The sequence below is a fragment of the Pseudochaenichthys georgianus genome, unplaced genomic scaffold (assembly GCF_902827115.2).
Source record: "Pseudochaenichthys georgianus unplaced genomic scaffold, fPseGeo1.2 scaffold_605_arrow_ctg1, whole genome shotgun sequence".
NCBI classification, from domain to species: domain Eukaryota; kingdom Metazoa; phylum Chordata; class Actinopteri; order Perciformes; family Channichthyidae; genus Pseudochaenichthys; species Pseudochaenichthys georgianus.
In genome coordinates, this window is record NW_027263163.1 from 12,501 (window position 1) to 132,939 (window position 120,439).

The 120,439-nt window shown below is 42.0% G+C and overlaps 2 protein-coding genes and 1 long non-coding RNA gene across 5 annotated transcripts; 1 reads left to right on the top strand and 2 right to left on the bottom strand.

Moving 5' to 3' along the window:
- Positions 1-4,751: 4,751 nt before the first annotated feature.
- ak7b (adenylate kinase 7b) lies at positions 4,752-36,856 on the bottom strand. 2 transcript variants are annotated; one of them, XM_034079392.2, is made up of 19 exons: positions 36,750-36,856; positions 35,593-35,754; positions 35,390-35,498; positions 34,887-34,981; positions 33,499-33,600; positions 33,333-33,416; positions 32,898-32,986; positions 32,694-32,784; positions 31,670-31,747; positions 27,719-27,868; positions 26,987-27,115; positions 26,795-26,900; positions 16,806-16,934; positions 16,339-16,404; positions 14,019-14,216; positions 11,909-12,129; positions 10,291-10,449; positions 8,949-9,021; positions 4,752-6,227 (listed from the first exon to the last, which is right to left on the bottom strand). In XM_034079392.2, exons 1-18 carry the CDS (start codon positions 36,819-36,821, stop codon positions 8,983-8,985), a joined length of 2,079 nt encoding a protein of 692 aa, XP_033935283.1. In that variant the 5' UTR covers positions 36,822-36,856; the 3' UTR covers positions 4,752-6,227; positions 8,949-8,982. The 2 variants fall into 2 exon arrangements, with proteins under 2 accessions (XP_033935283.1, XP_033935282.1); XM_034079391.2 differs by lacking the exon at positions 4,752-6,227 and having other exon boundaries at positions 8,016-9,021.
- Positions 36,857-40,225: 3,369 nt separating this feature from the next.
- LOC117443413 (galactocerebrosidase) lies at positions 40,226-78,559 on the bottom strand. Of its 2 annotated transcripts, none has more exons than XM_034079393.2 (17): positions 78,210-78,559; positions 77,514-77,582; positions 77,368-77,431; positions 63,520-63,633; positions 59,886-60,025; positions 59,437-59,475; positions 57,906-58,036; positions 50,115-50,270; positions 47,424-47,548; positions 43,779-43,906; positions 43,434-43,523; positions 43,260-43,349; positions 43,015-43,159; positions 42,366-42,546; positions 42,116-42,279; positions 41,289-41,365; positions 40,226-40,625 (listed from the first exon to the last, which is right to left on the bottom strand). In XM_034079393.2, exons 1-17 carry the CDS (start codon positions 78,339-78,341, stop codon positions 40,482-40,484), a joined length of 1,989 nt encoding a protein of 662 aa, XP_033935284.1. In that variant the 5' UTR covers positions 78,342-78,559; the 3' UTR covers positions 40,226-40,481. The 2 variants fall into 2 exon arrangements, with proteins under 2 accessions (XP_033935284.1, XP_033935285.1); XM_034079394.2 differs by lacking the exon at positions 57,906-58,036 and adding an exon at positions 59,141-59,268.
- Positions 78,560-79,634: 1,075 nt separating this feature from the next.
- LOC139433551 (uncharacterized) lies at positions 79,635-81,252 on the top strand. Its single transcript, XR_011642994.1, has 2 exons — positions 79,635-80,490; positions 80,711-81,252. It is a non-coding gene; the product is annotated as an uncharacterized lncRNA (long non-coding RNA).
- The last annotated feature ends 39,187 nt before the right edge of the window (positions 81,253-120,439 follow it).

Sequence of the window (120,439 nt, forward strand, 5' to 3'; positions counted from 1 at the left end):
CCAGTCCTCAGACCAGGCCTGAACACGGTGTGGGGGTGGGATCAGGACTTGACTATACAGGTAACCAATAGCACTGATCCAGTCCTCAGACCAGGCCTGAACACGGTGTGGGGATGGAATCAGGACTTGACTATACAGGTAACCAATAGCACTGATCCAGTCCTCAGACCAGGCCTGAACACGGTGTGGGGGTGGGATCAGGACTTGACTATACAGGTAACCAATAGCACTGATCCAGTCCTCAGACCAGGCCTGAACACGGTGTGGGGATGGGAACAGGACTTGACTATACAGGTAACCAATAGCACTGATCCAGTCCTCAGACCAGGCCTGAACACGGTGTGGGGGTGGTATCAGGACTTGACTATACAGGTAACCAATAGCACTGATCCAGTCCTCAGACCAGGCCTGAACACGGTGTGGGGGTGGGATCAGGACTTGACTATACAGGTAACCAATAGCACTGATCCAGTCCTCAGACCAGGCCTGAACACGGTGTGGGGATGGAATCAGGACTTGACTATACAGGTAACCAATAGCACTGATCCAGTCCTCAGACCAGGCCTGAACACGGTGTGGGGATGGGATCAGGACTTGACTGTACAGGTAACCAATAGCACTGATCCAGTCCTCAGACCAGGCCTGAACACGGTGTGGGGATGGGATCAGGACTTGACTATACAGGTAACCAATAGCACTGATCCAGTCCTCAGACCAGGCCTGAACACGGTGTGGGGGTGGGATCAGGACTTGACTATACAGGTAACCAATAGCACTGATCCAGTCCTCAGACCAGGCCTGAACACGGTGTGGGGATGGAATCAGGACTTGACTATACAGGTAACCAATAGCACTGATCCAGTCCTCAGACCAGGCCTGAACACGGTGTGGGGGTGGGATCAGGACTTGACTATACAGGTAACCAATAGCACTGATCCAGTCCTCAGACCAGGCCTGAACACGGTGTGGGGGTGGGATCAGGACTTGACTATACAGGTAACCAATAGCACTGATCCAGTCCTCAGACCAGGCCTGAACACGGTGTGGGGATGGGAACAGGACTTGACTATACAGGTAACCAATAGCACTGATCCAGTCCTCAGACCAGGCCTGAACACGGTGTGGGGGTGGGATCAGGACTTGACTATACAGGTAACCAATAGCACTGATCCAGTCCTCAGACCAGGCCTGAACACGGTGTGGGGGTGGGATCAGGACTTGACTATACAGGTAACCAATAGCACTGATCCAGTCCTCAGACCAGGCCTGAACACGGTGTGGGGATGGGATCAGGACTTGACTGTACAGGTAACCAATAGCACTGATCCAGTCCTCAGACCAGGCCTGAACACGGTGTGGGGATGGGATCAGGACTTGACTATACAGGTAACCAATAGCACTGATCCAGTCCTCAGACCAGGCCTGAACACGGTGTGGGGATGGGATCAGGACTTGACTATACAGGTAACCAATAGCACTGATCCAGTCCTCAGACCAGGCCTGAACACGGTGTGGGGATGGGATCAGGACTTGACTATACAGGTAACCAATAGCACTGATCCAGTCCTCAGACCAGGCCTGAACACGGTGTGGGGATGGGAACAGGACTTGACTATACAGGTAACCAATAGCACTGATCCAGTCCTCAGACCAGGCCTGAACACGGTGTGGGGGTGGGATTAGGACTTGACTATACAGGTAACCAATAGCACTGATCCAGTCCTCAGACCAGGCCTGAACACGGTGTGGGGGTGGGATCATGACTTGACTATACAGGTAACCAATAGCACTGATCCAGTCCTCAGACCAGGCCTGAACACGGTGTGGGGATGGGATCAGGACTTGACTATACAGGTAACCAATAGCACTGATCCAGTCCTCAGACCAGGCCTGAACACGGTGTGGGGATGGGATTAGGACTTGACTATACAGGTAACCAATAGCACTGATCCAGTCCTCAGACCAGGCCTGAGAAAGGACAGGAGGTGACGCTCTGGGACAAATGGGAATGTGATAGAAACAGCTGCAAGTGATGGTATATTGGAAGTGTGTCAAAAAGATATGCAAACGTTTTCAACTTAAGCTGTAGCAGGATGTGATATTAAATATATAGGCAGGTTACAAGTAAGTGCATTGGTTAGAAAATAGTACATACATATGTTTTACAAGCAAACAACTCTTGGGTTTAACCCAGAGGTTCCCAAAGTGGGGGGCGCAGAGGCATGACAGGGGGGTCACGAGAGACCAGGAGGAAAAATGGCAATTTAAAAAAAAATCAGAATTTGAAAAATTATTGATTCGAAAATAATATGATACAGTACTATTACTTCTGGGTCTCTGTGTTTCATTAAAGCTCGGCTCTGTGTGTGTGCGGAACGAGCCATTTTGTGTGCGTGCACGAGCGAGAGAGCGCACCGGTACGGTACCGGAGATCGTAGTTGTTAGCTTCTGGTGCTAGCGAGCTACGCTAACGGATATAAGGAGCTTTTTCAACAACAAGCTGGAGGAGAGTCCTCTCCTGTCAGACTGAGAGGCTCAGTGAGCTAAAGGACTCTCTCAGTGTTTAGATAGTTAACTTTAGTCTAAGTTATCCCAGTGGGTTTCAAATGTTTTGGTCACCATTAATGTAAACAATTATTTCCGAGACTTTTTTTTTTCTCCAAACAACTTTATTGACAGAAAAAGTGATTATTATAGATATAAAAAAAATCAGAGAATAAAGGAAAAACAGGTATGAAATACTATATGACAGTAAAACAAGAATAAAGTTTAAAAGGGTGATTTGTAAAATATCCATAAAGAAAAAGTAAATCTGTTTACAGTTGTGTTTCACATGGGTGTTGAGAGATGTATCCATAGATCTCTTCATGTTGCTCTCAAAGTGCACCAGATTGATGCTTTCAACCTCAATAATTAAAAATAAATATTCCCGGGGGAGCTTGCCCCTGGACCCCCCTATGTGAGGTCCACACACCACCTATACAAATAGCACTCTACCCCTGCTTACACCTATATGCCTCGAGCCTTCATTGTAACAGTCACACTGTGTATCTGCGTGGGGAGTGTTGCAGTAGAAAGTTCCACTGTGGCGCCCGGTACATTAATGGGAAACCCTAAATGTCTGAGCACCCTCTATGAAACGTCAAGCTACCCCACAGCACCCCAAAATTAATCTCTGGCGCCACCACTGAGCCTGACTATTTGTGTTGGGGGGGGCCCCGACTTTTTTCTTTCTCCAAACAACTTTATTAGGGGGGCCTGCCAGAAAAAGTTTGAGAACCACTGGTTTAATCAAAGATAATAAAGTTGTTAAGGTAACATGAAGAGGGAATATATCTATATGTTATAAGTCATATCAAACTGCCAGGTAGTTTTTCATAGCTCATATTTATGAGTATGTATCCAGTGATGTAAACATGTCATTTGACATTGAACTCAAATGACACTAGATCATCAGGTGTGATGTTGGGACTGGGGAAGGGGAGGGGGTGTATGTGTGCAGTGTGTAATGTTTGTGAGTCTGTTCGATCAAAAATGTAATACAAATATTTCAGTGAAAATAATTCGACTCGATCACAATCTCTGAACGTTAGTGAAACATGCCAGGTTTCATTTCCCTGAAGATATCCAAGGGTTCACGAACTCGACTGGATCTTGATGCTCGTGCATGTGCATGTGTCGCAGTTGGTTGTCAGATTTAGACACGGCAGCATTGAGTTTGTAAAGGTGTGATAGGTCAGGTTTTTAGATTGATACCACTCCTATGTTATCATGTGACCAAGGACTCCAGGTCCACTATATATAAATACATCGGTTCAACATAAGTGGTTCTGCAGAGCTTCAAACTCAACCTCAGCCAGCATGTGCGGAATGAGAGTACATGTGTCGGTGCTTAGCTTTCTGATAGCCCTAGAGTTAAGTCACACATTTAGAATAGAGATGTCATTCATATAGTTCATATAATAAAGATCTATGAATAGTGGAGGTGAGATTTCATGATGTCATGCAGCCAATCAAACGCGTGCTGTTAGAAGTTATACATCACTGCGACCACAACGTCCAGTTGAACCACCGCTATTTGCTGACAGGTCATGTGGTTTGTGACAAACATTAAGATCCTTCTGCTGAAACAAGGGAGATTTGTGTTTTTGAAAACAATCTTGTTGAATGTGTGTTTTTAGTTTTTTTTTTATTATTATTGTGTTTCTTTTTTGTGTTTGGCTTGTACCCCTGCTTTACGGGGACGCTGTCCTCAACCATAGCCAGACTGTGCACAGAGTGTAAAGGGTGTGAGCAGGTCTGCAGCTGTTCTAGCAGTGTGCTTGAGGTGTCGGCTCTCCAACACCTCCGAAGGTCTCTCCCCTCTCAGAGAGAGCAGAGCTGCTCCTCACCTCCGAAGGTCTCTCCCCTCTCAGAGAGAGCAGAGCTGCTCCTCACCTCCGAAGGTCTCTCCCCTCTCAGAGAGAGCAGAGCTGCTCCTCACCTCCGAAGGTCTCTCCCCTCTCAGAGAGAGCAGAGCTGCTCCTCACCTCCGAAGGTCTCTCCCCTCTCAGAGAGAGCAGAGCTGCTCCTCACCTCCGAAGGTCTCTCCCCTCTCAGAGAGAGCAGAGCTGCTCCTCACCTCCGAAGGTCTCTCCCCTCTCAGAGAGAGCAGAGCTGCTCCTCACCTCCGAAGGTCTCTCCCCTCTCAGAGAGAGCAGAGCTGCTCCTCACCTCCGAAGGTCTCTCCCCTCTCAGAGAGAGCAGAGCTGCTCCTCACCTCCGAAGGTCTCTCCCCTCTCAGAGAGAGCAGAGCTGCTCCTCACCTCCGAAGGTCTCTCCCCTCTCAGAGAGAGCAGAGCTGCTCCTCACCTCCACTCCTGTAGCGGTGCAGCCCATGTGATGTGTGTACATTAAAGAGGCGAGGCGTCTGCTGGCAGAATCTGCTTTCCACCGCCTTCAATCAATGAAAGGTTTTTGTGAGAGGAGCCCAAGACAAATATTGGCAGAAAAGAAAAAGACGTGTCCTCCCCAATCGAGGGGACATAATGATATTCAAAAGGAGACCCCCTGCTGAGATGCAAGGCAAACTGTTCCTAAGCAACAAAACACATTTCCCTCTCCGAGTGCTCACATCGAGGCTGGTGTCAGGATTTAGGGAGGTGTGTGTGTGTGTGTGTGTGTGTGTGTGTGTGTGTGTGTGTGTGTGTGTGTGTGTGTGTGTGTGTGTGAGTGTGTGTGTGGCGCTGACAACTTAAACCGGCAGTGGGTCATTCTGTCTCTATACTGTGTGTCTTTGTCTATTGGGTGTGTGTGTGTGTGTGTGCTGAGTGGATTAGGGGTGTTAGGGAACAGTGACAGTGGATTGAGTCCAGATGTGCGCAGCTTGCCTGCGTGTGAGGTGTGCCACTCTCACTCTCTTCATGTATAACAGCAAAGTTCCTGCTCTGACTGTAGAGCTCATACGAGTGTTAAAGCAGTGAAGGCAGCGTGCGTAATGTGTTCAAGATGTTTCATTTGATATCTTTAATCACAAATATATCAAATTCAATTCTGTTTAAATTCCGACAGAAAACAATATTCAAATGTTCTGAGGAAGGAAAGCAAATCATCTGGAATATGTGAATGAGCATCCTTTAAGTTTCCCATCGTGTTTCTGTCTCTATAAGTGAGGTGCTTCGCAGAATGAATTAACAACACCAACTACTTTCAACAAAATACATTATTTAAATGATTTTGATGATTTTCTGATCACTATTTCACTTATTTACTGCTTTTATCCACAGCAACTTACAATAAGTGCATTCAACAAACACCTGAATACATACGGGAGCAATCCAAACTCTGATCTTTAAACAAACAGTAGAAGACGACCTTCACGTGTAACCAGGGGTCATTCAGAACGTGTTGTGGTGTGTGCAGTTCTGCTTCTCACTTCTTCTTTAGCAAAACACCAGACATAGTTGACAGTTTAAGTGATTTCCCAGAAGGCACTATAGATGATGCCGATGGGTTGCCCCATTGTGTCCAGCAGTGTGAACACGGTGAGGAGGGGGGAGGTGGTCCGCCTCCTCCGCCTCTCCCCGGTCACCCCGAACCCTCTCTCTCTCCCCCCATGACGTTACACACCTGTGTCAGAGTCACTCCCTGCTGCGATGTGTTTGGAGTGTTGGCATGGTGACGGCTGGGCTCCTTGTTACTGAAGGATGATTAGTGGGTTGGCATCATGATCACTGAGAACTCGGGATCTGGATGTAAACATGCACAGCTGTTCAGGGTTCAGTGAGGATACATTCTGTCCTAAACTGTAGATGTGACCAAAGTCATAAACACATCTAATAATAGATCCTCCAGAGAGAAAGATCACAGAGTAATCCCATAATGATCATATCTCAGTGAGAGCTTATAAGTGATCCAACACTGCCCCCTAGTGGCGTCCACTGCTAGTTTCAGCTTCAACAATGAAACCACCAGACCGAGGCAGACATGAACCCAGAGAGGGGCTCCCTGCAATCTGCTCATGAGGCAGCAAGACAAGAGCTTCAAAAGTACCATTTCAAATCAAAGCATAAAAGTAACAGTGCAGTGTGAGATATGAGCGGCACAAAGAAAAGTCTTCTTGCTGGATTTAAAAGTAGTAAGAGTTGCAGCGGACCTGCAGGTTTCTGGGAGTTGGTTCCAGATATTTGGAGCATAATAACTGAACGCTGCTTCTCCATGTTTAGTTCTGACTCTGGGGACAGAAAGCTGACCAGTCCCTGAAGACCTGAGAGATCTGGATGGTTCATAGTTTAGCAGGAGGTCAGAAATGTATTTTGGGCCTAAACCATTAAAAGCTTTATAAACCAGCAGCAGTATTTAGAAATCTATTCTTTGACACACAGGAAGCCAGTGTGAAGACTTCAGAACAGGAGTGTTAGAGGACTCGAGCAGCGGCGTTCTGATGCACTAGATCTTTCAGTGAGGCCTGTAGAGACACTGACAGATTGAAGTGCACGGATATGTTTCTCCACGTGTCCGGCTGAGACGTCTGTCCAGCTCTCCTGGTTGGAGTGGAGATATTCTCAAGGTGAGAGACGCTGGATTCGCTGGATTCCTCTCAGGGACGTATCAAGTCTGCCTTTCTTACTCTTAGTATCAAAGTCCAATGACTTGATTATCTGTGTGTAATATAAGTAGAGTACAACATAGAGTAGCATGTTCCTGTTGTCACTGATCCAGGTGCATCAAGTTGACCTTCTTTATAGTCAGCAGGTAAGAATCGTTTCATCGAGAGGAGCCCTTCACCACCAGATGATTCTGAGGAGTCATCAGACGAGAGCAAGTTGTTCAGGACGCACAGTTCTTCTGTTATTAGTGTAGAACAGGGGTGGGGAACCTCGGGCCTCCGGGCCGTATACGGCCCTCGAGGTAATTTATAAACACACGCAAAAAATAAAAAAATGAAAGAAATCTAGCGAGTGCCTGTTTTTCCTGGCCAAGGTCAGGGTCCTTGAACACAACACGAGCCGAACGTGTCATCACGTGGTATATGTCTCGCCTGACAGGGTGCAGTTCTGACGGAGAGCACCAGAACGCCACTCCAGCACTTCAGAAATTGCAGTACCGATAAGTCCATACACATGCCGCAGTTTCTGCGTGTCTGTGTCTTTAGTTGAAAGCCCAGTGGCGATCTGCTCATCTGTCATTCTGATCAGACAGTCAATAACTGTGTTGTTATCATTAGCATCTGGTTAGCTAGCTATGCTAACGAATATAAGAAGCTTTGTCTACAACCAGTGAGGTAAAGGCACATCTTTATATGATCATTATAGTTATAAAAAAATAAGAGAATAAAGTAAACGGGTATAAAATACTATATGACAGTTATTAATAAAGAAGAATACAGTTTGAAAGGGGAGTGATTTGTCAAATATCCATAAATTAAAAGAAAATCTGCTTACAGTTGTGTTTGGGTGTTGAGAGATGTGTTGCTCTCAAAGTGCACCAGATTGATGCTTTTAACTTCAACATTTAAAAAAAATCTTCCCAGGGGAGCATGCCACACCGTGCACGTGCATGCATACGCGAGTCATGGTGAGATATCTGGATTAAGAGGTTGCTTTTTCTTTGCACAGAATGAAATGAATGGGCTGTGATTTTAGTTTGTTTAAGCAGAGGTGAATAACTTGTACGGCCCTCTGAGGATATTGTAAACATTGAAATGGCCCTTGAGAGGAAAAAGGTTCCCCACCCCTGGTGTAGAACTTCACATGCCTTTGCAAGATCCTTAAATGTCACAAAACACGACCGCATGACACTGAGAGAATATTGAATCCACATATGTTCCGTCCCTCTCAGGAAGTCTGCGTGTCGTGTTTGAGGGACTCACAGATGGTGTGGTGAAATTGTCTCGCGTCACAATGTTTCCGGAATAAAGTCCACTAATTTCCCCGCGTGGTGATTAAGTATGTACAATGAAATAATTTGCTGTTCCGTCGCAACCAATTATGTACACTTTGGAGTCGTGAGTGGCGACATGAGAGAGACACAAATTAGCTGCCATTTGTAACATTTATCCTTCCTGGATATCAGAAGCCAAATCAAAGCAATTATGACCCGAGCGTGTCTACTTCGGAGTTTACCGAGTTCATTACGCAAATTAACTTCCTAATTAGCTTCTGGCTTCGTCCTCACTTTCATCCGCTTTTTAGGGTGCTTTTAAGTAATGGCCGGCACATTAGAGCCCACACAGAGCGGTGTGTAAATACAACAGGGGCAGCAGAATGGCTCGCTTACAATCAGACCTAATCAAAATCCCAGCATGCACCAGGGGACATTTGATGGCTCAAATATTGCGAGAAAAACAAGGTCCTCCTCCGCACAAACGCTGCATGGTATTGACTTCACTCTGTCCTTTATTGAAGAGCTCAGGAAGCTCAGAGAACAACACATTTCATTTCAGTTTGTGTGTTTTGTATTTGCATTACGTGTAGATCCGAAGAGAAGAGATGATCCCAGCCTTCAGTAGGTAAAGGGATTGTTCCTGATCAAGAACTCCGCCTAGAAGGAGTCAAACCAGAAGAGACGATCAGGCTCACATGCATGTCCAGGCGGACATCCATATGAGGTGATAACAGTGAACACAGACATGTTGAGTACACCAACGTGTTATGTTAGAAATATATAGTAAGGTCCCCAAGCACATAGAAGACGCCGGATGCTAGCTTGCCTATGTTGGGCAATTTGCACAATTAGCATAAGGTTGATTAATTAGCATGAATTAGCATATGCAGACATTTGCTACACAAATGGCTTGGCCGATTTGGACCATTTTGGTTGTTTTTTTTGGTATATTGAGGATGTTGAATTAATTTCTAAAATGTTTAGGATAAAAAAATGTCAATTTTGAGTCCCCTCAAACAGTAAGATCGACCCATGATTCATGCAAATTAGCATACAGAGACTACAAGTATGGCAATGTTCTGGTTAAAACTGCAATGTTTCTATCCTGAAAATGACTCATAATAACCCCAAACCACTCCAAAATTGTCCAAATCAGCCAAGTGAATTTTGTTGCTATTGTCTGCATATGCTAAATAATGCTAATAAATGCATCTTATGTTAATTGTGCAAATTGCCTAACATATGCAACTTAGCATTCGGCAGTTTCTATGTGCTGAGGATCTTACTATACATGTTTTCACCCTCAACCAAGCCACACCCCCAGGGTATGTCTACCTGCAGAAGCCCCGCTCCATAAATACAACCTCATTTGAGTGTATTGTCTTTTCATTGGCTGGCCCATCACAGCTACAGGTTGTCCTCATATACCCCCCCCCCTCAAAGCCTCCGCCACCTTCATGTCTGAGTTCTCTGAGCTGCTCACCTGTGTCTGCTCCAGGTCTCCATCCACATTACTGCTTGGTGACTTTAACATCTATGTTGACTCCAGTACACGCACCTCTGTTTCTCTCACTACTCGACTGCTTCAACATCACCCAGCACGTCCAAGGTCCCAGCCACACCAAAGGTCACACGCTGGACCTAGCGTGCTCTATTGGCTTTCCTCCCTCCCATTATTAAAGACTCCCCTGTTCACCGTGGCCTTTGACCCCTAACCCATCACAGCCCCCTGCTTCCACTCCTACTGCTATGTATTAAATGTTTTACTTTGTTAATTGCCCCTTTTGTTTGTTCACCATGTAAAGCGGCCTGGGGTCCCTTGAAAGGCGCTATACAAATGTAATCTATTATTATTATTGTTATTATTTCTAACATAAAACTTTGGTGTACTGCAAACAGACTTTAATAAGAAGTGCTGAGTCATACCAGGAAGTCCACGGGGTCCTGAGGATGGGCGGTGCAGCACTCCACCAGGCCCTGGGTCAGGGTGGGCATGACGTGCTCCATCAGGTAGATCGTCATGGGGACGGACTGGACCTCCAGCAGCTCCTCCTCCTGCTGCCTCATCTCCTCCAGACCCCCCGCCTGACAGGACGCATCACACATGTAAAGGCTCTCAGACACTTGCAGGACACACTAGTTTAGCACCTGTTTATTGTTTGGTCCATCCTGTTGGCGAATGATAATGTATGTGATTTCTCACGTGATCAATTCAACATGTGTTCTTATAGCGTATAGTCTCTGTGCGATATGACGTCACTTTTCAAGCCCTATACCAACATTCCCATCAACTATTCTAGCTGTTGTCCTGACTTCAGAGGATCCCAGCACCACATGAATGATGCACAAATATGCAATTTAACAGAGAAACAGAATGCATGTATCTGCCTGTGATTCTCCTCGATGCCTCAACATCTTAGCAGACTTCCACCAAGTCATTCAATGAAGCCAGTCGTTGCATAGTAGAACTGTGTGAACACAGGGAGTAAAGCAAGTGGAAGTGGAGAGTTGTACTTTGTACTGTAAAGGACGTTTAAAATAAACATATTATTCTTCCCCGTCTTTGATTTCTAAAATAAAGAAGGGGAAATCATTCTCAGAGTGAGATGTGCTGCCGCTGGGCGCTTCTCTTGGTTTATGTCATATTTATCCCCCACATCCTGTTTCGTTTAGCCAGGTTCAGTTGTCTAAAAGTTTGTCCATTTTTGTTTTATCCGAGTGGACATTTTAGGCAAAAAACGCAGGTGAAATGTTGGTCGTCAGATTGATGTCCACCTAGTTTTATATCTAATAAAGTTGTATATTTTAAACTGCATTTTAGTCTATTATTTGTTGGCAAACATATTGATGTTGATAGAGACACAGTGCGTGTGTGTGTGCTGCCTGTACATAGAGACACGGTGTGTGTGTGCTGCCTGTACATAGAGACATGGTGTGTGTGTGTGCTGCCTGTACATCCTGCCATCCCCTGGATGACAATAGAGCAGACCCCAGCATGTGCACCTCATGAAGCAGGCTATAAGAGGCGGAGCCTAGTAAAACAAACCTACTCAGTGGACCATTGAGTAAAGATGTGTATTGTATACATAACAAGGCCTAACCTGATCTAATACTTTCCTCATTTGCTGTTTTCTGGTATGCAAGACTTATGAATATGAAATGTAGGAAAAGCTGAGATGATCAGAGATAAGTCGTTCACTCGTCATCTAGTTGTTACCAATCATTTCTATACAGATTGTATTGGACTGTAGGAGTTACATGGGCACATGTTCAGTACTGAATGCATGGTAGTACATCCCTAATAGGTGTGAGCGCTCCTGTCTGCCATCAGGAGCTCTTCATGTTGAGGAGAGATACCGAGCAAGAGCCTGTTTTAAATGTTGCCTTTACATAATAGGAATAATAGAGTGGTTTATTGTGACATTTGTTTCTCCTTCTGTCTGCTGTACTCTCAGCGTTGGTATACACACGCTGATCGTGGGTCAGTCTCGTGATGGCACAGTCTTTGTTTAGTGAAGGTGTGTCCTTCTCCTGCATTACCCACCCACTGGTCCCAGCTGGCAGCCCTGTGTGTGGCCTCCTCCTCCTCCCTGCTCTCCTGCTCCGCCCTCTCCTGCTCCTCTCTCTTCATCCTCTCCTCAGCCTTCCTCCTCTCCTCTTCCTCCACCTCCCTGCAGCTGGGGCCGTAGTTCCTGGGCTGGCCCAGTGTGTCCAGGATCTTCTGCATCAGCAGCAGGCAGTCCGGCTCCTCGCTGCTGCTGATCTCTGAGGAGGAGGAGGAGGAGGAGGACAGGAGACACACTTAGGACAGGATTTCAATATGCGGAGGGATAGAAGGGTGAGATGCATGACTTCTTAACCCTAACCCTACAATAATTTTGCACAATCGTTCTGCTATCTGAATCTGGACGCCAAAAAGTCAATCTGCAATTGATTCAGACTATGGAAGCAGTTACTACTGTAATTCATCTAAATAAAATACCGTAATTGGTATTAAACCTCTATGTATCATTCTTTCAAAAGTCGAAGAAAGCTCATTCATTGATTTTACAAACACTCTTTCCTTCTTTCCAGACTTCTTAAGGCTTAACTTGAATTAATAATACAAAATAATAAATCAATAAAAAAAAGATTAGAAACTTTGAAACTGTTTAAAAATAAGCGGGAACCCTGCGGCTAAAGCAGGTCGACTTGTGGATCCAAATGAACATTGATAAGGAAAGCCCAGCTTGTGGCTCATCTCACTAACTAACACACCATTTTAATTTAATTTCTCACCCAGTGCAATAGACTGGATGAGCTCCTATCTGTCAGACAGAGTTCAGTGTGTAAGGGTAAGTGGCGAGACATCACCACCCCTGAGGAATGAACTGGGTGTACCCCAGGGATCTATCCTGGGCCCAATACTATTCAGCCTTTATATAAATGACTTGCCCTCAGTGTGCACTGGATGTGAGGCGCACGCTGATGACACTGTCATTTATGTCCATGCAAAAACCAAGGCCCAAGCTGCGGCCAAACTAAATGAATCAATGGTTCATGTAAATCAATGGCTTACTGACTGACAGCTATATCTGAACGTTAAGAAGACAGTCTGTATGTTTTTTAGCAAGACCAACACTGTATCACACGGTGAACCCAAGGTCTATGTGTCTGGGGAGGTCATTCAAACAGTTACACATTTCAAATATCTAGGCATTATCCTTGACACTACTTTATCCTTCAATAAACAAGTGAGAAAGGTAACGCAAATAACTAAATACAATCTAGCAAATTTTAGATATATAAGGAACTGCTTGACAACACCTGTAGCAAAACTCTACATGACTGCCATGATCCTTCCCCACCTAACATACTGTATGACCAGCTGGACCCAGGCGAATAGCACAACATTAAGGCCTATCCTGTCACTTCACAAACAAGCTCTCAAAGTGTTGGAGAGAAAACCTAAGCTATACCACCATTGCAAAATCCTGGACAAACATAACCTGCTCAGCTGGGAAAATATATTAAAACACACTGATGCATGTCTCCTTTTTAAAATGCTAAACGGCAAGGCACCCCCCCCGCTCTGCACTTTTATACAACAGAACAATTCAAACAGCAGAACCACAAGGTCTGCCCTAAGAGGGGACTGTGTAGCCCCTCTTAGGTCCAGTTCCTTTGGCAAACACTGTTTCTCTGTGAGGGCACCTACACTCTGGAACACGATACCAATACAGATCAGGAATAACTCCTCCTATCATACATTTACCCACAATCATAAGAACTGGCTTTTAAACAATCACAAATGTGAACACTTTTAACTGAATCAAGGTATGATGATATTTCATCTGTTTGCATGTTTGTTTGTTCCTCTCTATTGTTGTACTACTGTTCCTCTCTATTGTTGTACTGCTGTTCCTATTTATTGTTGTACTGCTATTTATTTATTGGTGTACTGATGTTGTCTGCTGTACTCTATTTAATTATGTTTTTATGTTCTAGTCTTGTTGTGGTCAGTTAACATGTTGCCAAGGACAACAGTTGAAAAGTAGCCTGCTGGCTAACACTGGCTCACTTACAGCAATGTGAATTAATGTGCACTGTCCTTTAAATAAAATAAACAAACAAACAAACAAACAAACAAACAAACACCAGGCGTGAGGGATTACCCAGGTACAGAGGGGTGGTGCCCAGCTCATCAAAGTAGTTCCCCACACTCTCATCCTCCATGTTGTTCTCCCTGTGCCGGTCCAGGCGGAGCAGGAAGTGCTCCTGCTCGTAGTTGTGCTCCTGCACCAGCCGCTCAGGCAGGTTCATCGCCCGCTCCTTAAGGAACTCGTCTGACGCATCCAGACTCAGCACACACTCTGTAGCACACAAGGACACCATCACACACAAGGACACCATCACACACGAGGACACCATCACACACGAGGACACCATCACACACGAGGACACCATCACACACGAGGACACCATCACACACAGGGACACCATCACACACAAGGACACCATCACACACAAGGACACCATCACACACAAGGACACCATCACACACAAGGACACCATCACACACAAGGACACCATCACACACAAGGACACCATCACACACAAGGGACACCATCACACACAAGGACACCATCACACACAAGGACACCATCACACACAGGGGACACCATCACACACAAGGACACCATCACACACAAGGACACCATCACACACAGGGACACCATCACACACAAGGACACCATCACACACAAGGACACCATCACACACAAGGACACCATCACACACAGGGACACCATCACACACAAGGACACCATCACACACAAGGACACCATCACACACAGGGACACCATCACACACAAGGACACCATCACACACAAGGACACCATCACACACAAGGACACCATCACACACAGGGACACCATCACACACAGGGACACCATCACACACAAGGACACCATCACACACAGGGACACCATCACACACAAGGACACCATCACACACAAGGACACCATCACACACAGGGACACCATCACACACAGGGACACCATCACACACAAGGACACCATCACACACAAGGACACCATCACACATGAGGACACCATCACACACAGGGACACCATCACACACAAGGACACCATCACACACGAGGACACCATCACACACACACAGGGACACCATCACACACAGGGACACCATCACACACAAGGACACCATCACACACTCTGTAGCACACACAAGGACACCATCACACACAGGGACACCATCACACACTCTGTAGCACACACAAGGACACCATCACACACACTCTGCAGCACACACAGGGAAGCCATTACACACAAGGACACCATCACACACACTCTGCAGCACACACAGGGAAGCCATTACACACAAGGACACCATCACACACACTCTGCAGCACACACAAGGACACCATCACACACTCTGCAGCACACACAAGGACACCATCACACACTCTGCAGCACACACAAGGACACCATCACACACTCTGCAGCACACACAAGGACACCATCACACACAGGGACACCATCACACACAAGGACACCATCACACACTCTGCAGCACACACAAGGACACCGTCACACACAAGGACACCATCACACACAAGGACACCATCACACACTCTGCAGCACACACAAGGACACCATCACACACTCTGCAGCACACACAAGGACACCATCACACACAGGGACACCATCACACACAAGGACACCATCACACACTCTGCAGCACACACAAGGACACCGTCACACACAAGGACACCATCACACACAAGGACACACAAGGACACCGTCACACACAAGGACACCATCACACACAGGGACACCGTCACACACAAGGACACCGTCACACACAAGGACACCGTCACACACAAGGACACCATCACACACAGGGACACCGTCACACACAAGGACACCGTCACACACAAGGACACCATCACACACAGGGACACTGTCACACACAAGGACACCGTCACACACAAGGACACCGTCACACACAAGGACACCGTCACACACACTCTGCAGCACACACAAGGACACCATCACACACAAGGACACCGTCACACACAAGGACACCATCACACACAGGGACACCGTCACACACACTCTGCAGCACACACAAGGACACCGTCACACACACTCTGCAGCACACACAAGGACACCATCACACACCATCACACACACACACAAGGACACCGTCACACACACTCTGCAGCACACACAAGGACACCATCACACACCATCACACACACACACAAGGACACCGTCACACACAAGGACACCGTCACACACACTCTGCAGCACACACAAGGACACCATCACACACCATCACACACACACACACACACACACACACACACACACACACACACACACACACACACACACACACACACACACCACACACACACACACAGTACTGCTGGGGGGACATAAAGCACATGGACAGCCCTGCAGAGACCTGGCATAATGTTCCTGCTGGATGAAGACATCTGGAATGTTCCGTCTTCTGCCTCCTGTTCTTCAGCTACACAAGAGAGCAAAGGGATGTTTGTGCAGGTCCAGCGTGTATTCTGTTGTACTGAGTATGCAGTAGTGCAGTCAGAGCTATGGCTGCGTTTACTTTGAGTGTGTGCTGCAGATAGCCGTACACATGATAACGTTGCACCTCGACACTTTTGCTGAATGATTCAAGATGTAAACATGAAAGGGTTTATCGTCATATGCACAGTAGCTAAAGCGTAGCTGTTGGCAATGGAAACCTGAAGTCCTAGGCACGGCCAACAATCCAACAAACAATAAACTTAGCACATAAAGAAATAACGGTGTGAAATGCAGGAATAAGTCAACTATGAACATTTCAAATACGATAAGATATGCAGGAGGACTTCCTGTTGTTTCTCTCATTGTGCACAACGAGTGTCTCACAGTAGAAGAGCTCTTTAGCTTGTTCGTATGTCTTTGGAAAGCCATCGAGAACAAAGCCCTGGTTCCTGCACGGGTTGGACATCAGCCTGTCCTTCACCACCTTCACCAGCAGAGGGTCCTCCAGAAGACCTGATGGACAAACCTTAGCTTAACAGAGAACTGAAACTCACAACAAGCACTGAACAAGTATGGATCCAGCTGAACCTCATGTTGTTATTTGAAATGTTTTATCATAAAATACTGCTTATTGTAGATTTAAAATCTAAGAATGAAACATATGTTGATCTTCTGTCGGTATACCTCTGTTATTCATAAGTTCTTCATTATATTTAGCACATTTCTGTTAAACGTACATCTTGTAAAACTTTACACCTCTCTCACTTTAAATTCTGCTATTCTACACATATGTTCTTTTTCAAAGTAATTTCTCATATTGTTACTGTACTTCCTTTTGTTTGTTGTATATTCATATTTCTTGTAAACATTTCCCTTAATTTTTTGAATGTATGTAATTGTAATGAATAAATAATTAACAGAGGTGGGAAGTAGTGGAGTACAAATACGTTGTTACTGTACTTAAGTACATTTTACTCCACTACTTATTTTTCTGACGACTTTTTACTTTGACTTCTTACACTTTGAACACAAATACCTGTACTTTCTACTTCTTACATGTTGAACCCAAATACCTGTACTTTCTACTTCTTACATGTTGAACTCAAATACCTGTACTTTCTACTTCTTACATGTTGAACCCAAATACCTGTACTTTCTACTTCTTACACTTTGAACACAAATACCTGTACTTTCTACTTCTTACATGTTGAACCCAAATACCTGTACTTTCTACTTCTTACACTTTGAACACAAATACCTGTACTTTCTACTTCTTACACTTTGAACACAAATACCTGTACTTTCTACTTCTTACATGTTGAACCCAAATACCTGTACTTTCTACTTCTTACACTTTGAACACAAATACCTGTACTTTCTACTTCTTACATGTTGAACCCAAATACCTGTACTTCTACTTCTTACACTTTGAACACAAATACCTGTACTTTCTACTTCTTACACTTTGAACACAAATACCTGTACTTTCTACTTCTTACATGTTGAACCCAAATACCTGTACTTTCTACTTCTTACACTTTGAACACAAATACCTGTACTTTCTACTTCTTACATGTTGAACCCAAATACCTGTACTTTCTACTTCTTACATGTTGAACCCAAATACCTGTACTTTCTACTTCTTACACTTTGAACACAAATACCTGTACTTTCTACTTCTCACATGTTGAACCCAAATACCTGTACTTTCTACTTCTTACATGTTGAACCCAATACCTGTACTTTCTACTTCTTACATTTTGAACCCAAATACCTGTACTTTCTACTTCTCACATGTTGAACACAAATACCTGTACTTTCTACTTCTTACATTTTGAACACAAATGCCTGTACTTTCTACTTCTTACATTTTGAACACAAATACCTGTACTTTCTACTTCTTACATGTTGAACCCAAATACCTGTACTTTCTACTTCTTACATTTTGAACACAAATACCTGTACTTTCTACTTCTTACATGTTGAACCCAAATACCTGTACTTTCTACTTCTTACATGTTGACCCAAATACCTGTACTTTCTACTTCTTACATGTTGAACTCAAATACCTGTACTTTCTATTTCTCACATGTTGAACCCAAATACCTGTACTTTCTACTTCTTACATGTTGTACACAAATACCTGTACTTTCTACTTCTCACATGTTGAACCCAAATACCTGTACTTTCTACTTCTTACATGTTGAACCCAAATACTGTACTTTCTACTTCTTAAATGTTGAAACACAAATACCCTGTACTTTCTACTTCTCTCAATGTTGAACTCAAATACCTGTACTTTCTACGTCTCACATGTTGAACACAAATACCTGTACTTTCTACTTCTTACATGTTGAGAAGTAGAAAGTACAGGTATTTGAGTTCTTACATGTTGAACTCAAATACCTGTACTTTCTACTTCTTACATGTTGAACTCAAATACCTGTACTTTCTACTTCTTACATGTTGAACACAAATACCTGTACTTTCTACTTCTCACATGTTGAACCCAAATACCTGTACTTTCTACTTCTTACATGTTGAACTCAAATACCTGTACTTTCTATTTCTCACATATTGAACACAAATACCTGTACTTTCTACTTCGTACATGTTGAACCCAAATACCTGTACTTTCTACTTCTCACATGTTGAACCCAAATACCTGTACTTTCTACTTCTTACATGTTGAACTCAAATACCTGTACTTTCTACTTCTCTCATGTTGAACTCAAATACCTGTACTTTCTACTTCGTACATGTTGAACCCAAATACCTGTACTTTCTACTTCGTACATGTTGAACCCAAATACCTGTACTTTCTAATTCTCACATTTTCCAAACAGCTGGTTCCTTTAGTCTGAATGTGTGTTGGTGCGTGATCATTATTCTTCAGAGTCACTGCGTGCCTATTGGTTGGAACACGATCCGTGTATCCATCACTTCCTGGTCTTCTCTAAAAAAGAGGGACCAATGGAAACGTTGTCATGTTGCCGTTGTTCAGCATGGAAACATTCATTAGCTAACAATGACATTATTGTTCTATTAATATAAAGGGAGGTCAGGTACTCTTTAAAGCAGCTGCTAGCTATGGGTACTTTTTACCGAAGTACATTTCAAAACCCTCTTACTTTCACTTGAGTAAAGAAGTTTAGTGAGTACTTCTACTTTTACCAGAGTATTTTTAAACACGAGTATCTGTTCTTCTACTTGAGTAAAGGATGTGTGTACTTGTGCCCTCTCTGATCATTAATAAATGGTTCTATTAAAGTTCTGCAACTGATTTCCTTCTGCTGTGTTTAAGTTTCTCACCCATCTCATCAACACTTCTCTAACTTCTGGTCACTTTCCAAACAGTCTCAAGGAGGCAAGAGTAAACCCTCTCCTGAAGAAACCCACTCTCAACCTGTCTGATGTTATAAACTACAGGCCTGTCTCTCTCCTCCCGTTCCTGTCTAAAACACTTGAACGTGCTGTCTTTAAACAACTCTCCTGTTATCTCCATCAGAACAACCTTCTGGATCCGCACCAGTCTGGTTTCAAGGCAGGTCACTCCACAGAAACTGCTCTCATTGCTGTCACTGAGGAACTGCACACTGCTAAAGCAGCCTCCCTCTCCTCTGTCATCATCCTGTTGGACCTGTCTGCTGCATTCGACACGGTGAACCATCAGATCCTCCTTTGCACTCTCCAAGAACTTGGAGTTTCAGGCTCTGCACTTTCCCTCCTCACCTCATACCTCAAAGACCGCACCTACAGGGTCACTTGGAGAGGGTCCGAGTCCGACCCTTGTCAATTAACTACAGGGGTCCCTCAGGGCTCTGTCCTCGGTCCCCTCCTCTTCTCTCTGTACACAAACTCGCTCAGATCTGTCATTAGCCCGCATGGTTTTTCATACCACTGCTACGCTGACGACACCCAATTAATTCTGTCCTTTCCCCGCTCAGAGACCCAGGTCGTCGCACGCATCTCTGCTTGTCTAGCGAACATCTCTCAGTGCATGTCTGCTCATCACCTCAAGCTCAACCTTGACAAGACTGAACTGCTTTTCCTTCCGGGAAAAGATTGTCCCACTCTTGACCTAACAATCAACATCGGCCCCTCTGTTGTTTCCCCGACTCAGACTGCAAGGACTCTGGGCGTGACCCTAGATAACAACCTGTCCTTCACTGCAAACATCGCTGCTACAACCCGCTGCTGCAGATACACGCTTTACAGCATCAGGAGGATGCGTCCCCAGCTGACCCAGAAAGCCACGCAGCTTCTGGTCCAGGCTCTCGTCACCTCACGCCTAGACTACTGCACTCCCTCCTGGCTGGTCTACCTGCATGTGCCATCCGACCTGCAGCTCATCCAGAATGCAGCGGTTCGCCTGATCTTCAACCTTCCTAAATGCTCTCACACCACGCCGCTCCTCCGCTCCCTCCACTGGCTTCCGGTAACTGCTAGAATCCACTTCAAGACGATGGTACTTGCGTACCATGTTGCGAATGGATCTGGCCCTTCCTACATCCAGGACATGGTTAAACCGTACACCCCAGCATGTGCACTCCGCTCTGCATCAGCCAAACGGCTCGCTGCACCCTCGCTGCGAGGGGGACCCAAGTTCCCATCAGCAAAAACACGTGGGTTTGCTATCCTGGCTCCAAGATGGTGGAATGAGCTCCCATTGACATCAGGACTGCAGATAGCTTACACATCTTCCGGCGCAGACTGAAAACTCATCTCTTTCGACTCCACCTCGAGCGATAAAAAAAAAAAGAAGCACTTATACTAGTACTTATACTAACTAAGCACTCATATACTAACAAAGCACTTATATACTAACAAAGGACTGGCTTATCTAAAGCCAGTTGAGTAGGACTTGAAATGTTTTAGCTCTATGAAACCTGATGTACTTATATGATTCCAGGGTTGCCAACTCTCACGCATCTGGCGTGTGACACACGCTTTCACTCTCAATCTCACGCTGCCCAAACTATTCTCACGCCAACACATAATACCGAAGACGAGAAAAGGTTTTGAAAACTTTTGTCACGTAGTGATCGTCTTCCCAATAGAACATCTTTGATAATGTCTTCTGGCCAATCAGAATCAAGATAACGACGTGGTGTTGTTGCAGGAAGTCCCGACGGAGAATACTTTTGCTGTAGTACATCTCTATATACATCGATACAACATTACGTGTTGATAGAAATCAACACGTAATGAAATAAGACCCCACGGTTTGATGATTGATGTGTGGGCTGTCTTTCATTTTGACACACAGTACAATGGGGGCTATCCACCCTTATCCACAATGTAAAGTCATTCACAGCCTCTTCCCTCTTCTCTCTGTGAGGAGCAGCAGGTTCAGCTTTCAGAACAAAGTAACACAAAACTAAAATAGCATTCATTTTTTTAAATATGTCGTGTAGTAATAGATTTATTTATTTTTCTTCTCAAGAGAGGACCAGAATGTGTATGTTATGTTAGTATTTCAAAAAATCTCCTGGGGTAGAATCGCCCCAGACCCCCCAGCAAGGGTTGGGTTTAAAGCATGTCAACTCTTTCACCTGTGGAGAAATTGCAGGATTGGCTCCAGGCCGCCCTTTTTATTTACTACAAGACAAATGTGCCTTTTATATCAGAGAGTTCAATTTGGATTGAGACAGGGACATCATCTAAACCTCACGCGTGGCATTTCCCTGTCAAGGGGAGCGTGTATGTAATTACATTGCAAATACTGATTTGAGCCCCACCACTGTATGGGTTAGGCGGCCCTACCATAGATTACCCAACAAAAATAATCTGGAGCCGCCACTGCCGACCCGTATTGCGCATGCGCAGATCTAAGATCCAGTAGAAATGATAACAAGTAAAAGTCTGCTGCTTATTGTTCTACTAGGCCAAAATAGAGTCAAAGAGTATATGAGAGTGTGTTAATTAATATATTTGGCAGTTTGGAGTAAGTCTGTAGATTTGTTTGTGTGTGTGTGTGTGTGTGTGTGTGTGTGTGTTTCATGTATAGGCCTCTCACGATAATTAATTTTGTTGGATAGATTTTCCCGGAAATTATTGCAATAAACGATAATATTGTCGGCACCGTTGTATGACCATTTTAGACCACTGACATAATGATAATATATAATAATAATTCAAGTACATCCTTACAAACTGCTAGTCACATCCTCATGTAAATGGCAATTTATCGAGTTCATTTTTATTTATTGTACGATAAGTCAATTAATTGGCCTATGCACACAATAAAACAGTGGAAACAAACATGTGTTTGACTTTCATTAGTGAATGAAACTGTGTGCCCTTTATAGTCTGTGTCCAATATTGTGTATTTGTACAGTATTATATATATGCTAAGGTCCCGCGGCAAGAGGAATCAAAACAGGAGAAAGACACAACACATCGCTCAGAAAACCCTGAAGAATTATCACTGCACCCGCCTGAGGAATGTTCTGATTATGGGAGACATATGAGACACACGGAGGAGTCTCCACACACACGGAGGAGTCCCCACCGCCCGTCACCCCCCTTTGAGGATACTCCGTTCACCCTTTCACCCACGCCCACCATCCTGGAGATCGTTGAACACATGAAGGAGATACAGAGGGCTGGCACCGATTCCTTCCTGGATTTCAAAGACCAAACTAAGGCGATACGCAGGGCTGGCAGCATGTCCTTTACCCCCGCCCCTCAACGACGCCCACCAAAATCACCGCAGAGACGCGCACCATCTCCCCCGTCTTCATCACCGCGCCTACGTCAACCACCTCCCCCCCTGGCAGCATGTCCTCTACCCCCGCACCATCTCCCCCGTCTCCATCACCGTGCCTACGTCAACCACCTCCCCCCCTGGCAGCATGTCCTTTACCCCCGCACCATCTCCCCCGTCTCCTGATAAGGATGTGTGTGTACAAAATACAACAAACTCTTACTGATATGTGTGGGGTCCAGGCTCAAGGGCGTATGGCACTCAACTCTTTCCAGGACATGCCGGGGCCCTGCCTGCCAGTAGCTTTGCCGATATCTGTATTGATAGGTAATAGATTAAGGTCGGTGAATCATCTTAGAAACAGGAAGCGCCCAAACGTTTGTGTGAGTTTATCTAATTTAGCAGTGATTCCATGTCAGCCACAGCTTGTTGCAAAAAACATGACTGATAGTGTGTTTAACGAACTTAAACTAGCTTTATTAAATGTCAGGTCTTAGGCAGGAAAAACATTTTTAATCAATGATTTTATCACTGAGCACAATCTTGATTTTATGTTTTTAACAGAAACTTGGATTGAACAAAATAACAGTGCAGCTGTTCTTATCGAATCAACCCCTCCCAACTTTAGTTTTATGAGTCAGGAAAGAATGCATAAGAAAGGGGGTGGAGTTGCTATTCTGTTCAATGATTCCCTTCAATGAAGGAAGACATCTTATGGGAACTTTGCTTCTTTTGAATATGTGGCCCTTCAGCTGAAATGCTCCTCTCGAGCTCTGTTCCTAAATATCTATAGACCACCCAAATACTGTGCAAGCTTTTTTGATGACTTTACTGAACTGCTGTCTATAGTGTGTATTGACTTTGACCGTCTAGTCATTGTTGGTGATTTTAACATCCATGTTGACAACCCCCAGGACAGAGGGGCTAAAGAACTGTCTTGTGTTCTTGATAGCTATGGACTGACTCAGCATGTGACGGAGCCCACGCACAATAAGGGGCACACTCTGGACTTAATTATCTCAAAGGGTCTGAATATCTCTAAGGTTGTGGTGACTGATGTTGCGCTCTCTGACCATTCCTGTGTGTTCTTTGAGAGCTCTATTTCTGTTCACACAAATGTTCAAAAAGAGGTAACCACAAAGCGATATTTAACTGAAAATACTAGGGAAATGTTTACTCAGAATATTTCTTCCACACTTGCCCCTGCTAACATCTCAGTAAATGAGCTAGTAGATCATTTTAATTCAAAAATGTAAAATGTTATAGATGCCATTGCTCCAACTAAGGTAAAGGAAGTGTATGGCAAGAAAATATCTCCATGGAGAAAGGCCATGACCGTTAAAACAGAAAAAAGAGAATGTCGAAAAACTGAACGCAGGTGGCGAAAAATAAATCTCCAGGTTCACTTTGAAATCTATAAAGAGAGACTTGGCCTTTATAATTTGGAATTGAAAAACGCACGACAATCGTTCTTTTCTGACATCATTACCAAAAACAAAAACAACGCACGTGCCTTGTTTGCTACCGTCGACAGACTAACTAACCCCCCAGTGTCAGTAGCCTCTGAATTTCTATCCACCAGGGCGTGCAATGATTTTGCCTTTTTCACTGACAAAATTCAGAAAATCAGACAAGCAGTCAGTGCCTCTGCATCACGAATAGCAAATGTGTTGTCTCTGTGTCCACTTAACATCAATTCAGACATCATGACACAATTCCATCAGATTAATGATAAAGACCTAGAGGACATTATACAACTTCTGAAATCCTCCTCCTGCTGCCTTGATATTATTCCAACAGGATTTTTCAAAGATGTTTTGCCTTGCATGGCCTCAGATCTACTTCATATAGTAAACAAATCTCTTCACTCAGGTATTTTTCCACAGGCCCTGAAAACTGCAGTTGAGTAATTTCTTGCATTTAAATAACTGTTTCGATGTGTTCCAGTCAGGCTTTCGTCCAAACCACAGCACTGAGACTGCTCTTGTAAAGGTCTTTAATGACATCCACTTAAACACAGACAGTGGCAGAACTTCAGTGTTAGTATTATTAGATCTCAGTGCTGCGTTTGACACTGTTGACCACAGCATATTACTGGACCGACTGGAACACTGGGTGGGACTTTCGGAAACAGTTCTAAATTGGTTTGAATCCTACCTAAAGGATAGAAACAACTTTGTTTCTATAGGTAAATACACATCTGAGTTGACAAATATGACATGTGGGGTTCCTCAAGGCTCCATCTTGGGGCCTCTTCTCTTTAACATCTACATGCTACCACTGGCTCAGATAATGAAAAACAACAAAATAAGTTACCATAGCTATGCAGATGACACATAAATCTACGTAACAATTTCACCAGGAGACTATGCTCCAATTCAAACACTGAGTAAGTGCATTAAACAAATCAATGACTGGATGTGTCAGAACTCTCTCCAATTAAACAAAGATAAAACTGAGGTAATGGTTTTTGGAGCCAAGGCAGAACGTATAAAAGTTAGCGCTGAGCTTCAGTCTGCAATGTTCAAAACAACAGATGAAGCCAGAAATCTAGGTGTAGTCATGGACTCTGACCTGAGTTTCAACAGTCACATTAAAACAGTTACTAAATCAGCCTACTATCACCTAAAGAATATATCTAGGATTAAAAGACTAATGTCACAGCAGGATTTGGAAACACTTGTCCATGCTGTTATCTTCAGCAGACTGGACTACTGCAATGGTGTCTTTACAGGTCTCACTAAAAAATCTATTAGGAAGCTGCAGCTGATTCAGAACGCCGCTGCTCGAGTCCTCACTGACACTAAGAAAGTGGATCACATCACTCCTGCTCTGAAGTCTTTACACTGGCTTCCTGTGTGTCAAAGAATAGATTTCAAAATACTGCTGCTGGTTTATAAAGCACTGAATGGTTTAGGCCCAAAATACATTTCTGACCTCCTGCTAAATGATGAACCATCCAGATCTCTCAGGTCTTCAGGGACTGGTCAGCTTTCTGTCCCCAGAGTCAGAACTAAACATGGAGAAGCAGCGTTCAGTTATTATGCTCCAAATATCTGGAACAAACTCCCAGAAACCTGCAGGTCCGCTGCAACTCTGACTACTTTTAAATCCAGGCTGAAGACTTTTCTTTTTGCCGCTGCTTTTAATTGAACTATTCATATCTTAAACTGCACTGTAACTTTTATCCATGTACTTTTTCTTAATGTCTTTCATTTTTTGTTTTTCTTTTAATGTTTCTTTTATTATCTTTTACTGTTTTTAAATGCCTTTATCTGAATGTCTTTCATTTTTGTAAAGCACCTTGAATTGCCTGGTGCTGAAAGGTGCTATATAAATAAACTTGCCTTGCCTTACTGACACGATAGCAGTCATTTTGTGCGCATATATGTAATCAAACCCATGATACCAAAATCTCACTCCAGCCAGGTACCCAAAGTTGGCAACCCTGATGATTCTGTTTTCTTCAAGTTTGTATCTTGTTGGTCGAATGCACTTATTGTAAGTCGCTTTGGATAAAAGCGTCAGCTAAATGCAATCTAATGTAATGTATGCACCCACACTCACTAAAGTACATTTGTTGCATGTGTCGACAATAAAGTAGATTCTTGTGAGCTGTGTGCAGGTGTTAGTGGTCAGGGTACCCCTGGTGCTCAGAGTGTACCTCCATTCTGCTCCATGCTCTCCTTCAGGCTGCCCAGCAGCTCTTTAGCCTCGGCTGCAGAGTCCTCATTATCAGCATCTGGATCAACGTTCCTCACAGTATCCTCCTAAAAGATACAAATGGAATTGTAGGCCCATTATTTGTGTTTTGTTAACACTAGCACAGGTTTTGTTTGCCTGAGGAGAAGCTCACCAGTTGTGCGATGGTTTGAGAGATGGTGTCCTTCAGTGTGATGTGATGGAGTTTATAGTGTTCACAGATCTGTCTGGACACCAAGCTCTTCCCCACCGCAGGAGGACCCAGCACACACACACGGATGGGCTGCAGAGAACACACTAACACCAGTCATCATCAAATCAAAGCAAGCTTTATTTATATAGCACCTTTCATACACAGTGCTAACACAAAGTGCTTCACAGAAACACATAGACAATTTACAAATAGAAACAATACTAACTCCCCCTTCCAGGTTAATAATCAGTATAACACATAGCTTTGCAATTAAAACAAATATAAATAGATTTATATATATGTATCAATACATACTGTATATACATACATATACACACACAATAAAAGAAGAATACAAAACAATTCAGTTAAAAGCAAATTAAAAAGGTGGGTCTTGAGTTTGCTCCTAAAAGTATGAGTGCTCTGCTGCCTCAGGCCCTCGTCTGGGGGTTATTCCACAGTCGTGGGCCGTGATAATAAAAAGACGCCTCACCATGGGTCTTTGTATTCACTTTTGGTATGATTAAAAGGCCAGTACCAGAAGACCTGAGGGTTCTAGAGGGCACAGAGGTTAAAAGCAAATCCGATAAATAGCTAGGTCCAAGACCATTCAGAGCTTTAAAAACCAATACAGGTATTTTCAACATCATGTACAACTTTGGTCTTCTGCTGCCTGTCTGCTTCAGTACATACCAGTAGTCCCCTGCTCTGCTGATACTCCTCCACCACCAGCTCCATGTTCTCCACCAGACCTGACTCACACAGCCAATTGATGGAGAACAGCTCCTTCAGGTGGACCGCCTCCATACGCAGGTTGACCAGCAAGGAATCCATTTCCATGACCTGTGAAGACCAAATCACATTTCAACAGAGCTTAAAGGAATCATATCACAGCTGGGTAAATATGCTCTTTCACTTTTCTTGGTTGAATTACAAGATATCATTCTCATGTCTGTGTGTACTGAACACAGAGTCCTGCACGGGTCTGATTTTCAAGTCCCGCCCTGCGACGTGCAATACCGAACCCGCCCCGCTACCCCGCACATATTGCCAATTAGTTCCGCAACCCGACCCGATCCGTCAGCACAAGATCCCCAACCCGACCCGAACCCTCATATATATGAGCAGTGAAAATGTGCAATTATTAACACACGCAGTTGCACATTTGTCTCAAAAAGCGTGGGATGTTGGTTATTTCCTCCATCTAGATGACACCAAAAGCCTCCCAGACGTTGGATTTCGCTCTTGAGGAAGTGTTATTAATTTTTTTAACTTAAAGGTATCAGCTAGACATTTCTCCCGTTAATTACATACAATAAGGCAATTGTTTTTTGTATTACAAGTTTTCTGAAATAGCATGTTTAAATATGCAAATTATCCATTATTTCATTAAATATGCACATATTTTTAACACATTTCAGGAATCGAAATCTGAACTTTGGATAAAGCCAGGTTCAAAATTCTTGTTTCATTTTGTAGTCATATTAGTATCTAAGGCTTTTACAGAAGGGATTTTGGATATCTCTTTTTATCACTCCATAAATCCGAAAATACTGTCAACAGCCCTAAAATATCCATTTTCGCCATGTTTTTAGGTATACAATGTTGTATAATTCAGGCTATGAATGATATATGAACAAACCCTTCTGTAAAAGCCTTCATAATATTGATAGGAATATAACTGGAAGGTTTGGTGTATGTACGTGCTACTGAAGTTGAAATTTCGAACTCAGAGTAGGAGAAAAACCTCATTTTGAGAAAACGACCTTTAAAGATTGCAGTGAGGCGCTAGCTAAACCCTCCTGTTCTTTGGATGACAGCTTGCGCATCGACGCACTCCGTGAAGGTATTTCATGTTCGGGGTCATTTGTTTTTTGTATAACCTTGCTTCGTGCAAGTGACAATTGTTGTCGTCTTCTCTGTGAACGTTTTTTTCGCCGTTCTTTTGCCATTTTGAGAAATTTCTAGCGGAAAGCTAACCAGGAAGTGTTTTAGCACACCACGTGACGCATCTGAACGAATCACGTTGTCAGAAATTGACACCAGCCAATGAGATTTTGTTTCTTGGTTTAAGACCCTTTTGTGCTTTCACGATTGGTTGCTGATACAAAGGAAATGACCATATTTGGATCCGATGAGATTGTGCAGGAGAGACACAGCTTTCCAACGATATCTCTGATCACATGGTGCACACAGCGGTCGCGGTACTTTATGTTACGTTAGAATGCTAACTTTTGGTGAATTTAGGAGAAATCTACAGACGCAAATAGACAAACTATAGTAAAATAAACACTTAAATTTGTATTTTGTATGTTTTCCTTCCAAAAGCCTGAAAGAAAACATGTTATAGAATCAAAATAGCACAAAATCTCAAAATTGACCAGTACTTGAAAAACGATGTTTTTGCCTGCCGTGTCTCGCCTTAAACATTACACTAAATTATTATTATTGTAATATATTTATTATGCATCACCCAGAACGGAACCCGGAAAAAAGCGTTTGAAAAAAATACCACTCGCGAATGGTTAGCTTAGCTTAGCATAAAGGCTGAAACAAACACCTGGCTCTGTCCAAAGTTCAACAAATATATCAACCAACACACAAGTTGTAGGTAAGAGGTGGATTTCTTTGAAGGATTTGAATCCGTGAGTTTGGTATTTTAATCGGTGCAATGTTTGAGTTTTTAAAGCTGAAATGACGAGAGGATGAGATGAGCAGAGAACAGCCGAGCAATGAAGAAATGTTTAGGCAACACCTTGCTAAAATGACTTTTTGTTGAGTGAAATCACACTGTGAAAGGGTTAAAGTTGTAAGATGAAAACATGGAGAGCACAGGAACAACGCAGGGGAAGCAACATTTCAATGAAAGCAGAGGCTAGCCAGTATAGGCATGTCCAGCCATGCAGTGGGTGGTTTGTAAACTACCTCTCTGAAAGGTCCCAATGTGTTCACTTTGATGGGCTGTCTTCTGAGTGGTTAAACATTGCAAATGGTGTTCCTCAAGGTTCTGTTTTAGGTCCACTTTTATTCTACATCTGCATCAACAGTTTAGGTGAAAATGTGGATGAAGCTACTTTACATTTGTATGCGGACGATACCGTGATGTACTGTGCAGGTCCCTCCATTAAGGAGGCTGGTGTTACATTTCAGGCTGTTTTTAACATTATTCAGACTCAGCTCTCTGAACTAAAGCTTCTTTTAAATGTTGAGAAAACCAAGGTAATGCTCTTCTCTAAAGCTAAAAAGACACCAGAGCCTGTTTTAGATATTGTAACTACGCAAGGAATACAACTTGAAGTGGTTACCTGTTACAAATACCTTGGTATCTGGCTTGATGATTGTCTCACTTTTAAACTTCATGTCAATAACCTGCTTAAAAAGCTGAGGGTTAGGCTAGGTTTCTTCTACAGGAACAAGTCCTGCTTCTCGCTTGAGGCCAGGAAAAGGCTAGTCACTGTGACCTTTTGACCTGTGCTGGACTCTGGGGATCTGGTCTATATGAATGCACCTGCCAATTGCCTGGTCAAGTTAGATGCTGCGTATCACAGCGCTCTGAGATGTGTGACAGACTGTAAAGCATTAACCCATCACTGTACCCTGTATGCAAGGGCTGGTTTGCTTTCACTAACTGTACGGAGGCTCAGTCACTGGTACATTTTTATATACAAAGCCATGTTAGGGAAACTTCCATCTTATATCTGATCCCTGATCTCACGGAGAATTGTAAGTGGCTACTGCCTGAGATCAAATGCTGTGGTTTTATTAAATGTGCCAGCTGCTAGGACTGTCTTAGGGAAGACAGCTTTTAGATGCAGCTCCTCTGTCTTGGAATAGTCTGCAAATTAAATGGAAACTGAACAATCTGGTGCCACTAAATGTTTTTAAAGCTCGGTTGGATGCTAGTCAATCAGAAGCTATTGGTACCTGTTTATGTGGATAATTATGTAAATGATGCTGTATGATGTCCTTTTGTTGTTCTGTTTATGCTTTTATGTTTCATGTGGAACTACTTGAGCAGGTCTCCCTTGGAAAAGAGAACAATGATCTCAATGGGATTTATCTGTATAAATAAAGGTTTGAAATGAAATGAAATGAAAGACGATCATTATAATTCACCTGATAAACATCATGCTGCATTTAGTTCAAAACTAAAGATTGATTCCATAAGCTTTCTTATAGACTGAATCCAGTGGAGTCGCCCCCTGCTGGTCACTATAGAGAATGCAGGTTTAAGGCACTTTCACAGTGGCTTCACTTTTCAGACCTAGAGATTAGTACCTTGATTTGCACATATACAGAAATACAAAAGCAACTAATTGGGTTTTATAGACTAAAGCTATTTTGGTTATCCATTTGCCTATAAATCGTGATCGGCACCTCATGCTAAAGAGCAGGTTGCCAGATAACAGATTCTGGTTCTGGTTTGGTACAGGTACAATGGAACCAAATATCACTGTGAAGAAAATATAGGTATTTCAGGTAGCTGCACAGCTGTGAATTCACAAATTGTCATATTTATAAATGTTGAACAGAAACTACAAACTAGAGATGAATTCGTAATAAATACACAACCGTCTGAAGCATGATGGTGAATATGTTAGTGTTAGCATTAACATAAAAACAAACTCTAAGTGTACAACATACACTCAGTTCCTGTGTGAGGTAGGCTTCCTCAAATGGCCTCTTCTGGATCCTCCCTGGTCCAAGTGAAGAGGAAACTGCCTGGGGAGAAAGAGCCCACATACAGTATGATTATATCTGTTCCTCAGAAAGAGCATCAGACATTTATATAAATATAGGTGAGTATACTTCACTGAGTCACAAATGTAATTAAAAAGGTAACATTGTTTTATTTGTGCACATTTTATTTCAGGCTTTATAACAGGGGTGTCAAACTCAAGGCCCGGGGGCCAAATCCGGCCCGTGACTTCATTTTCTGTGGCCCCACAAGAGCTTGCAAAGAATGTAATATGTTTATTATACAGTTACATGATGATTTAATGAAGCACGTTGCCCATAAACTACATGTCCCAGAATGCATCTCAAATTAGACTTTTTCTCTCAGAATTTGACTTTTTTTCTTCCAAATATGCCTCTTTCTTAGAATGTGCCCTTTTCTCATAATTTGACTCTTTTTTTTTTTTTTTTAAATGTCACTTCCTTTTTTTTTATGTCACTTCTGTTTTTGACTTTTTTTCCAGCTTTTCTTTTGAAATCATTTTGTGACATTCTCACTGAAGAGACTTGCAATTGTTTGCCCCATACTTCTGCTTTCAGACGTAGTTAATTATGAAGTTATTACCCTATCCAATAATAATCCAATGCAGAGGCAATAATGTTATATAATACATTATTTGATATATATGTGGATAATTTTGTAAATTTGTAAATGATGCTTTTGTTGTTCTGTTTATGCTTTTATGTTTCATGTGGAACTACTTGAACAGGTCTCCCTTGGAAAAGAGATCAATGATCTCAATGGGATTTATCTGTATAAATAAAGGTTTGAAATGAAATGAATATATATGTATATATAAGTTACTTTGAGTGCAGCCATAATGCTGATGTGGCCCGCGATTAGCTGCCTTATAACGAAGTGTTTGCTATTGGAATCCTGGGACATGTAACACCTTTGAAAGAGGATGTATTGGCCAGCTGCTACACACACCTTCAGTATCTCCTCCATGGTGTTGTTGGAAGAGTCCACAGCCAGCAGGTAATACGGCTTGGGCTGATGCTCAATCACATTCTGAATCACACTTTACAACAAAGAAACCACAGTGTTTATATCATATCAAATACAACAACATATACTCAGTCAAAGTATTTGATAACACAGGGCTCATAACCTCAAAGAACATGCGTGTCCTACCTCGCCAGGTCCCTAATGTGAATTGTGGGGACGATGTTGCTACCGTCTCCAAAAACAGGTATCTCCTGTTCTTGTCCCAGCCATGACGTCTAATGAGAAAGATGTTATTATCACAACATCAGTGTGCCATGACTTGGGATAGCCACAGTTTATGTTCTCTTATACACCGCATTACAATCCAGACACGGCGAAGTATCAATAAATACTCCATGACCCTGGAGAAAGGTCCGGAAGGCTCATCAGAAGACAAACACGTGCGAACCCTAACAACTAAACCTTTTGTTGACACACTTTGTCATGAGGAAAGGAGCCATCAGTCAGCACTGTACTCACAAGGAACACTCATGGACCTGGCCGGACGTGTGCGTCAATGGAAACAGCTCTGTGTGGCGGAGTCGAGTCGATAACATAAAGACGTTAAACAACAGATCTGACCTTGAAGAAGAAGTGGAAGAGCTGCTCTCCCAGCCCGTACTGAAGTCCTGAAGCCACCACGTACGTGGAGAACATCGTTCTGTTCTGAAAGCAACAGCAATGTGACGGAGCTATACGTGTAATCACATCAGTCTCCTATACGAACAGAAAAGACTTTCAAACTCACCGTCTTCCCCATTTTGACCACCCTCTTCTCCAGGTCCATGTGCGCTTTGAAGCTGGGGTGGGCTCTTCTTCTCCAGAAGATCTCATCGGTGAAGGGAACATCCTGCCACACAACAACAGGAAGCTTGGTACACCGTGAACATCCTGCCACACAACAACAGGAAGCTTGGTACACCGTGAACATCCTGCCACACAACAACAGGAAGCTTGGTACACCGTGAACATCCTGCCACACAACAACAGGAAGCTTGGTACACCGTGAACATCCTGCCACACAACAACAGGAAGCTTGGTACACCGTGAACATCCTGCCACACAACAACAGGAAGCGTGGTACACCGTGAACATCCTGCCACACAACAACAGGAAGCTTGGTACACCGTGAACATCCTGCCACACAACAACAGGAAGCTTGGTACACCGTGAACATCCTGCCACACAACAACAGGAAGCTTGGTACACCGTGAACATCCTGCCACACAACAACAGGAAGCTTGGTACACCGTGAACATCCTGCCACACAACAACAGGAAGCTTGCTACACCTTGAACATCCTGCCACACAACAACAGGAAGCGTGGTACACCGTGAACATCCTGCCACACAACAACAGGAAGCTTGGTACACCGTGAACATCCTGCCACACAACAACAGGAAGCTTGGTACACCGTGAACATCCTGCCACACAACAACAGGAAGCTTGGTACACCGTGAACATCCTGCCACACAACAACAGGAAGCTTGCTACACCGTGAACATCCTGCCACACAACAACAGGAAGCTTGCTACACCTTGAACATCCTGCCACACAACAACAGGAAGCTTGCTACACCTTGAACATCCTGCCACACAACAACAGGAAGCGTGGTACACCGTGAACATCCTGCCACACAACAACAGGAAGCTTGGTACACCGTGAACATCCTGCCACACAACAACAGGAAGCTTGCTACACCGTGAACATCCAACTGGAGTAGAACTACAGAGCGGGGACATGTGCAAACCAGCTCAGTGGGTACTGTAACATCAAAGTGCATGTGTGTGTGGACACATGACCGCTTACAGCGACTCAGATGTATCCAGTCTGCATGGCTCTTACATTTCTTTGAAGTGTACTGAAGTCTTTTTTGGAAATGTATTTATCAAACACCCAGCACGTGCTGTTATGTATTGTGTGTTTCTCTGTCACACACTCCATCAGTGTTCAAAACAAGTTGTTTGTGATGGGCAGTTGATTTGTTTCTACACGATGGAACTGGAGATAATTACACGGTTGTATTCAACAGAATTGCAATCAAATGGAACGTATGAATGCATGCATGCGTTCCAGCCCTGAGGCCAGGTACACATAAGAAGACAGAAGACATGTTAGGCAAGAGGAGACACTCACAAAATCCACTGGCTTGCTGCAGGCCCAGGTCATCACCGTGGAGACCAGGATGAACATCTTCGCTCTAGAAAAACCTTCCATTTCATTGTGGAGTGCTAAAGATATAATACAGGAAGAGACATGTCATTATTATATAAACCCTTTAAGGTTCTGCTGCAGACGACCTGTCATACTGTTTGAATACACACGATCGGTTTGACTATGAGCCTGTACAAACAAGAGGAATGGCCACTACTCCTGCAGTGTGTACTGGTGTACATGGTATTGTAAAGGTATAGGCTTCATGAGTTGTCTTCAAAGCAGCCTATATAGCAAGGAGCAAACTAAATGCTACACATCTTAAGTCAACTCAAGAGTACACTCGGAAAGGAATAGTACCTTAATGAATCATTGCAGAACATTTGATATGACATTTGAATAGAGAATGAAACAGAAAAGCTAGCATAGCCTTAACACTGTGTGCATTTAGCTATACACATACAGTCTTAGGACGCCTTCAGTACCTGAAGCAGCCCAGCAGGCCTCCTCCAGCTGCTCGGCATGCTGGGTAATGTTGTAGATGACGACGTCACAGTCCATCAGCTTTGAAAGCAGCTCCTCCCTGTTCAGGTGCTGGTGTGCAAACAAGCCATGGGAGAGAGATGTAAGACATGCGAGTTACTGATGTCCCTTCTGTGTGGGGTAGCTTGTTCCTGTTCAGTCTAACCTTATACTCCTCCAGGACACGAGGTCTGTCCTCGCCACACGTCTCACAAACTGTCCCAACAACCTGGAACGCTGGCGCCCCGCTGTGGGCTTTCCTCTCCTCCTCTTCCTCAGTCACTGCATCAGGATCCACAGCTGCTCCCACCACACACTCACACAGAAACTGCTCCAGGTAAGTTAGTTAGTTAGTTAGTTAGTTAGTTAGTTAGTAGGTAGGTTAACACATGTGGTGTACATGGTGCATACATAACACAGTCAGAGCAGATCAGTTGTAAGGAAAAGGACAACAAATACAACTATTCATAATTATTAAGATATTGTAACGTTAAAAATAGAGCAATATGTACATGAACTATAGATATACCAAAAAGCAACATACAGTATAATATAACAAAATACTTGTACAAATGAAATAGATCAAAAATAAAATGTGTGCAGTATTGGTGTGAACAGTGGAAAGCCAGGCAGGTGTCCACACACAACTTGATATTGACTTACCATTTTAATCTTTAAGTTGGTCTTTTAATCTTTATTTCATTATTTTAAGTCATTATTATTATTATTATTATTGCTATATTATGTTTTCATTTTATAGGTTTTTAAATGTAATTGTATTTATTCATTTTGAAGTATGTCTTCTGTATTTTTCTGATAGGGATCATTATTAATGTATTATATTTGTATTACCATACCTTTTACTTCCTTGTGTCTCATATCTGTTATAAATGTTATATTATATTGCTATGCTGCATGTTTAAAAACAGCTCTTACATCTGAGGGAGTTCCTCGTTCTCTGATTGAAACTGTCATGTGAGCCATGAAGCACTTTGAGCTGCACCTGCGGGTTGGAAAGTGCTATAAATAACCCTTTATTATTATTATTATTATTATTATTATTATTATTATTATTAAAAGAAGTACCATTGTGTACAATGTGCACAATTCGAAAGGATGTGCAGGACTGACAGTGTAATAATATCAGTAGATGAGTTCTCTTTGACTGATGTTAGTCTGTTCATGTTGCTGAGCGAAGATAAGCTCATCAGCGTGCTAACGTTCCTCCATTAAGTCACCCTGTTGCTTCACAGTAACTCACATTAACACTAGCTACAAACTATACTCACTTATTTAAGATGTTCCACGATGAAATATATTTACCTTGGCAACCCATTTGGAAACGTAAGAGTCTATGTTGTTGATAAAAACTCTTTTCGGTGTCACTTTCTCCATCCTCCGCTCTGTCGTTAGCTGGTAGCTGTTAGCAAGTACTGTTGCTGTCCAGTTGCCATGGAGATTGCCCACACGCGCCAGGGGGTGCGTTCGTTTATCTAATAAAGTCAGAGCGTCCCATTTCTATAACACTTGGCGTTAGTTTGAACACATGAAAGACAAACTTGAATATCGATTTGTAGAATACAAAAGATACTGCCTCTTACTTGTCAGTAGAGAGGGAAGAAGTACTTAGATCTTATACTTAAGATATGTACTATGTATAATAATACCGCACTGTATAAATACTCTGTTAATTAGGCTACCTGTCTTGCATTGGACATGTTACTTGAGTAAAAGTACAGCTACATGTAGGCCTACTTAAAGGTGGGGTAGGTAATTCACTTCAGATACACTTGCAGTGTGCGAACTATACCACGGTCACCGGGGGAGCCGGGAGCCCCCCCGCCCCCCCCGCAAATGCTGATCCGTGCATTAATAGCAACAGCACAGACATAGGCCTATTATATAGAGAAAATATATTGCACACGGGGTTTGTGCCACAGGTCTACATTTACATGAAACGTCCCGATGGATCATGTTCATGTCAACAGATTTCCCGAGCATGTATGGGCTACGCAAACTTCAATCAACTTGATAATAAGTAATCCACGGACCACCAATGTAACGTTTGACTGTTTAATTAAATCAACTTAAAATGTCTCAAAAATGTGATCCACTCACTCCACTGTTGGCTGGTCCAGCCAGCCGGCGGCCGCGGGACCACCGCAGCAAAATCGCCCCCCCCCCCCCCCCATCTCGAGCAGCAGGCAGGGAGGAAGAGGAAGAACAGGTGGAGTGGTCATCAGTAGCATCATCATTCTTCCACATCTCCTTCGACCTCTACTATGGTAGTTGTAGTCATCAAGTTAGCTTCTCTTGGCTCAGCTTCTTGTGTCTCTTCAGCCCCCAAGTTAACGTTAGCTGTCAAGTTAGCACTAGCACTGACGTTAGCTCCCTCCTCTCTCGGTTCTGTTGTAGCAGCAGTCACAACGTACGATGTGCTACCACCAGCTACATTCGGTTGGTCTTCTTGATCAGGTTGTTTGGCCGTCTTTTTAAAGAAATTGCCCAAGGTACGTTTTTTTTTTCTTTTCGACATGTCAGCAGCAGCAACAATGCCTGGTAAACATGCAGTGCCAACTACACGAGCTTGTGAGTGAGTGGGTAGTGGGTGGAGCTGCGGGCAGCATACAAGCAGGCGACACTTTTTTCATGAATCATAAACTATAATTTTATTTCACTTATTTTACACCTTTGGAAAAAAAAACATGCCCAAAATGGAATTTATTTGGTCATCATATCAGTATTTTAGAGAGCTCCCCCCAAATTTCACAAACCATGTTCCCAGGGGAGCTCATGTCACCACTAGGGGAGCTATAGCTCCCCCTGCTCCCCTCCAGTTCGCACCCTGCACTTGTTGTTATATTCCATGGAATGCTCTTAACGTCCCGATAGCAATGAATCAGAGCCATAGAGAGATTATGTGTATAGCTAAATGCACACAGTGTTAAGGCTATGCTAGCTTTTCTGTTTCATTCTCTATTCAAATGTCATATCAAATGTTCTGCAATGATTCATTAAGGTACTATTCCTTTCCGAGTGTACTCTTGAGTTGACTTAAGATGTGTAGCATTTAGTTTGCTCCTTGCTATATAGGCTGCTTTGAAGACAACTCATGAAGCCTATACCTTTACAATACCATGTACACCAGTACACACTGCAGGAGTAGTGGCCATTCCTCTTGTTTGTACAGGCTCATAGTCAAACCGATCGTGTGTATTCAAACAGTATGACAGGTCGTCTGCAGCAGAACCTTAAAGGGTTTATATAATAATGACATGTCTCTTCCTGTATTATATCTTTAGCACTCCACAATGAAATGGAAGGTTTTTCTAGAGCGAAGATGTTCATCCTGGTCTCCACGGTGATGACCTGGGCCTGCAGCAAGCCAGTGGATTTTGTGAGTGTCTCCTCTTGCCTAACATGTCTTCTGTCTTCTTATGTGTACCTGGCCTCAATGGGAGATTATCTCTCTATGGCTCTGCAATGAATACATTAAACGCTTTGACAATAAATCCATACAAAAATGTCATCTCTCGAAGCCGTAGTAGGCCTACTGTAAAAAGCACGACCAATCATCTGAGCCGGCCCGGCTAAAGTAACTGGATGGCCTACCTGCCTGTCAGCCTTCCATCTGTGCACAAACGTATCTCGTGCCCTCATTGGTCATGTGCGCGTTCGTGTGTGTTGGAGGAGGGGCTCTGTGAGGAAGTCTGAAGCAGAGCCATGGCTCTGGTCTGAAGGAAGGGGCAGATATTTTCCGGTTGTATATTTTCAAATTCTAGCGCACTCGAGCTGGCTTCTCCATCCTTAGCTACCCTACCTTTCACTACCAAATCAACAATTATTCATCCAAAATGGCAATTTCTTTCGAAATAATATATCTATATAAGTTGTTTATAATTAGTGATGCATTCATGTGTCTATCATTATCATTTCTAAGCTGGTAAATGATAAGAAAACGTCAATAACTTGTCCATCCATAACAGTACATCATAGTGTATTAGTAGATTAAATGTTTGTATTAATGATATAAACCTGCAAATGTAACTGTTAATGAATGTGGTCAAATACATGTAGTGAGTAAAAAGTATAGTATCTGATGCTTAATGTAGTAGAGAAGTACAGCATTATTATAAAATACTCAAGTAAATATACATCTACCTCAAAAATGTAGTCAAGTAGAGTACATGAGTAAATGTCCGTAGTTATTATCCACTACTGCTTTCAGTGAGGATGACAACGCAACAGCTGGTTACGGTGCAACATGATGATCAGTATATGAAAACATTGTTTATAGTTATTTGCACAACAGACTGGGGAAGTGATACGTGTGCGGCGATAGAACAAACCACACCAAAGGTTTGGAGCAAAGTAGACATTAACACATCTGTTACTGCGGGGTCTTTATGGACTTGCTGGTCGAGGTGAATAAACTAAGCGAGACACCATGTAGCCTTAATGTATTAGCAATGCATATATCAAAACAAATAATAAGCCAGTTTCATAATCACGCTTTAGACTTTACATCCAAAGATTACGAAAGAGGATTAGGGCCACATCAGAATGTTTTTTTGGGATGTGACCAAAAGTAAAATAAATAATTTGGTCAAAACCCACTTTTTTACTTTTACTTTTGGTCACATCCCAACACATGTTTCTCATGAGGCCCCAATACTCTTCCGTACAACATGCACCCAACATGCCTCAAGTCAAACTTCATATTCAGTCTGAATGCAGAGGACGGCCACAGGCTGACATGTTGCAGCTTTACTGACTGAAAAACATGTTCAGACTCTCACTAAATGTCTCGTAGCCAGCTCATCATCATTTATTTTTTTATTTCAGCCATTTAAATGTAAAAACATTACAATAAAACAAAAATATAAACGTTAAAAAATCATTTATCCCATTATAATAAAAATCTGCACAAATTATTTACAATTATTTCAGATTAAACATTTTAAAAGGAATAAAAGTCAAGTATATATTAAGCACAATTAAGTGTTAATAAAGGCATTCATCACACTTTCAAAGCATTGTTCCACTGTTACATCCTCACTCTGCCAGCACTGCAAAGTTATCAAACTGAGCCAGTTCAAAGGAGTGTGTCCCTAAAGCCGCCCAGCCGCTGGGGGGGGCCAGCACAATAGCATTCTTCCACAGAGGGTAACCATTCAGCAGACCGGACGCATACGGACCCTGCAGAGGAGAACACAAGGAGAGGCTGTATTACATACCCTACTCGTACATTATGACCATCTCTCTAGACTCCTGCCTACTCATCCTGATGGACAGCAACATGGATGTGACGTAGACAAACTATTCCATTCCTAAGGAGCCGAGCAGCCAGAAAAACCTCTCAATGTTTGTAGAGCAAGGCAAAGCAGGGTATGTAGTATACGCCATTCAACACAGTGACATTCAAAGTGCTTTACCCAAATGAAAACACAGCTTCTCCATAAAAGATTTGACTTTTTTAAGAAATGAAACTAAAAGTGTAACCTGCTCAATAAATCACAGTTACCAGCTCTCTCTCTTTTTGAAGAAAACACTAGTGGGTGTTCAGCTCATCTCAGTCTGGATGAACACTCAAACCCCTTCAGTCAGGCTCATATCCTTTCTGCTCTTCATCTTCATTTATGGATTTCATTGTTCATGATTGTTCTATTGGTTTTGAAATGTGCGGAAGCATGGGGTACTTTTTTATATATTTGCCGGTTGTTTGTGTTGCTTTTAAAATGTGTATCATAATGGATAGTGTCTTTTAATTGCAAACCAAATCCACCGACGAGTACAGATGAGGGAACCTGACGTTTTGAAAAGGACAAAAACACTTTTCAAACATTAAAGAACTCCACGTACCTCCACAGTGAGAGTTAAGGTGTGCCAGCCGTACGCCCGGGTCCCAGACTGTCCCTCTGCCAGGACAGTCTGTCCAGCTGGGGACAGCAAGAGGAAAAGCAACAATAAGAAGCCATGGCACCTGTTTGATCCTCAACAAGGTCGGCCGGAACAACATTTTCAAAAGTATGTTCCTTTAAAGCTGTTTGGAGATTACTTATTTTATTTCCATTTTCTTTCAAAGGACAATTCTAGAAGTACTACTTTCTTTTCAAGGTGAATGAAGAAGAACCAAACAAAGAATGAGAAGAATTCTGCTATCACTTACAGTAACGGTTAGCAATGTTAAAGCTAGGACAGGCACTAGGACAACGCTGCTATAAAAATAAAGACAAAACAAAAGGACTGTCGATATTCTTAAGTTGAAATGAAAGCTCTGAAATCCTTCCAAAGACTCAAGCATTCGAGCAGCAACCTCAGCTGTTTCTTGACTGGTCACGAGAGGCTGGCTCTTAAAAAGAGATCTTTAGACCATTAATGCGCCACTGAAAATTGACGACAATAAAAATATATATCGCTTAACTTTACTTCTAATCAAATGTCTTCAAATAAGTCATATAACTATGGAAGAGGATAAACATTTTTGGGATGTGACCAAAAGTCAAATAAAAAAGTGAGTTCTGACTGTTTTCTTTCATCTCAGAATTCGGACTTTTTTCCACGATTGTGGAGATTTAAGTAAAAAGTCAGAATTCGGACTTTAATCCCAGAAATCGGAGGGAAAAAAAGTCAGAGTTGTTGGTGTCCATAATGAAATGTGTAGGGAAGTGGAGGGTGATGCTACTGACCGAGATCATTGGTCACTTTGTATGTGCCGTCTGCAAACACCCAGAAGAAGACCCCCCGAGTGCTGCGGACGCACTGCCCTCCTTTATCCACCCGCGCTGCTATGAACACTCCCCCGGTCTTCACGCTCTCCATGAACACATCGCAGCTGACCGTCATGTTCTGCCTGGAACACAAGAGCGGTCTAATGGATTTGACACCGTTAAGTTAGCACATGAACATGTTGAGGTACTTGAAGGTAGCACCCCTCACCACTGGTGGTCTCCGATGACGCTGATGGTCTGGTCAGCGTCAGCGGCCCACGTGATGGGTCTCTCAGTCAGAACCTGGCGTAAAGTGAAGCTGTGAGCCCCGGGGTCCGTCAGGTTGAGGTAGTACTCAAACACCCCCGTCTGGTCGGCAAAGTTTGGAGCCTCAGAGAAGGGGGGGGTTCCTAGAAGAGGCCGCACACAGAGATGGAGAAGGTTTTGCTACCAATGGAAGATATCAGGAAAGAATACATGAAGGTATACAAGAATTACAAAGTGTTCATGAAAAGGTATTCGTTTTGTTTTTTTTAAATGTATAATTTTCTGAAAAAAGAAAATGGAAGCCAGTTCATTCCTCAGGAAAATGGATTATACTTAATCTTCCATTCGTTGAAGTCCCTCTCAGCTTAATGCTCTGGGTAAACATGTAACCAGTGTATGTGTCTGGGGCTTTTATTGTGAAAGGTGAGAATATCAGAGTGGCTCTGGCTTGTGGAGGTTGAAAGGAGTGTTTAATAACCCTCAACCCATAACCTCGGATACCTTACTGTAGTCACGTTTTGACATGACTGGTTTATGCCTGTATTTTCACAATGATCCACCTTTTCCCTCTACCTCACACTCGGGTTGGGAGGTGTATGTGTCGTACTTACGAACATCAAAGTTGTCCTTGTATTGTTTGGGGAAGCGAGCAGAGGGGGGGGAGCCGGGGTAACTGCCTTTCTGCCCTGAGGTCACTGTGGTTAAAGTGTAAACCTCGTCTTCAGCCACGCTCAAGGTGAACGAAGCGTCCACAAGCTGAAATGATAAGATACACACACAAATATAAATCTGTGTTAGAGCTGTTGCTCGGTGACAATACATCTGGTAGGAAGACCTTTTGAATGTGCCTCGTTACCGTCAGAGAAGTTAGTTTCTGGAAGAAGGAGGGCTTTTTCGTTTTGAAGTTAAACTGAGACCGCCATACTTGGAGTTCCTTAATGGAGGCCTGCAGGAAATAAATCATTGAGAATAAAACAAAAGCATTGTAACATGATTGTAACAGTGCGGTGAAGATCTCAGCGGAACTTACAAAGGATCCCTTCAGCTGGAAGGTTGCATTCTGGGAGGTCACATTGAAGGGGGGGAGTGGAGGTCTAATGCATACTGAATGATCATGAGTCTGTAAAGGAAATACAACATTTATTTTCTCTTATGTCATCATTGAAGGCAGGAAACTCCCCGAAGAAATCCTCTTTCAAACTAGAAATAATAATCCAATAGAAGCTGAGTGATCACAGTAAAGCTGAGCCTAATGCTGTAGCTCTGGTGTTTGAATATTGTGCACAGCTACTCCCTAGATAATTGAATTACATCAGTTAAAATGACTATGTGAAATTACAGAATTTAAAAGTTAAAAAAGGTCAGCCTAACTTGCCATGGTTTCTATGACAACAGTGAGGCTTCCCCTCCCGTCCGTCAGGGCTACATAAGTCCCGCCCTGTGCCAGGTGTCCCACATTCTGCAGGTAGCTCCACCCCGGCTGGGTAAACTGTGTGGTGTGGGCTGGAGACAAAAGCAAACGGTTTCAACATTTCATTTGCAACGCTCTATACGTGGGAATGGACAAGGCGTCAAATAGATGCCTGCAGCTGGGCAGAACGCAGCTGGGCGTCTCCTCACTGGCCACAAAAAGCATCACCGCATCACCCCAATTCTGGCCTCATTGCACTGGCTTCCAATTCGGTTCAGAATTGATTTTAAACTCCTATTTGTTTTTAAAGCCCTAAATGGGCTGGCTCCGGCCTATTAGCAGAACTCCTCCATCGCCACACCCCAGGCAGAGCGTTAAGGTCGGCTGACCAGCTGCTGCTGATAGTGCCCAAGACCAGGCTCAAAACCAGAGGGCACCGAGCCTTCGCAGCAGCTAGGCTAGGCTAGCTAGCTAGGCTCTGGAACACTCTGCCCCTCCATGTGAGGTCTGCCCAGACCCTAGGGGTTTTTAAATCAACAGTAAAAACGAACTTCTTCTCCCTGGCCTTCTAGTCAGAGCGGAGCACGACTCATGACACTTCCCTGTGTTTGATTTTTATATTTGCTGTTGTAATTTATTGTCTTCTGTTTGCGATCGCAGTAATGTGTTTTTTATTTGCATGTACAGCACTTTGGCTCGACCAAAAATCGTTTTAAAAATGTGCTATATAAATAAAACCTGATTTGATTTGATTTAATTATTGCATTGTTTCAGTTGAAGAATTAAAAAATAACCTATATGACTCCCACCAAAGAAGTTATGCTTTAGGTTCAGTTGGTCAGCAGTAACTACGGCCGCAGCAAAGAGTAGGGCAGGAATGAGTCCTAATACCTAGTCAGCATTTTAACACTTCTGTCTTCCCGTTTCCAAGTCGACAGTTTTTCTGAATGTGTTTTTGGTTAGATGCCTGAAATATAGTGGGGCAAAAAAAAAATGTTGTCAGCCACCAATTGTGTAAGTTCTCCCACTTAAAAAGATGAGGCCTGTAATTTTCATCCTAGGTACACTTCAACTATGAGAGACAGAATGGGGGGAAAGAATCCAGGAAATCACATTGTAGGATTTTTAATGAATTAATTGGTAAATTCCTCGGTAAAATCAGTATTTGGTCACCTACAAACAAACAAGATGTCTGGCTCTCACAGACCTGTAACTTCTCCTTTAAGAGCCTCCTCTGTCCTCCACTCGTTAACTGTATTAATGGCACCTGTTTGAACTCGTTATCAGTATAAAAGACACCTGTCCACAACCTCCAACAGTCACACTCCAAACTCCACTATGGCCAAGACCAAAGAGCTGTCAAAGGACACCAGAAACACAATGGTAGACCTGCACCAGGCTGGGAAGACTGCATCTGCAATAGGTAAGCAGCTTGGTGTGAAGAAATCAACTGTGGGAGCAATTATTAGAATATGGAAGACATTCAAGACCACTGATAATCTCCCTCGATCTGGGGCTCCTCGCAAGATCTCACCCCGTGGGGTCAAAATGATCACAAGAACGGTGAGCAAAGATCCCAGACCCACACGGGGGACCGAGTCCATGACCTGCAGAGAGCTGGGACCAAAGTAACAAAGGCTACCATCAGTAACACACTACGCCACCAGGGACTCAAACCCTGCAGTGCCAGACGTGTCCCCCTGCTTAAGCCAGTACATGTCCAGGCCCGTCTGAAGTTTGCTAGAGAGCATTTAGATGATCCAGAAGAGGATTGGGAGGATGTCATATGGTCAGATGAAACCAAAATAGAACTTTTTGGTAAAAACTCAACTAGACGTGTTTGGAGGAGAAAGAATGCTGAGTTGCATCCAAAGAACACCTACTGTGAAACATGGGGGTGGAAACATCATGCTTTGGGGCTGTTTTTCTGCAAAGGGACCAGGACGACTGATCCGTGTAAAGGAAACAATGAATGGGGCCATGTATCGTGAGATTTTGAGTGACAACCTCCTTCCATCAGCAACGGCATTGAAACGTGGCTGGGTCTTTCAGCATGACAATGATCCCAAACATACCGCCCGGGCAACGAAGGAGTGGCTTCGTAAGAAGCATTTCAAGGTCCTGGAGTGGCCTAGCCAGTCTCCAGATCTCAACCCCATAGAAAATCTTTGGAGGGAGTTGAAAGTCTGTGTTGCCCAGCAACAGCCCCAAAACATCACTGCTCTAGAGGAGATCTGCATGGAGGAATGGGCCAAAATACCAGCAACAGTGAACACCTTGTGAAGACTTACAGAAAACGTTTGACCTCTGTCATTGCCAACAAAGGGTATATAACAAAGTATTGAGATGAACTTTTGTTATTGACCAAAATAAATAAACCAAATAAATTCTTTAAAAATCGTGATTTTCTGGATTTTTTTTCTCATTCTGTCTCTCATAGTTGAGGTATACCTAGGGTGAAAATTACAGGCTCTCAACTTTTTAAGTGGGAGAACTTGCACAATTGGTGGCTGACTAAGTACTGTTTTGCCCCACTGTACATATTGTGGTAACACAAGTTAAAAGAGATTTGGTTTAAGGACGTAAAACATGTTAGTAAATACACCACTGGTGAGTCAACCGTGTGTCATAAAAACAGCTGTTACTAACAGGGGACTAAATAAGACAACTAAACATCATAAACCAAATATTAGACGCATTTAGCTCAGTGGTAGTGACGTCAAGTCATGTGACCTTGATGTTGTTTGATTATGGCCTAATGTTAGCTTTTTACTTCAAGGGACTGTATTTGCACTTTAATATCATAAAGTGCTGTTAATATGAGGAGACTATCCTGCTGAACAAATCGTGAAAGTATCAGAAATGTCTGTTTGCCAAAGAGATTATTTTATGCAATATTCTAAAATCACATGGAAAAATCTGACAGAAATACATCATCACTCTACTCATTACACTTGGTGGACGGGTGTAGAATGGGCTAAGAAAGAAGCATTCACATTTTGGAGCAGAAACAATGATGTGTATTTGCCTATCAAATTGTCTGGGTTTGTACGTGGCCGATGCTACACCCTCCTACTAAGTTTCATTTATAATAATAATAATATAATAATAATAATAATATTATAATAATAATAATAATAATAATATAATACTAATAATATTGGGAGGGATGAAACCCTCTTTAATGGTCACACATGCAGAGCACACAGCACACACAGTGAAATGTGTTCTCTGCTTTAACCCATCCTAGTACCAGGAGTCTAGTACGAGGAGCAGTGGGCAGCTATTGCACAGTGCCCGGGGAGCATAGGAGTGGGGGGGGGGGGGTTGTCTGGTGCCTTGCTCAAGGGCACCACGGCAGGGCAGGAGGTGAACTGGGACCTCTCTAAGTAGCAGTCCACACTCCATTTTGAGGTCTGGTCGGGGACTTGAACCGGCGACCCTACTGCTCACAGTCCAAGTCCCTACTGACTGAGCCGTACTCATTTAAAATCAGCCAGTGGTTTTACTGCCGTCCTGCTGACAGACAGACACAGCTGAAAACATCACCTCCATGGTGGAAGCAACAACAATGTGTCTAATTGTAACTGTGAAATCCATGTGTTGTACCTGTGATCCAGATGGGGGGTGCCACCTCGTAGTGCCCGCTCCACGGCTCCTCGGCCGTCATCAGCCCGTCCCGGCCGAACGGCAGATCCTCGTAGTAGCTGGACACCAGGTTCCAGGAGATGGTGCTGAAGGAGACAGTCGTCAACACAGTTGGACACAGCTGGACAACGCTGTCTGTCCCAACCTCACCAAGGTGTCTGATCTTTAAAATCACTTTTACAACTTAATACAAATATTTTCTATTATGTTTGCTTAAAATGAACTGATGAACTAAGTAGTAAACATTCTAGTTTATTAACAATGGGTGGGGATAGAGCAGGAGTGCCCACACTTTGTTGGCTGGTGAGTTACTTTTGAAATGACCAGCTCACTGAGGTCTAACAACCAAAAATAAAATCCCAAATTGCAAGGGTTGCTGAATAACCCGTTTTATTTATACATGGGATAACTACAATGATTAATTTGATAATGGATTAATCTATCGATTAATGAAACGATTCATCGACTATTCGGACTATTATCCCTTGCACAATTTCTCAAATGCTCTTATTTAGGCTTTAGCTTTAGGTTGTTTTAGGCATGTGGAAACTAACAATGAAGACAATAAAGATGAATACTTGATTCAAAAATACATATATTATTAAATTAACTTAACAAATTGTGAACAAAATTAACATTGCTTTTTATTTAAATTATCCGTGTGTTGCTTCTAGCATACATAACACCTGACGTGGAAACGTTACTCGTGGATGGGGCTACAGCGCTAATAGAAAGACAGTGGAACCCGGTGGATTTCTCCGTCTGGATCTGGAGCACTTTTGATAAATGTTTAGACAAATTGCTCGTGTTACCGCCCTTACATGCTAAACACTTTTGGCAACGAGCATTGTCCACCTCAAGACGGGTAACATTTAACCACACCTTGGAGAGCTTCTCTCCGCCATCCGCCCCGTGTGTTGATGCATGTAGCAGCCGCGTGTGTAAACTGCCCCTCCCCCTCGCACACAGACGGGAGAGAGAGATCTCGTCTGGATTGGAAAGGTCGAAAAAACACCGACCATACTATGGGCATAGATATGTCTTTTTGCATGTTAGAAACGAGTTGGCGACACTAACACTGCGAGATAATGTTTGTGTAGCAATAATACATGACCTTTCTCTTTCTCAACTCGCTACTCGGAGGGAAGTCGCTGTCATATGCCTTGTGAACACTCCGATAATGCCTCTCCACGTTACCTTTCTTTGGCAGAGCGACGCTTGCTTTACAAATAAGGCAAATAACCTTTGAATGTGACATCACAAACAAATATTCTTCCCATTCTGGGTGGAAGTGGTATGGCTTTTGGCTCGGTCCCGCACTCATTTTGTTGTTTGTCTCTTGTTTGTCTCTTTAACTTAATTTGAGTTTTCCCTGCACTTGACTGATTTTGTATCGCTTTGCATTCTGGGTTAACAGACTGGAAAGCGATAGGTCTTTTTCTGTCAATCAAGTCAGGCCCGGTTCCAGAACAAAATGACTCAGGGTGCATCTGAGAGAGGGTGTAGTGGTAAAGTGCTATTTTTATGCCTTCCCAGTCCTTATCACGTAGCCTATAAGAGCATCGCGCCAGTTGTTGTAGCCAGTTGTGGTGAAGGCATCTGACTTACTTGAACCGAAATGTCTACATGCATAGCAGAAGATGGCATCTTTTTTACATGAATATTCAGCCAATCTCTGTTTTGAAACCATGAGCTGCAAAATGAGTAGCCTACAGGCGAGTTGGGCACTTTTTTAAATATACCTGGGCAGGCTCTGTTTTGCCGAGGTCCTCTGGCACTTGCGGGCCGCTGAGGGGTGGCGGTGTTTGGGGCAACAAAGACGGCTGCGGCGGCTCCGCCTCTGTGGGCGAGGCGGGCAAAGCCGGCGAGTCGGGCGTTATTGTCCACGACAGTGGCCGCGGGTAACGTAATGTCCCCATGATCTGAACTGTTATTACCTGCAGTAGATTCAGGGTTACTGCTGGCGATAAGGGCTGGTTGTTTTAACCATTTTCTGATGTCCATCACTGACAGCTTTGTAAGAACCTTGCAGATGACGAACGTGCAGCGGCACAGGTCACACGCACCTGACATAATAACGTTACTTACCGTTTAAATTGACCAAATAAATGCAGCAATGTTATTTAACCACAATTCCAATTTATTTTATTTCAACTAAATTCTTCTTCTTAATATTCTTCTTATTATTACTACTATTATTATTATTATTATTATATATATCATATTTTTCACATTTTTTTTGTTATGAATCTACCAGCATTGCCCCCGCGGTCGACGTACTGGGCACCTCTGGCATAGAGTAATGAGAAACTCCACATGCTAATATTTAAGATGTAACTTTCAGGTTCAAAAGCTTTAATGTCATGTGCACAATATGTACAGGGTGGTGGTTGGCAATGTATATCTAAATTATTTAAAGTCCCACACTCCAACAATGCAAAATACAAAACAATACAATTAAAAAAAGACATAAAATAGTCGAAGAGAATAATGCAATTGACGCAATGGTGCAAGTTTAAATGCAGGAGTAAGTAAACTAACCGCATGTAGAATAGAATGAGACAAAGAGAAGGTCAAATTAAATTCTGTACAGTGGAAGAACATTATGAGGCTGATAACGAACCACAAAGTGAAGCTGGTGTATTCACTCACGCTGTCATGAATCCATTGACGTAGTTCTGGTTGAGGATGCGGGCCCAGCAGCCCCCACCTATCTCGTCATTCACTGAGCTGTAGTCCTCCGAGGACCAAAGCTTCTTCTGGGTCTGCAGGGCCTCCTTCACTGTGGTGGTGCCTGGGTAGTGGGCCCTGAAGGCCACACGTCACACGAGGAGAAAACATCACAGGTCTACAAATGTGTGTTTGAAATGCAAGAGAAGACTCAGCTCAGGGTATCGCTGTAAATCTGAACATCAGATCAAAGCATATGGTCACTTGACCTCAGAGCTGTCCTAGATTTAAATGCTGCATTACAGTGAAGGGATGTACTCTTCTGAAATAACTGTTGTAGCTTTTATATTATTTGCCCACTTGGTCATTATATAGATGTACAGTACCGTAAAAAGTTTGGACACACCTTCAAATACGAAGTTTTTATTTATTTTATTGTTTCTACCTTGTAGATTTATACTGAAGACATCACCACTATAAAAGAACACATATAGAATTATCTAGTAAACAAAAAAGTGTTAAAAAATCCAGAATATGATTTATATTTTGCTGCTATGCAGAATGCTGTGGTAGCCATGCTGGTTAAGTGTGCCTTGAATTCTGAATAAATCACCAACAGTGTCACCAGCGAAGCCCGCCCCACACCATCACACCTCCTCCTCCATGCTGCACGGTGGGAACCACACATGCAGAAACCATCCGCTCACCTTCTCTGCGACTCACAAAGACACGGAGGTTGGAACGCACCATGTAGTAACGGTAACTGAGTTACTGAATTTAAAAAGTAATGCGTTAGAGTACTAGTTACTGCCAAAAATAACGGCGTTAGTCCCAACACTGCTGATAAGTCACATGTTTCCTGCCTGGCCTTGCCCGTGGCATTAGTTTATCATTACCGGGCGGCGGGCGCCGTGCAAGGAGCCCCCGAGCCAAACAGCAGCAACCAGCACGTTGTAAAAGTCTCAATAGTAAACTGTGCCGCCGAAACATAATTTCAGCCAATCAGCGCCGTCAAATATTGTGGTCACGAGGGCGCTCACGTTGGCGCCCACGTTGGCGCTCACGTTGGCGCCCACGTTGCTTACGTGCGTTGACGTGAGTTGTTTTTTAAACTCGTGAGTGACCACGGTGACGCAGTAGTTGGATGAGAATGGCTTCGTGTGCAGGTGGAGTCGCCGGACCTCGGTCCGCACCCAATTCCGTGCAAGAGCTACTCTCCAATCCTTTCGAAAGGAGAAGTTTGGGAGATAAACTGTTGCTTAAAGACCTTGGACCGGACCAACCCGATTTGTATATATCGCAGCAAGCTCGTGAAAAAGACAAAACGTATCAACGAGGCTTCTCACGTAGCTGGTACACCAGAAAGGCATGGCTAGCTGGATGCAAACAGGTAAATGCTGTCTTTTGTTTCCCATGCTTGCTCTTCAAACAGCCGGGGACAGATACGATGTGCCCGTGGACTGTGACGGGGGTAAACGATATGAAGCATTTGTCCGAAAAAATTAAAAAGCACGAGTGCACGTATGACAAGTACTGGGGGGATGCTATTTTAATCAGGTCATCCCAAACAAGTGCGCACGCGTGCAGTGCACTCACAAAACGGGCAGACAGGTCCACAGAAACTACCGGTATGCTTAGTCCTACTTTAGTTACTGTACTGAAAAAAGCAGACGTCGCTGCGCTCAACACAGACTCAAAACCATGGACACACAGGCACAAGAGGTTACATAAACAATTTATAAGCCTAAATTGCATAAACTACAGTATTGCAACTAAGCAGACAGCGCTGCTTCTCTCTCTATCTCACATATACTTTCAAAATCTATTTAAAATTCATAACAAAACAAACAAAATTCCCAAAGTTGTCCTGAAATTAACTTATTAAATAAACGAAACCAAAAATATAGCCTACTTATGCAAACAACATTGAATCTGGACTTGAAATTATTCTGATTAGTCCTAGCCTATATTGCAAATAAGCAGACAGCGCTGCTTCACACACACACACACACACACACACACACACACACACACACACACACACACACACACACACACACACACACACACACCACACACACACACACACACACACACACACACACACACACACACACACACACACACACACACACACACACACACACACACACACACACACACACACACTGCATTTTGAAGACTGATACATCCGAAATGGATGAACAAACTTTGCAGCCCAGTTTCCCAGCTTTGCGGTATGTCTCTTGTTTCCTCCGCCAAATCTCCTCCGTCCACACCTCTGGGAAAGGTGAGCTTGAGCTAGCCAGGGGAACGTTGCTAGCGCAGCTAACGTTAACGTTAGTGCTAGCATTATCCATGTCTTTTCTGGTGATGTAGTACTAGCAGCTTCACTTGTAGCTTCGGTGCTGCTAGCCTCTTTCTTCTTGTGAATTATATTCTTTTTAGAAAAGTCAAGTAAAAAATGTTTGCCTGCCATTATAGAGCTTTTTCGTTAGCGTTCTTGAGGGAAAGAGCTGCCGCAAAACTGGCGGGCGGCGAGCTGGCCGTGGGTGTGTACACACCCCCAGCTCGCTGCGGGGTCACGAGCGTGATGACGAATCATAATTTTTTAAGGAAATCGTTTTTATTTTTTATTATAATTACTGTGAAATGTATTATGTTTTTGTCATTATTACAAAAAAGATCATGCTCCAAAGTGGGGGTACGGCGTACCCCCGCGTCCAACGCCCACTACACCACTGCCGGACGCGATGCGAATATTCGCTTCGCTCTAATCGCTTCGCTCTAATCGCTCAAATTTCACCGCGGCTGCCACATAATTCAAACAAGACACCCTGGCTCGGGAGCTACAACTACAACAAAATGAACATATTTTACCGTGATTCAATTGTAATACACGTTTCTAAATGATGCCGAAGTTACAACATACTAATACCGGTTAGTAAAAACCATGAATTAATGCTTGACAAGTCTGCAGACAAGACGGCAGGCCAGGCCCGGCTCCAGGATGAAATGACTGAGGGGGCTGTTAAAAAATCCGAGGGGGCGATTTTTCTTCTCTCACAACAACGAAAAATACTGGCAATGTAATGAATTGACACACCAAGCTTTTTTACTTCTCACTGCTCTACAATATCTTTGCTTCTTTATTTGTATTCCGGATTTACCCCTCTCGTTCTGTTCTTTTCCTCTGATCTTTAATAATAGACAGTACATTTTCAGATGGCTGCACTTTGGTTAACAGACTAACATTGATTTGAATATATACATTGATTTCCTCAATGTATAAATTGACAGGCTCTGTAATTATACCATAACTTTTTCTCCTCTATCCCTTAACTCATCTTCCTATCAAATGTACTTACTTACTTACTTACTATCTACTCTATGTCAGGATTAAAGAACAATTATTCTGGGTTGACCCCTCTCATTCTGTTCTTTTCCTCTGATCTTTAATAACAGATAGTACATTATTAGATGGCTGCACTTTGGTTAACAGACTAACATTGATTTCCTCCATTTATAAATTGGCTCTGTAATTATACCATAACCTTTTCTCCTCTATCCCTTAACTCGTCTTCCTATACAGATGTTACTTACTTACTATCTAGAAAAATGTATCTGGTTGATTTTTTATTTCCAGGATTGAATGTTCAAACCAAGGCCTAAAACCTGGCATTTCATAAGAAAGTGACTAATATATAAACCAAATCTAATATTGGATAAAACACTACACCAAATGGACAGACACAGATTAAAAGTCCCCTGGTTTGTCTCTAGAGCAGGGCTCTCCAACACGTCGGCAGCTTTTCAGTAGCTCGCCACTCGATAGTCGATTAGTAGTAAGGTTGCTTATTGATTTTTCGGCCTCGGCTCGACAATAACTTTTTTTTATTTTAGAATTGTTTCTGTCACACGAATATAAAATTGGTCGGTGACGCAGAGATCAAGGAACAAACGTGACAGCGGCACAGCGACACCACACACAGACCAGTCTGCTTTCTCCACCAACACCAGTCCAGAACCAACAGCAGAATGACCCGCTCTGAATCAGGCCCTGTCGCTGCGGCTCAGACACACAGGGAGGGATTTGTGTTTTTGAAAAACACTCGTTATCGTAATGTCAGGTTTTTGGTGGATTCAATCAAGTCTTTGATTGCAGAGTATGAATGTCCTCTTGCTATTTTCAGTTGATAAATACTTATGTAAAGTTTGTGAAGGCAGGAGGAAAAAAGCTCCCGCGATCACCGTCTCCTCTGTTCCTCCAAACCCCGCCCCCTTCCCTAATGGCTGACAGTGACCCGATAGAAACTTTATTATTCACTTAATCACTGATTGAGATGATGAAGCTAACTTAATCTCATACATTCATGGGATTCATGTAACATTAAGACAGAGAATGTAAGTGTGCACCCACATGCACTATTTTTGTTTTTATAATGCTGTTATAAATAGTCCTGTTGTCTGCTGTGTTCAGACTCAAGTCATGTGTGTGATGCCACATTTAAGACATTCAGTGTCTTTTTTTTTTTAACAGAAGACCGTTGCTATAACCTGCAGCTAGACTGTATTAGTTTTTTGTTTTTGAGGATGGAATAATTTCACACACAGATATAGGGAGGCTAGACCTATACAATTGATTTATTGTGGTTTATAATTTAATGTGAAGAAGAAGAAGAAGAAGAAGAAGAAGAAGAAGAAGAAGAAGAAGAAGAAGAAGAAGAAGAAGAAGAAGAAGAAGAAGAAGAAGAAGAAGAAGAAGAAGAAGAAGAAAGCCTTGGAGACCCAGAAAACTATAAGAACATCACCAAGCAGCACTGAACAAGTCTGCTTGATTTGACTCGACAGACCTTTGTGAAGCAGCTTTTTCTGACATGAAATCTAAATACAGAACAAGACTGACTGATGAACATTTACATGACTATTAGAGTGAACCTAAGTGGGTACACTCCAGCATACCTCTATGGTGGACTCCATGCAGCGCCATTCATGAATGCACTTATTTTACACATGTGCCGCATAAGATGCTTGTAAGGTGGTGATTAAGGACATGTATGTGAATTCTCAGTGACTTACTTACTATGTGGGCCATAATAATATGTGAGACATTTTCATTTTCTTGGACCTTGATGTGAAGTGAAGGTTTGTGATAAGCTTTAGGTATTGCAATTTCACACATGTACAAAAGTATAGCTTAATTCAACTGATGAGGGCTATGTGAATAAATGTGATGTGATGCAAGTAGCTCTTGGCCACTTTCATTTTTTCAAAGTAGCTCTCAGATGAAGAAAAGTTGGAGACCCCTGCTCTAGAGTCTAACTGCCATAAGAAAAATCAAATAAATGTTCCACAATCCGCCACTAGATGTCGCTCATTGTACCAATACGGTTTATATAATACAGATTACTACAACAGAGCTGTGCAAATGAATTTCCCCCTGGGGACAATCAATCTAATCTAAACTAATGTAATATGCAATCCCATACTTGGCGATTGAGAACATACATTCGTAATTTACCTTGTTTAAAGTACTTTTGTTGTAATACTATGGATTTAGTTGACACTACTAGCCGAGTTTCTTTTGTCCAATATCTCGCGGGCAGGTACATTGAAGAAGAAGAAGAAGAAGAAGAAGAAGAAGAAGAAGAAGAAGAAGAAGAAGAAGAAGAAGAAGAAGAAGAAGAAGAAGAAGAAGAAGAAGAAGAAATACGCTAACGCTACACAAAAGCACAACACTGTTACTCTGTTTTTACTGACATGTAACATTTTATTTCACCTTGCTCTATGTTTTTTAACGCACATCCAAAACGGGAACATTTTCGGGAGTTTAAACCGGGTACCGGCCACCGAAAATGGGGAATTTGCCTGGAAAACAGGAACGTTTTGGTCTCCCATCCGACTGTGTTTACAGCTAAGCACACACGCTAACATTAAGACTACAAGCTCACTTGGGGTTGAGGCTTGTTTTCACGTTGCTTGACCCACACATCTGATCTAAACATAGTAACGTGTGTTGGGGAAAATAATTATTTAAAGTTATTTAATAATTGTGACATTTATTGTACTTTTTGATGGATGAATGATGCTCAAGGTGAGGGGGCAAGTAAGACAACTGAGGGGGCAATGCCCCCTTTTGCCCCCTCGTGGCGCCGGGCCCGCGGCAGGTGAAAAACCTTTTTAAATGCTTGTTTTCTGAATGGAGATTGGGTCGACCAGGCTAAGCTAACGTTGTATATGCTCATTCCACACTCATAACAACGGCCTACAGACATAAATAAACCAGTGACTGTATTCGCCATGGCACAGACAGTCTGTGGTTTTTACTTGTTTAACTTTTGTCCAGTTTCTGAACAGATATAAGGAGCTGTGATCTCTGTGTGCTAACTGCTAACAGCTAACGGCTGATGTTTTCTGGTTGAACGTCAGTGACGGCAGGCTGAGATCCTCACCGCTGATTGGCTTCCGTGAGAACGCGTCACGTGAATTTGACACGGCACCGTTCAATCGCGTGATTCGCGCCGCGTCCACCGCTTCATGCTCGCCGTCGGAGCGAATTTGCATCTGTCCGCGTCTCTGCATTGACTTTACATGTAATCACGCCACCCCCCAAACATCGCATCGCGTCCGGTGTGAACGCAGCATAAGACACTCAAATAATGTATTCCAATTTTTATTTTGTTTTCGTGCGTGGCTACGGCTCTCGTTTCAGTACACATAACAACGGAACCATAGCAACGGAACTCACAGGCAACTGAACTGACAGGCAACCCTCTGAATCAGACTCCGATTGGCTGTGACTGCATCCACTCAGAGTGTCCGATTCAGAAACGTGACTCTTACATTCTTTACGTCACAAACAAAAATGGTGGATGAGAATAGATCTATAAAACGATAAGCAATGCGCCAGAATCAAGGTGAGACTATCCGCATCCTTTAAAACAAAAAAATTAGTTTGCTTCATTAAAGGGTGTTAATGAATATGTGTTCTCCAGTGCCTTATGTCCGCTTTAAGGTATTATTAAGGTAGGGTTAATGTTGCTCTCAAAGTGCACCAGATTGGTGCTTTTAACTTCAATATTTTAAAAAAATAAAATCCCAGGGGAGCATGCCCCCGGACCCCCCTAGAGGAGGTGAGGACCCCCCCTAAAGGATGTTCGGTCCACCCCCCACTTGCACTCAGTACTCTCATTAGGTTAGAGACTAGGGCTGCACGATATTGGAAAAAACTGACATTGTGATATGAAAAAATACAGGAATTGAAGAAAATACCGTTTTTTTTTTTCCGCAAACCATCCTTTCTTGAACTTTAATGCAATAGGAATTGTTTTAACTATATTTAACCGGATGAAGGATTTTAGTCACGGACGTCTGAATCTTAAGTTATCAGAGCAACAAGCTGAGCTAGCTCGGTTAGCAGCGCCCAACTGCCTTGGAGAAACACATGAAACTACTCTATTCAGTGTTTTTACCTTTAATCACCGGGTCCGTTTGCTTTGGAGATTTGATTGTGGTTTGCTGTGCATGCAGAGCCTGCATGTCACTCACTCAAGTACCCCTGCCATGAGAGCCGCGCAAGTTTTCCTTTTGTTGCAAGCAGCAAAATAATTGTAACATGACACGTTTGAGTTAATTTGCCTACTTAATATCACAAGTCCTAAAAAAATAATAATAATTAAAAAGAATATATATATCGTGCAGCCCTATTAGAGACAGATTCTCAAAACAAGCTGTTGTTATGGCAACAGGTGGATGCTGAGAGGAGGCTCCTACCCTATCACGTCTACAGCCTCCCCCAGCTCGGGGTCTTGCAGCAGAGACAGGGTGATGGGCTGCCACAGGTTGTCACTGGCTATGATCCGGACCCCCTCCAGACCACTCTTATCCAGAGTGTAGCGCAGCAGCTGCTCAGCCAGCGGAAGAGGAACACAAACAGTGATTCTGCCACCATGTAGGACTTTGAATAAACAAATGATTCTCTTGGGGAAGACAAACAGTTGGAAAACTACTCACATATCCTTTCCCCAATTTATTTTTAATATTGTAAAGCCTGCACAACCCTTTGTACATGTTGCACATTTCTGCTCCACACTACTAGCTCTCCAATTTAAATGTAGTATCTATACTCAGTTTCTCACATTTATATTTTTTGTAAATATTGTCTTTATTTTTAATTTGTTACAAGAGTCTTAAAATAGCTTTTATAATAGTACTATGTTTTGATATTCTTCTTTCTGTGTCTCTTTATGCACCACATATACCAAAGCAAATTCCTCGTATGTACCTACTTGGTAATAAAACCAATTGTGATTCTGGGCGACTGACACAAGTCCAATATTTACTCACTTTGACTCCTGAGTAAATGATCTGCTCTTGATCTGCTCAACACGTCCCTTTGTTTACCAGGAGTCTTGATCTGTGTCTGACATTAGGGCCAGGAGTTGGACCCCTGGCCCCAGGATCACATTCTATGGAAGACACTAGGGATAAAAGCATACTAAAACCATGTACCCAAATAAATGTAATGTGTGCAATGAGGGAACTTAAAGGAAATTAACTTAATGAGAATAGAGTTTGTGGTCTGGAAAAACAGAGCAAGGCGTAAACTCTTTGTAGAGTGGAAGAGCAACAAGTATGGGTGACTATTCGTGGATAACATAAAAATGTATGCAGTTTTAAAAGCACTTTGAAAAAAGAAAATACATGATGGCAGCAATACACTGTAAGGTTGATTACATCAGAATGTTTAGTGGTGAAGATTGCACGTATGCAGATTATCAAGTCAATTAATGATTGAACTCTCCCAAACGAAAAAACAGCCACAAACATTCAGAGTGATCCGCAGAGCACTTCCATTTATAGAGAAGAAGAAATGGCCAGATGAGGAGCAGCGAACATTTCCACAGGTTTAGTCAATCAGTGATCTTTTGGTTGAAAGCCCACTCCCCAAAATGTCCCTGCCGTTAGGTGGAGTGATTCTCCAGAGTGAGACATGGAGCTGTACTCACCCGACGACCTCCACACACTCGCTAAGGTGCGGGTCAGCGTTCAGAGAGTCAGCGATGCTCCAGTCCCCGTCTGCTGCGATGATGCCCACCCCGGTCAGACCCACTTTATCCAGCGCGTTCCGCAGCACCTTGGCAACAAACACATCTCCATCATCTCTGAGCCCACAGGCAGCTCTGGGACCAGACTCAATGTTTGTGGCTGTTTTTACACTTTCACAGTTTAGGTTAAGCTTTTTCATAATGCTAAATAGTCAGAGAAATCAGTGAGAGAACAGAAAGACAAGAGGTTGAATTACCTTGATGTACTTGCTGTCAAAGTTTCGCTCATTCCAGATCTAAACAGATGAAAGGACGTTTTAGTAACACAGCAGACCAGCCATGTTCATTCAGAACATGATGCATTACATGTTAGAATGATTCTACTACACTTTGTCACTTTACCTCTACATTAACCTTACGTTGTTGTAGAGGTGTACAGAGACATTGTTATCTATTGAACCAACAACATGATCCCTACTCCTTACTGCAAGTTCCACAACAACAATGTTTTCTAACATAATATTTCATCAACCTCATACACCTCACAACACAACTAAGTACACAGCTGTACTATCAGAGTGTCCATTGTTGAAGGTTTGGGCAGATCTGATATAAAAGCCTTGTATATCAGACAAGCGTCTAACAAGTGACATGTAATGTAATTATGCAAAGTTCGAAAAGGAGTGAGATTAAACAGAAAACACACCCCCACATAGTGGATGTCCAGGTCATGGTACTGCTTGGCACCGAGGATCCATTTCACCACGTATGCTGCAGTGATGTCTGGGAAGTCATAGGGCCAGCTCTTACCGTGACCCACCCACCCAGGAAACGCCCAGGGCAAACCTGCATCAACACACACCAACACACACATGCAGGCTCAAGACGCATTGTGTAACACTAATATAGAATACATGTCAAACTAACAGCATAAGCAATGCAACGAGGTTTAAACCAAAGACCATATCTAATCATTTGAGTTTTATTACACAGCCCATGTGAATACTTCATTCTGATTGTTCAAATTGGACATTTAGCGGTGTTCTCTTTCACTTACAAAATCAGGTCTATGTGCTGTCATATCTATCCTCAGAAGAAAGGGCTGTCAATTAAATGTCAGCGGACACCATGAAATACTTTCTGATTATCCATTTTTATATTCGTGAGAGCATACACCTTTGGAATCATGATGACTGAACTGTCCCCAGTAAAGAAAGAAAACAAGAGAACAAGAAAACAGAGCAAGATAAGGAAAGAGTTAAAAAACTCAAGCGAGCCGGACAACATAGAAATCAACAGAAAAAACAGACACTAGTAGGAAGTAGGGATGCTCCGATCGCCAATTTCGGGGCCGATCGCCGGAATCGGTATTGGCTGATACCGATCGCCGATCCGATCGAGTGGGCGGGGCCTAAATGGAAGATTTAAACATCACTTTAAATCTTCCATTTAAAGTGATGTTTAAAACTCAGTTAATGGGCCTCATTCACTGGAGCTTCCACAAGCAACAATCAACTTAATTATTACATTCAAATGAAGTACATTATTCAAGTTTACATTCACTTTGGAGAATAACACGGGAGAAATGAGCGGAAGCGTTCTCTTTTCCTCTCTCCCCCTCTTGACAGCCTGTCAGTATCTCATGCAGCTCACTGATCCAGTAATGAGTGACCCGACAGTGAAGAATACATATATTTATAATGACTAGTTTAGCTTGTTCCAGAGGTAGATAAATAGCTAAGTGTGTTAGGTCTAACTCTTGTGTGTTTCGCTCCGCTTACCGGTCCGGCGGGCGGAGCTGCAGGATTTCTGCTTCACACACGTTGCATTCCGCTATTTTACTGTCTTTTTCGGACACCTTAAAATAATGCCAGACCGGTGAAGCCATTTTGGCGAGCTTGTTTTGCCGCGCACAGAGAAAAGTGTCATGTATTTTACTTTATGCGATCGGCTCTCGCGATCGGCATGTTTAGAGAGCACCGATCGATCGGTAGAGAGTGAGTATCGGCCGATCTCGATCGGTGGCCGATCTCGATCAGTGACCGATCGATCGGAGCATCCCTAGTAGGAAGTAAACATGAAAGGGAATAGCAGAAGAAGACAGCCAGGGACTAAAGGGAACAGCAGAAGAAGACAAACAGGAAGTAACCACTAAAGGGAACAGCAGAAGAAGACAGACAGGAAGTAAACACTAAAGGGAACAGCAGAAGAAGACAGACAGGGACTAAAGGGAACAGCAGAAGAAGACAGACAGGAAGTAAACACTAAAGTAACCACTAAAGGGAACAGCAGAAGAAGACAGACTGGAATTAACCACTAAAGGGAACAGCAGAAGAAGACAGACAGGGACTAAAGGGAACAGCAGAAGAAGACAGAAAGGAAGTAAACACTAAAGGGAACAGCAGAAGAAGACAGACAGGAAGTAAACACTAAAGGGAACAGCAGAAGAAGACAGACAGGGACTAAAGGGAACAGCAGAAGAAGACAGACTGGAATTAACCACTAAAGGGAACAGCAGAAGAAGACAGACAGGGACTAAAGGGAACAGCAGAAGAAGACAGACAGGAAGTAAACACTAAAGTAAACACTAAAGGGAACAGCAGAAGAAGACAGACTGGAAGTAACCACTAAAGGGAACAGCAGAAGAACACAGACAGGAAGTAAACACTAAAGGGAACAGCAGAAGAAGACAGACAGGGACTAAAGGGAACAGCAGAAGAAGACAGACAGGAAGTAAACACTAAAGGGAACAGCAGAAGAAGACAGACAGGGACTAAAGGGAACAGCAGAAGAAGACAGACAAGAAGTAAACACTAAAGGGAACAGCAGAAGAAGACAGACAGGGGTTGCGTTCCGATAATCCAAAAATCAGCTCCTAAGTTCTAACCCTATCTCCTATTCCTTGACCTCTGAGTGAAACGTCACGGGGTTAAGGGATAGTGGATAGGAGAATCCAAAAGGATATAGGAGGAGAGACTGCGGCACTTTCACTATCCGACGTGTTTATGATGCGCCAGCGGACGTCATTTTGTGCGTCTGCTGCTGTGGGGAAACCATGGAAACTACAGTTTTCTATACAGCAGACTACAACATGGATGTTTAATAAGAACGAGGGACTACTGTAAACTCATCTAGAGACTCTGCACCGTGCTCTGATGCTGCTGCTTTGCTTTATGAACGTGGACAACAGAGAAACATATTCTTCAGGACCAAAGTTGGAATTGAAATTAAAAAGGAAAGTGAAACTTATGCTCGTCTCCCCCTCCCTCCGGTCCACATTAATACAAATGATCCCAATACGTATGATTGTATTAACTATGAAAAGATCTTAAAATCAATACAAATGTATTTATTATAAACGTTAGTCATTAACATCTATCACTGTGTATATCACCATTCAAACATCTTTTAAAAGTTGAACAAACCCCACACAGCTCAGTAAAGACTGTGAAATGTTGACTTTATTTGATAATTTCAGTAAAAACTAACGTTCATATTTCTCTTTTTAATTATAATACTGATGAACGTTCAAAACAAAGCACTTTGGCAACTTACCACATACGTTTTAAAATGCTTAATAAGCACCGTAACTTTCATGATATAATTTCTCGGTCATAATCGGTTGTTTCCGTGAACGGCCGACTGTTGAGTGACGGCAAATGCTGCGGCTGCAATGCATTGTGGGGCAGCATTTTCTCCTCTCCTTTCGGTAAGAGAGGCCCAGTGGTTCCTAAGCTAAAGGAGGTTATAAAGGAAGTTTGTAACCTCCTTTCCTTTCATTTAGAGAATTGGAACGGCACTTATCATGGCTGCCACTGAGGGACTTACGGGTCATTTCACTTGGTTAGGAAGGTTCCTAAGCTAAATGGACTATTGGAACGCAACCAGGGACTAAAGGGAACAGCAGAATAAGACAGACAGGAAGTAAACACTAAAGGGAACAGAAGAAGAAGACAGACCGGAAGTAAACACTAAAGGGAACAGCAGAAGAAGACAGACAGGAAGTAAACAGTAAAAGGAACAGCAGAAGACAGAGAGGAAGTAAACACTAAAGGGAACACAGTGAACAGGCTGTGACAGTTACAGAAAACCTTGATCAGTGCTTCTGTCGTTTTAAGGTATGTTGCTGTAGCTGCAGTTAAGCCATAGCAATATGCTGTGTCAAATGACAGATTGTTTTAGTAACAAGTTGTGTAATAGGCGGGGTAATATGCAGATAGCTGGTCATTATAGCGATTGGAATCCCTCACGGTGATTCCAAACCACCACGCTCCGTGTTGGGTTCCTGATCCTGGGTCGGCTGTTTGACTTTCATGGAATGGAAGAAATGGCCGTGTTACCTATCAGTGTGATGTTTGGGTTCCTCTTCTTGGCCTCTCTCATCAGCCACCACTCATACCCTCGGAAGTAGTTCTCATCATTCTCATAGTGCATGTGTGACGGCTCCGTTCCATCTGGAAATAGATAATAATCCAATGTAATGTCATTAACACGATGCATGAAGCCTGTTTTCATGTTGTCATCTATAGATCCAAAGTTTATCAATGACTTGGTTGCTAGGGAATCTAAACAGTCACAATACACTAAATGTTGGAGTTCTGTTCATAGCGAGAATGAGTTAGTTTTTTCTCCATAACTGATGTATCCTTTCCCCTTAAGAAATGTGTGAAATGATGACATGGTTTACATTTTATTACTATACTTTATACATTTTAAGTAATGTTATCTTTAATCCTTTGAATTATATCACCATGGTTATAGTAAAACAGTATTTTATTTATTATTACTGATTTTGCAATTTTCAGCTTATTTGGGTTTAGATTTGGGAAAACCAGAAGTTAATTAATGTACCACTAGTTGGTACTGCTGACACTGACTAGACAAGATATGTATTAGTCAAGTTAAAGAACATGAACAATTGTATTATCGTATAAATTGTCAAAACATTTAATGAAGCAAATATGTAAAGTAAAGAGAGTTAAAGCTAGATTAATTATATTTGGGTTTAAGACTTTTATCCAACCCAATCAACTTGGGCTCTTGGAGTATGATTTAATGATAATACAATAATACGATGTTATCAGGGTTACTTGTAAAAATGTAATCCATTACAATTACTAGTTACCTGTAAAAAAAAAAATTGTAATCAGTAACATAATCCGAGTATCAAAATATAAAAGTAATGTAACCTGATTACTTTGTTAATTTTGGATTACCTCAACATCAAATCCAGTGCAAATAAACAATAGAGAAAGAAATATAAATAAGATGTTTTTCACCGAAGTGTATTATGTATGACAACTAGGGAAAGGGATTCCCTATATTTTTTATTTGTCTTTTCTTTTTGTATTATTGTCTATATAATGTGTATCTGTGTATATAAGTCCCTCTTTGAGGGCAAAAAAACAAAAAAAACAATAAAAAGTTGCCCACTTTCTTTCCCAAAAAGAAAAAAAGAAAAAAGTTTTATTGACAACATATTTTCTTCACTGTTTTATACCGTCATTGACTGCTGACTCCTCACTACTCTTAATCGGCCTGTTGGGGCCTGCAAGTGATCAACAACTGCTTCAGTTTGGAATCTTGTTTAAGCTACGGATAACAAATTGTTCCTGTCCAGATTTGCACACCAAAGTGAGACAATTGTATGTATGTATGTATGTATGTAAACTATTGCTTAGCAAATGACTAACTGAACCGAGCCCTGAATAAAATAGAGTGCGTCTTCTCATGTCGGTAGAAAGAGAGCTGGTTAGCTGTTAGCAGCCGGTGGGAGTCTAACAGTGTGTTTGGCTAATGGAGCTAACAGTTAATAGGGCTAATACAGCGAATACAGTGAACTGCAGTTTTATGTGACAACACAACAAGTTTACAGTAAATAAATGTACTGAAGTACTTCAGCTGAGTACAGTTTTGGAATATGTTGATACTGGACACAAAATACATCGCAGATTTATCAATGGCAAAAGCAGTGAGAAAGGTTGAAACCATCGGTAACGAACAGTTCACAACATTTGTAAATGAACGACTAGAGAACCCATCAAAGCCAGTCACCGATCCACTTCCAAAAAACAAGCTGCCACTATTCAGTCAAAAGAGAAAATGCAACTTGCAGCATTGAAGAGTGATTGCAATCTCTTCTCACATCTGTACGTGTTGTGCCAAATACGTGAAGGTAATCTAGAAGACTTCTTCAGCCACGAAAACCAGGCAGCTCCTCCATCTTTGTCCGAGGGAGGCAAACTGAGACTTGGTACGAAGTCAGATCTTCTGCGCCGCATACAGTCAGATGAGGCTAGATCTCCAACTACACCTGTGGTCGATGCCGTGTTGCTGGACAGTGCCTTTGTAATTCAGATGCTGAATCCTAGTACAGCAAAGACCTTTCAGGAGTATGCAGATGATGTGTTTGTTCCCTACATAGCATCCCAGCTAAATAAATGTAGGCGCCTTGATGTGTACACGCCAGGCAGCTTGAAAGCTTCAACACGACAGAAGAGGGGCAAGGGTGTCAGAAGGCGAGTCCTACCAACCAGGGCTGTATCCACCATTGAGGTCCGGACCTCTGTAATTTTCTCCGAGCTGTGTATATAACTAAACTTGTGAAATAACTGCACTAAAAAGGGATTCTTTGTAGTACTTCCATTTACTGACGATGGGGGCGCTGCATAACTACGTAGCCTCGATTAAAGCAAACAGAAGAAGACGACATGTATCAACAAACCACCGCAGCCCGGACTTGTATCGGAGCGGCGGAGGATAGATGAGGTATGTAGAGATCTGAGTCCAGCGGGCAGCTTGTGTTTCTGTTCATCAGGACATCTTATGACCAGCAGATCCTGTGTGAACGCTCTACGTTAGTCAGTGGACGTCCGACAACATGCACACTAACTTATATTGCAGCTATAGGCTATACTTTGGTTTAAATTGCGTGAATAAACTAGTTAGAGAGATAAGGTTAATTACATTCATCCAATGTCAGAAGGATTACTTTTTAACAAACGTTGTGTTTATCCCCCATCATCCAAACCCATCAATTTGAGTAAATATTGTCCCCTTGAAAACCGTTACTGAACTGATTTTGGATATTTGTACTTTGATAACCATTAATCTGCCCTTCAATGTTGACCATTTTCTGGATCTTCTCAGGGATTCTTCAAGTCCCGCCAAATGATGCGTGACGTCATTGCGGGCACAGCGCTCCAGCTGCACCGTCCGGATCCCAGCTTCTGCATGTAAACGCACGATGGTGCACACAGCAGCAAGCTCAGACAGAGATGACAGTTTAATTTTGAACGTATCTGAGAGCTCATATGAGGCTGAAGGATCGATTTATGTTGTATCTGTTAGAAGTTTAGGAATGAGGTGCGTCAATATGGGCGATCATACGGTCATGTAGCCAGTGGTGGAATGGGACTAAAAATCATCCCGGGACTCTCGACCGGCCCACTTCGGTACCGCTAGTAAATTGTCAACGGGGGGAGTGGGGGAGGTCAGGGGCGGCGGGTGCTGTAGATAGTAAATGTAAATATGTAAATATTTGTGTCACTGCATCCTGGTAAAATACAAATATAATGTATAATGTCTGTGTCTTTGACCTCAGCGCTGCTAGCCACCTGTGCCCTGTACTACGAAGCCAGTTCAACAGACCCTGGATATGTTTGAGTAACAAACAAACTAACAACAACAAACTAACACACGAGATCTCGCTAAGCGGTCCTACGACGCTGGTTATCAACTCGGTAAATCAAGCCAGGGTTTCTCTCTCCAGCTGAGAGCGCGTTCACGTCTAAGACACGAGTGGATCTGACTTTAATTACATTTGACTCGAGTGTTTCGTCAACATAATGTGTTGCTTAAAATAATACTTCTGCATACAGTATGTGACACTGAGTGTTGCACGGCCAGATACGGCTCAGCTGACTCAGATAAGGAGATATATGATATATTATGATATTATATGATCGATGATCTGATTGATGATGTGATATGAATGATAAGTGTGACACGTCGGCGTCTTCTCTGCATACGGCAGTTTAAACTGTATTTCCTTTATCCTGTAATATGACTTGAGATTTAAACTCTGCACACTGAGTTGATCTCTTTTCTATAGACGCCGGAGGCGGGCAGCGTCAGGTAAAATAAGTTATTTAGCCTTCCCAAACCTGAGCCTCACGCGCCGCCTATGGGGGATGTGCTAGTGACTTATTCGACCGGCACACTTCGGTACCGGCCCATCGGGATTTGTCCCGATGGCCAGTCCGCCACTGCACCCAGCCCACGTAAACTGTCAACGGGGGGAGCCTCGCTGCGGGGAAACGGTGGACCTAGTGTCCCGATCGGAGTGGGAATAATAATAATAATAATAATCCGTGCATTTTATCCATTAATTTCGCCAACATTGTGGTAAAAAAAGCACACGTTTAATCCATGTTGGTGTACTACAACTACAAAAAGCATCGGTTTGTTTTCTCATCAGGAAATGCAGACCGGCACAAACAAACGATTTGTAATCATCATCCTCACGATCATTTAATGTATCATATGTTCGCCGCATTGACATGATGCACTAATAAATGTAGTTTCATCCACTTGAGTTTACAACTACAAAAATAATCGATTTGTTTTTATATCACATCCTACGGGAAGAAATTCAGCAGCTCTCACTACCGATTTTTAATCCTAATGTAATCATCATCTTCACCACGATCATTTATGTTTATGTTCGCCGAATTGACATGAAAGCACTGACAAATATGAATATACTGTAACTTCATTACAACGTTATTAACGTGCCTAAACTCAGTAATTCACCATTTCTACGCATGACAACACACTTTATCCGTGTTTGGCTCTCTCGCCGCACAGTGAAGCGTTCCCGTATTGACGTCACTTCCGGCTTCCCCCAAAACTTCAAAATGAGTCGAAGGAATTTCCCCGAGATGTTCGAAATTATTGATATTTAACGGAACGGTATCGATTTTTCTTTTTTAAACTGACGTTTCGAGATTACTAGTAGCCCAATATTTCATTGCACAACAGTTGTTGGGATGCTGTCACAGGCTCTTTAAGGTTGTCCCACTTTTTCTTCGCTTGCATTAGAGTCACCTTCCCCTGCAGGCCCATTTCTTCCAAAATCTTCCTACTCACAGATATAATAGAAGAAATTAACTACACTGAACAAAAATATAAATGCAACACTTTTGTTTTTGCTCCCATTTTTCATGATGAACTCAAAGATCTAAAACATTTTCTGTATACACAAAATAACCATTTCTCTCAAATATTATTCACAAATCTGAAAAAATCTGTTATAGTGAGCACTTCTCCTTTGCCGAGATAATCCATCCCACCTCACAGGTGTGGCATATCAAGACAGCATGATTATTGCACAAGTGTGCCTTAGGCTGGCCATAATAAAAGGCCACTCTGAAATGTGCAGTTTTGCTATTATTGGGGGGGGTCTGAAAACCAGTCAGTATCTGGTGTGACAACCATTTGCCTCACGCAGTGCAACCAAGCGGCAAACTGTGGGGTAGAGCCGTGAAGCCAATACGGAAGTGTCACACACTGCAGTTCATATATTGGCCGATAGGCGATGGCTGCAGAAAGGAGCAATTTCCATAGACCCCCATGTTAAAATGCCCAACTTTACAGCAGAAAAAAACATGTTTCTCTCCCTGGCTCCATACATTTTTATTATCGATATAGTTAGATTCCACCTTCATGATTATGGATCTGAGAGTGAATTGTTTTCTAACGCGACCCTTTTATTTATATTAGGTCTTAAAGTGTGTGCATAAATTAGGGCGTGGTCACATTGAGTGACGGCTCTGTCAAGTGCCTGCCACTGTTAGCTTCTTGTCTCTCTGCTAGCTGCTCCATGAAGCTACAGGGACTCTGCCTGCTCAGCTGATCCAGGAAACACAACTTGTAGCCGGCCGTGGTTGTTTGTTCTTCATGCTTATATATCGGACTATTGTGACTCGCTCTGCGGTTAAAACAGACGGTGCATGAATGCGGTAAGTCAAATTCGAGTGCTTTATTTATGTGTTAATGATTTTAATCAGCTACGTAATGAATGGTAAGGCTTGGGTTAGCATGTAAGCTAGTGGTAGCTACATCGGTGCTAACGATTGTAATCGTACCCTTCAAGTTAAAATCATAGACTGTATATATAAAGGTTAAAACGAAATAGACAAGTGTTAAGTGGGATAATACTGTTGAACAAACGGCTTCTGTTTGAGGTTGATAAAATAAGGTTACATCCTTGTAACTTAGAGATATTTTATTATGTAGGAGGAACTGTATGCATCGCTAAGGTTAATTTAAATTGGTGATGCTCAATTATGTAGACAAGTTAATGTCGAAGTAGTTATGTGAAATCAACCTCACAATAAGATGTGTGTATATTACAATTATTAATGTCATATTTCAAGATGATTACTTAGATATTACAATATGGTTGGTTGAGCTGGAGTTCATTATTGAGCTTACACGTTAACGTCACAGTCATCTGAAGAACGAACCCAAACCTTGTTGTTTTTATTAATTGCATTACCAAATGGGTATCAAATAAACAGTAAGCATTGGTAACACAACTTCCAAAGTTACAGTAAAATAAAAAGGACCCTGACTCGGACAATACACAATCCAACATGTTCAACAGAAGAGAATCAGTTATATTGTTTGTACACATGGTACTTTACATATATATCCGTTTGTTTAAGGTGTCCAGGTGATGCAGACAGGCTGGACCAGAGAGTGAGAGACAGAACTGGACTCCTCACAGCAGTGAACTTCAGCTCAGGTACAAAGACTCTTTTTTCATACTGTACAAAGAATCAAGAAAGATATTGGTTTAAATGAATGAAGTATTGACTTGAATACACTGATATACATTCCAATAAACAATACTAAATACTAGATCACCTACACATCAGTTAAGTTGAGGGGTTTTTCCATGCAAAAAGTTACATTTAGATATTTAGCAATATGACTGTCAGCTTTCTAATGTAATGTATTGGAGGCAAAGATTTATCTCTCAATATTGTCTGTAAAAAAAACGTGGTAAAAGTGATTCTTTGAGTGAGACAACAGAGCAAGCTTCTACAGTTGCACTACGTTTTGATAAGTTAAATATTATTTTGATAATAACATATATTTCAATGTTGATGAACTTCATACTGTTCATTCATAATCTGATTGTCTTTGTAGCTCATTGTTTAAATAAAAAAAAAACATTACAATTACAAAATAATTATATCTACAGCCCCTAAACACACAAACACACCGCTTTCATAAATAACACACTTGTTCTGCAATAATATGTTTTATGTTTCCTGTCATTTTTGTTAGGAAAGGACATGCCTGAAAGACACGACATGTTCTCCTTCTCTGAGGGTCAAGAAGAACATCCAAGAGGATCATTAAAAGCTGATGCTATGAGATGTTAAGACCAGTACAGGACATTCACTATAAACAACTTTTATTGTAAAAACAGTCAGCTGATCGAATGCAGCTATTTCCACATCTACACTCCATCAGCTGATTATTTCTATTTGCCTCACTTTATGAGCTTCACATCACTTGTGCCTTGTACCGCAGAGTTTGCAACGTCACAAATAAATGGGGCCAATCTTCAGTCAGATGTGAATGTGTAATCTAACATTTTCAGTAAGAATAATGGACGAAAGGAGTGCAAATACAAATACAATTTATTGAAACGTGAACCAAAAGTTAATCAAATGTTTTAAATAAAAAGCACATATGGACAAGGTGTAAACTTATTAAATGTATAAGTAAACACATTTAGTCAAATACAGTGACAGACTAGGCCTGTGCAGTTGGTATCAGCTTTGCCCAGCATGGACTCCTCCATCAGGCCTGGTCCTCCTCACTGAGGAAAGACCCTCAGTCCTCTCCAAACCAACAGACGGGACGTCCATCACACGGAGGTTTCTCCCTGAAGTCTCTGCAGCCCTCTGGACACCACGCTGTCTCAATCCGTCCACACTGAATATGAGAGGGGGGAAATGAAAATAATAAATGCTTTAGACAATAAGAAATATAAAGTTGACTGTTGAGTTGCTCAGTTTTTTTAGATTGTCAATACTATTACTGTATAACTAATATCTCATGTTAAGAGGCACATTCAAATAAAGATTGGTCTTTAAATACATTTTGTCTTTTGAATTGTTTGTCTAAAGTCAAGGATCTAGAACTGGTACTTATTTTTAATGATACAGTCTGGTTATTATGCTGTTGGCCTCACAGGTAAGAGCACTAACTAGCTACCATCACATGTACCTTAGCTTGACTTAAATGTATTAAACGTATGGTTAAGTGATATCAAAATATAAATAACTAATGTCATGCAAACATATTAATATTTGCTTGATTCCAGAGTTGAATTTAGCACAATTGCATACAAATGTTAAGGGGTTTTAAGATTCTGAAGTATTATGCTAAAAACTCAATAACTTAGATTATTATTTATAGTTTTGCTGAATAGTTTCATGGCCGCTTACCTTAGAAACGTAAAACGCGACGGCAGTCTGCAGATGGGGAGCATGTTAGCTTAGCTTGGTAGCTTCAGCTAGCTCTGGAACTTCCAGCTGGGTGGCAGCAGGTCCCGCCTCGGCTCCGCCTCTTTGCCCTTATTTGGAGCAGGCTGGAGAAGGCGGGAGTTGAACTCTGACGTCACTGTTGAGCCATTAGTGGCCGACTCCGCCTACTAAGGGCTTCACGGCAACTCTGCAGAATCCTATGGGTGACGTCACGGACCCTACGTCCATTTATATATACAGTCTATGAGTGCAACACATCTCCTTCGCATAGAGTTGATCAGGTTGTTGATTGTGGCCTGTGGAATGTTGGTCCACTCCTCTTCAATGGCTGTGCCAAGTTGCTGGATATTGGCAGGAACTGGAACACGCTGTCGTATACGCCGATCCAGAGCATCCCAAACATGCTCAATGGGTGACATGTCCGGTGAGTATGCTGGCCATGCAAGAACTGGGATTTTTTCAGCCTCCAGGAATTGTGTACAGATCCTTGCAACATGGGGCCGTGCATTATCATGCTGCAACATGAGGTGATGGTCGTGGATGAATGGCAGAACAATGGGCCTCAGGATCTCGTCACGGTATCTCTGTGCATTCACAATAACATCAATAAAATGCACCTGTGTTCATCGTCCATAACATACTTCTGCCCATACCATAACCCCACCACCACCATGGTCCACTCGATTCACAACATCGACATCAGAAAACCGCTCACCCACACAACGCCACACACGCTGTCTGCCATCTGCCCTGAACAGTGAAAACTGGGATTCATCCGTGAAGAGAACACCTCTCCAACGTGCCAGACGCCATCGAATGTGAGCATTTGCCCACTCAAGTCGGTTACGACGACGAACCGGAGTCAGGTCGAGACCCCGATGAGGACGACGAGCATGCAGATGAGCTTCCCTGAGACGGTTTCTGACAGTTTGTGCAGAAAGTCTTTGGTCATGCAAACCCATTGTTACAGCAGCTGTCCGAGTGGCTGGTCTTAGACGATCTTGGAGGTGAACATACTGGATGTGGAGGTCCTGGGCTGGTGTGGTTACACGTGGTCTGCGGTTGTGAGGCCGGTTGGATGTACTGCCAAATTCTCTGAAACGCCTTTGGAGACGGCTTATGGTAGAAAAATGAACATTCAATTCACGGGCAACAGCTCTGGTGGACATTCCTGCTGTCAGCATGCCAATTGCACGCTCCCTCAAAACTTGCGACATCTGTGGCATTGTGCTGTGTGATAAAACTGAACATTTTAGAGTGGCCTTTTATTGTGGCCAGCCTAAGGCACACCTGTGCAATAATCATGCTGTCTTGATATGCCACACCTGTGAGGTGGGATGGATTATCTCGGCAAAGGAGAAGTGCTCACTATCACAGATTTTTTCAGATTTGTGAACAATATCTGAGAGATATGGTTATTTTGTGTATAAAGAAAATGTTTTAGATCTTTGGGTTCATCTCATGAAAAATGGGAGCAAAAAGAAAAGTGTTGCATTTATATTTTTGTTCAGTGTATTATCAATAACAATAGCTCAAAAATGCTACATTTGGAAAACTGACACTGCAAGACACACACAAATAATTAATAAAACATTTACTTAATGCTCAAAAGGCTGAGACATCACTACAGAAAAACACAATGAAGAACATTGGGTATTGCTGCATTTAATTGTTGTTTTCTTGGCAGGGGTTTTTATAGAATGAGGGATAATTGATAAGAGTAAGAATGATACAATTAATATATTATGCCTTACCTCCATTCAACGCTGGCCAAGTTTTTGGCCCCCGTGAAGAGGGTATCATTCCCCCCCTCAGCTTTATAAAAAGCTCTGTATGTTCTTTGCTCCCTAAAACAAAAGCAATTGTATGCAGATAAAAAGCCTTTGGGTTTCATTTTTGTGTCGTTAAGTATTTAACCAGTTAAACACCAGGGTCCCCTGGGTTTTTTTTCACGACACAGTGTCTCAGGGGATCTTAATATTTAAGAACCTATTAATGTGTTATACCATATTAACGGGAATAATCTCAGCTAACTGACAATATAAACATTTTTACCAAAACAAAACACAAGTCTCATAAGAAGCATCTAGATGACCCCTTAGCGAAAAATGCTAACGGACATTGGCACAGAACTCAACATAAAAGTACCCTTATTACTTATCATAGCTGCACATACAAGATATCCGATTAAAGCTGAGGTTCCACAGATTATTTAGATATATAGTATCATCACTGAGTCATCCGAACTCGCGACAGGGGAAGCAAACACAGACATCACAACACGTACCTTTACGGAGCTTCTAGGGAGATCGTCTCACCGTAGCTGTCAATCTGATCAAAAGACGTGTTCAATGGCATTAAAACGAGAAAAAACGCGGCTGAATCGATTAATCCATAGGTTTTTAACGTCTCTGTATAAAAAAATTATTTCATTTATAATCCATAATTAAATTTGTATGTAAAAATCGCAGAGCAAAAGTTAGCTGCTAATGGTCGCCACCAGAGTGGCTGCTGCTTCCGGTCTTGGCTATGCGGCAGTCTAACACACACACATTACCAAATAAGGACTATGTGTGAGTTCCCCTCGATTCCATTGGCTCTGACGGTTAGAAAGATATGTCACATGTCAAAATCCAGCAAGGGGGGCCAGAGATATGGAAAATCCACCCAAATGGCCCCAGAAGAGTTTTTTTTTTGCTAAATCTGTCTAAAAAGGTCAAATATAACTTGTTTTGCATCAATCTTTATACAGGGTACTTATTATATTGTACTTTGGATTCCTAAAGCTTCTAGTCTACTAACCCATCATCCAAGGTTAGTTTTCACTATAAGTACAACATATTATTTGGACGGACACTATAATTTACAGTTTTTTACCATGTTCAATCTGAATTTTCTTTCAAATAAAAAACATCTATATTTATTCTGACTTTTCTACATCCAACTCACAGGTTTATCATTACTTTGAGAAAAAAGATTATTAATTTAACCCTTTTAGAAGGGAAGATATGGTCATGTGTTCTGGGAATGTCATTTTGGAGCATGAAACCGGAAAAACAGGCTCGGGTTTAACAGGTTAAGTGGGATGAAACACTTTTACTCACATTTGAAAATGAAATCACTCACTCCTGCCTCGGTTGGGACGGTTGACGCCATTTTCGGAAAAAACGTAACTCGTCACAAGCGCGCATTGCATCCTGGGATATGCTAGGCCGCGGAGTGTACATCAGATGTATCCTTCAAATTGGGGAAAAGTAGGCCGCATTCGGAGGAGTCTCGTCTTTTTTTTTTTTTATTGGGACAGCCTTCTTCAGAAGTGACGTATACGGTCTACGAATGCACCCTTCTAAGGATACAACCGCTGAATTGAGGCACAGCCTAGGTCTTCAGAGGTCCAATCAGAAATGCCTCCACATCTGAAATCAAACCTCATCATATTACATATTAACACTGGTGAAAATGTCGTGCTTCTTTCATAAAGTGCGCAATACCTTCCATTGTATGAGCTTAACCGCTGTACTAAACAGAACAATGTGACTTAAGAAAAGAAATAAACAAGATATTTAGGAACAACAATGTGTCCGAGAGCAGTGCTTCGCAAAGTGTGGTCCGTGAGCGCCCCCTAGTGGTCCGTGAAATGTGAAATTGGTAACATTTCACATTTGAAATACATTTATTTATTTAAAGGGGACCTATCATGCAAAATGCACTCTTGTACGTCTTTTATACATGAATATGTGTCCCTGGTGTGTCAGGGAACTCACCAAGTGTGAGAAAACACAACCCTCTCTTTTCCTCCATACCCAAATCTCTAAAAACGGGGTTGCAACGGATCTGATACAGATTTGAAAATTCTCTGAAGTCAGGAACGAGGAGCTCCGCCTATATTGGCAACTCTCCACCTATCAGGGGAATGGGGGGTTGGGCCACGGCCATTGCCGCTCGAAAGCGCTGGAGACGCTGTAGTACATATGCCAGGCCTGTAAGTGGCGCTGTAGTCTGCCACAAAAGCAGTGAAGAAGGCTTCCCGTGCATGGTTGCCCTTCTGTTTATTCTCCGCTGTGGCTCTTTTTCTCCCTCCCCGAGGCAAGCGTTTGCGCCTCCTGCTGCTATAATTCAATGCAATCCCTCCCCGTCGAGGCAAGCACTGTAATTCTCTCTCTTCACAGAATCAGCCCTTGCAAAAACAGGGCTGGAAAGAGCAAATAGAGCGAAATGAGGCATGGCTAAAATGCATGATCTGTTTGGTATTTTGAAAAAAAAAACTATATTTATATACTTTATATAGGTATGGCCCTACAATATATTGTTCAAATATAGCATGATAGGTCCACTTTAAATGTTCTGCACTCTCGCGGGAATATCTCTGAAATGGAGCGAGCTTAAGTTTCAATTTGATTGCATGATATAGCCCTGCGCAACACCTTCGTCACGTGTTTGTACCATTCTCAGGTGATTTGTAATCTGTTCTAGAAAAAATATGTGTTTTAGTTTTTATTTCAAGAAGCGCATGAAACAAACATTGGATGTATTTTATGAACATTTATCCATGCTGAAAGTAGATTTAGATAGATAGAGATTATTATCCAATATATGCATCCGATGAAGCATTGCATGAAGTCTGTTGATGATCAGAGGCTGTTGTTGGGGCTGCAAAAAAAATATTTTGTTTTGTTTTGTAGGCAGACCATGCAGGCCAGCCCGATGGTCACCAAGGTTCATGTTTTAATATTATTTTTACAAAAAAAGCCCATGCGAGCCTAACATGTGAAAAAATTGCTTAGACCTCAGAGAGTTAAACTTTGGCCTGCGACCATAGTTTTACTGTATTCTCTTTTGAAAATCCACAGCGGAGGTTTGTGCCGTACTACATGCGGTGTATTAGGCATTTCTCTCAATAGCCAACGATCTGTGAGTCTGTTGGTTCGGACATAAACTCTGTAATAAATGTAGTCTACATTTCATAAGAGGTGTAAAACTTGAGAGCATTTTAAATCGCATTTGAACTTAATGCTTATATAATCTGTGGTTGTATTTGTATTGTTGATTTAAAGTGTGAACGAGGCGATATAGAGAAGGTTAAGTTGTTATATACTGTTGGAGTAGTAAGCAGGCCTATTGTTTTTGGATATTTGTGGAGTCAGGTGGTCCGCGAGTGTTTTTTTATTGGTTAAGTGGTCCTTGGTATGAAAAAGCTTGAGAAACACTGTCCTAGAGAATAGTAGTGTTTTAGTGTAATACATTTATTAAAAGCAAACAGTATTTTTGTTTCGATACATTGTTCCACCTACTGCATTCAAAACATATATTTAAAAATAGAAGAATGAACCAAAAACCAAAAAGAAAATTCAGGCAGTACGTCTACCTATAATATAGCATTCTGTATTGATTCATTGTAATCCTGCAAGTAATCTGTAGCACTTTGAGTTTTGTTTACGCAAATGAAAAGTGCGCTTATAAATAAAATTGATTATTTAAATGTAACAGTATTCTGATTACGTTTTATCTTAATGTCACTATAAGGGAATACGGTTATATTTGTTTGGCATCCTGACATAATCCCATTATGTAATCTGTTACTCCCCCAACCTGGTCTCTGTGTTACTGAATATCACTGACCAGTAGTCTGCGCGTCTCCTCCGATCTCCACCTTTAGTATGTGCAAGGAAGCTCCAAAGTTCGGCTAAAGGCAAACAAATGAAAGGCGTGCATTAGTGTCCGAAAACATTCAACTAAACTGTACGAATAGCTTTATCATGTCATACCTTAAACAGGAAGTCTAATATCTGGCTGCGGTAGGGCTCGGCATAATTCACCAGTAACCGAGACGTCGCCTGGGAACAAGTAGACAAATGTAAATGAGAATCAGAGGTGTAAAGTAACTAAGTACATTTACTAAAGTACTGTACTAAAGTACAATTTTGAGGTACTTTACTTGAGTATTTCAATGTTGTGCTACTCCACTATAGTTCAGAGGTAAATAAGAATCAGAATCAGGTTTACACATACGAGGAATATGCTTTGGTATATATGTGGTGCATACAGAGACACAGAAAGAAGAATACGTAACCAAAATAAAAATAGTACTGTCGGGAGTTATTCTAAAAACTATTTTAAGACTATTCTAACAAATTAAAATATAGTGTACTCCACTACATTTATGTAATACCTTTAGTTACTACAGATGTGGATTAAGGATGTGAAATATTATCAACTCTTAAATCAGACTTTAGTTACACCTTCTGTATTTTACTTGAGTACATTTTTTATTGGAAGACTTTTACTTGTAACAGACTAGTATTCCTGCTCTCTGGTACTTCTACTTTTACTTTAGTAGAAGATCTGACTACTTCTCTGCTGAGATAAACAGACGGACTCATCAGCTGAGGTTCTTTCTCTCGCTCCCTCTGTGGACAGCTCGTCGCGGTACCGGAAGTAGATGGAAGCGTTGCTAAACTCACCCCTCCGCCGCTCAGACCTCCTATCCCGTCGAAGCCTCTCCCCAGGCCCGCTGAGTCGCTCAGAACCACGGCCTGACAGCAGCAGGCCCCCAGACACAGCCCGAGGAACACAGCGACCCGCAGCAGCTCCATGACTCTCTGCCGGGTACAGCTGTGTGCACGCTCACACTCTGTGCGTCACGTGACAGTGCTGTTGATCAGCCACATGATCCCAACAGCAGTGACGTAGTCCCAAAAGCAGTAGGCTTGTTTGAGACGAGCTGCGTCTCGTCTCGAAAGTAGACGAGAATAGCCGATCGCAGCCGGGGGAGGTCTCAAAAAGCTCGCCTGAAGTCGGACAGCCAAGCCCCCAGGAAGTGCGCCGGAGTCTGATGAGAATATTCGTGCTGGTCAAACGGCGGTACTACACTTCCTTTAGGTTGCTGGGCCCGGAAACACTTTTTCCCATTGACTTACATTGGGAAAGAGTGGTCTGTAACTCGTTGGATACTTTTTTAAAAACTAAATAAACTACCCAGTATGAACGTATGTATAGCCCTTATTAAAAACATAAGTTCCTCAAGTTGTAAAAATGTGCTAATAACGTTATTCTGAGAGTTATTTCCCTCGGCATTATGAACGAGCATCTAACCCACGGGACCGCGCCGCCCGGCACGTTCACGTTACGTGTTCAGTACTACATGCGTTTCTCTTTACCCATGGATGCACAATAACAACGGACCATATCGCCTTACTGCCATCCCACGGAGCTGTAATAATGGATATATTGCACATGTTTGCTGTAATTCATCATTTGTAAAATATTATACTACATGGGCTGTATGATGTAAATCTTGTACCATAAATGTTGTATTAAATAAAGTTAATATTACCGACGTAGACGTTCCTGTAGCTTCTTATTGCACTTGCAATTGTTTTAGTTACTTGTGGGCTACTTAACATGAATAATCACAGTTACTATCCTTTTACTCCATCACATTTAAAAAAGAAATAGGCTATTGTTATTTTAACTCCACCACAGTAATCCATCATCAGCTTTACTTTTTAGATAAAGTTTTAACTCACTATAGAGAGGCGAAGTCACGCCCATCTACTTCCGGCCCATGGGACCCCGGAAGCGAAAAATTAACATTGAATTCAATGGGGAGAGAAAACGTATCTTTTGATCCCGTTTGAATTGTGCCACGAACTACACATATGATGTTTGTCAATCTTAAACAATAAGTTCCATGTCAAAAAAGTCACATTTTGTCGTAAAACTGTTGAAATATAAGACTATGAAAAATACGCGACTACAAAGACTACAAATCCCATTCTGGCTCGCGTAAGTGATGTCACAGGCGACAATGCTCCAAGTGGTTGCGACTCGTAATTAAAGCGAAGAAGAAGAAGAAGATCTCATAACTGATTATTCCCTCCAATAAATAAGAGATTGCTAAAAATAAATTCACTTTTACAAGATGCCTGTGTGCTTTGTACCAGGTTGTAATCACATAAGTGAGCATACTTATAGATCATAGCTCGTTCTATCGCTTCCCGTCTGATGAAAGGACCAGGAGTCGTTGGACCAAACATATCGGGTAATACACATGTTGTGCATGGAACACAGTCAAGCTAGCTACATAGCTAGTAGCGAGCACGTTAGTTAGCATCATTACTTAGCCTTGTCATTTGTATTAGCCTTAACATGAAGTGAACCCAAATGTTAAACAGTAAGAGTAGTCATGATGGTAAATATTTTGTGAAACATTTGAAGAGGAGCCTATCGCCCCCTCCACTAGGTGCTAAGGGGGCGGGAGGTAGGCTAACGGCAGATTAGCATCTGCGATCTTTTCTACTTAATGCTATCTGCTCAAATAGTTAACATTGAACATTAAAAGATCAGGCAGTTCAGGGAGAGTCGAAGGAAGGCAGGCAGGCAGGCAGGCAGCTTTGCATGACATTTATTTATTTATAGAAGGACCATGCATACAAAAACATTAATCTCAGCAAAGAGAAGAGATGCAATATGCCAGATTATAGCTAATAGCTAATTTCCATCTGTGGTCCATTCTTCTGGACGTGTTTCATTGTGATGATAGTGAGTCAATCTGTTTGTTGGAAAGACAGTAGTTGAGTGATTACTGATAGAACATTATTAAAAGAGATAATTATTTAAAGTGTTGTTACTTTAAAGTGTTGTTACTGACCTTGTTCTCTTTTATTTCCTTTCCCTCACCTGTAACTGCTGAGACCCTGAGGAACATGCACACTGACCTGCTCTGGCAACCTGATTTCCACTGTACGTAATAGTATTTGGTTATGGTATATTATTTATATACATCAAAGGCACAATGCACCCCCCAGAGACACACATGTATTGAGTGTGATATTGTGCATAGGTCAAGTGAAATCATCTTTACACATTAGAAAACTGTAGGAGCGGCAACTTGTTTTGAAATTGAATTTTTAATATCCGATAATGAAGTTGATCTGTTTTCTTTATTCTTCTCTCTTCCCAGCTCCATCCATCACCATGCTCTGTTCCTGCAGGTCCTGCTTGCTAATCAATGCTTTATTTTTTTACACAATTACAAATAAAGTCAATGTATTGTATGACATGAAGTTGTGCTTCATTCGGAGTCAATAATAAATGCATTCTGCCTTCAACTGCACAATGATTGTGGACTGCACCGACATCCATGTAGCTGCCCCCCAGTAAGATGAACCAAGCAAAGAGGGTCACCATCATGCCTAAGGACATCCAGCTGCATCCACGGAGAGAGGGCTTAGACTGACCTGAGACCAGCACACCCAAACACAACGGCTCTTTTAAGAGCCACCTACAGTTTCAAAGAGTTGCAATCCTACGTTATTATAATTATTAAACTGTCACTTAGTTTACTGAACCGTGATGAGTGAAAGAAATGAGTGAGGTAGTGGTTTAAAGAAGTTACAAAGACATTAATATATGAGTAACAGGTCAGTGTAAACACAAGCTTCTGTCAATTATGGATCACTCAAACTATTTATATAAAAATATGTAATAAAGTTCTAAAACAAGTATTCGGTATATTCCTTGATAGCTTTTGGAGAAGGTTGTTTTTAAGTTTACTAAAATCTATCGTTTCAACTGTTTCACTTTATAAAAAGGAACAGGTGAGTAGAGCATCATTGAGTTTCTTATTCTGTCAGTAAATTATCCAAATTAAATGTTTATCATTATTTTATTCAACCCTAAACAAATTGATTGTACCTTTTTAATAATGACCTTACATGGTTAAGTTAAATTAACTTCAGAAAATCAAATCTGTTCTGAGAAAAAACTAATAAATGTTTAAAGATAGGAACTTGCCATCCCACTGAAAAACAGTCCGTAGAGATTTAAAGGCGTAGTTGTAGTTCAGTCCAACGTTTCATTTGGATTCATTTCTCCAACAGTCAACTATTTTCATAAAGAATATATATATTTTTCAAAGTCAACTTTATTGTCAATCTTACTCAGTTTGTGTTTATAGACAGAGATCAAAAATACTTTTAAATCAAATAAAATTATACAATTTACAGATATGTATACAAATATATATATATATATATATCCTATATAATGATGGTGGACACTTCACCTCCAGCAGGGCAGATGGCTGCACAAGTCCATCGGGGGATGCTCCCAAAACACCGACTCACTCACAAAGAGACCAGACTCGAACACTGTCTCCTGATAGGCCTGCACAAAAGCCTTCACCCCTTCGGCCTCGTTTACAACCCCCCAGTTGACAGCCATGACTCCGTCCAAGTTGTACCCCCCGAGCACCCTCTTCATGAGGGACGCGCATGGAGTGGATGAAAGTCCCGACCGCAGCACAGCACCAAACTTGCTGGCTGTCAACCTGCCCCGCCTGTGTAACTGCCACTTTGTCCGCTGCCCTCCGGTGGCTGTCTGGATGGCAGCTTGCTGGTCTCTGCTCAGTCGCATTGAGGCAAGAATTGCTTCAAGCCCCCGACCCCCTTCACCAGCTCCGGAACGGTGACAATGGCCTGATGTTGAGGCCGCGGCTCTGGCTCAGGTGACAAAAGCCATGCCATGCCACACTGTGCGCCCCTCAGTGCAGACCTGAACCAGTCTACATCCTGAGTGGCGATGTCTCTGGCCAGTGGGTTGTATGTCTCCTCTCACTGTTGGTAGAGTTGAGACACCGGCTGGACTACTTTGGAAGTGCCAGGCTTCCTCCACTGGCACTCAACATCTGTGGAGCTGATCTGCCACATGGCACATATTGCCAATGCTGCAGCGTGGCTGCATTTGTACATCCCCCGTGCACAATCACAGACAGCGCTCTGCATCGCGCCATCGTCTCCCATGCAGATCTGTACAAATAAAGTAAGTACCATGTTTGTTAGCATGCTATAATAGATTGAATGAGCAATAATACAAGGATGGTCCGGATCTGGGGGTGGGAGGGGTTATTTTTCCATAGTTTTGTCCTCTTGTCTGATTGTTGTTATTGTTATTGTACATTGTATTTTTCTAAATGTGTATGAATACATTTTTGAAAAACATTTGATCAACAATAAAAAAGGATTTGATCAGGATCTAGACTCAGTGTGTAGTTTATTAATTAATCAATGCTCTCTACATTAGGAAAACACATACCAGTGTACCCGAGGGAGTCACACACAGCTGTGCCTGGATAACCAAACAAATTGACAAGATAACCAAAACCCTTGAATCTACACACAGCAAATAAACTCAAATGACACAACGAGATGTAAAAGGAGATCACACATACAGTATGGTTGCTCTTCAATCTGAAGAGCAACTAAAACAAAACACGGGAGTTTACCTTGTTCTTGTGAACACTAATGTTATCCACAGCATACACACAGACCACGAAGTTCTAAAGGAGAACACTAGTTACTGAAACAAAACACGTTAGTGTACCTTGTTAGCTAATGTTAGCTAGCTGACATTAACATTGCACTCATATTACTCACCAACATCTTGTAAAGCCGGTCCCGCTGCTCTTACAGAACCGACTAACTCCCCTTTCGTGTATGTACAGCTCTCAACGTGTCCAGACTTGTAGTCACCTCGTTTTATACTTTTATTCTCATTCTGAAAGAAACAGGTGAAATTGGCTAACGTGACGGCCGTCTTTGTGATGGTGACGCGTATTGTGCGAGACCAGAGACCTGTAGTTCACTCAGCGGTTTCACACAAAAAAATGTGTAACTTCACAGTTTTACGACACATTTTAATTTTTTTGACTTTCAAAATATTCTTTTAAATTGACAAACATCATATGTGTCATTCGTGGCACAATTCAAACGGGATCAAAAGATAACCTTTCTCTCTCCATTGACTTCAATGTATAATTTTACGCTTCCGGGGTCCCATGGAGGCTCCCGGAAAGGGAGGGACTTCGCCTCTCTATAGAGAGGCGAAGTCCCTCCGGAAAGGGACCGGAAACCGCTGAGTGAACTACAGGTCTCTTGTCTCGCACAATACGCGTCACCATCACAAAGACGGCCGTCACGTTAGCAAATTTCACCTGTTTCTTTCAGAATGAGAATACAAGTATAAAACGAGGTGACTACAAGTCTGGACACGTTGAGAGCTGTACATACACGAAAGGGGAGTTATTCGGTTCTGTAAGAGCAGCGGGACCGGCTTTACAAGATGTTGGTGAGTAATATGAGTGCAATGTGTAACGTTAATGTCAGCTAGCTAACATTAGCTAACAAGGTACACTAACGTGTTTTGTTTCAGTAACTAGTGTTCTCCTTTAGAACTTCGTGGTCTGTGTGTATGCTGTGGATAACATTAGTGTTCACAAGAACAAGGTAAACTCCCGTGTTTTGTTTTAGTTGCTCTTCAGATTGAAGCGGCCAGTTTTATATCGACTATACTGTATGTGTGATCTCCTTTTACATCTCGTTGTGTCATTTGAGTTTTGCTGTGTGTAGATTCAAGGGTTTTGGTTATCTTGTCAATTTGTTTGGTTATCCAGGCACAGCTGTGCGTGACTCCCTCGGGTACACTGGTATGTGTTTTCCTAATGTAGAGAGCATTGATTAATTAATAAACTACACACTGAGTCTAGATCCTGACCAAATCCTTTTTTATTGTTGATCAAATGTTTTTCAAAAATGTATTCATACACATTTAGAAAAATACAATGTACAATCACAACCAGTACAAAACACATTACAAAAAATACAGAAATAACAACAATCAGACAAAACTATGGAAAAATAACCCCTCCCACCCCCAGATCCGGACCATCCTTGTATTATTGCTCATTCAATCTATTATAGCATGCTAACAAACATGGTACTTACTTTATTTGTACAGATCTGCATGGGAGACGATGGCGCGATGCAGAGCGCTGTCTGTGATTGTGCACGGGGGATGTACAAATGCAGCCACGCTGCAGCATTGGCAATATGTGCCATGTGGCAGATCAGCTCCACAGATGTTGAGTGCCAGTGGAGGAAGCCTGGCACTTCCAAAGTAGTCCAGCCGGTGTCTCAACTTTACCAACAGTGAGAGGAGACATACAACCCACTGGCCAGAGACATCGCCACTCAGGATGTAGACTGGTTCAGGTCTGCACTGAGGGGCGCACAGTGTGGCATGGCATGGCTTTTGTCACCTGAGCCAGAGCCGCGGCCTCAACATCAGGCCATTGTCACCGTGCCGGAGCTGGTGAAGGGGCATGGGGGTCGGTGGCTTGAGGCAATTCTTGCCTCAATGCGACGGAGCAGAGACCAGCAAGCTGCCATCCAGACAGCCACCGGAGGGCAGCGGACAAAGTGGCAGTTACACAGGCGGGGCAGGTTGACAGCCAGCAAGTTTGGTGCTGTGCTGCGGTCGGGACTTTCATCCACTCCATGCGCGTCCCTCATGAAGAGGGTGCTCGGGGGGTACAACTTGGACGGAGTCATGGCTGTCAACTGGGGGGTTGTAAACGAGGCCGAAGGGGTGAAGGCTTTTGTGCAGGCCTATCAGGAGACAGTGTTCGAGTCTGGTCTCTTTGTGAGTGAGTCGGTGTTTTGGGAGCATCCCCCGATGGACTTGTGCAGCCACCTGCCCTGCTGGAGGTGAAGTGTCCACCATCATTATATAGGATATATATATATATATATATATATATATATATTTGTATACATATCTGTAAATTGTATAATTTTATTTGATTTAAAAGTATTTTTGATCTCTGTCTATAAACACAAACTGAGTAAGATTGACAATAAAGTTGACTTTGAAAAATATATATATTCTTTATGAAAATAGTTGACTGTTGGAGAAATGAATCCAAATGAAACGTTGGACTGAACTACAACTACGCCTTTAAATCTCTACGGACTGTTTTTCAGTGGGATGGCAAGTTCCTATCTTTAAACATTTATTAGTTTTTTCTCAGAACAGATTTGATTTTCTGAAGTTAATTTAACTTAACCATGTAAGGTCATTATTAAAAAGGTACAATCAATTTGTTTAGGGTTGAATAAAATAATGATAAACATTTAATTTGGATAATTTACTGACAGAATAAGAAACTCAATGATGCTCTACTCACCTCTTCCTTTTTAGTGAAACAGTTGATACGATAGATTTTAATAAACTTAAAAACAACCTTCTCCAAAAGCTATCAAGGAATATATCTAATACTTGTTTTAGAACTTTATTACATATTTTTATATAAATAGTTTGAGTGATCCATAATTGACAGAAGCTTGTGTTTACACTGACCTGTTACTCATATATTAATGTCTTTGTAACTTATTTAAACCACTACCTCACTAATTTCTTTCATTCATCACGGTTCAGTAAACTAAGTGATACATGAACCGGTTTAATAATTATAATAACGTAGGATTGCAACTCTTTGAAACTGTAGGTGGCTCTTAAAAGAGCCGTTGTGTTTGGGTGTGCTGGTCTCAGGTCAGTCTAAGCCCTCTCGCGGATGCAGCTGGGGGGCAGCTGGATGTCCTTGGGCATGATGGTGACCCTCTTTGCTTGGTTCATCTTACTGGGGGCAGCTACATGGATGTCGGTGCAGTCCACAATCATTGTGCAGTTGAAGGCAGAATGAATTTATTATTGACTCCGAATGAAGCACAACTTCATGTCATACAATACATTGACTTTATTTGTAATTGTGTAAAAAAATAAAGCATTGATTAGCAAGCAGGACCTGCAGGAACAGAGCACGGTGATGGATGGAGCTGGGAAGAGAGAAGAATAAAGAAAACAGATCAACTTCATTATCGGATATTAAAAATTCAATTTCAAAACAAGTTGCCGCTCCTACAGTTTTCTAGTGTGTAAAGATGATTTCACTTGACCTATGCACAATATCACACTCAATACATGTGTGTCTCTGGGGGGTGCATTGTGCCTTTGATGTATATAAATAATATACCATAACCAAATACTATTACGTACAGTGGAAATCAGGTTGCCAGAGCAGGTCAGTGTGCATGTTCCTCAGGGTCTCAGCAGTTACAGGTGAGGGAAAGGAAATAAAAGAGAAAAAGGTCAGTAACAACACTTTGAATAATTATCTCTTTTAATAATGTTCTATCAGTAATCACTCAACTACTGTCTTTCCAACAAACAGATTGACTCACTATCATCACAATGAAACACGTCCAGAAGAATGGACCACAGATGGAAATTAGCTATTAGCTATAATCTGGCATATTGCATCTCTTCTCTTTGCTGAGATTAATGTTTTTGTATGCATGGTCCTTCTATAAATAAATAAATGTCATGCAAAGCTGCCTGCCTGCCTGCCTTCCTTCCTTCGACTCTCCCTGAACTGCCTGATCTTTTAATGTTCAATGTTAACCATTTGAGCAGATAGCATTAAGTAGAAAAGATCGCAGATGCTAATCTGCCGTTAGCCTACCTCCCGCCCCCTTAGCACCTGGTGGAGGGGGCGATAGGCTCCTCTTCAAATGTTTCACAAAATACTTACCATCATGACTACTCTTACTGTTTAACATTTGGGTTCACTTCATGTTAAGGCTAATACAAATGACAAGGCTAAGTAATGTGATGCTAACTAACGTGCTCGCTACTAGCTATGTAGCTAGCTTGACTGTGTTCCATGCACAACATGTGTATTACCTGATATGTTTGGTCCAACGACTCCTGGTCCTTTCATCAGACGGGAAGCGATAGAACGAGGTATGATCACTTATGTGATTACAACCTGGTACAAAGCACACAGGCATCTTGTAAAAGTGAATTTATTTTTAGCAATCTCTTATTTATTGGAGGGAATAAATCAGTTATGAGATCTTCTTCTTCTTCTTCTTCTTCTTCTTCTTCTTCTTCTTCTTCTTCTTCTTCTTCTTCTTCTTCTTCTTCTTCGCTTTAATTACGAGTCGCAACCACTTGGAGCATTATCGCCTGTGACATCACTTACGCGAGCCAGAATGGGATTTGGGATTTGTAGTCTTTGTAGTCGCGTATTTTTCATAGTCTTATATTTCAACAGTTTTACGACAAAATGTGACTTTTTTGACATGGAACTTATTGTTTAAGATTGACAAACATCATATGTGTAGTTCGTGGCACAATTCAAACGGGATCAAAATATACGTTTTCTCTCTCCATTGAATTCAATGTTAATTTTTCGCTTCCGGGGTCCCATGGGCCGGAAGTAGATGGGCGTGACTTCGCCTCTCTATAGAGAGGCGCCTCTCTATAGAGAGGCGAAGTCCCTCCCTTTCCGGGAGCCTCCATGGGACCCCGGAAGCGTAAAATTATACATTGAAGTCAATGGAGAGAGAAAGGTTATCTTTTTATCCCGTTTGAATTGTGCCACGAATGACACATATGATGTTTGTCAATTTAAAAGAATATTTTGCAAGTCAAAAAAATAAAAATGTGTCGTAAAACTGTGAAGTTACACATTTTTTTGTGTGAAACCGCTGAGTGAACTACACGTCTCTTGTCTCGCACAATACGCGTCACCATCACAAAGACGGCCGTCACGTTAGCCAATTTCACCTGTTTCTTTCAGAATGAGAATACAAGTATAAAACGAGGTGACTACAAGTCTGGACACGTTGAGAGCTGTACATACACGAAAGGGGAGTTATTCGGTTCTGTAAGAGCAGCGGGACCGGCTTTACAAGATGTTGGTCAGTAATATGAGTGCAATGTGTAACGTTAATGTCAGCTAGCTAACATTAGCTAACAAGGTACACTAACGTGTTTTGTTTCAGTAACTAGTGTTCTCCTTTAGAACTTCGTGGTCTGTGTGTATGTTGTGGATAACATTAGTGTTCACAAGAACAAGGTAAACTCCCGTGTTTTGTTTTAGTTGCTCTTCAGATTGAAGAGCAACTATACTGTATGTGTGATCTCCTTTTACATCTCGTTGTGTCATTTGAGTTTATTTGCTGTGTGTAGATTCAAGGGTTTTGGTTATCTTGTCAATTTGTTTGGTTATCCAGGCACAGCTGTGCGTGACTCCCTCGGGTACACTGGTATGTGTTTTCCTAATGTAGAGAGCATTGATTAATTAATAAACTACACACTGAGTCTAGATCCTGACCAAATCCTTTTTTATTGTTGATCAAATGTTTTTCAAAAATGTATTCATACACATTTAGAAAAATACAATGTACAATCACAACCAGTACAAAACACATTACAAAAAATACAGAAATAACAACAATCAGACAAAACTATGGAAAAATAACCCCTCCCACCCCCAGATCCGGACCATCCTTGTATTATTGCTCATTCAATCTATTATAGCATGCTAACAAACATGGTACTTACTTTATTTGTACAGATCTGCATGGGAGACGATGGCGCGATGCAGAGCGCTGTCTGTGATTGTGCACGGGGGATGTACAAATGCAGCCACGCTGCAGCATTGGCAATATGTGCCATGTGGCAGATCAGCTCCACAGATGTTGAGTGCCAGTGGAGGAAGCCTGGCACTTCCAAAGTAGTCCAGCCGGTGTCTCAACTTTACCAACAGTGAGAGGAGACATACAACCCACTGGCCAGAGACATCGCCACTCAGGATGTAGACTGGTTCAGGTCTGCACTGAGGGGCGCACAGTGTGGCATGGCATGGCTTTTGTCACCTGAGCCAGAGCCGCGGCCTCAACATCAGGCCATTGTCACCGTGCCGGAGCTGGTGAAGGGGCATGGGGGTCGGTGGCTTGAGGCAATTCTTGCCTCAATGCGACGGAGCAGAGACCAGCAAGCTGCCATCCAGACAGCCACCGGAGGGCAGCGGACAAAGTGGCAGTTACACAGGCGGGGCAGGTTGACAGCCAGCAAGTTTGGTGCTGTGCTGCGGTCGGGACTTTCATCCACTCCATGCGCGTCCCTCATGAAGAGGGTGCTCGGGGGGTACAACTTGGACGGAGTCATGGCTGTCAACTGGGGGGTTGTAAACGAGGCCGAAGGGGTGAAGGCTTTTGTGCAGGCCTATCAGGAGACAGTGTTCGAGTCTGGTCTCTTTGTGAGTGAGTCGGTGTTTTGGGAGCATCCCCCGATGGACTTGTGCAGCCACCTGCCCTGCTGGAGGTGAAGTGTCCACCATCATTATATAGGATATATATATATATATATATATATATTTGTATACATATCTGTAAATTGTATAATTTTATTTGATTTAAAAGTATTTTTGATCTCTGTCTATAAACACAAACTGAGTAAGATTGACAATAAAGTTGACTTTGAAAAATATATATATTCTTTATGAAAATAGTTGACTGTTGGAGAAATGAATCCAAATGAAACGTTGGACTGAACTACAACTACGCCTTTAAATCTCTACGGACTGTTTTTCAGTGGGATGGCAAGTTCCTATCTTTAAACATTTATTAGTTTTTTCTCAGAACAGATTTGATTTTCTGAAGTTAATTTAACTTAACCATGTAAGGTCATTATTAAAAAGGTACAATCAATTTGTTTAGGGTTGAATAAAATAATGATAAACATTTAATTTGGATAATTTACTGACAGAATAAGAAACTCAATGATGCTCTACTCACCTCTTCCTTTTTAGTGAAACAGTTGATACGATAGATTTTAATAAACTTAAAAACAACCTTCTCCAAAAGCTATCAAGGAATATATCTAATACTTGTTTTAGAACTTTATTACATATTTTTATATAAATAGTTTGAGTGATCCATAATTGACAGAAGCTTGTGTTTACACTGACCTGTTACTCATATATTAATGTCTTTGTAACTTATTTAAACCACTACCTCACTAATTTCTTTCATTCATCACGGTTCAGTAAACTAAGTGATACATGAACCGGTTTAATAATTATAATAACGTAGGATTGCAACTCTTTGAAACTGTAGGTGGCTCTTAAAAGAGCCGTTGTGTTTGGGTGTGCTGGTCTCAGGTCAGTCTAAGCCCTCTCGCGGATGCAGCTGGGGGGCAGCTGGATGTCCTTGGGCATGATGGTGACCCTCTTTGCTTGGTTCATCTTACTGGGGGCAGCTACATGGATGTCGGTGCAGTCCACAATCATTGTGCAGTTGAAGGCAGAATGAATTTATTATTGACTCCGAATGAAGCACAACTTCATGTCATACAATACATTGACTTTATTTGTAATTGTGTAAAAAAATAAAGCATTGATTAGCAAGCAGGACCTGCAGGAACAGAGCACGGTGATGGATGGAGCTGGGAAGAGAGAAGAATAAAGAAAACAGATCAACTTCATTATCGGATATTAAAAATTCAATTTCAAAACAAGTTGCCGCTCCTACAGTTTTCTAGTGTGTAAAGATGATTTCACTTGACCTATGCACAATATCACACTCAATACATGTGTGTCTCTGGGGGGTGCATTGTGCCTTTGATGTATATAAATAATATACCATAACCAAATACTATTACGTACAGTGGAAATCAGGTTGCCAGAGCAGGTCAGTGTGCATGTTCCTCAGGGTCTCAGCAGTTACAGGTGAGGGAAAGGAAATAAAAGAGAAAAAGGTCAGTAACAACACTTTGAATAATTATCTCTTTTAATAATGTTCTATCAGTAATCACTCAACTACTGTCTTTCCAACAAACAGATTGACTCACTATCATCACAATGAAACACGTCCAGAAGAATGGACCACAGATGGAAATTAGCTATTAGCTATAATCTGGCATATTGCATCTCTTCTCTTTGCTGAGATTAATGTTTTTGTATGCATGGTCCTTCTATAAATAAATAAATGTCATGCAAAGCTGCCTGCCTGCCTGCCTTCCTTCCTTCGACTCTCCCTGAACTGCCTGATCTTTTAATGTTCAATGTTAACCATTTGAGCAGATAGCATTAAGTAGAAAAGATCGCAGATGCTAATCTGCCGTTAGCCTACCTCCCGCCCCCTTAGCACCTGGTGGAGGGGGCGATAGGCTCCTCTTCAAATGTTTCACAAAATACTTACCATCATGACTACTCTTACTGTTTAACATTTGGGTTCACTTCATGTTAAGGCTAATACAAATGACAAGGCTAAGTAATGTGATGCTAACTAACGTGCTCGCTACTAGCTATGTAGCTAGCTTGACTGTGTTCCATGCACAACATGTGTATTACCTGATATGTTTGGTCCAACGACTCCTGGTCCTTTCATCAGACGGGAAGCGATAGAACGAGGTATGATCACTTATGTGATTACAACCTGGTACAAAGCACACAGGCATCTTGTAAAAGTGAATTTATTTTTAGCAATCTCTTATTTATTGGAGGGAATAAATCAGTTATGAGATCTTCTTCTTCTTCTTCTTCTTCTTCTTCTTCTTCTTCTTCTTCTTCTTCTTCTTCTTCTTCTTCTTCTTCTTCTTCTTCGCTTTAATTACGAGTCGCAACCACTTGGAGCATTATCGCCTGTGACATCACTTACGCGAGCCAGAATGGGATTTGGGATTTGTAGTCTTTGTAGTCGCGTATTTTTCATAGTCTTATATTTCAACAGTTTTACGACAAAATGTGACTTTTTTGACATGGAACTTATTGTTTAAGATTGACAAACATCATATGTGTAGTTCGTGGCACAATTCAAACGGGATCAAAATATACGTTTTCTCTCTCCATTGAATTCAATGTTAATTTTTCGCTTCCGGGGTCCCATGGGCCGGAAGTAGATGGGCGTGACTTCGCCTCTCTATAGAGAGGCGCCTCTCTATAGAGAGGCGAAGTCCCTCCCTTTCCGGGAGCCTCCATGGGACCCCGGAAGCGTAAAATTATACATTGAAGTCAATGGAGAGAGAAAGGTTATCTTTTTATCCCGTTTGAATTGTGCCACGAATGACACATATGATGTTTGTCAATTTAAAAGAATATTTTGCAAGTCAAAAAAATAAAAATGTGTCGTAAAACTGTGAAGTTACACATTTTTTTGTGTGAAACCGCTGAGTGAACTACACGTCTCTTGTCTCGCACAATACGCGTCACCATCACAAAGACGGCCGTCACGTTAGCCAATTTCACCTGTTTCTTTCAGAATGAGAATACAAGTATAAAACGAGGTGACTACAAGTCTGGACACGTTGAGAGCTGTACATACACGAAAGGGGAGTTATTCGGTTCTGTAAGAGCAGCGGGACCGGCTTTACAAGATGTTGGTCAGTAATATGAGTGCAATGTGTAACGTTAATGTCAGCTAGCTAACATTAGCTAACAAGGTACACTAACGTGTTTTGTTTCAGTAACTAGTGTTCTCCTTTAGAACTTCGTGGTCTGTGTGTATGTTGTGGATAACATTAGTGTTCACAAGAACAAGGTAAACTCCCGTGTTTTGTTTTAGTTGCTCTTCAGATTGAAGAGCAACTATACTGTATGTGTGATCTCCTTTTACATCTCGTTGTGTCATTTGAGTTTATTTGCTGTGTGTAGATTCAAGGGTTTTGGTTATCTTGTCCATTTGTTTGGTTATCCAGGCACAGCTGTGCGTGACTCCCTCGGGTACACTGGTATGTGTTTTCCTAATGTAGAGAGCATTGATTAATTAATAAACTACACACTGAGTCTAGATCCTGACCAAATCCTTTTTTATTGTTGATCAAATGTTTTTCAAAAATGTATTCATACACATTTAGAAAAATACAATGTACAATCACAACCAGTACAACACACATTACAAAAAATACAGAAAAAACAAACAATAACAACAATCAGACAAAACTATGGAAAAATAACCCCTCCCACCCCCAGATCCGGACCATCCTTGTATTATTGCTCATTCAATCTATTATAGCATGCTAACAAACATGGTACTTACTTTATTTGTACAGATCTGCATGGGGGACGATGGCGCGATGCAGAGCGCTGTCTGTGATTGTGCACGGGGGATGTACAAATGCAGCCACGCTGCAGCATTGGCAATATGTGCCATGTGGCAGATCAGCTCCACAGATGTTGAGTGCCAGTGGAGGAAGCCTGGCACTTCCAAAGTAGTCCAGCCGGTATGGGCATAGATATGTCTCATAATTATTTATGTGAACATAAAAATAATTTGTGTGTAAATATGTGATTTGTAAATGTAAAACAACATCCACAAATGCATTTAAAAGATTTGCAAACTCACAAATACATTTGCAAGTGTAAAACGGATCTGCAAATACGCTAAATATGTTCACAAATTAAAAAAAGATCTGTGAATATCTCTTTAACATTTACAACTTTCGATCAGGCATTTGTGAATCCATTTTGTATTTGTGGACCAAAAATGCGCTCGCGGATCTCAACTCTCTGTTCACGGATCTCAAATCTCTGTTCGCGGATCGTCTTTTTACACACAAGGAATTTTGAGACATATTTTCCGCCGGTCTCGGCTAAAATCTACTCGTGTCACTCGGTTATTTTCGGAAACCACGTGATGGCCTGCTGATGACTACATTTCCGCATGATTTCAAAGTAAGAGCATGATGGTTTGTTTAATGCTCTGTTTTTGTATTATAATGAACAGCGGAACGTTAGATGCATTCTTCATCACCATCACCCTCATCATCATGTTATAGTGATACAGTTAGTTTGTGTTATTGGTTCAATACAGCATATCTCGAGCACTTTCGTTGATGTTGAAGTGCAGGCGATATGCCACTTTCGGGTCCCGGGGGGGAGCAGCTGGCAGCGAAGCAGCTCAGATAAAACTCTTTCTTCATTGTGTGTTGTGTATTCAGTCAAGCGGCGGGTCAAAGTTACAAAGCACTTCACATCTTATTAATCGGCCTAATTTTACTTTACCAGTGCAGTAATAAAGTAATCTGTAGAAAAGCACCGTATTTAGGTCAGCCTTCATAGTAAGGCTACATTACATGTTATAATATTCATCGTGTCCTTTCTACTGATATATTCCTGTCTATTGCTTTCATTTGTATTTAATGTTATTGTGTTTATACTTGTTTCCACACATTTCACAATTTAGGATGAATGAAGTATCTATCTATATATGATATCCATCTATCTATCTGTCTGTCTGTCTGTCTGTCTGTCTATCTGCCTGTCTATCTGTCTGCCTACCTACCTACGTACCTACCTACCAACTAGTTGTTTTGGTTGGAAAGGTTTAGTCATTGTATTGCTCTTTACCAGCACCTGCAGAGTACAGGACTTTACTTTGTAAATATTATATCAATCCATTGGTTTCTAGCATATATCATTTGCAAGTGTTTAAAACAAATGTGGGATACTGATTTCATAAAAAGAAAGACATTCATGATTGTCATCTTTTATTATGTAGGATACAGGACTGGAATTATTCTTACTTTTTACAACAACTTTATTTCATTTTATGATTAGATTGTTTTGCTTGTATCATCCTTTGCAAATACATAGTCACACTGCTGAGAACAGGGCTGTTTCTCTGAGAGACGTAGATAACCACTTATGAGAATATAATGCATTGGTGTATATTAAACTAGCCAACAGTATACAAAGCACTACAAAAGTTTTGTCAATATTAACCATAAACATTTACATTAGTGAAATGACACATCAATCAATGTTTATTTTTATTTTATTTTTCACATCACATACACATTAATGCAGCTATATAATCAAAAGTGTTAACACATACAGAGAACCTTTTAAAGCATAATGAGTACTTCAAATGTAAGTCCATTTGGCTAGTACTTACATACCTTTACTTAAGTAAGACTATAAAGGCAAGACTTTTACTTCAGTCAAGTATCTGAATACTTTGTCTGCTAGTAGTCCATGGATCCATTGCTCTTAATGTCCAGTCGTAAAGAGAACCAACTGTAATGTGTTCAAGTAGATGTCCTTTCCAATGAATCTGATGGTAACATTGGGTCAATATTAGCATTAAGGTGTTCCATCTGTTGATCACTCAGAGGACTCCGGGTGACAGGAACAACTATTCCCAGTGTTCCTCACGCAGATGACCACTGGCCTCCCAGTCAATGGGGATCTGTAATCTCTGTCACAAAAAACAAAACCGTTTTTAAAAATATGTATACTTTTCTTCCGCTGTTATGTACCGTTATAATTGTATACAAAAGAAGAATAAAGAAGTATCACTACATTCCTATGCATTAATATAATTACTTATATTGACTGTGCGTGGGCCTGGCAGTGGGAGATTAATTTCAGGCAAAAGTGTGCACAATCAACGGTAGGGCATGTATTTTAATTGTTTTAATAATATATATGGTTATAAAATATAACATTGAAACACTGACGCAAAGAACAAGTATGTGGAATGTGTTATTAAGTAAGTTTGCTTGACTACAGTCCAGTTCTGTATCCTACATAATAAAATATGACAATCGTTAATTTCTTTGTCAATTACTTTTATCAAATGAATATCCCACATTTGTTTTAAGCACTTTAAATGTTAGAAACAAATATTATAGGATTGATATAATATGTACAATATGTAAGTCCTGTACTCTGCAGGTAAAGGACACGATGAATATTATAACATGTAATGTAGCCTTACTATGAAGGCTGACCTAAATACGGTGCTTTTCTACAGATTACTTTATTACTGCACTGGTAAAGTAAAATTAGGCCGATTAATAAGATGTGAAGTGCTTTGTAACTTTGACCCGCCGCTTGACTGAATACACAACAAACAATGAAGAAAGAGTTTTATCTGAGCTGCTTCGCTGCCAGCTGCTCCCCCCCGGGACCCGAAAGTGGCATATCGCCTGCACTTCAACATCAACAAAAGTGCTCGAGATATGCTGTATTGAACCAATAACACAAACTAACTGTATCACTATAACATGATGATGAGGGTGATGGTGATGAAGAATGCATCTAACGTTCCGCTGTTCATTATAATACAAAAACAGAGCATTAAACAAACCATCATGCTCTTACTTTGAAATCATGCGGAAATGTAGTCATCAGCGGGCCATCACGTGGTTTCCGAAAATAACCGAGTGACACGAGTAGATTTTAGCCGAGACCGGCGGAAAATATGTCTCAAAATTCCGTGTGTGTAAAAAGACGATCCGCGAACAGAGATTTGAGATCCGTGAACAGAGAGTTGAGATCCGCAAGCGCATTTTTGGTCCACAAATACAAAATGGATTCACAAATGCCTGATCGAAAGTTGTAAATGTTAAAGAGATATTCACAGATCTTTTTTTAATTTGTGAACATATTTAGCGTATTTGCAGATCCGTTTTACACTTGCAAATGTATTTGTGAGTTTGCAAATCTTTTAAATGCATTTGTGGATGTTGTTTTACATTTACAAATCACATATTTACACACAAATTATTTTTATGTTCACACAAATAATTATGAGACATATCTATGCCCATAAGCCGGTGTCTCAACTTTACCAACAGTGAGAGGAGACATACAACCCACTGGCCAGAGACATCGCCACTCAGGATGTAGACTGGTTCAGGTCTGCACTGAGGGGCGCACAGTGTGGCATGGCATGGCTTTTGTCACCTGAGCCAGAGCCGCGGCCTCAACATCAGGCCATTAGCCGCGTTCACACTGCGGTACTTTTCCCACAAAGGTTCATGCGAACTTAGTTCATGCGAACTTAGTTCATGCTCGCGTTCACACCAAAAAGAGCCGGTACTAAAAGTAGTTCATGCAAACCTTTTTACCCGCTCGAAAGTCCCTGCTTTCTAGCGGGGACTTTCGAGTATAAATAGCTCTTTTTTGAGAAAAGAGCTATATTCCTGATTGGCTGGGCGAATTGCAAACCACGCCCCGTAAAACTCCCAAAAAGTTTTGTGAAGCCGCCATTTTATTATCCTCGCATTAGCATTATTAGCATTAGCATTAGCCCAGCGCAGAAACGCAGAGAGACTAACTTATGGCAACACAAAATAAAACATGGGAGCGGTGGAGATGAGGAGGTGTCGGCGTTCTGGCGATTTACTCGGAAGGCTTCAGTAGAAGCTGCTGGGACTCCCAGCAGCTTCTACTGAAGCCAGTCCCCAACTCCGGGGACTTCCGGCCGGGGACTTTGGGCGGCAGTATACGCCGTGAAGTGGGTTGCGGCCTGCCAGTAAATCCAAAGCAGAAGAAGAAGAAGTGACGTCAGCGGCTTCATTTGCCTAATCCACCCCCAGGGACTTTTTCTGATGTGAACGCGATCTGTACTTAGTTCATGCGAACTAAAGAGTTCGCATGAACTAAGTTCGCATGAACCTTTGTGGGAAAAGTACCGCAGTGTGAACGCGGCTAATGTCACCGTGCCGGAGCTGGTGAAGGGGGTCGGTGGCTTGAGGCAATTCTTGCCTCAATGCGACTGAGCAGAGACCAGCAAGCTGCCATCCAGACAGCCACCGGAGGACAGCGGACAAAGTGGCAGTTACACAGGCGGGGCAGGTTGACAGCCAGCAAGTTTGGTGCTGTGCTGCGGTCGGGACTTTCATCCACTCCATGCGCGTCCCTCATGAAGAGGGTGCTCGGGGGGTACAACTTGGACGGAGTCATGGCTGTCAACTGGGGGGTTGTAAACGAGGCCGAAGGGGTGAAGGCTTTTGTGCAGGCCTATCAGGAGACAGTGTTCGAGTCTGGTCTCTTTGTGAGTGAGTCGGTGTTTTGGGAGCATCCCCCGATGGACTTGTGCAGCCATCTGCCCTGCTGGAGGTGAAGTGTCCACCATCATTATATAGGATATATATATATATATATATATATATATATATATATATATTTGTATACATATCTGTAAATTGTATAATTTTATTTGATTTAAAAGTATTTTTGATCTCTGTCTATAAACACAAACTGAGTAAGATTGACAATAAAGTTGACTTTGAAAAATATATATATTCTTTATGAAAATAGTTGACTGTTGGAGAAATGAATCCAAATGAAACGTTGGACTGAACTACGCCTTTAAATCTCTACGGACTGTTTTTCAGTGGGATGGCAAGTTCCTATCTTTAAACATTTATCAGTTTTTTCTCAGAACAGATTTGATTTTCTGAAGTTAATTTAACTTAACCATGTAAGGTCATTATTAAAAAGGTACAATCAATTTGTTTAGGGTTGAATAAAATAATGATAAACATTTCATTTGGATAATTTACTGACAGAATAAGAAACTCAATGATGCTCTACTCACCTGTTCCCTTTTTATAAAGTGAAACAGCCTTCTCCAAAAGCTATCAAGGAATATACCTAATACTTGTTTTAGAACTTTATTACATATTATTATATAAATAGTTTGAATGATCCATAATTGACAGAAGCTTGTGTTTACACTGACCTGTTACTCATATATTAATGTCTTTGTAACTTCTTTAAACCACTACCTCACTCATTTCTTTCATTCATCACGGTTCAGTAAACTAAGTGACACATGAACCAGTTTAATAATTATAATAACGTAGGATTGCAACTCTTTGAAACTGTAGGTGGCTCTTAAAAGAGCCGTTGTGTTTGGGTGTGCTGGTCTCAGGTCAGTCTAAGCCCTCTCTCCGCGGATGCAGCTGGATGTCCTTAGGCATGATGTTGACCCTCTTTGCTTGGTTCATCTTACTGGGGGGCAGCTACATGGATGTCGGTGCAGTCCACAGTCATTGTGCAGTTGAAGGCAGAATGAATTTATTATTGACTCCGAATGAAGCACAACTTCATGTCATACAATACATTGACTTTATTTGTAATTGTGTAAAAAAATTAAGCATTGATTAGCAAGCAGGACCTGCAGGAACAGAGCACGGTGATGGATGGAGCTGGGAAGAGAGAAGAATAAAGAAAACAGATCAACTTCATTATCGGATATTAAAAATTCAATTTCAAAACAAGTTGCCGCTCCTACAGTTTTCTAGTGTGTAAAGATGATTTCACTTGACCTATGCACAATATCACACCCAATACATGTGTGTCTCTGGGGGGTGCATTGTGCCTTTGATGTATATAAATAATATACCATAACCAAATACTATTACGTACAGTGGAAATCAGGTTGCCAGAGCAGGTCAGTGTGCATGTTCCTCAGGGTCTCAGCGGTTACAGGTGAGGGAAAGGAAATAAAAGAGAACAAGGTCAGTAACAACACTTTAAAGTAACAACACTTTGAATAATTATCTCTTTTAATAATGTTCTATCAGTAATCACTCAACTACTGTCTTTCCAACAAACAGATTGACTCACTATCATCACAATGAAACACGTCCAGAAGAATGGACCACAGATGGAAATTAGCTATTAGCTATAATCTGGCATATTGCATCTCTTCTCTTTGCTGAGATTAATGTTTTTGTATGCATGGTCCTTCTATAAATAAATACATGTCATGCAAAGCTGCCTGCCTGCCTGCCTGCCTTCCTTCGACTCTCCCTGAACTGCCTGATCTTTTAATGTTCAATGTTAACCATTTGAGCAGATAGCATTAAGTAGAAAAGATCGCAGATGCTAATCTGCCGTTAGCCTACCTCCCGCCCCCTTAGCACCTGGTGGAGGGGGCGATAGGCTCCTCTTCAAATGTTTCACAAAATACTTACCATCATGACTACTCTTACTGTTTAACATTTGGGTTCACTTCATGTTAAGGCTAATACAAATGACAAGGCTAAGTAATGATGCTAACTAACGTGCTCGCTACTAGCTATGTAGCTAGCTTGACTGTGTTCCATGCACAACATGTGTATTACCCGATATGTTTGGTCCAACGACTCCTGGTCCTTTCATCAGACGGGAAGCGATAGAACGAGCTATGATCTATAAGTATGCTCACTTATGTGATTACAACCTGGTACAAAGCACACAGGCATCTTGTAAAAGTGAATTTATTTTTAGCAATCTCTTATTTATTGGAGGGAATAATCAGTTATGAGATCTTCTTCTTCTTCTTCGCTTTAATTACGAGTCGCAACCACTTGGAGCATTGTCGCCTGTGACATCACTTACGCGAGCCAGAATGGGATTTGGGATTTGTAGTCTTTGTAGTCGCGTATTTTTCATAGTCTTATATTTCAACAGTTTTACGACAAAATGTGACTTTTTTGACATGGAACTTATTGTTTAAGATTGACAAACATCATATGTGTAGTTCGTGGCACAATTCAAACGGGATCAAAAGATACGTTTTCTCTCCCCATTGAATTCAATGTTAATTTTTCGCTTCCGGGGTCCCATGGGCCGGAAGTAGATGGGCGTGACTTCGCCTCTCTATTCTTTCACACACAGTGACGTCACGAGCTACCCACAATGCAACGCGCGCCATATATATGAATACGCCATTTTCCTGGAGGTGCTAATATAAACAGCTAGCTAACGTAGCCAGGCAGAGCGCACTCGTTTTTTTTTCTGAATTAACGACCGAAGAAATCACTGCATGTCTTCGGATTACATCTCTGGACTTGAGGGGTGTGCTCTAGGTCGTTACCAGCGTAAATTAGAGCTGTGTGGGTTGTCGGATTGCCCTTACAAGACTGCCTGTAGATGTATGGAAAAACGAACCTTGAAAGTGGCCTTCATCGATTTTGGCTGCATCTACATCTAATTTCTGGAAACACCAGGTGAATACCCCACTTGTCACAATAATATTATCATGCGATTGCATATATGTGGTATTTTAGAGTTGACTAGATATTGATTAAGGCAATAGACTATGATATTCTGCTTGCACCTCGCGTGAAATGGTGGATACCGGAAGTACGGTTTCGCACTCGGCCCAATAAGCGTATGTGTGTGAAAGAATTGATCATAACAGGCTTCAACATATACATTTTTATATATTACCAAGTGGTTTCATGTACAACCCACACAAGTATCATGCTAAATGAAGTTCTGTTGCTTGGATATCACTAGATCCTGATGTCAGCGTAATATAAAAGTACATAACGATTGATGTGTACTTAGCATAATTTACTAGCTAGCCGCTAGCTGCTAACTGCCGCCTCGTTAATATAAATCCAGTACCATGCTGTCATGAACGCGCGGTGCTGTTACGTGTACGCAAATTCACGTGCTTAATGTGAACGAGCCTTTTGGGCAGCGTGGTTAAAGTTGCGCATGCGCTATGAGTGCACATACGGGTACTTCTCAGGCATGCCGGGCAGTGATGTACCTGAACGCGTTCAATGAACGATCATTCATGAACGCGTTCATATTTTGGGCGAACGTGAACTGAACGTACTGTATTTCTGCTAGATGAACGTAATTGAGAACGCGTTCATTCTCAGCGCTGTATAACGGCGTTCAAAAGTGCGTTCATTCTCAGCACTGTATTATAACGGCGTTCAAAAGTGTGCCAGATTTCATATGCCTTTCAGCCGAAAACCCAGTTAAAACACACCGTAAACAGGCTTCAAAATAATGCGGAAAACCACCCAATCTGGCAAGAGCAAGCTGCCTGTGACGCGTACGCGCCTGTCACCCCTGGCTGTCGCACTAAAATATAAATATACTAAATATATCAGACTCCTCACAACAAACAATGTGGAACCGCGGAACCGGCGAGCATTGAATGAATGAATGAATGAATTGGACGAAGCCGAGAGCAGCTGCAGCAGCACTCGCTCAGAGTGAAACTCTACGGCAGGGGTGGGGAACCTCCGGCCTCCGGGCCGTATACGGCCCGCGAGACAATTTGGTACGGCCCTCGAGGTAATTTATAAACACACGCAAAAAATAAAAAAATGAAAGAAATCTAGACCACAAAAAAATTAAACAAGCTAGTGCCTGTTTTTCCTGGCCAAGGTCAGGGTCCTTGAACACAACACGAGCCTAACGTGTCATCACGTGGTATATGTCTCGACTGACAGGGGTGCAGTTCTGACGGAGAGCGCCAGAACGCCACTCCAGCACTTCAGAAATTGCAGTATCGATAAGTCCATACACATGCCGCAGTTTCTGCGTGTCTGTGTCTTTAGTTGAAAGCCCAGTGGCGATCTGCTCATCTGTCAGGTAAAGGCACATCTTTATATGATCATTATAGTTATAAAAAAAACAAGAGAATAAAGTAAACAGGTATAAAATACTATAAGACAGTTATTAATAGAAGAATACAGTTTGAAAGGGGAGTGATTTGTCAAATATCCATAAATTAAAAGAAAATCTGCTTACAGTTGTGTTTGGGTGTTGAGAGATGTGTCCATAGATCTCCTAATGTTGCTCTCATAGTGCAACAAATCTTGCCAGGGGAGCATGCCCCCCGGACCCCCCTAGAGGAGGTCATGTTCACATGGATAGGAAACTAAATACATTTGCACACATCTTGTGTCCATATATTTCTGTTTTGGTGGTCACGCCACACCCTGCACGTGCATGCATACGCGAGTCATGGTGAGATATCAAGAGGTTGCTTTTTCTTTGCACAGAATGAAATGAATGGGCTGTGATTTTAGTTTTTTTAAGCAGAGGTCACAGAGGTGAACTTTCCCAACACTGATGCCGGGTAATCTGTGACGTTTCGCTCCCTCAAAAGTTGGGCCATTTTGTCATCATGCGCCATTGAGCAACTCTCATAGGAATGAATGAGGCCCCGCCTCCCACGCTGTATCCAGTTCTTATTATACATCCATGGTGGCAGCCATGTTAAGTGCCGTTCCAATTCTCCAGATGAAAGGAAAGGAGGTTTCAAACTTCCTTTATAACCTCCTTTAGTTTAGGATTACTGGACCTCCCTTGACGAAAGGAGAGGAGAAAATGCTTCCCCACAATGCATTGCAGCCACAGCATTTGTCGTCACTCAGTCGGCCGTTCACGGGAACAACCGATTATGACCGAGAAATGATATCATGAAAGTTACGGTGCTTATTAAGCTTTTTAAAACATATGTGGTAAGTTGCTTTGTTCTGAACGTTCATCAGTATTATAATCAAAGAGAGAAATATGAACGTTTGTTTTTACTGAAATGATCAAATAAAGTCAACATCTCACAGTCTTTACTGAGCTGTGTGGGGTTTGTTCAACTTTTAAAAGTTGTTTGAATGGTGATATACACAGTGATATGTTAATACGTTTATAATAAATACATTTGTATTGATTTTAAGATATTTTCATAGTTCATACAATCATACGTATTGGGATCATTTGTATTAATGTGGACCGGAGGGAGAGGGTGACGAGCATAAGTTTCACTTTCCTTTTTTATTTCAATTCCAACTTTGGTCATGAAGAATATGTTTCTCTGTTGTCCACGTTCATAAAGCAAAGCAGCAGCATCAGAGCACGGAGCAGAGTCTCTAGATGAGTTCACAGTAGTCCCTCGTTCTTATTGAACATCCATGTTGTAGTCCGCTATAGAAAACTGTAGTTTCCATGGTTTCCCCACAGCAGCAGACGCACATTCAGGACGTCCGCTGGCGCATCATAAACATGTCGGATAGTGAAAGTGCATTCGATTCTCTAAAGTACTGCAGTCTCTTCTCCTAAGTCCTTTTGGATTCTCCTATCCACTATCCCTTAACCCCGTGACGTTTCACTCAGAGGTCAAGGAATAGGAGATAGGGTTAGACGTTAGGAGCTGATTTTTGGATTATCGGAACGCAACCCAGGCCTCCTTTTATACGGAAGTGAGATGCGCACGCATTCAGGTAGGCCCGCCCAGGGGCCGGCTACGTCCATAGAAATCTCAGTAGGTGAATGCTTGCATGATAAGGTAGTACCCATAGAGTCCATTAGAGGGCGGAGCCTGTGAGAGATATAACACATTCAGTCGCTCAGCAAGTTCATATAACTATTTCTAACACAACAAATCACATTTGACTTATAGTTTCAGTTTCTTATTACGATGTCATACCCCTAATATTAGACGCCTTTAGAAGTTGTGACATGAAGTCATGCAATTTTGATGTAGTTTTTTTTTTTTTCAATATGCACGGATAACCTGCTGAAAAATAAAATCGTATAAATGTGTGTTTGCCACTAAGCTCATTTTCAGAAATATTTCAAAATCTCATTGTATTTAGTGGAGGGAGCCTATGCAGTGCTCATTTCTGGGTTACAGAAATAGGTCATGACCGCACCGCTCTACGATGTTAAGCATCTACATGGAAATCAGTGAAGTCCTTGACAAATAGCAACAATTGCCATGTTTACATCAATAAATGGAGCATGAGAATGACCTCCTCCTAGCTGTGAACGGGGCTCACAGGAAACAAAGCCACATTTCTGCTGGATATTGGCGAGGAGCTGCCAAAACTGATCCTCCTGAGAAACAACAGCAAGCAGAAACATTTCCAAATACTATTTCAATATGTACAATGCAGTTTATTAGGAACACACTGGTCCAACATACTAGAAGTTATCTAGTTTGACATACTGATATCTTATACAATGATGGGTACTTGTGGGTTATCTGTCGCAACTTTTTAATAGCGGGTAGCAGACAGATAACAAATAGTACCCAATGATGTCTTTTATATTTGAAGTCAAAACAATTGTATCTTGTTTTTTTCTTTGTAATGAAATCATTTATAACATCATGCGTCAGCCGCTCAGTCTAAGAACTTTGCTTAGGAACCTGAGAGTTGATGCTTTAAAGGTCCCATGCCATGGCCATTTCTACTGATCATATTTCCACTGTTGAGGTCGACTAGAATAGATTTATATTGTTCAATGTTCCAAACTCACATTAGTTTCTCACAGCATCTCTGTGTAGTCTGTGTATTCACTCTCTGTCCTACACGGCTTGTTGGAGCTCCTGCCCCCCCCCTCCCTCACTGTGCTCTGATTGGTCAGCTCGCCCACTCTGTTCTGATTAGTCCACCACCGTTACAGCGGAACATCAGTAATTATGTGTTACAATGGCGTTTGTTAGCAACCAGGAAATGACACCAGTAAAGACAAACAGATGAGAATGCTGCGTGGGGTCTGGGTGCCGTGTTGGCGGGACGTTGCGGGGCTCGCTGCTCCGCCCTTTGAGGCTCGAGGAGCGGACCGTGTGAGCTGGCTTACTGGTGTCGTTTCCTGGTTGCTGCGTGGGGTGTGCTCAGGCAGAGTTCAGGCTGAGTTTCGCGGTGTCTCGCTGTCTCAGGCTGAGAAATCCGCGGAGAAAAGATAAGGCTGAGTAACCCTTACGTCACTACGACCAGGAAGAAAAAAATGGAAAGCATAGACAGGTATTTTCTGTGTTAGAGTTTTACTTTCCACAGGGTGTACTTTGAGGGTTTGTGACTTTGCAGACCGTTTACATGCATAACAAGCTCAAGGGGACGGGTAATAACCGGGAAAGGATGACATGGGACCTTTAAATCCCACAACTGACCAAGTACTGTTAATGGTACTTTAAGATGTTTACCTCTTGGGCACTATTGATGTACCCTTGAGCAAGGCACAAGATCCCCACACTTCTTTCTGTGCGTATTTTCGCATTGCACTGCTTCTTAAATGCATTCTAATTTTCACTGTATGCACGTTTGTCAAAAGAAAATATAAAGCTGTAAAACAATAGAGTAATACGTAGGCTGCAATAGGTAACAGCTACCTCACACTAGTACTTGAGTTTTGGAGGAAATGCAGTTACATTCCACCCCTGACAGTGACAGCACATGATGAACCTACCACCGCGGGTCCTCCTCCGAACTTAGCCCGCCTGAAGTGCTCCGCCGCGGGGACACATTCCAGCCCGGTGGCCGCGAGCAGTCTGCACAGAGCCGCTATCACCTGCTTCACCTCCACACTTACGGCCGCTGCACTGCGCTGCATTACACACAGCTGAGTCACTATACGAGTATGAACAAACTGTTCTTTCCGTTAACCGTCAAGTGGGAAATAAGTTGTTGTTTTTTTGTGTTTCTCTTAGTATCCTAAGATACTGTTATGTTTGTCTGTGAAAAAAAAAAAAAAAGTATTATTATTATGAAGGGCAGACCATTTTTGTATTCATTTGTTTTTTTTAGAAAGGGGCAGGTGACATAAGATGTTATTCTTCTCCCTGCTCCTTTTCGCTCAATGGTGGAGTCATGTTTTATGGCAATTGTTGTACATTTGGTTTTGCGTACCATGAGCGGGACAAATAAAAATGAAATAAAATGAAATATATCCACTCAGCTATTATATTAATACCAGTACCGACAACCTTTTTCACACAATTTAAAATCTAACGCTTGGAAGTTGAGCTGTTGATATTTCGCGGCGAAGACAACAACTTCCGGGTACGAGGCTGTTGCCAGGGAAGTGACTCTTCTTCTCCTTCTTATATTTCGGTGTTATGGTGGCATTAAACTGCGTTACTGACACCTAGGGCCATGATAAACTCTACACTTATGAAACAAAAATCCAACAAGCAAATATTGAAAACCATTCTGTGCAATAATTGTGTACAAATCAACGCAATTTATGTATATTCTTATTATAAATCCATGCGGACAGCTCAGAGTCTTCTTCTTCTTCTTCTTCTTCTTCTTCTTCTTCTTCTTCTTCTTCTTCTTCTTCTTCTTCTTCTTCTTCTTCTTCTCTCGGTTTTTTGGCAGATTGCAAACAACTTTAAGGTGCATACCGCCACCTCCGGAGTCGGCTTGACTCGGTTTGCATTTATAAAGAATGCACAAATGTGTTTAATCGTTAATGGCACATACAAGCCTTTATATTATTAAGGTACAGCGCCACTTTCCGAACCATTGATGAATGCTTGTGTACACAAAAACGGCAGGCAACACCGTTTTAAATGTGTGTTTCCTGTGTGGCGAATACAGCTGCTTTATTTATGTCAGTATGAAGTTGTCGTGAGTGTGGAGGGAGCAGCTACAGGTTAGCTTAGCCTAATCGATCAGTGCACTACGAAGCCAGTGCTAGACAGTGACCTGTCAACGGGGGGGAGCCCCGCCGGTCATTATCGGCCGATATTCACTCTTAATAGTTTGATCGGTGCTCTCTATAAAGGCCGATCAGGAGAGCTGGATCTGATCCATATGGACATAAACGCGAGTGAAGTGTAACCGGACCCGAGAGAGATCAGATCAGCTGCTGAGTCTGACGGAGACACGCAGCTCTGCATAATCACCTGAAGCCCCGCCCTCTGTTTAGCGAGCTGACCTGACAGCGCAAAGTGCGTATATGAAGTGTCATGAACGTAAGAAATCATACCCTCGTGGGGGCGCGCTCATGTGATTGGCTTAGAATGAAGGAGACATCTGATTGGCTATAGATAGAAAAAATGACAAGTACGAATCGGCTGACCGTCAAAAAACCACACACAGCGCACAGCGATCCGTGCACAGAAAGCGGTTTGTGTTTGCAGGTAGTGATGGTGAGATGAAGCCTTATGAAGCTTTGAAGCTTTCCAGCCAATTGGTTCCCAAAAGGGTTCATCTCATGAGGCTTCATCATGGGCTTCATCTGAACACAAACCCCCTGCTGGTCAAAGTGTGTAAAACAGGCAGATTGGACATCTCAACTGTGTGCTCTGTCTCATACCGAGTTCCCATTGAGTAAAGCCTTAGAATAACTCTAAACAACGAACATTAAATCATATTTTCATGTTAACAATATTGTATTTATTCCAGTTTAATGATTGTGATTGAAAAGCCTAAGGAGGCTGGTAAACATTGCAAAGAGGGATTTGTATTCCTTAATAATATTCGTAAACTTAACCATGTTGTAGCCTGAGAAAGGCTAAACCATATCAAAGAATACATTTATTAACTACATTATCTCATTTAGCTGTAGCTTTTATAAACAACAACAAATACGTGTTGTTCAGTCGTTGAACCAGGGACCCTGCAGTCATGAGTCAACTGCTTTCCAGCTGAGCCACAGCTCACACACTAAAGCTCCCTGAAAACACTGCAACATATGTATTCCTGTATTTATTGATGTTTTTATTCCTACATTTATTTATGCTTGTATCTATATATACTTATGACATGTTCCGATCTCTATATGAGTGAGGGTCTGAGCTCTCTTGATTCCATTGTGTCACCGGGCCCGCCGGGTACAGGAGGGGTAATATGGTTCTTAGTATACATCCATGGGTATTATGAGCGTTGTGGTTCAACGGTTCAACCGATCTGAATCGCTTCCTGAAGCAGTCACGTGGTATCGACAGGCAGCGAGGCTTCGTTTGTCATCGGTGACGTCACTGGCCCAAAACGATACAAGCCTCGGTACGTGCTTCACAAAAAGCTTCGGGGATTACTCGACACGCGCTCCGAAGCCTCGGCGCAATACATAACATCACTATTTGCAGGTTCAGGGGTTTTAATCGGAAAACAAATATGTGAGGATCAAAAATACATATGTAAAACTTTTTCTGTATTTGGATTGTATTTACATGTATATGAAACGGAACACATTTGTGTGTGCATTGAAAAACACAAGTGTGGATCCGGAAATACAAGTGTGAGTCCTTCTGTGTGCATGAGTGTATTATGAGACTGTTCTGAGCCCATAGAAAAGGCGTGTTTAATTATGTATTGAATGTACAATGTCAAAATCCTCTGTTATGTGCGATATCGGACATTGGTGAAAGGAGGGCGGAAGATTACGCCACAGCCGCCATTGAAGAGGAGGAGCCAAATGAGATATATGGGCTGCTTCTCAGGTCGACTATTTTCATTTCCTCGGTCCTCGGTCTCACCGGAAGTTGATTTGTCTGCGCCATCTTGAGTACCGTCCCATGGCTCTTATTTCTGCCAGAGGACCGAGGATCGAGGAGCGAGGAGCGATCATGGAGGAGCGATAATCGAGGAACCACCAGACCATCCTCAGATGAAATCCTCAGATACTCACCCTGCCCCCTTACTGTGTATCGCTCACTGATTGGACGAGGCAGTGCATGCACTGATCTGATGCTTCTTGACATGAGAGCAATACCCCAGCGGAGTGAAGAAAATACATGAACCTCACGGGAGTCACTCCTCAGTTTATACTGTGTTTTGTTTCAATTAATGTTTCATTTAGTTACAAATATGCAGTGGCGGCCGGCCCATAGGGGCGCTAGGGGCGCCGCCCCACCTCTTGCCAGATACAAAATAAAAAATAAATATTAAATACAAAAAAATATATTTAAAAAAAATATATATTTTATATTTTAATTTTTAATGAACAAGGTAAATATCATACAATTAGTATCACAAAAATGTGTAATCTACAATACAATCTCGTTTAAAATTGTGTTACGATGTCTAAAGTTACTGATAAGTCACCTGTTTCCTGCCTGGCCTTGCCCATGGCATTAGTTTATCATTACGGGGCAGAGCCCCCGAGCGAAACAGCAGCAACCAGCAGGTTGCAAAAGTCTCAATAGTAAACTGTGCCGCCAAAACATAATTTCAGCCAATCAGCGCCGTCAAATATTTTGGTCACGTGGGCGCTCACGTTGGTGCCCATGTTGCTTACGTGCGTTGACGTGAGGAGTTGTTTTTTAGACTCGTGAGTGACCAAGGTGACGCAGTATTTGGATGAGAATGGTGTGCAGGTGGAGTCGCCGGACCTCGGTCCGCCCAAGAGCTACTCTTCAATCCTTTTTGAAAGGAGAAGTTTGGGAGATAAATTGATACTTAAAGACCTTGGACCGGACCAACCCGATTTGTATATATCACAGCAAGCTCGTGAAAAAGACAAAACGTATCAACAAGGCTTCTCACATGGCTAGCTGGATGCAAACAGGTAAATGCTATCTTTTGTTTCACATGCTTGCTCTTCAAACAGCCGGGGACAGATACGATCTGTTCAGAAACTAGACAAAAGTTAAACAAGTACAAACTGACTGTCTGTGTCATGGAGAATACAGTCGCTGGTTTATTTATGTCTGTAGGCCGTTGTTGTGAGTGTGGATGGTCGGAGCATATATAGCGTTAGCTTAGCCAAGCTCCATTCAGGGAACAAGCATTCTCAAAGGTTTTTCGCCTGCCGTCTGTCTGCAGACTTGTCAAAGCATTAATTCATGGTTTTTACTAACCGGTATCAGTATGTTGTTACGTCGGCATCATTTAGAAACGTGTATTACAATTTAATCACGGTAAAATATGTTCATGTTGTTGTTGTAGCTGTAGCTCCCGAGCCAGCGCGTCTTGTTTGAATGATGCGAGTAAACACAGCTGACAGCTGCGGTGAAACTCGAGCGACTAGAGCGATGCGATAGGAGCGTTTAGAGCGAAGCGAATATTCGCATCGCGTCCGGTCTGAACGCAGCATTAAAGCGAGCTCCGCGCTGCACTGGAAACGCGCCATTACATCACCAGAAGTCCTAATTTAAGGGGTCATTTCTCCCAAAAAAATGTTTTTACTCACTCTATCAATAGCGCCACCAAAAATATTTCCCACCAGCCGCCACTGCAAATATGTGATATATCTGAACAACAAAGTGGTCAAAAATCATGGTTTCCTTGCGTCCCTCCATGCATAGCCCCGGGAAGTCATTTTGTTCAGGGGGGTGCTGCCAAAAGTGGGGAGGGAGCCGCTTACATTTTTTTTTAAAAGGCAGTGCCGGGCCGGGCCCGGCTGTCAGCGATACGAGCTGCATAAATTGTTTGTTAAAGGCGAGACACGGCAGGCAAACACATCATTTTTCATGCACTGGTCAATTTTGAGATGTTGTGCTATTTTGATTCCATAACATGTTTTCTTTCAGGCTTTTGGAAGGAAAACGTACAAAATACACATTTAAGTGTTCATTTTACTATAGTTTGTCTATTTGCATCTGTATATTTCTCCTAAATTCACCAAAAGTTAGCATTCTAACGTAACATAAAGTACCGCGACCGCTGTTTGCACAATGTCATCTTTGGAAAAGCTCCGTCTCTCCTGCACAATCTCATCGGATCTAAATATGGTCATTTCCTTTGTATCAGCAACCAATCGTGAAAGCACAAAAGGGTCTTAAACCAAGAAACAAAATCTCATTGGCTGGTGTCAATTTCTGACAACGTGATTCGTTCAGATGCGTCACGTGGTGTGCTAAAACACTTCCTGGTTAGCTTTCCGCTAGAAATTGAAATCTCAAAATGGCAAAAGAACGGCGAAAAAAACGTTCACAGAGAAGACAACAACAATTGTCACTTGCACGAAGCAAGGTTATACAAAAGACAAATGACCCCGAACATGAAATACCTTCACGGAGTGCGTCGATGCGCAAGCTGTCATCCAAAGAACAGGAGGGTTTAGCTAGCGCCTCACTGCAATCTTTAAAGGTCGTTTTCTCAAAATGAGTTTTTTCTCCTACTCTGAGTCCGAAATTTCAACTTCAGTTGCACGTACATACACCAAACCTTCCAGTTATATTCCTATCAATATTATGAAGGCTTTTACAGAAGGGTTTGTTCATATATCATTCATAGCCTGAATTATATAAGATTGTATACCTAGAGTGATAAAAAGAGATATCCAAAATCCCTTCTGTAAAAGCCTTAGATACTAATATGACTACAAAATGAAACGAGAATTTTGAACCTGGCTTTATCCAAAGTTCAGATTTCGGTTCCTAAAATGTGTTAAAATATGCGCAAATTTAATGATTTATTGGTTAATTTGCATATTCAGAAAACTTGTAATATAAGAAACAATTGCCTTATTGTAGGTAATTAACTGGAGAAATTACCCTATTCACCTGGGGTGTCTCGCCTTAACTAGGCTTAATAAACCATTATAGACCTACATCACTTAGCAACAGCTGCACATGCCCACATGCCAACTATGGGTCTTACAAACCTACATAACATTACAAATAGTCAGAAAATATTATTACAGAAAAAAATCCAAAATCCTTTTTTGCGCCATTCTAGAAAGTTGTCACTCTGCAGTGTGTGTGTCGCGTCAATTACATCACTCTCCCACGACCTACGACCTAGATGACTCGGATTTTATTTGGAAAATAAATTCAAGCCACCTGATATATACAAATATATACTATGACTATGATATGCTACTGTATACAGCTAATTTCTTTATAACTATTTTATGTAGTTTAATCATTTTTATTTAGGTGGTCACTCAGTTTTTCAAATGTACACCACTCGCCAATAGGGGGTGCTGCAGCACCCCTACTTCCCGCGGCTATGCCTCCATGCTTCCCTGGTGGGAGGGACTAAACGCAGGGAAACGACGCAAGTGAGGGAAGCAAGGATTTCATTTAATCGACCTGAGAAGCAGCCATAGTCAGGTGACAGAGCCTTGTGGGGTCTCTTTCTGTACGGCCGCGACTGCGGGAGGGAGCTGCAGCTCCTCTCTTTAACATTACCGCGCCATTTTAATTAAAACATTTGAACCTTTCTCAGAGACTCCATTGTCTCTTACTTTTAAAGCGTCTCTCCTGGACGCGAGAATAACGAATAAGCTAATAGTTTCCATACCTCCTGTGTTTTACGAGCGACTTATCAAGTCTTGGCAAACGGCATAAAACACGATTAAACGTGATAGTATATAAAACCATGCTCGTATCTACAACCTATAGAAATGCAAAACGGCGTCAGTTTAGACGTAATTCTGTCCTCCTGCTTACCGCATCATTTATGAGAAAACATTTCATAACATTAACACAACATATTCGAGGTGGTTTTCAATAACATATCCGTATTTATTTATTTCTCCAAGTTATGTGTTTGTGTGCACCGAGGAGTCTCAAACAGGCGTTTGTTTAATCATTTTAAGATTGACTTTAATCAATGTTTGAAAATGAATTCTTCATATCTGATAAATAAGAGGTAACATTTTATTTATGGTATTATTTCCACATATTTCTCTCCATTCTTCCTTCTGCCAACGGTGTCGCAGTTTCTCGTCTCTCCCGTTGTTGTGCTTAGTGCGTACGCATGGGTTAGAGTTTGCGTGGAGGACCGCACATTTTCCCGTCAAGTTAGTATTTTATAAATCGCAAACATTGCGTAGCAACTGGCGTACGCCATCTTTTGAGCGTATATCCCTTTATAAAGGAGGCCCCTGGTCATTATGATGTCATGTTATCACATGTACATCTCAATACAATTTTTGACAAATTGTAAAGCACTTACGCATCACTGTACCCTGTCTACCAAGGCGGTTATGCCATCACTAAGTGTACGGAGGCTCAGTCACTAGTACTTTTTCATTTACAAAGCCATGTTGGATAAACTACCATCTTATATCTGCTCCCTGATCTCTCTGCGAATTGAAAGTACGTACTGCCTGAGATCGCATGCTGTGGTTTTATTAAATGTGCCAAGTGCTAGGACTGTCTTAGGGAAGAAAGCTTTGAGATGTGCAGCTCCACTAACTTGGAACAGTCTGCAACAAGAATGGAAAATTACCAAGCTGGTACCACTACATGTTTTTAAAGCTCGGTTGGATGCTACTCACTCAGATGCTGTTGGTACCTGTACATGTGGTTAGATATGTAAACTGTAATCCCTGTACATTTTGCTGTATGATGTCCTTTTGTTGTTCTGTTGTTTATGTTTGTATGTCTTCTTGTGGAACCTACTGCTGCAGGTCTCCCTTGAAAAAGAGATCATTGATCTCAATGGGATTTCACCTGGATAAATAAAGGTTTTGAATTGAATTGAAAATCTCAACCAAAAGCTTAATATGAATGGTATTAGGGATGTCCCGATCACCTTTTTTTGCTCCCGATCCGATTCCGATCATTTGATTTTGACAATCTGCCGATACCGATTTTTCCCGATCCGATCTTTATGCAATGCATTAAGAGAAAAAAAAGGTAACGGATAACGGCTGGTCATCCAACGCGATGAATTCAGCTATCTTGGCTGTTATTGTGTTGGCCTTTTCACTGTTCTGGGGCAGTTTCTCTTTCCTTTTAAAAGTCTCTGAAAGTGTCGGTTGTTTCAGTGCCGTTACCTGAGTGGCCGCTGTGTACTCGCCGTGTTGTTGTTGGTGTTTGTTTCTCAGGTAGCGTATTAGATTGGTCGTGTTGAACGTAGCTCTGTTCTTTCCACCATGCGGAACCTCCGCCTTGCAAACATTGCATCTGGCTGTTACACTGCCTTCGCTTTCAATTTTATAATACTTCCAAACTCCTGACATTTTCTCTGTCCCGACTCCCGAGTCACCAGCTGAACGTAGCCTCTCGTTAGCTTACTGCTACTATCAGACACTGCGCCCACTCTGTTGCCAGATTTCAGAGAAATAAGCAACCAGGTCTGAAAACAAGCCCAAAGAAAGCAACACATACATGATGTTGTGTAATTTTAAACCAAAACTAAGTCCTCAGGATGACTTTAAGACGTGAACATGGTCATTTTTGTTTTGTAACATTAAATAAAAAAAAAATATTTTATTAAAAAAAAAATTTAAAAAATCCTGATTCCCGATTTTTTTCTCCCGATCCCCGATCTTTTTAAAATCACGTGATCGGCTCCGATCCCCGATCACGTGATCGGATCGGGACATCTCTAAATGGTATGCATATGGCGGTAAAGGGAAGCCGAAATGCCAGGGCCATCCTGTTTAGCTACTATAAAGCTAGTTTGTACATAAACTGGAATACAATGAAAAGATCTGTATCTTTAGGCGGCTATAACTACTATACGAGTCCCCTGCCCCCAGGCTGTGTGCTCTGCTTCACTAATGCCTCCCGACTCGTCTGAATCCGGTCTCTGACTTTTAGAAACATAGCAAAGTAGTATAGTTCCTAAAATGTGAGGAAATAAGAGAAACTTTTCAAAGGGATGTATGATCCAATAATTGTCCCTTTGAGATAACGTGTTGTTAAAGTTCCTGTGTTTGCTCCATGAAGAAATAGCTTGAGTTTCTGCATTGCTGTTGCCTCACCTCTACACACACACTTTCAACTTGACCCATTGACCTGCATCTGTACATCAGAATCTCAATGCCATATTTCATATCCTGTGTGTGTGTGTGTGTGTGTGTGTGTGTGTGTGTGTGTGTGTGTGTGTGTGTGTGTGTGTGTGTGTGTGTGTGTGTGTGTGTTTCTGGGACGGGGTTGGTCGACAGGGCCCCCTCTGCACCCATGTCACAATTTATTACGTGCCATTTGTCTTCAAGCAGTGCCACGTTTACAGGATCTGCCACAGTGGTGACGGCCCGGCCTAAAGAGTATTATCAGGAGGATAGTTTTGCATATATTACAGGGTTAAGTGCAAACCAATCTGCTTTATCAAAACACAGCAATCCAAACAGAGCGCCGGGCCTGGGAGACTGATGAGTAACACACACTCGGCCGGGGCCCCAGCAGCCCCTGTGCCCCCCCCTCCATCTTCCCATCGCACACTGGGCTCTCACTGATTGGCTCTGATTGCTTGTATAAAACACAGCACTGACTTTTTGATTATATTACATATGGTCACGCATGGACTGGTGCCCGTGCTGCAGCACTGCAGATTACTGCAAGGACACCGGGAGGGGAAGAGGGAGGGGCTGTGATTGTGATGACAGCAGGAAGTATGAACACATCGGGATGGTCTCTGGTGTTCGTGACACAAGCGCATTGTGTCCCTTCTCTCTGTGGTCTGCACGGGTTCACCGGTGTGACATGTCAGAACTGCATTGTGGGTGAAGTGGCACAGGAGGGCTTCCCAAGCAGGCTTTCAGCGGGTCGGAGGGAAATGGTTTTAGCGTTTTAAATGGCACACCTCCGTGAGCAACCCACGCTGACCTCTCATGGTGCTAGAGCCATTTCCCTGGGGGGCCATGACCAACATGTTTACACTTTTGAATAAGGTCATACAATCATGCTGTCCAATTCAACTTTCAATTTTTCTTTCCATTTAATTTTCAACACTTTTTTTTTTTTAAATATATTGCTACTACGTTTTGGTGTGATTATCTGTTATTGTTTACATATTGTGTTTTGTTTTTAATAACCTGGGCCTACTTTTTTATATAATATGTAAGTCTATATTTAAATAATAAATAGTAAATTGGGGGATAAAGGAAATAAAGGAAATCTGATTTTGATAGCACACCCAAATAAATAAAAATACCCTCATTGGAGGGTTTGTTTTAAGTCAAATAAATAGTGAAATGGTATTAATATGACATTATGACAAACAAAATGCATTCCAGTTAACTTCGGCTAGTTACAGCACAGCACTGGAACCACCTCTCACGTGCTGGGCTCTCCCCTGATGGAGGGCTGGGGGTCTGCGGGTGGGAGGGTTAGGGGTCCGGAGGGAGCAGGGCAGATAGGGTCTAATCCGTGAAGCCCTCGGCCAAAGCTGATTTCCCATGCTGCCCCATCAGCTTGAGTTACAGACTTAGCAGACAGGCCCCTCTCGTATCGCTTGGCTCTTCACCGCCTCAGCTCTGTTATTTCCCCAGCTCTGTGATTCCCCGCCTCAACGCTCTACGTCCAGGAAGAAGTCACAGACATCTCCACTTACAGCTCGCAGACTGAGCACTAACACTTGTGAGAGCTTTCACTGCTATGGCAACACATTTCCGTTTTTCTCTGAGCATTTTAAGGTGTCGCTTTATTGGTCCAACCTACAGTATCCCTGGATAATTGACAGACCTAAATGGTAAGAGTTTACATCGGAATTATATGTTTCGCACGAAATAGAAAGGAAGACAATTATTAACCATTTCGTACAGGTACACAGATTAAAATTCAAATGTAAAACATTCCAGTTGTTCATATTGAATTGGTTAACAGTGATGTATTGTAGAGTCCACATATATATTGACTTAAATCTCTAGTAGGTATTTCAAACTTTCAACAAATTTAAACCTAACATTTCCCATGATGCAACTCAGTGTCTTTCATTAGGAGGAGGTACACAGTATGTTCATATTTTTCAATGTCCGTGTCCCCAGTGTGTAAATCTGACTTTAGAAAACATTAGCTTAAAATAAGCCAAACCATTTGTAATGTACATGCAGAAGTGTCTAATAGTTTGTGTTTGCCCAGGTGCAGTAGATATTAAAGCTGAAATAAAAATAAAATAATAAGTTGATGGAAGCTTAACGAAACCTCTTGTACCTCGTCTTGGTTTGGTGGTTATCAGATCCATTGATGAGGGCCAATATAACACCACACTTGAAACAGGAACAGGCTTCCTGATGTCATATCGTGACACATTGTTTGTGTCCTCAGTATTCCTGATCTGAAAGAAACGACCTGTGTTGGTGTTTGTGTCGGAATGGACTTGTATTTAATGTAAAACAAGTTCCCTGTTGACAGAGGAACAGCCATCATGCTTGGTGGCCGTATGCATTCTCTGCAATAGATTATTATTCTAACGTCTCAACGCAAGTGTTACTCTTCTGTATTATTGTCCAATCACAGTGTGAGAGACGCTCGGCTCACAGAGAGGAGCCTGATCACAGACCATGGTCATTCTTCCTATCACGCTTTGCACACAGTGTTGCTTCTCTTGGACCTGTGTCCACAAAGCACCTTTTTCTGAGTGCCCGCATCTTTTCTAAATTGTTTCAATGAGGAAGAGTGCATGGCAAAGTGATGCACCCAGTGTCTCAGCATGCTTCAAATATGATAGCATCTCAGAGAAGCGCTGGTTACATCACTGGAGAAAGGCTTCCACACGGAGACTTTCAAAACAAAGACTGGATCCTAATGTTTGAGCTAAAGGTTGCCATTGTCCGTAGATGTGTCTGTGTATATGTGTGTCTGCAAACTGTATATGTGCGTCATATGTAAGTCATGTGTTAACGTTAATGTCTTCTATGTCTTCTATGTCTGAAATGTGTCTTCAGAACAAACGTCCTTACAAGGACAATAAAGTGTTGTATATATCCAACACAGTCTCATGGCATTTCGTGTTATGGTCACGAAATTAATCTATTGATTCGTGTTCACCAACACGATTTTTTTCGTGTCACACTGAAGGATTTTAAAAGCAATGTAAATAATAACAAATTTGAAGGAAAAAGAGATTAAAAAAGACAGATTTCAGTATTCTGACACAGAACGATTTTGGAAGCTATGTATTTATGTCGGTAGTATGTTTCGTACCTGCACCAAATAATAACAAATTAGAAGGAAACGTTTTTCAGATTTCAGTATTCTGAGTTTCTGAGCCCCATTTCTTTTCTTCGCGGACGGCAAAAAGACTCCGACATTATACAATTTTAAAATAAAAGGCTTAGGGTAAGATATTGAGTAAGAAAATGTGTTCATGAACCACACAGCTTCTGGTCTTCTAAGACCCGACCGGACAAGAAGACGTGGTGCAGGCACGAACTGTACACCAATAGAAATACATTGCTTTTAAAATCGTTCTGTGACACGGAGAAAATGCAAAGATGGTGTTGGTGAACACGAATCAATAGATTCAAAGAAATGCCGTGAGACTGGGTTGATGTATCTCATTGTAAGTTACCGCATCTCTTCTCGTCTGTTCATATCGTGAGGTATCATGGTGTCATTCGACCGGGCGGACCCTGGATGTTGCTTTCGGAGAGTGTTACACTTTTGAATCGGCGCATCAGGAAAGTCTTTGTTGTTCTCCAGCTGTCGGACCGAGTGGTGAACCTCATTCAGACAAAGTGTGAGAGCAAGCACCTTCTTGTTGGTGCTCATGTTGGAAAAACAATCAAAGAACTATAAAGTACACACATAGATGAGAGAAGGCAAGGAGATGAAAGCAGTCTTATGTCTTAGTCTAATGGAAGCGGTCATACTTACAAGATATCATAGAAGAAGCATTACAGAGGATAGAAGGCCAGAAGGAGACGCGGTGTGAGCAAGGGCCTGAGCAGTCCTGGAGGACTCCAGAAACAACTGCTTGTACTGTCACCCCAACGCACAAGGTCGAGGAGTGTGTCGAGTCGGTGTGTGTGGCTGGGGACTGGTTTGGTGTGACACAAAGGTCACACTCACACACATGCCACATCAATGTAATTCATCCATCAAGGCCCGGACAAGAGGCTCTCTTGAGCAGAGTTACTTCTCCTGAAGGCTGCAGACTGAAGGAGTGATGTTGATGCTGGGGAGCCGCTGAAGCCCACCCAAAACACACACACACACACACGTCCGTTCCCTTCTTGACGGTTGGTTTGTCACGGCCATTGTGGCGAGAGCTGTCACTAACAGAGAGGCAGCGTGACTCTGTTGATTAGGAGAGCCTTTTGGGCGAGGAGTGGAAATATGCTGTCAGCTCATTACAAAAATACATAAGCTCTCACTTCCAATTACTCGCTTACAGCTGGAGGTCGGACAGCGGAGCGGCCGCCAGCAGCAGTCTGCTCGGCCAGCGGGGAACGCTGTACTCACAGGCTGTATCAGTTTCTCTGCGTCTCACCCGGCCGCCTCCGATCCTGGCATCCCTCTTTAAACACAGCCCGCTGCCCCCTACTCTCAACGCAAAGTTACATACTTATGTGTTACATATTATACTTAGTGTTACCCGCTTCTTAAGCTACATGTTCATGAGACTTCACAGAGGTGTTCAAACGAGTGTTGCCGTCATGGGACCCCCAGGATTTTAGATTTGGCGTGACTTCCAAATGATGGAACGGGCTCCTCGTTGATATCAGGACGGCGGAACATCTTCGGTCTGACTGGAAACCCGCCTGCTTCCACTGCCTTGGCAATACAGCTAACACGAAACATTGGGATTCAAACCAACAAATGTAATTAAATCGTAGTACTTATGGGTTTTAGCTCATTTAAACTAATGCGCACGCACTTACTACGGTTTAGTTAGAATGCAAATGCACATTTTCTTTCTGTTCTGACTTTGTATTTATGGTTTATAGCACTTTTTAAAAAGTGACTTTGGATATACTGTAGGTGTCAGATGAATGTAATGTAAAGTGGCATCTGTCTTGTAACTGTTCATTTAGAAGTCTTTATTAATAAAGTTGGAATCCAAATATACATTTTAAGGAGAGTTTGTTGTTAAAGGGTTGGTTCACCCAAAACAAATGGTTTTAATCCCCTTTAGTTGTATCTATCTATCTATCTATCTATCTATCTATCTATCTATCTAT

Excerpts from the sequence above, each read along its gene's own strand:
- LOC117443413 (XM_034079393.2), bottom strand. The coding sequence starts at position 78,341 with ATGGAGCTGCTGCGGGTCGCTGTGTTCCTCGGGCTGTGTCTGGGGGCC. Across the intron at positions 63,634-77,367 it reads AGGAGACGCGCAGACTACTG|ATGGAACGGAGCCGTCACAC; the intron begins GTCAGTGATATT and ends ATCTATTTCCAG. Across the intron at positions 41,366-42,115 it reads CAAAGTGACCAATGATCTCG|CTGGACAGACTGTCCTGGCA; the intron begins GTCAGTAGCATC and ends TGCTGTCCCCAG.
- ak7b (XM_034079392.2), bottom strand. The coding sequence starts at position 36,821 with ATGGAGAAAGTGACACCGAAAAGAGTTTTTATCAACAACATAGACTCT. Across the intron at positions 34,982-35,389 it reads GGCCTGCTGGGCTGCTTCAG|CACTCCACAATGAAATGGAA; the intron begins GTACTGAAGGCG and ends TTATATCTTTAG. Across the intron at positions 26,901-26,986 it reads CTCAAACCATCGCACAACTG|GAGGATACTGTGAGGAACGT; the intron begins GTGAGCTTCTCC and ends TGTATCTTTTAG.